The sequence below is a fragment of the Pantherophis guttatus genome, chromosome 6, assembly GCF_059756535.1.
Source record: "Pantherophis guttatus breed Tessera chromosome 6, ASM5975653v1, whole genome shotgun sequence".
NCBI classification, from domain to species: Eukaryota; Metazoa; Chordata; class Lepidosauria; order Squamata; family Colubridae; genus Pantherophis; species Pantherophis guttatus.
In genome coordinates, this window is record NC_142068.1 from 98737399 (window position 1) to 98850110 (window position 112712).

General features: G+C 41.2%; 2 protein-coding genes and 1 long non-coding RNA gene across 4 annotated transcripts; all 3 read right to left on the reverse strand.

The window, feature by feature from the left end:
* Positions 1-385: 385 nt before the first annotated feature.
* ANXA7 (annexin A7) lies at positions 386-51880 on the reverse strand. Of its 2 annotated transcripts, none has more exons than XM_034435260.3 (13): positions 51427-51880; positions 37905-37959; positions 29704-29926; positions 29096-29191; positions 27589-27629; positions 23812-23914; positions 16709-16803; positions 14748-14861; positions 11446-11616; positions 5489-5659; positions 5285-5360; positions 4113-4225; positions 386-1520 (listed from the first exon to the last, which is right to left on the reverse strand). In XM_034435260.3, the coding sequence occupies exons 2-13, from the start codon at positions 37956-37958 to the stop codon at positions 1398-1400; spliced, it is 1380 nt and encodes a 459-aa protein (XP_034291151.1). In that variant the 5' UTR covers position 37959; positions 51427-51880; the 3' UTR covers positions 386-1397. The 2 variants fall into 2 exon arrangements, with proteins under 2 accessions (XP_034291151.1, XP_034291150.1); XM_034435259.3 differs by having other exon boundaries at positions 51415-51853.
* A 7493-nt stretch (positions 51881-59373) lies between these two features.
* EIF3F (eukaryotic translation initiation factor 3 subunit F) lies at positions 59374-93534 on the reverse strand. The gene is made up of 8 exons (XM_034435256.3): positions 93145-93534; positions 91216-91286; positions 76708-76787; positions 73240-73377; positions 72740-72831; positions 64811-64947; positions 64568-64681; positions 59374-59640 (listed from the first exon to the last, which is right to left on the reverse strand). The coding sequence occupies exons 1-8, from the start codon at positions 93428-93430 to the stop codon at positions 59563-59565; spliced, it is 996 nt and encodes a 331-aa protein (XP_034291147.1). The 5' UTR covers positions 93431-93534; the 3' UTR covers positions 59374-59562.
* A 72-nt stretch (positions 93535-93606) lies between these two features.
* Positions 93607-100764, reverse strand: LOC148113206 (uncharacterized). The gene is made up of 2 exons (XR_015728480.1): positions 100442-100764; positions 93607-97362 (listed from the first exon to the last, which is right to left on the reverse strand). It is a non-coding gene; the product is annotated as an uncharacterized LOC148113206 (long non-coding RNA).
* Positions 100765-112712: the final 11948 nt, after the last annotated feature.

Genomic DNA, 112712 nt, shown 5'->3' on the forward strand with positions numbered 1-112712 from the left:
CTAAAAATCCACTTGGGAATATGTTGTAAATACTTATTTACTAAGTATTTAAATACTAAATTCTAAATACTAATTTAATTGTCACTAGTTTATGGTTTCGCAAAGCCATCTTCAGTTCACTGTATCTACTGTGCCAACTCCCCTGAAAGCTGGAGAGCAATCAACTTTGGAAGAAGGTCTGTATAGGAAATGAATCTAAATGGCCTGGATCTAGGAAGGGCAGACTGAGGCATTGCCTGTTAACAGGACCATATCCATATGTTCCTGCAAGGAGACTGAAAGTTTAAACACAAGGAGACAATGTGTTTAGCCATCTTGCTCCCAACCACAGCAGAGACTGTCAACTGTCCAACTAATGAACAAAGAAGGACACACTGTCAGGAGATTTGAATTCCCAAAAGTAAAATTTTATTGGATACACCATATTGGTACTGAAAAAAACAAAACCAGCTCTGGTTTTCCCGCGCAAATGCTTGTCCAGTTAAACGATAATTTCCCCTTCTCCCCACCCCTGGGTGATCATTGTCCAATTATGAGATGTTCTTTTGTAATGGAAACAGTCCATCTCTTTCCTTGATGGCTTCCATGCTCTCACGATCTCTGCATTCATTCTCTACATTTCATTTCCACCTTCCATCCCCACCAGTTCATTGGCAATTGAAAAGCGTTAAGGTTTGAAAGAAGCAAAGTGGTTCAATCTTGACAGATACTAAGTTAGCAAACATCACTTTCAGGAATAAACTGATTAATTATTTCTAAGCTATTACAGACTTTTGGAAAGACAAATTGGAAAATGTCGGAGCAATCTGCCTTCAATCCAAAATGAAAGAAAATTTTAATCATAAGCTTTGAATTTAAAGAATCTGAAATAAACAGCAAAAAGCTAAACAATATTTAATCTTAGAAAGCTATAAATTGACTAAGGGTCTAAATAAAATTGGAATATTGAAACTATTACAATAGGATTTTGGAAAATGATAAAAGCAAACTGCTTTTCATGGGAAATACTCTGTTTTGATTTTTACAAAACATAATAAAGATGCACAATTTCATAATTTCAAATTTTATGACAATTTCAAAAACTGGACATGCTTACATTGTCTGAGTGTAGCTCTATCATCTCCTTTCTCAGAGTAAACAACATTATGCAATGCATACAGGAATATGAAACAAGTAACAGCCTTTGTGACAATGACAGAACAGACACATTTCAGGCAGCAGGTTTATTGTAAAGTACATGATGCACTAAATTAAGGCAATTATATGTGAAAAATAAAAGAATCTGATCAACCAATGCATACTTAATTGTCTAAGATAATTTATATTTTTATACGGTATTGATAGCTGGTAGTGATAATCGGCTGTTTGCAGCTCGTTTTACTTTCTGAGAGTGCTTCCTATTGACCCACGATGGCCAAGAGCAACCGTCTGAAATCCCCGCTTGTGTCACTTGAAATCATGATGGCCAAAGTCTTGTGGTACATCTGTGTGAAGAGCTGTTTAATCTGTACAAGATCAATCTGTCCCAAAAGAAATAGAATAAAAATATAACATGAAAGAAATTTAAAGCCATAGCTTCAGGTTGAAAGGATACTACAGTTAATCCCCAGGTTAACTTTGCGAACAAGTCCCGAAACTACAAATCTTGCAGCACCACGGCAGTTGTTCGCCCTTATGAACAACCTCAGAGGCTCTGCAACATTCGTCCTGAACATTGCCAGCCAAAATGGAGCTTCCGAAAGGCTGATTTGCCCTTCCTGTGTTCCATTCGGGCCTGCAGAGACCTCGCCTGACAGGTTGCTGGCTGAAATGGAGCTTCTGAGGGATGAATCTGCCCCTCCGATGCTCTGTTGGGGCCTCCACGAGCTTCCCTGGCCCATTGCAGGCCGAAATGCAGCTTCGGGGGGGGGTGTGTGGATCCACCCCTCTGACGCTCCATTTGGGGCTCCGCAGGCCTCCCCCGACCCATTGCAGGATGAGTGGAGCTTCCAAGAGGCACTTTAGGCCTCTATTCTCTGCGAATTGAGGCCAGGATGTTTGCAAATGGAGGGAAGGTTTTGGTCCTTCAGGCCTTCCTCCATTTGCCGTTTCCTTGCTAAAGCCTGCAGGGAGATTGTGCCTGTAGGCTTTGGCAGCCCTTTGCAAAAACCCTTTGTCAGCACCAGCAAAGCTTGGGAGGGGCAAAGGCTTTTTGCAAAGGGCTGCAAAAGCCTACAGGGACGCAATCCACAAGCACTTCAGTGGCGAGAAAGGAGGCCCTGCAGCCCTCTGCACCTTTTTCATTGCTGAAGCCTTCCTCGCCAACCATTGTTGGTGAGAAAGGCCCGGAAAAGGCACACATGGCCCTCTGGGCCTCTGTTTCATTGCCGAAGCTGTCCTCAAGTGGTTTGGCCTTGAGAAAGGAGGCCCGGAATGGCCTCCATGGCACTGTGGGCCTCCTTCTTCTTCACCAAAGCCATCCTCAAGCGGTTTGGTGGTTTGGAGAAAGGAGGCCTGGAAGTGCATGCGCGGCCCTCCGGGCCTCCTTTCTCGCTGCCGAACTGCTTGAGGAAGGCTTTGGTGACAAAAAAGGAGGGAGCAAGCAAAGAAACAGGCTGTAAAGAAGACAGAACTTCATCTGTGAAAGTGACCCAGCGCGGCAGGATGGTGGGGGGAGCAATTATGAGGTGCCAATGGGAGAATGAGGTATCTGTGGGTCAGGGGAGGCCTTGGGCGGTCTTAAGCAGGTTGCCTGTTCCATCACCATTGCCTTCCCCATCCTGAGATACCTCACGTGCATTTAACAAGCTGTGCATTCGATTAGCAAATGCGTGGGCGAAAGGAGGGACTGATCGTTTTCAAGGTACGAGAGTCACTCCTACGAATCTTCGGGTTACGAATGGAATGGGCAGGCTCCATTATATTTGTAACTTGAGGACTATCTGTACATATGTTAACTCAACCTTGAGATTTATCTCAGTCACATGGGAGCTGACTTATGGACAGAGAAAATGAATACACAATCAAAAGCATTGTTCAGCATTAGAAATGCCAAACCATGCTTTCCACTATATATTATATTAATTTGCAGAATTAATATAAATCAAGCACCAATGACTGTAATGAATAATTGCTTCATTTTGTATGCTTTTTCAGATTTTTTTTCTTTTATAATTTTGCGTATTCTTTTTCAGTTTGTTTTTGTTGTTATATTTGGTTAATTTAAAACCAAATATTAAAACCAAATTAATTTATACGCTTATTAATACTTTTATTTTAAAAAAATGTGCCTGTTTATATCACCCTCCTTCATTGTGAGGAGACTGGCACTTTTCCTTTACTTATATTTTCCGTGAGTCCAGAAGAAAGCTTCTGGATCAAGTAGCATTACCTGATGAAATTACTTTAATTTAAAAAGCTAAGTTGCTACAGGCAATAGCTACTTTCTAAAGCTCTATTCCTCTCATCACTATAATTTTTCAACTGGCTATTTTGCTGTCATAAGAAATTCCTTTATAGAAAATATATAAAAGAATTTCTCATGACTAAATAATAATAGGAAAATACAGTTAGTCCTCAACTTACAACAGTTCATTTAATGACTGTTCAAAGTTACAGTGGCCCTGAAAAAAGTGACTTATGACTGTTTTTCACACATGACTGTTGCAGCATCCCCATGGTCATGTGATCAAAATTCAGGTGCTTGGCAACTGTTGCCATGTCCATGGGTCATCACCTTTTTCTTTTTCTTTTTGACAAAGTCAATGGGGAAGCCAGATTCACTTAACAACTATGTTACTAATTTAACAACTGCAGTGATTCAGTAAACAACTGTAGCAAGAAAGGTCATAAAATGGGGCAAAATTCACTTAACAACTGTCTTGCTTAACAACAGAAATCTGGGGCTCATTTATGGTTGTTAAGTTAAGATTACCTGTATGGAGTTAAGGACAATTCTTACATTATTCTAGTTTTTTATTGTTATTTTTCCTCCCAAAAGATGTCAGTTCGTTTTTAAATTGAACAGAATTGTCATATTAAAGGTGTAAAAACCTCTTAAGTGATTTATCATGGTCTGTTGTACATTGCAAGACGCATTGCTATATATACTATCAGAAAATAAGCATTCTTACCTCACTACGAGTTACAATAATTCTAACCAGGGTAGAATCATCTGTGCCAGCTCCTTTCATGGCATGATAAAGTCTTTCTGCAAAAAAGGCTGGGCGATTTAGAGCACATTGTACTGTAAGAAAGCAAACCCAAGAATATGTACAAGTTAGCATTGGGAACTAAAAAAAGACTGCTTTCCAGGATTAAGGCAGAACTTTTTCAAAAACAAACTTTAGACATAAAACTTAATTTTACTATAAAGTGCAAATGTTTCTCTTCATTGTAACATTTAGATCTGTACTGTTTTTCCCCACTTCCAAATATGGGTTTGGCATTATTACTGAGCCCCTTTTAAGGAGGGAAATGAATGTAAGTCAGAGATCATTGTAGGTGGAAATATATGATTTAGTTCGTTGAGATTTGTGATTTCATTTTTAAACTTGGTGTTCTATATAATTGGGCTTCTGTCAGATTGGGAATCTGTCAGAATGGAAGAGAGGGAAAAAAGCAAGTCAGAGGTAGCACTAGAACTAAATCCCTGACATTAAGAAGCCCTTGATTACAAGATGGCTCTTCCTTTCGATCCAACCATTTTTCTATTTGCAATCTCAAATTCTCCAGAAAATGAAAACAAAAACAGATGATCATGAATTGCTTTATTTATCATAAGGATAAATACTGGCAAATGAGAATTACTAGAAGAAATGGGAGTGCCTTCATTCCAGCTCCCAGACATAGGACCTTTTTTAATGGAACCACTTATTGAAAACAGCCTTCTCAAATAACGAGCTGTCTGCAAGGTTAATTGGGGATTGGAAGATTAATCCTTCCAATCCCCACCACCTGTCAGAGCAGAAGAAGCTTCTTGGATGAAAAGCGAAATGTCTTCAAAGAAAAAACAAGAAAGGTCAGTTGCCTCCTGAAAAAGCACCTTTGGGACACTTATTGAAAAATATCTTCAAAGAGAATTCACTGCTAACCAAAAGTTAAGTTCCAAGACATTTGTTAAATAAGATAATTAAGCACACTTACATTACATAATTTTTTCTGCTTTTAATTCCGCGAAAAAAGATACTATAAACCTTGCTTCTAATCAGTGGCATCTTTCAAAAACTAATTATTAATTTTTGTGGATCCTTGAAAATTAAATTCGCAATAAAATTAAAAAAGAAAAATGTGAAAAATAACTTACAAATAGTCTTCAAGCCATGCTCTACATTTCCTGAAAATTCCCGGCCAATGCTACTTAATAAATCACGGTTAGCTATCTGCAAATAAATGTCAGGAAAACGAAAGAAACTTTATAAAGAATGGTGCAGCAAAATCAATTTTTTTCCTTTTGCAGGCAACAGTTTACTAGAAGTGCCCCACCCAATCTTCCTGTACTTTGTTGTACCTGTGAATAAGCTTCCACAGTGGCTTTCAGCTGGGGGAAGCTTCTAGACGCGAGGATCATGTTGAAGCAAGACTCATCAGTTCCCAGCTTCCCTTCCCCAGCTTGGTAAAGTCGTTGAGCATCCTGCTGAGCTTTTTGATAATCTACAGTTTGATTCTCGTCCCGATTACCCTGCAAAGAAAAACAATGTATCATGACCATTGCACACTAGCTTTCACTTTGTCACTAATCACTTAATATAAACAATGAAAAACACTGAATTCAAAAAAAATAAGTCACACTATGTTCTTTGTTAAATTACTTTTAATAAGAATTCATCAAAAATGGAAATTAGTCATGCATAATTTCTAAACACAATATTTCATGCTCTTTACCATGTTTTTATCATAAGTTTAAAATAAAAGTTAAAGGAAAGAAAGAAATTGGCTTTCTTAAGCATTTAACAATTTAAAAAATGTATACTTCAGCAGAGGATTAATATGTGTTATATAACTAAAAAAAAATCTCCCATTCTTTTCTGTCACATTACTTGAAAGATTTGAGGGTGGGGTGTGGCAGAATTTATTCAACAATTAACATTTCAGTTATGTGATTCAAAATATATTCAATAATGCTTTTCTTAGAGCATTTCTTTTATAAATGTGAGCTGAAGTTCCCGCACTAAAACATTAGGTTAAAAGTTACTCATTCAAACCCGTCCTCACTGCTCAGTCCAATGCAATCCAATCACCAGTTGTTGAGTTGCTGTGAGAACTTTAGGCTGGGAAGGTGATAAGAAGTTGTTCTCAGGTGATGCTCTCTCGTCTTCTTTGGAGCTGAGACAAAATAGACAGCCCCAAGCCAATGCCTCCCTCCTCCCTAGCCCGGAAACATACATCAAAGTAAAGAAAGACCAAAGCAGGTGACAGGTCATAAAAATACCAAGACCCCCTCCTTGTATCATCCCGATAAGGCTCTATGGCAGGGGTGTCAAACTCAAGGCCCACAAGCTGGATCTGCTAGGGGATGCTTAGACCTGGAAACAGCGAAGGACCTGCCCACGGTGCCTCTGCCAGAGAAAAATGGAACTCAGAAGAGCTCTATTTTCGCTGGCAGAGCGCTTGGGGCGCAACAGATGCCCCGACATGAGTGATGTCAAGATGGCCACACCTACCATGGCCACATCCATCCTGCCCTCTCCCAATGTCAAATACATCCCTGATGTGGCCCTCAATGAAATTGAGTTTGCTGCCATTGATCTATGGGGACCTGACATGCTGCCCCCCCCCAAGAAAAGGTTTTGCCAGTGTTTTAGCAGTAGGGATCTTTTGACATGGGACAAAGTGGACCTGTTTCAAGAACAGGTCAATAGCCACCCAGATGACAGTGTTTTCCGCACTTTCTGGCAATTCTATTATAAAGTCCATAGAAATCTCTCTCCAGGGTGCTGAAGGCTCCGCTACTGGCTGAAGAAGGCCAGGGGTTTTCCCCCTGTCTTTGCTTGGCAGCTGCACAGATAAGGCAGCTAGCTACATAGTTCTTGATGTCTTTTTTGAGGGATGCCACCAAAATTGTCTTTTCAGAAGGTGTAAGGTTTTTACAAACCCAAAGCTAGCCTTGAGTCATGGCAGGTTTACATGGTTTTAAGTCTCTGACTGGCTGGAACGTGCAGCTTCTCTCTCACCCAGGCAAGCCTTCATGCATGGAGCAGGAGTCTTTGGGGCTGAGGAACCACTTGTCTTCGGTTAAGGCTTGCTTAAAGGTCAAGGTAGTGGTGTTATCTGGGGAAGGGTCCTCCTTTGTTTGCGCTCCAGTAACCACTGGAGCAAGTGTTTGCAGCACTGCAACTAGCAACCAAGCAGCTAGTTGCAGTGCTGGGAGCAAGGGCTTGACTGTTTCTGGCTTCGCACTGTTGTACTATGGGAGCCTTGATAGGACATCCACCAGGAAATTCCACCCCCCCCAGCCCCGATAAGTAGCAAAGGGTGAAGTTGAATCTTTGAAAGTGTTGGGCCCACCGTGCCTGTTTAGGAGACAGTTTTCTTGGGGTCTTTGGAGCCTCCAGGTTTTTGTGACACCTGGAATAGAATCTTGTTCCCCTCCAGAAAGTGGCACCAAGTGAGAAGAGTCCATCAAATGGCATAGCCTTCCTTCTTCCACAGTGCCCAACATTCTTCAGTTTCAGTTAATTTTTTGGAGGTGTATGCACACGGCTGTAGTTGGCCCTGTGCATTCTCCTGCAGTAGGACAGCCCTGATGGCCACATCACTGGCATCAGCCTGAATTATAAAAGGCTTTTCCGGGTCCGGTTGCCTTAGCAACGATTCAGCGGAAAGTCTTTTAACTTTTCAAATGCTGCTTGGCACTCCATTGTCCATTTTAGGAGTCGGCTGGGTTTCGGCTTGTCTACCCCCTTTATTTTCAGCAAGTAGTGATGGGGAAGGCAATCTGGGCAAACTACAGGATGAATTGTCTGTAAAAGTTGGTGAAGCCAAGGAGACTCTGCAGTTATTTCCTCATGCGGGGAGGTCCCCAATCCAGTACTGCCCTCACTTTAACTGGGTCCATTTCCACCCCCTCATGGGAGATTCAGTATCCCAAGTACCGAACCAGACTTTGTGGAACTCGCATTTGGACAGTTTACCATACAGTTTGTCTGCTCGGAGTTTGTTCAGGAATCCTCTGACCAACTTCACATGCTCCACTTTTGTCTGGGTGTATACCCAAACCCCCTTATTTAGGTGTTCCTGGAGCACCTCATTTATCAGCTGCATAAACACACTGGGGGCTCCCTGTAGTCCAAACGTTAAACTGGAAACATTCTAGGGGCCAGTTAAAGGCAGTTTTCCATTCATCCCCTTCTTTAATCCTGACCTGGTAGTAGGCCTCCCGTAAATCCAGCTTTGAGAATACCCTACCCTTGGAGAAGTTGGCCAGCATGTCTTTCATGAGGGGAAGGGAGTACTCATTTTCCATGCACACTGCATTTAGACCCCATAATCTATGCACAAACGAAGAGACCCATCCTTTTTTTTCCCAAAACCGTACCGGGGAAGCTACCTTGGGTCTAGTGGTTGAATGAAGCCCTGCACTAGATTTTTATCTATAAAATTTTGCAGCTTGTCTAACTCCCGTGGAGTCATAGAATACAGCTTTAGTGTCAGTAGCTTGGTCCCAGGGACAATCTCAATGGCACAGTCTGTGGGACGGTGGGGCAGGAGCTCATTAGAGTTTCATTTGCTGAGCACTTCACTTCCTGGTATTCTTGAGGCACACCCAGCAGTGTTCTCCCTGTGACGCAGTCACCACTCCTCTGCGGGGCTCATACCTGAGGTTCCTGTTGCATGGAACTTGCTGTCCCTTTGGGAATTTCAGAAGCCCCTCTTTCCAGTCCACCCACGGGTTCCACTACTTTAGCCAAGTCAGTCCTAGGACAAGGGGCCATTCCATACCTGGCACTATGACAAAAGTCAGTCTCAGAATGATCTTTCATGGTTAGCTCCAGGGGTTCGGTGGCAAATATGGCCAGGACACCCCCTGCAATGGACCCGTATAGCTGGCAGAAGGCAATCGGGTTATTTAGTCTCCTCAGCTGGATCCCCTGTTTCCCCTCCAGGGTTGGGCTTATAAAACAACTGGTTTACCCTGAGTCCAATAAGGCCTTTAGCATGACTTTCTTCCCAAAAATGGGAATTAACAGTTCTATGGGCAAGATGACCAGTTCTATGGGCCCACTTACCAGGGGTCATCTTCAAAGTCACTATCTGATGGCCCTGGTTCTTCTTCCCATGGAATCGGAGTTTCCCCTCCAGGTTTTGGGGAGAGACGGAACTCCATGACCTCGGCACTCTTCAGGACCATGTCTTTTGCCTCCCGCACTTGAAGCAGGCAGCACCACCTGGGGCAGCAGCACCACCTGGAGCTTGGCAACTTCCTTCTTTCTCTCAGGTGGGGAATGCTTCCACATTCTGCTGGAGTGGTACTGGTTTCTCGCTTGGTCAATTTTGGCTTCTTCCGCAAGGATGTACCAGTTGTGGAGGCGATTCGGGGCACCTTTGGCAATGCAGGCATGGTACAAGTCATTGTTCAGGCCAGTTCCTTAAATCAGCTTACTAGGATATCTTCCGGCCAGGCTAGGCAGGAGGCTAGGTCCCAGAATTCTTTGATGTACTCAGCTACCAGGTGGCGGCCCTGCCTTACAGTTTTGATCTGGTCCCTAGCCTTGTGATCAGCCAGAGGGTCCTCAAATCTCCATCTCAGTGCCGTCATGAAACAGTCAAAATTGCAGAGCTCTGGGGCATTAGCATTATGGAGGGTTACCATCCACCGGGCAGCAGCTCCTTCCAGAGCCAGGGTGACAACTGACTCTGGCTCCTTCGATGGGAAAGTCTCATCTGTATTCCTGCAGGTAGGTGACATCGTGAGAGAGGAAGAATCCCAGTTGTTGGGGATCTCCATCAAACTTGATGCCTGGGGTGGGTGTTTTTTGTTCCAGTTGTGGGGCTCCTCCTCTCCCGGCTCTCTGGACATTTGCTCCACAAAGGTCTCTCTCCAAGAGGGATTAGCGGGTGTGATGGCTGCCCCATCTGCGGTTCCGGCAGCACCAGCAGAGGTCCCCGGCGCATGGGACTCCCTCTTCCCATCTGCGGTTTCTCCTTGCTCTCCCTCACCTCTCTCCATTCGGGCCATGGACTCTCAGGTTCTCAGATTCTGGAAAGCTTCCATCATGAGTCAGTCAGCATAGTCTGGTTCTTCCTCCAGGTCATCATCATCATCCAGGGCTTCCATCTCCCATCTCCAACCATGCTGCCAGCTACCTTGGATGAAGGTGACCCCTTTGGTCCTTCCTCCGCAGTCCTCCTTCCCCATCTAAACGGACCATCTTGGCTTCACAAGGTCCTCCAGGTGCTGCTTCCTCTGTCCATTCGCTGGGGGCTACATCAGGTTGACCTTGGTGGAGGTCTCTCCCCAGCATTCAGCTTCTTCGTGCTTGCTGCCCTGGTTGGACATTTTGTGCATGGTCCCCACGGTAGCGCAGGTGCCTCTCTGGGTTGACCACTTTTTAGATCCTGCCTAATGTAAGGTCTTGCCTCAGTGATCCTCTCAAGAACTCTTGAAACAGGTAGCTTTTCAAATGGAACTTATATTGGGAGACAGTGATAGCAAAGAGAGTAAGCAGGATTTGAAGTTCCCATGCTAAAAGGTTAGGTTAAAAGTTACTCATTCAAACCCCTCCCCACTGCTCAGTCCGACATGAACCAATCACCAGTTATTGAGTTGCTGTGAGAACTTTAGGCTGGGAAGGTGATAAGAAGTTTTCTCAGGCATCGTTCTCTCTTTGGAGCTAAGGCATAACAGATGGCCCCAAGCCAATGCCTCCCTCCTCCCTAGCCTAGGAAGATACATCAAAATAAAGAAAGTCCAAAGCAGGTAACAGGTCATAAAAATACCCAGCCCCCCTCCTTCCACCAGAATGGCAGCATCCCGATAGGAATCTATTGGGACCCAACACTGGCATCCCTTTGTAAGGGGCAGTTATGAAAGCTGGCTTTCAGCCTTCAGCATCCTATGAAAGTCATCCCACAGCACTGCTTTTTTTTTTCAGTGGGCCTTCTTCTAAGACTTCTGCTGCACTTCTGAAAACCTTGCTCTGGCGTCATCTTGAATCAACAATGTATCTTCAACTGCTAATCCTTTCTAAATCTGTCATGGTTTTGCCAGCTATTAGACTTCCATCTCTCCTCACTGCTTCCGAAAGATTTTGTGTTGTCAACTTGCCTATGGAAAATTATGAGAACCTATGCTACTTCTCCTATGGTCAGTTTCTATTTACCATCTAAAACAAGAAATGTACCTGGCTGGATATATAGATGACAGGAAGCTAAAAAGTAGCGGGTGATAGCAAACACCCAAAGTTTCAGTATATGAATATGCTTTGCAAACACATATATTGTAAGAGAATGTGGTTGTTATCTCACCTGACACATAGATACAAGTAATCGTTCAAAATGACCAGATGTATCAGCCCGAATATCATGCTCAATATCTCTTCCAAATTCACTCTTGTAACATTTGACTATTTCTTGAATCTCCTGATTTGTTCTTGTGCAAAGAATTTCAATCAATACATTTTCTTGGGTACCTGCACCCTGAAAGCAGAAAAACAAAGTTGCCATATCAGCACCAAAAAGAGTGCTAGAAAAATGATCATGTACGTCTTTTATAGTACATCAACATCTAGGCTAAGCTGCTTCATATAATAGAATATACTGCAAGCAAAAGCCACATTATGCAATGCCCAACTCCCAAATAAATCAGTATTAGATTCTCTCTTTGATCACCTCCTCCTAATTTTCTGTGTAGTCCTGGCTGGTTCTACTTCCTGAGATTACTTAATGTACATTACAACTTTCCTAGTTGTGGAAAGACAAAGTTTGGAAAGGGTGGAAAACCTCACAAGCTTTTATATGTCAAGCTCTGAATGTCCTTTGGCTTCTCTAACTTCTTTTAAATAGTAAATTCCTCAACTATAGTAAAGGAGCAATCTTAACATTTTGGATTTTCTTCCCTTTTCTTAAGCAATCTTACTGCTGTCCCTCTCAACCTGATTTGTTTTTGTGCCTTTTGTGCCTTCTTTCCACTTACTGCCCCATCTCCCTGATGCTTTTCTTCACCTCCCAGGCTCTAATGGCTTTCTTCTGTCTTTCTTCTGTCCCATATAAATTAGCTGCTATCAGGGTTCAAACTGAGCCTTAAGGAGGCTGCCCTAGGTGCCACTTCCACTACTGAAGCTTATGGCTGGTCCAGCCAGGCCTCCATTTCGAACAGAGTAGGGGACAGATAGTTATCTGTAGACAACTCCTGGGAACCAGAGCTTCTGAGTTCCTGTTGGCATTTTTGGTGCCCACACTGGGAGTGGCAGAAATGTGGCCACATAAAAGATAAATATGATTTGACAGGCATAACATCTAGATCTAGTAAAATCATTCCCAGAACAAATACCATTTTGCTTTACTAGCAATAAAAGAAGAGGAAGAGCACGGAGTTAAAATATTCATTCTTGCTCAGAAATTCAAATGAATTAATGCTCTAGAGCAGGGGTGTCAAATTCAAGTCATCACAGCAGCATCATGTGACATATCGAGACTTTTCCCCCCCTTTGCTAAACCGGACGTGGACGTGGCTCGCGCGTGACACATCCAGCCCACAGGCCGGGAGTTTGACAGCCCTGCTCTAGAGTATCTTGGTGATGATATTCTTCTTTAGAAGAAGAAATAGGGGAATCAGAAATCTTTGACTTGATTCTAATCAATATGGAAAACAGTTGAGGAAATGGAAATTACAGGAACATTTCAAGGAAAGTGCTATGCAGTGCAGGATTCTTTTATTTTAAGGGAAGAAAACTGAATGCAAATATCTATTTTAAATATAAAATAGGGAATTTTATTACAGCAGTAGTGAATGTGATTCATGGCAAGAGAAGCAAGTAATAAAATGAGCACCAAAAAGGTAGGAATTTAGTATCAGAGAGGAAATCACATTGGTCTGGCTCGGATATAATTATCTACAACCTTGAAAAACTTCACAGTATAGCTAGTCCTCATTTAACTACCCTTATGGGATCAGCAACTCCACTGGTAAGCAAAGTAGTCAGTGTGGAAAATTGATTGCAACTTTGCTTTCCAGCTGGAAGAAGATAAGACCGGTCAGTTTCACACTTTTGCTTGCCTCCTAACCACTCCCCCAACCTTTGGAATCCTGGCCTGCCTGCTCTATACCTATTGAAAGTAATGCTGCTGGGGGGTCATGCTGCTGGGAGCTGCAGGCAGCCAATAGTGCTCTCTTGAAATCCCTTCTCCAATTTTTCCACCTTGTGGGGAAGGGAAGGGAAATAAAAAAAACAGTGAGCAATCTCTCCTTTGCCTGCCCCTTTCCTGCTGCTGCTGGTGCAATTGCATTGCTCTCAATATGTAGAAGAGCAAACAATTTATTCTCTTGTAATCTCTTCCTCTCCAATCTCTGTTCTCTGGGGGAGGGAGGAGAAGGATTAGGAAAAGGAAAGATTGCCTACAATCTTACAAAGATTGACTTGCACACACACAAACACACATGGAGGCCAGTCTTCCAAAGGGCAGGAGAGTAGCTAGGTAGCAAACAAAATTTGAAAGTATGAAACCAATTAGTCGTGTGTCTTTCCAGCTACATAGCACAGTCACTCTGCTTAGCAATTAAAATCCCTCTGCTCTGCCAATTAAAATCACCCAGCAGGAGCTACCTGTTAATTGTGAAGTTACAGCCCACTCACAGCCCCTCTGCACCAGCCTTTCCAGATAAGGAATCAATATTTTATCTCAGACATCCTTACAGTTACATTTCATTTCATTTCATTTCATTTATTAGATTTATATACCGCCCTACTCCTGAAGGACTCAGGGCGGTGAACAGCCAAGATAAAACACATACAATATAAATTTTTTTTTAAAATAATAATTTAAAATGTATTAAATAAATTTGGCCCATACTAATTAAAACACCCCTATTTTTAAAAAAACAAATTAAAATTAACCAATTAAAAGAGTTAGGCCAGCCCAGCTTGTTGGAATAAAAAAGTCTTGAGGGCGCGGTGGAAGGTGCGTAAATCTGGGATCCTCCATATCTCCGGGGGGAGTTCTTTCCAAAGGGCAGGTGCCCCCACAGAGAAGGTACAGAGGTTACCTTCTTACAGAGGTAAAAATGTGATTGCCTTCAAACCTTCCTTATCTAGCTTAAAAAATGTCTTGTTGAAACTGAGATATCTCAGCAAAAAGGAAAATGGAAAAATTAAGATTATTATCCCTTCAGTTTCTTGGAAAGTTGCAAATTTTCAGAAAACTAAAAAGAAAATAAATATAAAAATACCCCCATCCTTTCTGGTTCAAGGAATTATTATTTGGGAAAACATACATAAATGTCTTTATAACATTACACCAGGATTGTTTTTAAATTTCTGCATAATTAACTTCTGTTTTTAACTGAGTTTAATATCCATTATTTTTATGTAATGCAACCTATTTGATCAAACTAGGAACTTGGTGCAATAGATACCCCCAAATTTCCCTCAGAAATTCCTATCCAACAATGATCTTACATTGTTTCTGCATATCTTCCTATATAATATAACTTTTACCTAAATTTTTTGCTTAAAAATTGACCTAGTTTTTGTCTAAATTAAACTTTACAATCATTTTGATCTCACTGCTTTTATTTTTGCACCTAATATTTTTTTTAAATCAACTCATACCTTCATTGCATGCCTTAAACTCCAGGCATCATAATAGGTACGTGGCATGAACAATGCAAGGATAAGTTCTTCCATATTCCCACTTAGCTCCGACTTCAGGTCTTTAATTAAATCCTGTCCAGTTATCAAAATAAGAATTCAGAAAGGAGTATATTCACAAAACCTTAACATATATTTGAACATATACTCAAAACAAAAATTAGCTAGAGTAAGATACATTTCAAACAGAAATAGACTTATTTTACATTTTTTATTTATATTAGGAGGATCCAATTATTTAATTATTTTTAAATAATTACTTTTGATTATTAAGTGTAAAACTTAAATGCAATATTTTAATTAGTAAGACAGGACTGAATAATAATAATAATAATTTAATGAACACAATAGCAACATTATTATGAATGGGCTGCAATGCATAGGCATACTTACCACAAGCACTAGAAGCAAATAACTGTAGCAATTAAGAAAACATAAATAAATAAAGCAATGTAAAATATCAACCCATAATGCAGGCAATTCAGATATTCCCAACTAAACTGTCAATTTTCCAACTGGCTCACCCCAATCTAGGTTTGCATTTTATTAAAAAGCAGCTTCTGAAAAATGTCTTGTCCAAAAAGACAGCATCTGGATTTCCTTCCTCTGCACAGGTAGTCCTTGGATTACAATGGCAATTTGGGCCAGAATTTCCATCACTGAGCAATGAGATCATAGTGCAATGTCACATGACCGCATTACATAGCGATGGCAATCCTAGCAGTCCTGGTTGCTATTGTTAATTCCAGAAATGTGTGGATCATTAAGTGGGAAGAAATGGGAGCTCCAGGCAAACAGGCTGGTGAATGAGACCTATGGTAAGAGCTACAGGCAGGCAGATGCCAAAGTGGGGGCAGGTGAAAAAGCAGCAAGAGCAGGAGTGATACATCACTTCCTGCCAGCTTCCCCATTGACTTTGCTTCCAGGAAGCCAGCAGGGAATGTCAGAAATCGTGATCACATGACTGCTGCTTGCTGCAATGTCATAATTGCAAGCCAGACATCAAAGTCTCAGATTGCAATCACATGACTGCAGGGATGCTGCAATAGTCTGAAGACCAGTCATAAATCTCCCTCATTCAGTGTCATCAAAACTTTGAATAGATGCTGAATAAGTGATCATAACTGGAGAGCTATCTGTGTGTGCTGAGTGCAAGCAGATGGTCACATCCAATTAGCAAAACACTCAAGTGGTAATTCATTTCTTACATCCTTGAAGTCAGGTGAAGTCAGAGCGGATTTATCCATGAAATTTTAATCTGTACTTAAGTATAACTTGATCTTTTCTTGAGGTCTAGGACCTCAAGAAGATTCCTTGAAAATTGTAGGACATTCAGAGAAGAGACTATCACTGAACACTGAATTGAGTGTTAATATAAATAAATATCATTCCCACAATGTAAAATTCAGTAAAATGGGTAACACACAAATGGAAGGTCAAACCAAATTTCCTTTAGATCTTTCTTAGCTCTGACAAACAGACAAAATGTCCTGCCATATTGCTACTCTTCCTTTGTCAATTACAGGGAGTCCTCAATTTACAACCACAATTGGGACCAGAATTTCCACTGCTAAGCAAGATAGTTGTTAAGTAATTTTACAACCTTTTTTGCAACATTAAATGAATTGCTCAAGTTATTAAGTGAATTGTGTGGTTGTTAAACAAATCAAACTTCCCTTACTGACTTTGCTTGTCAGAAGCCAGCTGGGAAGGTTTTAATAGTGATCTCATGATTCTAGTTTGCTGCAATTGTCATAAATATATGCCAGTTACCAAATTTTGATCACATAACAGTAATGATGCTGCAACAGACTTAAGTGCAAGGACCAGCTGTAAGTCACTTTTTCAGTGCTGCTGTAACTTTGTCATTAAAAGAATAGTCAAGGACTACCTTTTTGGAAAAATATAACCAACCATTTTACCTTGCCATACATAGTCTTGAAAGCAGATTTAATTTGTTGCCTCTGATTATTTGAACGGTTGGCAACAACATCAATGATTGCTTGCTCATCCGTACCTTGGAAAGAAGAAACATGTATAGTCAATTTTATATCACAACCATTCCTCCATTCCACCCCTGAACGTTACATTGAGAAAGCATTTAAGCCTGCCCCTCACCCTCATTTTTGTTCCTCAGATCATTTTTCTGTGATGCTTATGCTTAATTAGAGACCATTTAGAAAACAAATAAAGAGTGTGGCCGGCCGGAGCTATGGAAGCTCTACAACAGGGGTGTCAAACTAAATTTCATTGAGGGCCCAGCCTCTCCCCCTTATTCAAGAAAGTAAACTTGGCATTTCAAAAGGAACCTTTTATTGAACAGGGGTGATAGCAGGGCGAAATCAAAGCAGGCTCTAAGGTCCCTCAGGCAATACAGTATAGAATAAAGGAATTAGAAATCCCTCCCAACAGTCCAATGTGGATTCAGCCAATCCACAGTTGTGAAGATGTTATTGTACCTGTTGCTCTGAGAAAGTGATAAAGGAGCTTTCTCAGAGTCATCCTCCACCGGCTTTCGGACAATACATGGCCCTCCCTCCCCTTACATTCCCCAAAAGGTGAAAAAATGCCAGGGGGCCTAGGCACCAAAGGTTATAGAATACAGGATATGGCATACATAAGGAAGAAAGCATAAAGTAGATAATGCAAGCAAGGCTCCCCCCTTCCCCTGAAGAATGGCAGATTCACGGATCTGACATACTGCCCTCCTTAGAAAAAAGGATAATCCACCTAGAAAGAGACAAGAAAACATATTATAAAACAGGTAGTTAAGAAGGTTTGTTTGGGTATTTCTGGTGGAATTTCCTTAAAAGCGTATGGCTTGGATATGTTTCTTAGCCACCTACTCATTTTGAGATGGTGGCAGGTGTTTCCAGGCTACCAAATATTACATGGAGCCATGGTGAGTGTGTGAATTGAGGATTTCTTTAATTTCAAAATGTTGTCCTCCTTCCACCATAGTGGGGACTGGAGGTATGGGTTCAGTTGGTCTGATGTTGGAGGTAATTTCAGGTTTGAGCAAGCTACAGTGGAAAACGGGATGGAGTTGTCTGAGTGTTTTGGGGAGGAGTAGTTCCACCGTGACAGGATTTATGACCCTTGTAATGGGGAAAGGTCCTATGAACTTAGGTCCCAGTTTTTTTGAGGGTTGTAGGGATTGCAAGAATCTTGTGGATAAATAAACTCTATCTCCAACTTTGAACAGTTTTGGCTCAGTCCTCTTCTTGTCTGCCTGAGCTTTAAAGGCGGCTCTGGCTTTCTGCAGGGCTAATCTGACCACAAGGCCAGGTGGTTTGCAAATTATGCATCCACTCTTTAAGGGAGGGATGTTTGATTCTTCTATGGGCAATTCTGGCATGGGAGTGAATTCCTGGCTGGGCCACCATTTCCCTTGGAATGGAGTGAATCCAGTGCTGGTGTGCACTGAATTATTGTATACTACTTCAGCAAAAGGTAAAAGGTCTGTCCAATTATCCTGTTGGTAGTTTATAAAACATCTTAGATATTGTTCTAGCACCCCATTCACACATTCCATTCCCCCTCCCCATTCATCTTAAGCCTTGGGCAGTGCCTAGTAGGTTCAGGAAAGCCCTCCAAAATTCAGAGGTGAATTGGACTACCCGATCAGAAATAATTCTTTGGGGAGCTCCATGGAGGTGATAAATGTGTATCAGGAACATCTTTGCCAGTACCTTAGCTGTTGGGATTTTTGGGCAGGGGATGAAATGGACCTGTTTGGAGAAAAGATCTGTTACTACCCAAATAATGTTATTTCTGGCAGTTCTACAATGAAATCCATGAAGATCTCTCTCGAGGATGCTGAAGGCTCAGCTACGATTTGCAAAAGTCCAGGGGATTTTCCCTGCCGTCTTTTAGCTGCAGCACAGACAGGGCAGCTAGCCACGTAGCTTTCTATGTCCTTTTTGAGCAATGGCCTCCAGAACTGTCTTCTGATGAGGTGCAGGATTTTTACATCCAAAATGATCTGCCAATCTGGAGTCATGGCATCTCTTCATAAGGTCCAGGCTTTGGCTTGCCGGAACATACAGTTTTCCATCCAAGCTAAATCGTCTTTAATTAGGCAGTTATTTTTGTGGGTTTGGAACCAGTCATCTTTGACTAGAGCTTCTTTAAAAGCCTGGGTGGTGGTATTGTCAGTGGACAGGTTTTGCTTGGCCTGCGCCCTTGTGATTACTTTAGCTGCCAACTGGGGGGTTTGGAGCAAGGGTTTAATTATTTCAGCTTTGGTTCTATTATTTTGGGGTTTCCTGGAGAGAGCATCCGCTAGAAAGTTCTTTCCCCCTGGGAAATATTTGAGTGTGAAGTCAAACCGCTTAAAATATTGCGCCCAGCGTACTTGTTTGGGAGAAGGTTTTCATGGGGTCTAGGTTCCTGTCTAGGTTACTGTGATCAGTCCAAACTTCAAAGGGGATTGTATTCCCCTTGAGGAAGTGCCTCCAAGTGAGGAGAGCCCAATGTACAGCATAAGACTCTTTCTCCCAGATAGCCCACCTCTGTTCAATTTCAGTTAATTTTTTGGAAGCACAAGCGCATGGTTGCAGCAGCTGGCTTTGTTTGTTCTTTTGGAGTAGGACGGCTCCCACTTCTACATTGCTGGCATCTGCTTGTATGACAAATGGTTTATCTGGATCTGGGTATTTTAATACTGGCTCAGCTGAGAACAGTTGTTTAAGTTTCTTGAATGCCCGCTTGTTATTCCATTGTCCATTTCAGTGGTTGTTTAGGTTTTGGTTTGTCCTCCCCTTTTGTTTTGGGGAGGGCAATCTTTGCAAATGCCAGAAAATAAATTGGCGGTAAATTTGCAAATCCTAAGAATCTTTGTAATCGTTTGCGTGTGCAGGGTGGCTCCCAATCGATTACGGCTTGTATCTTTTGTAGGTCCATCTTTATCCCCTCGTGGGATATTCAGTACCCTAAGTAGTCTATTTTCTCCTGGTAGAATTCACATTTGGAAAGTTTTGCATAGAGCTTCGTGAACTGGAGTTTGTTTAGGACAGCTCTGCCTTGGTTTCTGTGTATATTAAAATGTCATCAATGTTAATAAAACAAAGGAGATCATTGTAGATTTTAGAAAGAGCCAGCATGGTCATACTCAGTATCAACAATGCAGCTGTAGAGGTGGGCAACAGCATTAAATATCAGGGGAGCAGATAACTAACAATCTGAATTGGTCTCTGTACATGTCATCCTTAGTGAAGCGTGCAAACCAGCATCTGCATTTCCTGCGTCAGATGAGGAGAGCACATCTTTCTCCTTCTGTCCTGGCCATTTTTTACAGAGGTATGACTGTTTGGTTTGGTGGTAGCAGTGCCTCAGATAGAAAGTCCATACAGAGAGTGGTAAGGACAGCCAAGAAGATTATAGGAAGCTTACTTCCCATTATTCGGGATACTGCTTATAAGCTCAAAGCATTGGTAGAGACTCCACACACCCACTTCACGGTCTGTTTCTATTGCTCTCTTCTGGGAGGATTTTTTGAAGTATTTCTAGGACTACCCAATAATCAATCCATCAAATAATATTTATTTGGTCGGTGACCAGGAGACAACTAATACTAACTTCCTGCCAACTTCAGCAAACATCAGCCACTAGTTGACTTTTGCCTTTTTTCTGAGCAGATAGGCATATTTCTGAGCAAAGCATTGGACTACAGTTCTCCTCCATATATATATATATTTAAAATATCTAAGGAACATCCTGTATGTGAATTCCATCATCCTTCTTAAAAATAAAGATGATTTTTTTTTAAAAAAAATCTAAATAAAGATAGGGTTTCCCTTTGCAGCACATTCACTTTTCATTTAAAATTAAAATAATCTAAACTCTTTTTTAAAAAATAAATCCCATGGGACAGGAAACCAAGGTGCCAACTGTCCTGGTGACCAAGATAGGCATCTTAGTGGGTCCAAGATTTTGCACTGGGTCTCAGTCAACTGTGGCAAAACGTCTGTGCATTTGGACTTTCACAAGTGTATCACAAATACCACAGATGTCACAGGACTTCTTAAAATGTGTTTTCAGCAATCGAGATTAAAGGAGAAAGTTTACAAATGTGGAAATGTCAGGGAAAAGTCTGAAGTGCATCTTTGACATTACTCTAGCAAACAGGTCTATGGAGATTCTCCAGTTGTCCCAAAGGTATTTTTTTCGAAAGTCAACTGGACTTTCTTGTTTTTTTTTCTTCGAAAACATTTTGCTTCTCATCTAAGAAACTTCTTCAGTTCTGAATGGGAAATGAAAGAATTTATATTCTTTGCAGTCATCTGGTCATTAGGACTTTAAAGGTAAGTCATTAGCTGTCTGAGAGTCATTGAGGCCACTTGGAGATTTAACCTGAATCAGAGTGCAAATTGATGTGAAAGCTTCTTGGGACTGCTGATAATAGAATAGAATAGAATAGAATAGAATAGAATAGAATAGAATAGAATAGAATAGAATAGAATAGAATAGAATAGAATAGAATTCTTTATTGGCCAAGTGTGATTGGACACACAAGGAATTTGTCTTGGTGCATACGCTCTCGGAGTACATAAAAGAAAAGATACATTCGTCAAGAATCATAAGGTACAATACTTAATGATAGTCATAGGGAAACAGTCAATATAAATCTTAAAGATACCAGCAACAAAGTTTGAAGGACTATGTTATAGACAGGAGATAGTTGGTGTGATATCTTTTCCCCTCTCTTGAGTGAAGGTTGTTCAGTTTTAACATAGATGGCCTCTGTTGACCTCTCTGCTCTTCTTTTTTGAATTGTGAGGTTGGAAGGGGAAGTTTTGGCACTGTCGAACTGCAGAACAACAAACTGGCAGAACCAGAGACATAACAATTAAGGATGAAGGTATCTGCAGCCCTCACCAATGACAAAACACCTCCTTGCAACCTCACAATTCAAGAATGGAGAGCAGTGACATCCTTAAGAAGAGACCCGAACATCACCGTCTTGCTGCCTGATAAAGGAAGATGCACAGTTTATTCTGAACACAGATGAATATAATGCCAAGGTTAACAGTTTTCTGAAGAACACTGTTACATATGGGACTCTGAAGAGAGATCCTACTAGCAGTTATAAGAAAAAGATTGTCAATTTCCTGCAACAGCCACTAAAGGACAATCCCATTGACAAGCCATAATAGTACCACCTTTACCCTGGGGAAATCACTAAATGCATATATGAGCTCCCCAGAATCCACAAAAAGGGAACTCCACTCAGACCACTTTTCAGCAGCATCAACTCAGTCACATACAACATTTCAAAATATCTAACCAATGTATTAGCTCCTCTGGTTGGAAACACAACCCATTACATCAACAACTCACACGACTTTGTCAGCAAGGTTTGGAAACTAAAATTGGATCCAGATGAGACAATGATTTCCTATGATGTCACTGCACTCTTCACTTGCATTCCAACAACTGAAGCTGTCAGTAGCAAAGAAATGATTGCTATAAGACAGACCTCTGCCTGACCATTACCTATTATAAATATAATGAAGGTTTCTACAGACAGAAACAGAGCTGCATCATGGCTTCACCTGTGTCTCCCATTATGGCCAATCTCTACATGTAATAAGTAGAAATCAAAGCACTAAATTCCTTCACAGGAATTCCACCCACTCACTGGTATAAGAATATGGATGATACTTGGGTCAACATTAAACACAGGAAGTGGAAGCCCTCACCAAACACATCAGCTCTGTGAACAGGTACATTAAATTCACATGGGAAGATATTAAGGAAAATATTCTGGCTTTCCTGGACTGTGCAGTACACATTAAGAAAGACAGAAGCCTCAATGCAAGTATATAGAAAACCGACACATAGAGATCAGTATTACATTTTAATTCTTACCATCCACTGGAGCACAAAATGGGAATGATCAGAACCCTACACCACTGGGCTGAAGGTCTGCCTATCAGCAAAGAGGGAAAAGAACTTAAACACATCAAGGAAGTTTTCAGAACTTGTGGCTATCCCAACTGGGCCTCCATCAAATCCAGAAAAAAGATCCAGCAGGAACTCCTTCATAATAGATAAGAGAACAACAAACGAAGCAACATTGTCATTCCATACATTGCAGGAATATCTGAAAAGATTAGGAGGATTTTCAACCAACACAACATATGAGCACACTTTAAACCCAAAAATATATTAAGGCAGAAGCTTGTCCACCCAAAGGATAAAACTCCAAGACACAAACTGAGAAATGTGGTACATGCAGTGCAATGTAGTGAGACGTGCAGATTTGTATATTGGGGAAACAAAACAACCATTTTACAAATGCATGGTACAACACAAGAGAACAAACTCGACATGATTCATCCATCTGCAACAAAAGTTATTCTTTTGAAAACAGAAAAGTTCACATTCTTGACAGAGAGGACCACTGATTTGAAAGAGGGGTCAAAGAAGCCATCTATATTAAAATTGAACAGTTCTCACTGTTGAACAGAGGGGAAGGGATAAGACACCACCTATGTCCTTTCAGCAGTCCCAAGAAGTTTCCACACCCATTTGCACTCCGAGTCAGGTGACTCTGAGTCCCAAGAAGTTTCCACACCCATTTGTACTCCAAGTCAGGTGATAAATCTCCAAGTGGCCTTAACGACTCTCAGACCTTCAAACTGCTAACAACCAGATGATTGCAAAGAATATAAATTCTTCCATTCCCCACTACTCAGTTGCAAGTCCAGGTGCATTTTGAAAAGCATCTTTGGGTCTAGCAAACAGGATTTATCCCAGTTATTATTTTTATTCACCTTTAGAGGTCAATCTTTATAGGTTTCGTCCTTTGACACTGTTGCCCAGTTCTCTTTTTAAACAAGCTGAACCCATGAAAGTAGAAAATAATATTGCCAGCATCTCTGTTGCACGATAATTGCATATCATTATTTCTAAAAGCAGTAATAAAATATCTAGCGAAAACAAAAGTAAATCTGTGTTTTTTGTGCTTAAATCTAAATGTAAACACCTCATAAATATTCCAAAATATAAGAGCTCTTACCAAATCCTTTCATAGCCTTGCGCAAAATTTCTGCATCTCTCCCTGCATCAAAGTTAGGAGCTGGTTGAATTGTGCCTTGCATGCTCTGAGTTAATGCTGCAGGCTGAGAACGAAAATCTATGTTATTACAAAACTTGATTCTTATTAAGAATTTGTTCAATTTTAATAATCAAATATTGATTACTACAATGTGACAGTCAGTGGACCAGTGAAATGCTGTGAATATAATTTACTTGAATTTCAGTAAGCATTTGATAAAGTAGACCACAACCTATTATTTGATAAGATAGAAAAATGTGGTTGGACAGCATCACCACCAGGTGGATTCCTATCAATCGCACTCAACTTATAGTCCTTAATGGAACTGCATTGGAAGTATGCAATGGGGTACCCCAAGGCTCTGTTTTAGGCTGCGTACTCTTCAATATCTTCATTGTAGCATGGATTAAGTACAAAAAGGCATTCAATTCTCTGCCACATGACAAGATGGATGGCACAATGGAAGACACAGTTGCAGGACAATGGTGAGAAACTGGGAGAGGTTAATATCAAGAGAGGAATATTTCAAAGAGATTCACTATCACCACTTCTATTTGTCATTACATTGCTTCCTCTGTTCCTCTTCAGTACAGTTCCTCTGTACTGAATAACAAAGGCCATGCCTTAAACATCAAAAACACATGTCAGGCTATTCCACCTCCTTTACATGGATGATCTGAAGCTGTATGGAAAAACACCATCAGAAATAGAATCATTGCTCAACACTGTCCATATATACAGCCAATATATTGTAATGGAGTTTAGACTGGACAAATGTGTCACATTCACTATCAAACAAGGAAAATAGTGAAAATTGAAGAAATCAAGATGCCCCATGAAAATAACATTAAGAGTCTGGATGAGGATGATTACTATAAATTAATACAAATACTTCAAGCTGACAACATCAAGCACATTGAAGTCAAGAAAAAGATTAGAGATCAACATATCAAGAGATATGCAAATCCAAACTCAATGGAGGAAATACCATCAAGGCAATCAACACCTGGGCAATTCCAGTCATTAGATACACAGCTAGAATAGTGGACTGGACTAAAGCAGAAATAAAAACAATGGATAGGAAGACTAGAAAAATAATGACAATGAATCACACCCTTCATCCATGACAGACCTACCTAACTAAGGCAAATGTGGATTGTTGCAAGTACATCAGATAGTTGAAGAAGAAAAAAGGGCTTTGGAAGAATATCTGAAGGACAATGAAGAAGATGCACTGAATTTAGTATGCCAGGAAGGCTTACTGACGTCTGGAGAGATCAAACTGGCCTACAAAAAAGACCAAATGCAGAACAGAATGGAAGCAGGGGAAGACAAAGCACTATATGGTCAGTACATTAAAAAAAAATAGCAGGAAAGTTGAAGGAGACTGAGGGACTAATTCTGGCTGCACAAGATTAAGCCTTGCATACAAAGCCAGAATTGAAAAGACAGGAACAGACAGTAAGTACTGTCTATACAAAGAAGCTGAAGAAACAATGGACCATCTTGTAAGCTACTGCAAGATCACTCAGACTAACTACAAGCAGCAACATGACAAATAGCAACAATGGTGCTTTGGAAGATCTGCAAGAAATATCATTTGCCTGCAAGCAAGAACAGGTAAAACCATAAAATAGAAAAAGTCTTAGAAAATGAAGAAATTAAATTGCTCTGGGACTTTAGAATTCAAACAAACAAGCACCTGCCACATAACGCCCCAGACTTAGCAACTGCCGATAAGAAAGATAAAACAGTCTGGATAGCGTATGTGGCAGTGCCTGGAGACAACAGAAGAGAAGAGAAAAAATTAGAGAAGGTAACAAAATACAAAGACCTACAAATAGAAATAGAACGACTGTGGCAAAGGCAAGCAAAAGTAGTACCAATAATAATAGGTGCCTTGGGTGCAATCCCAGAACAACTGGAGCACCACTTGAACACCACTGGCATTGACAAATTTGCATTCAGTCAATTGCAAAAGGCGGCTTTACTCAGAACAGCTTCCATCCTGCGATGATATCTGTAACACCATCAAACATCTAGATCTGCCTATGCCAGGTCGACAAGAATGCCAAATCCAGTCTGAACATCTGGCTGACTGTGTGAATAACAACAACAACAACAACAACAACAATAATGCAAACTGAATTCTAGTACTATTGCTACCACAAATAGAAATTAATCAGTTAATGGTGATAATGGTGATAATTGGCTGCTGCCATCTCTTCCAGCCACCGAAGATTTTCTCTAGGGAAGGAATGCCATATTTTTTGGAGTATAAGATGCTCCCGAGTATAAGACGCACCTTAGTTTTTGGGGAGGAAATAAGAAAAAAAAATTCTGCCTCTGCCTACCAGCATCTATTGGTATTCATTTGGCTAGTGTCCTGTCAGTGTGTGAGAGAGTTGAGGACTGTTTGAAAACTGTAACAGTATTTGCTGTGTGAGCAACAAGAAGGCAGCAAAGAACCTGGGTGTGGCTTAGCTCAAATGTTCTGTCCTAAAGCTGTATGCTGCGCTGAGCTCTGAAACTAAAACTGAAACTCCTCTCCTCTCCTCTGCTAGTGTTTTGCTTGTATTTACTACCACGTTGGAAAACCTGCTTTTGCTATTGTATATTTATTTCATGTGTTATATTATATATAAAGAGAAGTTATTAAATCAGTTACTTGTGTGTGATTTCTGGGTGTGATTGCTGCTGCAAACTCTGACACGTCCTTGCAGCAAATAGCGAACAGCCAGGTCAGCTTCAGCACATTATTGCAGCCTGATTCAGCATGAGCAGCTGATTACTGGGTGGATCAGCCTCCCAGAATACCCCCAATCAGCTGTTCCAAGCTGCAGTGATTGCCACAGACCATCGCCACCTCCATGCCTTGTGGTTTTGGCTTCTGTGCCTCGTGTTTTTGGCCTCTGTGTCTTGCGTTTTCAACCTCCAAACACTCCGTTTCAGACCCGTTCAAGGCTGTGGAGATCGCCAGAGCACGCTGCCGCCGCCACTCCCCGCTGCCTGGAACCACCCAAAAACGCAATGTGCAGAGGCCAAAAATGGGGCGTTCAGAGGCTGGAAACCTGAGGCACAGAGGCCAAAAATGTGAGGCACAGAGGCGGCGATGGTCTGTGGCCTGCAGCCTGGAACAGGTCTAAAGCACGACGCACATAGGCTGAAAATGGCAAAGGGTGGGGGCCGGTGGGTGGGCAGGGTTACATTCAGCTACATTTTGTCTTAAACTTGGAAAAATACAGGGAATATAGGGAAGACAGTGAAGTAGAAAATGCAACCTAAAAAGGAATGTGAAGATGAGAATATTTCAGATGTGGCCCCAGATCAATTCTGATTGACTTGCTATGTAGCTACAGTAAGGCAAGCTAAGTCAAGGAAGAATACTTTACAATAACTACCATTCATTCAATTTGAATGTAATGACAAAACTATGTCCTTTATAGATCAGAAAGTAAGGCTGGTTTGAATGAATGGTGAGAATGGGTGTAGTTTAGGTCTTTTTAGGGTCTTTACTAAACTGGAGAATTTTACATGTTCCAAATGATCAAAAAGTTTAATACGCCCCCCAAATGCTGTTTTCTATGTAAGAAAACCACAACCCGTTTGTCCATTGAGCCCAAGTGGGCCTTGACATTTAGGGAATGGAGGAGAAACAAGGAGCTTCCATGGGGGATATATAGTGGAGTGTGGTTAGTGAATAGCAACCAAAGGATTTTATAGCAGAAAATAACATACCTGCAGGGGTGTTGTTGGTGTTTGTCCACCAGGATACCCAGCTTCAAAAGAAAAATATAATATATGTAATTAATATCTTACATGCATAACAGATTATGACCAAATATCAAGGCTCATAAAAGAGCCTGTGTGAGAAACCTGTACCTTTCTTTCAGAACCAACTATTCATTTGATATTACAGCCTGGAGCTCTCTAATATTTTACCCAAGATAATTTTCAACCATAATTGAAGGTATCTAATCACACTTGCGTTAAAAAAATGGGAATAGAATTGGTAGTAGATCTAGTGCAGCAATGAACATACTCAAGGGAATTACTGATTCAAGGAAATGGGTATATTTAGTTTAGTGAAAAGAAGGACTAGGGGTGACATGATAGCAAAGCTGTCACAAAGAAGAGGGGCTCAACCTATTGTCCAAAGCACCAGAAGGCAGGACAAGAAACAATGGATGGAAATTAATCAAGGAGAGAAGCAATCTAGAACTAAGGAGAAAGTTCCTGACAGTTAGAACAATTCATCAGTGGAACAATTTACAGAAATTGTGAATGCCCCAACACTGGAAGCTTTTAAGAAGAGACTGGACAGTCACTTGTCTTAAATGGTTTAGGGTCTCCTGCTTAAGCAGGGAGTTGGATTAGAAGACCTCCAAGGTCCCTTCCCACTCTGTTATTCTGTGCTTTTAGCAAGACAAGGAAAGACAGTCCTACCTACTGTCATGAAGCCAATTTATTACATCTGAAGAAATTTTATTTATATCAAATATATATTACTGCTAAAAATTGTGGTACTTGTGGATACACACATTGCACCAAAGCAATATAATCTATAAAACACAAATCAGGACTCCCAATAACTGTTAACAGTAAGAAAGTATGTACATTTTCCCTGATGCATTTGATTTTTTAATATAAAAATCATTTAAATCAGATTTTAGATTTACTGCTATAGGTTTATTGTCATTTTTGAGCTTAAATTATTGTTTGCTTTGTTTCCTTTGTCCTGACAGTGAGAACAATCAACAAGTGGAATTGGCTTGCCTTCAGAGATATTGGGTTCTCCATAACTGGAGGCTTTTAAAGAAGAGATTGGACAGTCATTTATCTAGATTGTTACAGGATCTCCTACTTGTGCATGGGGTTGGGCTAGAAGACCTCCAAGGTCCCTTCCAACTCTTATTCTCTTATTCTCACATGCTGTTTCTTCCTAATTTCTGTACCAATTTTCTTTATTTTCATGTGAAATACTGTACAGATGCATTTCCACTGAGCAACATAGCATGCATTGTGTTCAGTTTCTAAAGCCACTTTTAAAAGCTACATTAAGCAGCAACCACACAACTGATTCCAAAAGTATGCAGAAATACCAGTAGACGACAATGGTGCTAAGCCTGTGTACAGATGCTGTTTCTTGAATCAATGTCTATGTATGGGAACATATATTAGGCTGTAATGCATTTTACTTCTAAAGAAGCAAAAATATGATTATGGCTTCTTATTTGAATTATACCTGATGTATGCACTGAACCACCTCCACCATAAGTTTGGGATTGAGGCTGTGGATAGCCAAAACCAGAGCCAGAGGGGGGTACTCCAAAACCAGCACCTGGAAGAAAATGCTTATTAATTTGCAGATTAAAATCCAAAATTTAAAACCAAAATATACAATGTATGCAAAACAATTTCATTACTAGCAAAAACTATTTTCTAATTACTGCTTCTCTTATTCACACAATACCATACTACTCAAATTTTATATGTGTGAGACATAATTTTTTCTTTTAAAGTTTTATGTTAAGATTTATCTTACTTGTAGACCTTTTTCCTAATATATCTTCCTAATAGTCAGCCTGTGATATAAGACTGGGACTGGTCCAGAGCATCAGATATGCAGAATTTTTAGACCAGGACTTGATCAATATTTGATTAGGAAACAAATAGCTGGTATATATTTAATGCTGTCCCTCTGTTTTATTCTCACAACAACCCATTATTGTTATATACTGTGATATACCAGAATAGCAATCATACTACCAGCTTGTTTGGATTTCTTGAAATATGAGACATAAACATTCAACACTCTATAACCCAAACTGCAAACAGCATTTAGGAACATACCTCCAGGATAAGTTGGCATGCCACCAGGCTGAGGTAGTCCAGGGTATCCAATTGATGCAGCAGGATACCCACCAGGTGCGGTTGGGTAGCCTGCAATCCCTGGGAATTCCCCAGTTGGTGGAGCTACATTATATTCACTGCCTCCCACAGGTGGGAAGCCTCCAGGCACCGCAGGGTAAGAATACTGGCTAGCAGGTGGATAAACAGACTCCTGTCCTGTAGGCTGAATAGAAACAACCAATCAAGTATTAGCATATTGGAAAACAGATTCTATTACTCATTTAATTAAGTAGCATGGGGTGCTAGAACTACGGATGTTGTACCCAGCATGGTAGTTACTGAAAATAATGTCTACATGCCTGGGAAGCATCTATCCTGGGGTTGGTTTCCTTACAATGATAAAGATGCTTTTTGTTTTGGCCCGCCAGCAGCCAGCGGAGCTGGTGGCAGACTCAGACAGTGAGGAGATTGGGGAGGAACATGGGCCAGTCCTGGAGTCTGGGGAAGACTCTAATGAGTGCTCTGCGTCAGAGGAAGAGATGGGGCCAGGGCCATCTGCCAGTTATCAGCTGCCTTCGGAGTCGGATATCAGTGGGGCAGAAGAACACCTGGAGCCTGTTCCCGATGTGTGCAGGCATAGAGTTACCAGACGAAGGGAACAGCTAAAGAACAAGGGTCGACTCAGGAGTAAAGCCACAGCTGGACGGTGAATGGCCTCTCACAAAAGGAATAAAAGTGGAGCGAAAGGGGAGTAGAGTTTGCAGGAGACAATTAATTTGCTTAATTGGTTCGTGACTGTGACTCCTTGCCAAGTTTTGAAGATATCGGCCTGGCAGCTCCCCAAGCCAGATAAGGTCTGTGACTGTAAATTCTCCCTTGAAAGACTTTGCTGGATGTGAATGAGAGGAATTCACAGTAACTTAATAAAAAGGGGGTTTTGTCTGGACAAGGAGTCTGCTTCATGTTTTTGGGAAGCCTAGGTCAGAACACTTTTGGACAATCTTTCTCATGTGCAGTATAGCTCATTACGGCAATTTTATGAGACATTTTGAGGATATAATTATTCCTAATCATCAGTTAATGTTTTTGTTAATCTGAATCTTTGATAATCTGAAATTCAGAATCTTATTTTGACAGGGAACTGAGCCCTGCACACATCTCAGCTATATTATTACCTACACATGTGAAGAGCAGTTGATAACTTCTGCTCTACTTTCCTTAGGCCTAATTTTTTTCTGTAAAAAAATGGGGATGACAATGACCGGGCTTGACTCCTAGATTGCAAGGGGTTTTGCAATTGTAATGTTGTGAGGAAAATGCTTAGAAATCTTACTTGATGTGTGTGTATGTCTATTTCTATTTCATCATGCTGATGTGTTCATGTCTATGTGCAACAACATTTGGGTTTGAGTTTCCTCCTTGTACTCATCTCCCAGTTAAAAAGTCCTAAAAAACTATTCTTGTACATGTTCAGCCTCAGTCAAGCTTAAGATCCTTTCCTGACAATATATTTCCTATCCATGTTTCTATTTCTTCTATAAAAGTCCTTTCTCTTTTATTCTACAATACGTTACAAGCCTCTTCTATTGTCTCCCGCCACTGAGATCAACTTGATAGGACTTAGCTCTTTACCCATAGTTTGCATTTCAGCAGATTGCAGTTCTGCTGTTTTCAGAAAAAAATGTCAAATGTGATCAGGAAAGGTGCATTAGCATATTTTTTGCTATTTCAAAAATGTAAAGAATAGACATGTCCTCACTTATTTGTTTGATATTGGATAGGCTATTTCCTCACAGCTGGAAAATTATATCTGTAAATTTCCTAAGCAAGTTATCGACACTTTCATTTTTTTAAAAAAAATCTAATTCTAAAAGAGCCTATTGCAAGAACCTTCATAGAATTTAATAGGCTTCATTTATTCACTAAATTCTAATGTGCTTCCACATTCCACCAATTAATTGATCAATTAAGATTGGGTAGAATTTCTCTAATTAAGATGAATGTTTTATGAAAGATGCTTTTTGTTTTCACAATTGAGCCCAAAATTTATATTGCTAAGTGAGAAATTTGTTAAGTGAGTTTTGCCCCATTTTATGACTTGTCTTGCCATATTTGTTAAGTGAATCACAGCAATTGTTAAGTTAGTAACACTGTTGTTAAGTGAATCTGGTTTCCCCATTGACTTTGCCTATCAGAAGGTTGCAAAAGGTGATTGCATGACCCCGGGAGGCTGCAACCGTCATAAATATGAGTCAGTTATCAAGCATCCAAATGTAAATTACGTGACCATGAGGAAACTGCAACGGTCATAAGTGTGAAAAATGGTCATAAGTCACGTTTTCAGTGCCGTAACTTTGAATGGTTACTAAGTGAACTGTTGTAAATCAAGGACTGACTGTACTTGAAACTGATACTCTGTTTAAAGAAGGGCAGATGGATATTTCTAAGTTTATATGGCAAGGGGGAAAAGGAACTAGATACAAATTATTGAAAGATGCTAAGGAAAGAAGAGGTTTGGGTTTACTAGATTTGAAATTGTATTTTGATGTTTGCTGTTTGGTCTGGCTAAAAGAGTGGGTTAATCTTCAGAATAGAGGTTACTTGATTTAGACGGAACAGCTCTTTATGGTATGACAAGGTTAATGTAAATGTCAATTTTAATAACTATTTTGTTAAACATGCCATCCCTCATCTAAGTCGTTTATGAAAATATTGAAGAGTACTGGACCTAAGATGGAACCTTGTGGTACCCCACTGCTTACTTCTCTCTATGTAGACTTAAACCTATTAAGGACTACTCGTTGAATACTGTTTGTCAGCCAGTTGCGAATCCATCTGGTGGTGAAGCTATCTTCCCACTTTTTTCTAGCTTACAAAGAAGTAGGTTGTGGTCTACTTTGTCGAATGCCTTGCTGAAGTCTTTAGTATATTATGTCCACAGTATTTAGCTGGTTTACTAATTTAATCACTACGTTGAAGAATGAAATAAGATTGGTTTGGCATGATCTGCTTTTAACAACCCGTGCTGGCTGTTAGTTATTACTTTACTTATTTCTAGGTGTTGGCAGATCTGTTTCTTTATTATCTTTTCCAATATCTTCCCGGGTATTGATGTTAGGCTAATTGGTCTGTAGCTTCCTGGGTCTGATTTTTTTCCTTTTTTGAAGATGGGAGCCATATCAGCTCTTTTCCAGTCCCCAGTGCTCCAGGATTTTTGGAAAATGTGGTACAGTGGTTCTGAGATGACATCTGCCAGCTCCTTTAGAACTCTGGGATGTAATCCATCTGGTCCCGGTGATTTGTATTTACCAAGATCAAACAGGTGTTCTCTTTGCTTATTTTAACTTTTATTTCTAGTCTGCTTTTTACAGTTATGTTTCTGGTAGGTACAAGATGATATATCGTTGGTATTTAAAACCAGGTAAGTTGTCAAGAATGTATAAAGGTATTTCAAATGAATGTTAGAAATGCAAATGTAAAGAAGGGACCTTTTATCACTTATGGTGGACATGTGATAAAGCAAAGAAATACTGGAGTAGGATTCACATCTTAATATAAAAGATTGTCATAGTGAATATAAAGATAAAAATAAAAACTTTGCACCTCACAAAAACTGGGAAGAATGATTTCATTAAATGATTGGCTCAACTTATCTGGAGAGCTTTAAACTAAAATTAAGGAGGGAGGGTAACCAATCTTTAGGATCTCCAGGACCTAATTCCAAGCAAAACCCCCCAAAAAACAAATCAAATAATGAGAGAAGGATTGATGGGAAGGAAGACAAACTCAAACACCAAATAGGAAATATAGGAAACATACCTAGTGTCAGACATAACAATATCAAATGTCTATATACAAATGCTCAAAGTTTGGGGAACAAATAGAGTGAACTTGAATTATTAGTACACATAATGGTAGATATGATATAGTTACAATTACTGAAACTTGGTAGGATGAAACCCATGACTGGAACACACTGATAGAAGGATACAAACTGCTAAAAAAAACAGATCCCAGAAAAGAGGGGGTTGGAGTTGCACTATATGTAAAAGACCACTATATCGCTACAGAAATGCATGAAACCAAAGATGAAAACCTCCTAGAATGAATATGGGTCAATGTCAAAGAAAAAAGAATGACATTGCCATATGTGTATACCAGGATGGATTTAATTTAAATCAAGTTGATTTAAATCATTTAAATGATTTAAATCACTAGTAAAAAGGCTTGATTTAAATCAACTCGATTTAAATCGTAATTTTTAAAGAGCAACTGTCATCTCCGTCCTGCAGCGGCTCCTCCTCTGACCCACAGATGACTCACCGACAGTCCCAATATTGCAGAATATACAGCTCATGCTACATAACTAAGCTCCATTTAATGCTGGATAAACTAAATTATTAATGTGTCTTAAATAGAAAACTATCTTTAGATAGGTTTTTACTCCAAAAGCATTTTATTAAAATAAATTTGATAAAAATTTTAAAAATCAGATTTAAATTTAAAAAAAATGATTTAAATAAAAAAAATCCAATTTAACTTAAAAAAATGATTTTTATCCACTCTGGTGTATACTACAGGCCACCCAAGAAAGCAGAAAAAATAGATGTATTTTTTGCTAACCAATTAACAAATATATTTAGGAAACACACTACAATAGTAATGGGGGAGTTTAATTACCCTGATATCAACTAGAAGACTAATTTGGCATCAAGTGAGAGATCGAACAGGTTCCTGAACAACCTAGCTGACAATTTTGTTGTCCAAAAGGTAGAGGATGGAACTAGAGGGACAATCATACTGGATTAATTCTTACTAACAGAGAAGAAGTGATAGAGGAAGTTGAAATTACAGGAACCGTGGGTGAGAGTGACCATGTCATATTAGAATTCAACATAATGCAAACACAAGCAATAGAACATAATCATATCGAAGTCTTAGTTTTTAAAAAAGCTGATTTTAACAAACTCAGAGAGAACTTGGGAAAGATTCTTTGGTTGAAAATCCTAAAAGGGAAAATACCCCAAGAAGCTTGGGAAACTTTGAAAAATATGATAATAAAATCCAAGTCCAGCACAATATCACTGAAAAAGAAAAACATGAAATCCAAGAAGAAACCAGCATGGCTGTACAAAGATCTCTGATAAACTGAAAGACAAAAAGGATAAGTACCAAAAATGGAAAGAGGGACACATTAACTAAGGCAGAATATCAGCAGAAAGCCAGAATCTGCAAAGATCAAGTCAGGAAAGCAGAGGCTCAGAATGAACAAAAATTTGCAACAAAAGTCAAAGATAATTTTTAAAAGTTTCTTTCAAGATATAAATAACAAGAAAAAGGTCAAGGAAACAGTCAGTCCACTAAAGAGAGAAGATGGCAAGGAAGTAACAGGCAGTAGAGAGAAAGCAGAACTGCTTAACTCATTCTTTGCATCAATCTTCACATAAAAAGAAACTATAGCCCATCCTACCAAAGACAGACTACAAATAAAAACTGAAATAAGCAAGAAAACAGTTAAGAAAACACCTGTCTAATCTTGATGAATATAACATTCCAGAGTTCTGCCTGAAGACATCCATTATAGTGCCAGTCACTAAGCAGACAGTAGTGGTATCCCTTAATGATTATAGACCAGTAGCTTTAACATCTGTTGTCATGAAATGTTTTGGGAGGCTGATGTTGAACTATATTAAGGCTAGTCTTCCATCTACTTTGGACCCATACCAATTTGCATATAGGAGTAATAGATCAACTGACGATGCTATGTCTACTGTTGTCCATACTGTACTTAATAATTTGGAACAACAGGGGACATATGCGAGGCTGTTATTTGTGGATTATAGCTCTGCCTTTAACACCATTTTACCCAACAGGTTGTTTCTTAAAATGTCCAATTTGGGTATAAATCAGAGGATTTGTTTAAGGATTTTCTGACAGATAGGCCAGAGTCAGTAAGGATGGGATCTCACCATTCCTCTACTCTGATACTAAGCACAGGAGCCCCCCAGGGTTGTGTGCTAAGCCCTTTCCTTTATTCCTTGTACACACATAACTGTATAACACCAACGCAATTATTAAATTTGCGGATGACACGACAGTGGTGGGGCTCATTAATAAGAACAATGAATCTGCTTACAGAAAGGAAGTACAAGGGCTGACATTGTGATGTAAAGAAAATAATCTTACACTTAACATCAAAAAAACTAAAGAACTTATAATTGACTTCAGGAAGAAGACAGATGTACATCTACCACTGTACATAAATGGTGAAGAGGTGGAGAGGGTGGGTAGTTTTAAATTTCTGGGCATTTATATCTCGGAGGACCTCTCATGGACTATGAATGCTAACATGCTTGTGAAGAAGGCACAGAAGAGGCTGTACTTCCTGAGAATGCTCAGGAAGATAAATCTATCTCAGCATCTACTTCTGTCCTACTATCGCAGCACCATTGAGAGTGTCCTGACATACAGCATTCTTGCATGGTATGGGAGCAGCTCTGTAGCGGTCAAAAAAGCTCTACAGAGAATCGTTAAAACTGCCCAGAATATCATCGGGCGCCAGCTACCAGCCCTGGATGACATCTTCGAATCTCGCTGTTTGAGGAAGTTGCATAACATTCTCAGAGACTCTTCCTATCCTGCTCACAATCTTTTTGGACCATTGCCTTCTGGCAGAAGATACAGAACAATTAAAACTCGGACCACACGTTTTCTGAATAGTTTATATCCCAGAGCTATAATTGCACTCAACAATGAGCTAAAGGGCCACCATCAGTGAGCTCTTGGACAGCATTACTTGGTCTGTTGTGTGGATGTTTGGGTGGTTTAGGGGTGGGGAACTGTGGTGGGTGGGAATGTGTTTGGGGATTGTTATGTGTGTTGGACCTGGTCTTTGGGTGTTAAGTGAATTTCGTTGTATGGGTATACCCCTTCCTGGTACACAATGGCAAAAAAGTTAGCCATCACTGTCCTAGATGATGGGCTCAACATCCAGATGGATCTTGACAAACTTGAAAACTGTGCCTATCTAACAAAATGAAATTCAACATAGAGAAAAGTAAAATCTTACACTTGGACAATAAAAATCAAAAGTACACATATAGACTGGGTGAAACCTGGCTTAATAGCAGTAACTGTGAGAAGGATGTCACAGAGGGGATGTCACAGAGAGGAGGGGGACAACCTATTTTCCAAAGCACCTGAAGGCCAGACAAGGAAACTGATCAAGGAGAGATTCAACCTAGAAATAAGGAGAAATTTTCTGACAGTGAGAGCAATCAACCCATGGAACAGCTTGCCTTCAGAAGTTGTGGGTTCTTTACCAGAGGCTTTCAAGATGAGACTGGACAGCCATTTGTCAGAAATGGTATAGAGTCTCCTGCTTGAGGAGGGGGTTGGACTAGATGACCTACAAGGTCCCTTCCAACTCTGTTTTTATTGTTGTTGTTAATATTATTATTAACTTTTCTTCTGGGTTTAACGGGGAAAAAATGAAACTTTGATGTTACTGTATATATGCTGATGGCAACAAGATTACACACAAAAATGGAAGGACACTTTTATTCTTACAATGGATGAATGGTTTGAAAAGTTGATGGAGTTAGCAGAGATGGCCAAATTGACTGCTTTGATCAAAGAAAAAATACAATTACTTTTGTTTCTATTTGGAAACTGCTTCTGGACTGCTTGAGGTGGAAAAAAATGAAACTTTGATTTTGGATTTTCCTGATTAGATAGGTTTGTTGTTATAGAAATGGCTAGTTTACATTATTATGTAAAAGTAAAAAGTTGAGGTTTGATGCTATTATTTGATGTTGAGGTTTTAACATAACAGAATTTAATGTAACAGAATTGTTATGCTATTATTATTATTCTACAGCACCAAAGGGAGTTGGAAGTCAATGCTTTCTCTTTCTTTTTTCCCTTTGCCTTACAGTTTTCCCTTTTCCTTTCCCTCCCTTATTTTCCTACTATTTTCTTTTGTATTTTATATTATAAATTAATAAATTATAAAAAGAGAAAAAAGAAATGAACAAGCATTGCTATTTATAGTTTTCTTAATAAATAGAATATATAAGGCTTTACTTTGCCAATCTCAAGATAGATTCAGACCAAATGGTGCTGACGTTAATTCACTCAAGTTAGTTTATTTCATAAATTGCTTAACGCCCCCAGCATATATTAAACAAATCAATACTTGCAGGATAACCAGGAAAAGATGGGTAGCCTGATGGAGGATATCCTGGGTATGACATTCTGTAAAGTAAGGGGAAAAAAACAAACACTTGAGACCTTCTGTAAAATTTCATCATTTCAAGTATCGAGCACTAATGAACTCACAGAAGGGAGACAAGAGGCATATAAAACTCCTTTTATTCCCATCACTTTTTAATTGTGTATTTATGTGTGTGATCTATAGTAAAACTTAATAATAATAATTTTATTTGTTTTTAAATTTCTTCAAATGAATACTTCATTTTTTAGGAATTCACAAAAAAAGAAAGGAAGGAATGAAAAGCCTGAGATTAATTCACTTATATTAAGGCTATATTATAAATGAATAGCAAGCATATGTCTGCCTGACAGCTGGTTGCTCACAAAATGTTCACTGAGTATCCAAACAGATAAAAACAAAAAGCCCACTTTCTAGGCAATGGGAAGTACTTGCAGATACTGAAATTGTAAAGTAAACAAGAGTTATGCAAAACATTTCAAAGAGGTGCTCTGTAATGTATAGTAAAAGAAACCTTACTGTTGAAATTATTAATACATTTGGGTCACTTGGAGGACCCACACCAGTGGTGGGTTCCTCCCAGTTCGGCCCGGTTTGGCCGAGCCGATAGTGGTGACGATATGACATCACCGAACCGTTTCTGCCCTCCCCCACCCCCACCCCCCGTGTTATTCTTACCTTTTATTTGGCCCCACCCCCAATCTATTGCTGCCTCCTGAGTCCCAGCTGATGGACTATAAGGGAAAAAAACTATTTAAACTCTTGCTGGGGGGCTTCAAAGGGCCGCCCTACAGCTGATCAGTGGTAAAAGGCAGTTTGGTGGTAGACCGGTGCCTCCAAAAACAAATGAGTAGACCGGTGCCTGCAAAAATAAATGGGTAGACCAGTGCCAGCAAACATACATGAATAGACCAGTGCCTGCAAAAATAAATGGGTAGACTAGTGCCTGCAAACATACATGAGTAGACCGATGCCTGCAAAAATAAATGGGTAGATGGGTACAGCTCTGCAAGCACTTAAAAGCCTGGTAGACCAGTACTTCTGCTAAATCCTAAAGAATTGTCACATGACCATCAAGCCACGCCCACAAAATAAGCCACACCCACAGAACCGGTAGTAAAAAAATTTAGAACCCACCCCTGACCCACACAACTACTCTAAGGGCTATCCCCAACTGTCTCTGTATACATGTGAAAACACCACCACTTAATTGGCTACACCAACAAAAGTGCTGTTTGTATATACACACATATTATTCTAAAAATATGAGTTCCAGGTATATTTGTAAAGAAAGAAGAAGACATTCTGCGAGCTCTGGAACTAAAATAATTAAAATTTTATTCTACTAAGCTTTCATCAGCCATCTGCTGACATCATCAGAGTATTAAACTACCATTACCATTTGGCCATTGAGCACGTAATAGGCCCTTCCAGTCATCTCCCACTTGTAATTAGCTGTGTTGTTTTTGCTGTCATCATGCTGGTTGATAGAGGCGTAATTCCTACTTGGTAGGAGGTGGTGGTGAGGCCCCTCCTCAAGAAGCCTTCCCTGGACCCGGCTGAATTAGCCAACTACCGTCCGGTCTCCAACCTTCGTTTTGTGGCGAAGGTTGTTAAGAGTGTGGTGGCACAACAACTGCCCGGGCACCTGGATGAAGCTATCTATCTGGACCCGTGCCAGTCGGGCTTCAGGCAGGGGTACAGCACTGAAACGGCATTGGTCGCGTTGGTCGATGATCTCTGGAGGGCTCGGGACAGGGGTTGCTCCTCTGTCCTGGTCCTGTTAGATCTCTCAGCGGCTTTTGATACCGTCGACCATGGTATCATGCTGCAGCGGTTGAGGGGGTTAGGAATAGGGGGCACCGTTTTGCGGTGGTTCTCCTCCTTCCTCTCCGACTGCTCACAGTTCGTGTTGACAGGAGGGCAGAGGTCGACTTCGAGGCGCCTTGCATGGGGAGTGCCGCAGGGGTCGGTCCTCTCGCCCTTCTGTTCAACATTTATGTGAAGCCGCTGGGTGAGATCATCCGTGGTTTTGGGGTGAGAGTCCATCTGTACGCTGATGATACTCAGCTGTACATCTCCACCCCAGACCACCCCAACGATGCCCCTGAGGTGATGTCTCGCTGCCTGGAGGCCGTGCGGGTTTGGATGGGGAGAAATAGGCTCAGACTCAACCCCTCCAAGACTGAGTGGGTGTGGTTCCCGGTGTCGCGATATGGTCAGCTAGCACCATCGCTGACTATTGGGGGTGAGTCTTTACCCCCCACAGAGAGGGCTCGCAATCTGGGTGTCCTCCTGGACGCACGGCTGTCTTTAGAAGAACATATGACGGCCGTGGGCAGGAGGGCTTTTTATCAGGTTCGCCTGATCCACCAGTTGCAGCCCTTTCTGGATCGTGACGCCTTGCGCACAGTCACTCATGCCCTTTGTCACTGCGTTATTTTATTTGCCAGCTGAGCTCATTATTTCTGGACTGTCAGACTCTCCGTAGCTTTGCCAACTTCTTATCAGTAAGCTACGTGTTTTCCGCATCCACCCACATTCCTTCACTTGCTCTTCACACACTCTTTCCTTTGTTCTCTTTCCAGCAAGGTCCGGCTGAAAGATAGCCGGCCCGAATTACTTTCAAAAATGTAACAATTAACTTTTCTTAGTTAGTGAGATGTTTTATTTTCTTTATAACAAATAAATGAGTTTTATTAGAAACCTTCCTTCGCGTTTTCTTTATCAGAATAGTGCAACAAGGATAAGCCTCGATTCATCTACTCTAAACCAGGGTAATTAGTCCCAGAGCCAAACATGGGATTAATAAATGCCCTGACATTCTGGTAGCACGAGGATGGTCTGATTTATGGCTTTTTCCCTTGTTTTGTTATTTCTGATAAGAGCGCATAGGCAATTAGTTTTTAGCTACTGAGGTACGCTAATTATATTGCTGAGATGCCGAAACAAAAACAAAAAAGGCAAAGTGAAACCAAGACCACTCTTCGTAAATGATTTGATTGATCTTTCCAACAAAGAGGTGGCAGACAGGAGGTTTCCAGATTTCCAGCCCCTTACTACAGCCACACGCCTGGAACGAGAAGAAGCCGTGGGAACAGAAATGGATGGAGATAAGACAGAAGCTGTTTTTGAAGATGATGATTTACGACTGAGGTCAGTAACATTTTCTTCTGATCTTCCAAGCTCTGAAAAAGTCTCCCCAGAACCTTCTGAATTTGTAACGCTCGGTGCAAGCACTGCTGAGCAAAATTACTCCCACGCAGAGAGAGAAACAATTCATTATTCTTCTCAAAGCCCTGAGCTCACCCAGCGTGAGATGGCCATCAAATCCTATCGTGAGCATGTAAAATATTATGAAAATGAACTGTCTCAATTTAAGAGAGATTTGTTTATGCTTGAGCATGATAAGGAAGAATCCCGTGACTTAAATTTTTCAAAAAGCGCCATATTGTCTTTTTGCTCAGAGCCAAAGACACTCCCCCTGGTGGATTCTGTGTCAGGCCAATTAAGGCAAAGAGCACTGCATACGTCACATGAAAGTCTCCCTGATCAAATTACACATGTCTTACATAACCACTCCTACTCTAAAGCATACAATGCCCCGTATGCAAAGCTGCCCAAAGGTGCAGCACCATCTGCTGGCAAAAGTAATTTACTACAGGAAGCTGAAATGCCACAAGTGTTTCCACAGGCCCAAACTCAAACACCCCCTGGCGGTGTTGGTGTCCTTTTAGATGGAACAAAGCAAAGGCAAATGATTGCATCTCCAGCAGGTCATGCCAATATTGCAGATCAAGCACAAATGGCAACTGGAATACAGCAGATTCCAGTGCATCAGCCACAGCAGCTACAAATGCCTGCATATGTGCCCCAGCCACAAGTGCAAATAGGGCCACCTCCTGGCCCACCTCCAATGGCACAACCAAGACCATTTTTAGGTCCACAACAGGCACAGCAAATACCACAGGCATTTCTGCCAGCACAGCCAGCATACCAAGTGCAGGCTCCTCACCAGGCATTTTCTGTTTCTCCACTAACTGGTGAGTCAAAACTAAAAATGTCAGGACACAATTACAAAGCCTGGGTCAGTGAGATTACACTATTGCTTCTTAGAGAAGGCACGCACTGTATGGTATTTAACCCATCTGCTCAACCTTGGACTTATGCAATAAGAGATTTAGAGATAAGGGCTCGCACAACATTATTGATGTCCATGGATACTGAACTGCAGGTCACTTTTCCACCAAATACAACAGCCCGACAAATTTGGGCTGAATTGGAAAATTGCTACAGGCCTATCTCAATTGAATCTTCATGTTTACTCATGTCTGAACTCCACGGTTCGAGATTGAAACCCGGTGAACAAATTGGAGGACATTTGACCAAACTGAAAGGTCTGAGAACAGAATTGAGAGAAAGAGGCCATAACATTGAAGATATTCAAATGATCAGCATCATTATTAACTCTTTGAATTATGAATGGAAAGATGCTGTTACAAAAATTAACCAAGTCCCGATTGCTCAACGCACAGTGGACAATGTCTGTAGACTTTTAATTGAAGAAGAGGCATTCATGCTAGCTACTCCACACTTGAGAGGACCACCCGCATCAAGAGCTCCAGCTAGTCCCCCCTTCCGAGGAAGGACCTACACTCCAAGGATGCCAAGATGCAACACCTGTAATCGTGTGGGACATGCCACCCGGGATTGTCCCCAACGAGTTCCAGCTCCCGTCACATACCAGCCCAGAGGAACAGATTCCAGAGGCAGAGGCAGTGGCAGAAGACAAGGTCGTTGTGGTCCCCGGCGTGATCCACAAACTCCACTCGCCACATTGGCTTTAACCAATGATCCACAACCTCAACCAGAGTACGACAGACGACTCCTGTGGACTTTGGACAGTGGTGCAGCATTGCATGTTACCTACAGAAAGGAACTTTTCACAGAAATGCACGAGCCTGAACCTGAACTACGTGAACTTTATTCTTTTTCAAATCATCCTTGTCAGGTCAAAGGAAAAGGAACTGTTTATGTTGAAGAGCTCGATGCATTCATTCCTGATGTTTATTACATACCAACAGCAACCAGTAATTTGCTTAGTCAGTATCACTTGTCTAGAATGTTAAAATTCCAAGTTCACCACCTTGAAAAAGCAAGTTACATAGTTAAAGATGGAGATATTGTTGCTGAAACCATATTAATTGGTGGTGTTTATTACTTAAAGCCAAAGCCTAAAACACAAACACAGGCAAGTATGCAAACTCCAAAAAGGCAGAGCACAGGCCCAGAGAGAGATGCTCCAGTGAGAGATCCTGTTGCTACCCCTAAGGCTCCTAAAGCCAACAAAAATAGAATTGGTAAACAGGTTGCTCAGAGCAAGCCTGAGGTTCCGCATAAAAATGTTAATGTTGAAAATTCACTAACTGGTAAACCTTTGCATTCTAGGTGTATCCACAAATGGCATAGAAGATTGGGGGCATGCCAGTTTCCATGTTCTTAGGAAGATGCCGGAGTTCGCAAAAGGTTTGGATCTAAAGGGGTGTAAGGTGTTTTTGGATTGTGCTGTCTGTAAAAAGGCCAAATCCAAAGCAGCAGCCATTCCCAAATGCGCTACACGCCTGTCAACACGCATTTTTGATTTGGTTCACATTGACATAGTTGGTTCATTCCCGCCATCATTTGGTGGTAGAAAATATTTTCTAACAATTGTTGATAATTATTCTAGATATGGATATGTATATCCTATGAAAGAAAAATCAGAGACTTTTCAGATCTTTAAAGACTTTGCAACCCTTGTTTCTACCCAACACCAAGTTCGCATCGCCAGAATCCAGAGTGATCGTGGTGCCGAATTCATGTCTCAGCGTTTCCAGGACTGGATGCGTAAGAATGGAATTATTCATCAGACTTCGCCCCCTGACACACCGGCTCACAACGGAGAGGTACTGCAAACCATGATGCGTTGTCTCCTAGAAGACGCCAATCTTGATAAGATATACTGGGGTGAAGCTATCAAGTATGCAAATTACATTGTCAACCGTACTTGGAGCAGTGTAATAAATCAGACTCCTTTCTTCATGTTGTATGGCTACAAGCCTGATCTTAAAAACATTCATATTTTTGGTTCATATGCTATGGTGAACATTCCCTTAGCTCAAAGAAGAAAAGGAGGTCCAGCAGCAAAGAGACTGAGATTTATGGGTATTGATGATAATTCAAAGTGGAGCAAATTTATTGACTCTAAACATGCAATTGTGATTTCCCAATCTGCTAATTTTGAGGAAGATATTGACTGGTCCAGGATTCATTCCAATGATCCTGGAGTTTATTTTCCTAGAGATGATACTGCTGATGCCACGCAGATTGATGATCAAGATTCCACTGATTCTTCTCAACCCGATGTTCCGTCTTCGCAAGCCGCGGATGCTGACGCTAGCGACGAAAGTGAGGACGAGGACGAAGCAGAAGAAGACTGGACAGTTGTTCCAAGACGTTCCAAGAGGGCCACAAAAGGGATCCCTCCACAACGATATTCTTGGCAACTGACAAAAGCACCCTTGCCTTTGATTTGCAATGTCACACTTCCACCTGATAATTTCACACAAATCAAGCAGCTCCCTGATTCAGAGCAAGACAAATGGTATGAGGCAATGCAGGCTGAAATGGACAGTCTAAAGAAACTTAAAGTATTTACACCTGCAAAACCTCCAGCAAACAAAAAGGTCATTGGCACTCGATGGGTCTACAGAATCAAAAAGAAACCAAATGGTGAGTCATTGTACAAGGCCAGACTTGTAGCTCAGGGTTTCGCTCAACGTTATCCTGAGGACTACACAAATACTTACTCACCGACAGTCAGAACTGAGAGTGTAAAAATTGCTTTAGCAACTGCAACTATCCTTGGTTTAGAAGTTTTCCAGTTTGATGTTGACACGGCTTATCTACATGCAGACCTAGATGAAGAGATCTACGTGAAAAGTCCTCCAGGATTCCGACAGCAAGAAGGGGATACCTGGTTTCTAAACAAAAGTCTTTATGGTCTGAAACAATCTGGTTTAATGTGGTATTTATGTCTTACTGACAAACTAAATTCAATGGGCTTTATTAAGTCCGAAACTGATGAGTGCGTGTTCACAAAAAGATCTAACAATGCATATGAGATAGTTCTTGTTTATGTTGATGATATTGTTTATATTGGTCCAAATAAGCAAATGAGTGAGATACTTCACATTGAAATCATTAGGTCACATTAGCACTTATTTAGGTGTTCAGATTGAAAAGACACAGAAGGGGTTTAGTCTTTCACAAGAAGATAAAATTGAACAAGTTTTGCATCATTGCAACATGAAAGATGCTAACACAACAAAGACACCCATGCAAACAGATTTTCACAACTTGACACAAGAAGAAAGTCCTGAGTTCGAGGATCAAACACTTTATCGTTCAGTCATTGGGTCACTGTTATACATTAGTAGTTGGACCAGACCCGACATTGCACTTAGTGTTAATCTCTTATCTCGACACGTAGGTAAGGCAAAACAGTTTCACTGGACATGTATTAAGAAATTACTGAGATACCTAAAATACACTAAACATTTGAAGTTATTGTTAGAACCAACACATACTGATTATGCAGAATTATGTTGTTATGCAGATTCTGATTGGGCAAGTGATAAGAAATCACGCAAAAGTACTTCAGGTTATATGATGTTCTTAAATGGATGTCCTGTTTATTGGCAAGTACGTAAACAGAATTTTGTTTCTTGTTCATCTACTGAAGCTGAATATGCTTGTGTTTCAGATGCATGTAATTCCCTAACTTGGTTTGATGCTTTAGTCACAGATATCTGGACACACCCGATCCGACCGATCACCGTGATGGAAGACAATGAATCGGTGGTTTATATTTCTGAATCACATTTTACAGGTTCTAGGTCCAGACACATTGACATTCGTTACCAAAACATAAAGCATTTAGTGAAAAAAGGTTTTGTCAAAATGCAATATGTATCTACACATGATCAAATTGCTGATATGCTCAACAAACCACTTCCAGCAGCTCAACACGAGTATCTGCGTGAGAAGATGTACCTTATTTGATGATGAACTGATATTCGCTCAACTGGCAAAGAAGGGGAATGTCACTGCGTTATTTTATTTGCCAGCTGAGCTCATTATTTCTGGACTGTCAGACTCTCCATAGCTTTGCCAACTTCTTATCAGTAAGCTACGTGTTTTCCGCATCCACCCACATTCCTTCACTTGCTCTTCACACACTCTTTCCTTTGTTCTCTTTCCAGCAAGGTCCGGCTGAAAGATAGCCGGCCCGAATTACTTTCAAAAATGTAACAATTAACTTTTCTTAGTTAGTGAGATGTTTTATTTTCTTTATAACAAATAAATGAGTTTTATTAGAAACCTTCCTTCGCGTTTTCTTTATCAGAATAGTGCAACAAGGATAAGCCTCGATTCATCTACTCTAAACCAGGGTAATTAGTCCCAGAGCCAAACATGGGATTAATAAATGCCCTGACACCCTTGTCACCTCCCGACTGGACTACTGCAATGCTCTCTACATGGGGCTCCCCTTGAAAAGCACCCGGAGGCTCCAACTGGTCCAGAATGTGGCCACGCGGGTGGTTATGGGCGCAACTCGTTGTGCCCATGTGACACCCCTCCTGTGCGAGCTGCACTGGCTCCCAGTGGCCTTCCGGGTGCGATTCAAGGTGTTGGTCACCACCTTTAAAGCGCTCCATGGCATTGGACCTGGATACCTTCAAGACCGTCTTCTGCCACCAGTAGCCTCCCACCGGCCAGTCCGCTCCCACAGAGAGGGTCTCCTCAGGGTGCCATCGGCCAAATTATGTCAGCTGGCGACACCCAGGGGGAGGGCCTTCTCTGTGGGAGCCCCTGCCCTTTGGAACAAGCTGCCCCCAGAAATTCGTAAAATCTCTGATCTCCGTGTATTTCGCTGTGCCCTCAAAACCTTGTTGTTCCGGCAGGCTGGGCTATCAAGGTAAAGATTTTAATTGGGTTTTAAAAATTGAATTTTAAATTTGGGGTTTTAAATTGAGCCTATCATTTAATAATTTTAATTTATTTTAAATTCTGTCTGTCTTTGTGCTTTTAATCAGGCTGTACACCGCCCTGAGTCCTCCGGGAGAAGGGCGGTATAGAAATAAAATTAATAAATAATAAATAAATAAATAAATAAATTTAACACAACGCGGGAAAGCACCCGAGATTTTAATTTTTTGCATATATTCCTTAATATATGAAAATAACAAACTGATGCTTTCATGCATATATAAATACAATTATAAATGTAAATAGCCCAGAGTTGGATAGCATATAATTTAAGAAATTATGGTTAGTCACATAGTCACAAGTTTAGATTAAATTTGTCATTTTTCTTCACCTATCTAATATCAGTATTAATAAAGAAATGTACTAATATATTATTACTGACTAACTCAAAAGAGAATGGATTGGGTATTCCACACCTTAAATTGGACTGCAAAGCCAGATAGCTGAGAAATATTGTAAGAGTGGTAGGAAATGCAGAACCCAAATGATGGTTTGCCATGGAACTTTAAAAGAGGATGAAAAGTCTCTCCTTCTGTGCTGATTATACTAAAGAACAATAAATTCTACTTCTAATCCATTTTATGTCAGCAATGGAAATCTGGAAAAGGTGCAACCTCACTTTTCTCCCTCCATTTCAGTACTTATTAGTTATGAAACATCCTCATTGTGAAAAATTACTACTGGTAGAAAGTAATGAAAGAACAAAAGGCAACTGAAGTAATATGTGATGTTATTTTATTCTGGGGGGGGGGAACATTTTCAAGCACCAATCTTAATTGCCTCAATTTGCTACAAATGTATTTCTTTTTCCCCACCCCAAATAATATCAAAGCTATTAAAAGGCAACTTATTGAATTTGAAAAATTAATTCTGGATGTCATCAAGTCAACAAAAGAATTAACATCCAAACTTTATATTATTGTATTAGACCACCATATTTCTGTCATAAAATGGCTTATAATCACTTTGAGGGAAATAACTGAGTGAGAGGATTGAGATAAGATTTCGGTTTACAAGCTTATATTCTCTCAAATCAGACAAAAATACACCACAATAATTTCTAGATAATTCATTCCACTGAAACTGATATATATTTCAAAAAATAAATTTACGCCCTTTGAATAAGTACAGTAAGAAAGGCACAACCCGTGTTTCCCTGAAAATAAGACCGGGTCTTATTTTCTTTTGGGCCCCAAAATATGTACTAGGGCTTATTTTGGGGGCGGGGTCTTATTTTTTTCCCCGTGTACGGGAGGCCCACATCTGCTTGCTTGCAAAAGGGCAGGAGGCAGTATGGTGTGCCAATGCCGCTGCCACAAGGCAGGAGGTTGAGCTCCCCACATGCCCCGCATCAGCTTATCTCAGGGGCCCTGCAGCCAGGCCACCCATGCCCAAACACTTGCCTTGCCTTGTGGCGACTGCTCCACTGGGACCCCGCGTAGCCACAGCTGTGGTCATGTGAGGTTGGGGGTGGAAGTGTTAAGGTGTGGATGGCCTAGCTGCGGAAGCCCTGAAGTAAGCCGGTGCAGGGCACATGGGGAAGCTCCACTCCCCCCTGCCTTGCCTTGGGGCCACAGCACTGCGAACAACCAGCTGAAATGGGTGTGCAGCCAGCTGTGCAGGCTCTTAAGTAGGGCTTATTTTGAGGGTAGGCTTAATATTAGGTGCACGCGTAAAAAACATGCTAGGGCTTCTTTTTTGGATAGGTCTTATTTTCAGGGAAACAGAGTATTTGTAGTAGATCTAATCAAGGGATTTAGGATTTTTAGAAATACTATAAGTATTAATGGATCTAATTCTAGGATATAGTATTTATAGAAATGGTTAAATTCAAGAAATAAAAAATAGACCTATAATTAACTAGATATTTTTTATTTAAAAAGAAAAAATATATGGAAAAGAACTGCCTACTTGTTGCCTCCAATACCATATATGCAAAAATATGTATTTATAAAAAGCTTTAACATCAGTAGTTAATAGTTCAGAGTAGAAATATTTACAATTTAAATATATATGAAATTCATAAAATATAGGCATTTTCCTATTGCATGCTGTGAAGTTTTATCCTGTTTTAGCTGATAAATCTTCATTTTTAAATTATCTGACCATAATGGTCAGAACACTGTAAAGTGAGAAAGAATACAAACTTTTATCTCCATATGTAAAATGGGAAGAGATACCCTTCCCTAAACTACAAGCTGAAAGAGAAAAGTCCTGAAGGATTAGTCAACCAAAGCTTCTACTGACATTTATTGTTTGGCAGAGAGAAAGACACACGCACAAGAGAGGGAGAGAGAGAGATTTAATTTGTAAAATTTAAATGGCTGCACATCTTATAAGAATGCTTAACAATGGTTAAATTTGTGCAATGTGTAAAGTTAGGGTTAAATTTGGCTAGCTATTGTGAAGTTAAGTGAGTTCTACAGAGATAGCTCCATGAATTATGAGAACTCAGTAAATAGTAAAAAATGCTAATAAAACACATCTTATAGCCTAATTGGTTTAGTTACTGGTTATACATTTTATTTTTATATTATCTTATGTTGGGCTACATCTGAAAATATCCTATGAAAATCACCTAATTCAGTAACTAGGTAAATGTATCATGTGAATGCAGCTTTGTTGTGCTCATTAAAGGCCAGTCAGCTACTGGATGGGAGAGGCCCTTGGAAAGCTAGTATTTATTTATTTTATTTTATTAGATTTATATACTGCCCTACTCCCGAAGGATTCAGGGCGGTGAACAGCCAAAAAGATAAAACACACAGATTATAAAATTTAAAACAGTATAAAAACGTATTAAACTATTTGGCCCAAGACGAATTAGGTGTAAAGAATGGGCAAATTAATGAAATATTAAACATAAAAGATTAGCTAATCCTGTCAGGCCTCCTCAATCTTCTATCAGATAATATGTATTAAATGGGGGAGAAATGTTACAATAAATGAAATGTTAATATTAAGATACGATAAAGATTGGAGGAGTAAGAAGAAGACACAAAAGATGTACTCAGATACACTGAATGATTATGTATTGTATGTTTGTTTGTCTATAAAATAAAAAAAAACCTTTTTTTTAAAAAATCTTCTTCTATCAGCAAAATCCCCCTGAAAAAGGTTTATATTATCAGTATTAGTTCTCCAACAATATATTTTAAGTAAATTAAGTTTAAAGGCCGCTACATCTGTAGTACTTCCAAAAGCCAGCATAACTGGTAAACTGTACAATTATTTGTGATGTAAAATTCTGTGGCAGCTACCCCAGCGGTACAAATGTCTTAAGAAAAAGTTGGACAATCTGTGACTTGCATGCTGCCTTCAGAAAAGTGCAAGCAGTCCCCTATCTGCTTTTCCTGCTAGCAAGTAGATCAGTCTACCAATGGGGAAGAAATTGCAGCAGAGAAGCAGGGATTTTCAGCAACTCTGCTTAAGAAGAGGGCAATATTTTCCCTCCCCATTGTGGTGCTGAAAACTGAACTGAAAAAGCTTCCTGGATGAGAAGCGAAACATCTTCAAGAGGGAAAAAAGCAAGTCCAGTTGCCTTTTGAAAAAGCACTTTTGGGATAACCATGATCTGGATGACGGAGAATTTCCATAGATATTTATTTGCTTGTGAGGAAATTTATCTTCCTTCGCTCAAAAATTTCCCAGAGGGAATAGGGTGTATATGAAGGCATGCATTCACAGATCTACTTTATTTATTTATGAAATTTATTTGCCACCCATCTTGTAGCCAACGTCTCTAGGGAAACAACCTACTCTATTTGTTAGTAAACAAGGCTAACCTCTGTCTTAGAGCAGCTACGCATTGTAAGGAAGCAGAAACGAGCACACTGACAATGAAGAGAATGACTTCACACATTAGCTGCCAGCACTATAGATCAAATTAAGGAGAAAGATTAAACACAAAGAGAAAATTTTCCTGACGAGTACATGCCATCATTAATTTGCTCATTATACAACGAGCCGCTAGAGAAAAGCGTCAAACTCAAGAGTAACAAAAAGGCCTTAAATCGTTTTCACGTTTTCATTGACTGACTTGTACATAATTTCCGGCGCTTTTATTCCACATTTTCGGTTCATGAATGATCTATATTCACAATAAGAAAGTTTGCTTCATGATCTGAAGGGGGGGCATCAAACGGGCAAAGAGAGCGGAGTGGGTTAGCTGGTTACAGCGGGAGACGCGAGCCCCTCTAACTGGGACATTCCCCCCCCTCCCATAAAAGAACATTAAAAAAAAAAAAAGCAAAAATAGATCCAAAAAACTAGAGGCAGGCACACGCCCTGTGAGGAACCTGGAAAGGGAGGGGGAAAGGCCGTCTCTGGGAGAAAGGGACTGTCTCTGTGGCCTCAGACGGAGTACTTCCCGGCTCGGGCTCCCTTACCCCTGCACTCGCCTGGACTGCGGCTAAGAAACTCGGCGTCCCCTCCGACCATCAACGCTCAGTACGAAGAGCAAAATGGAGACGGGCGAGGCGAGCCTGTTCCGCCCCTTTCCTGGTCCGAGGGTAGGAACGTTTTCGCCCCGCCTGCCCCGCCGGCCTTCCGCCTTCTCTGGGCAACGGGAAGGCGAAAGTGGGAGCCTCCGGAAGGACGAACTTCGGCATCGGCTGCGCATCCCTGTCACTCCTCGCTCCGACACCGAACCGGACACTAGACTACCATGGAGAGACCGGCTGCGCCTCAACAACGCCCGCCGCCACTCATCGGGCACTGCTGCTTGAGCATTAGTCTTCGTTGCTCCCTTCGAAGGAGCGCAGCGTTGCCGCAAACCCTCTTTCGGGAAAAATGCATGTGCCGGATCGGGAGTCAACCCTGTGATTTAGGCCCTTGTCTGGTCAAACGAAGGATGTGTAACTGCCAGTCCGCAATTTTACTTGTTGTTAGATAAACGTAGTTTTGCTTTAGCTTTAATAGGTATTAAATCGACGAAACAGGATTTATCTATCTTAATGTTTTTTACAAGGGAGCCAGGGGAAAATCCACTGAGATAAGAGCACATTTGGCTGCACATAAGAAGCCATCTCAACTATAGATCTGCTATTTTTGGCAATGATGTGCCATCACAGACCTGATTTGGAGGTTCAGGTAGTCCTCAGTTACAACCAAAATTAAATCCAAAATTTCTATTGCTAAGTAAGTTAAGTTTTGCCTCATTTTATCTTTCTTGCTAGTTCTTAAGTGAATTACTGCGTTATATGGATCTGGCTTCCCCAATAATTTTGTCAGGTCACGAAAGATTATCACATGACCCCAGGACACTGCAACCTTCATGAGTCAATTGCAAGTATCTGAATTTTGATCACATGACTATGGATATGCAGCAATGGTCATGTGAAAAAGTCAAGTTACTGTTTTCAGTGCCATTGTAACTTCAGTCACTAAATAAATTGTTGTAAATTGAGGACTATCTGTATTGAGCTATACAATATCTGCATGGGATCTTGATGAAACTTCTGTCATATTCCTAACCTCATTTCTGTGTATAAAATAAGTTCAGATTTGATCATCTTTGCCTCCCAAACTGAGACAGGTATCTGTAGAATTTTAAAAAGCACAATTGGAAAAAAAAAAGCACGAGGATACAGGTAAATACAGGTCCATAGGGATTATATCAAAGTAAATGCAATTTGGCAAAAATATGTTGACAGAACTATAATAAAAAGATTAAGGATTTGTGGTGACAAAAAACTAAATAGCCATGATTTTCTAAAAAAACTAACAAAACTCAATTTTGTCTGTTATCTTGGACCTTTGTGGTAGCTGACTGACAATCTCTGCTTTAGTTTTTGATATGTACATGTCTGTACAATCTAGGGGCATAATCAAATTTGAAGAAATTATGTTGAACTTGTTTTTCTAGTTTTCATTTTTCCCTTTACACTTGAAGATGGTAAAAAAGAAAGGAATCTTCTTTTCTCTGTCTCGATTAATCAGATTAAAACTTCTGCTACATTTGGATTATATGGGGACTATGATTCAGCCAATGCCACTTCCCAAGAACATCCAAGTTTCAATGATTGAGGTTGCATCATCTCCTCTATGCTGTTTAAAAACAGGGGTGGGTTCTATTTTTTTTTACTACTGGTTCTGTGGGCGTGGCTTGGAGGTCATGTGACTGAGTGGGCGTGGCTAGCTGGTCATGTGACCGGGTGGCCATGGCTATGTGTATAGGGACTACTCAGAGGGCTGAAAAAAGTCATTTCTGACAGGTCCTCGCACTTTTGACTGGTCCTCACACTTATGACCATCCTCACATTTATGCCTGTGCAGCATTCTTAACAACCATATCACTCATTTCACAACTGCTTCTCTTCAACATGGTATAAGATAGGGCAAAAAACGTAAAATGTGAGGACAGTCGTAAATTCGAGGACTGGTCAAAAGTGCGAGGACCAACGAGAAGAAGCCGAGAGTGAAATTGAAAATTATGCAAGATGTTCCAGAAAGAGGAGGTCTTAAACTTCCAAACCTACAGCTATATTATGATGCAGCAGCTTTAACTTTAACAAGTTTGGAAGTAAAAAGGCTGGAATATTGAATGCAGAAAGTTTTGATCTTGAATTTGGATGGCATGCTTACTTATTTTATGATGACAAAGTTGATAAAGTATTTAAAAGTCATATACTTAGGGACTCTTTGATGAGAGTTTGGAAGAAGCATCGACTCAAATGGGATTATAAAATACCGCTATGGCTGGATCTTGGTCATACTTTGTGGAATACAAATATAATGTCACTCGGGGGGGTTTTATACAAAGAGGTTCTTTTTACAGATGCGGGCAGATGGCAGCTGAAGACATTGCAGACACTGTTGGACGAAGGGATTAATTTAACTTGGTTACAATATAATCAATTACAATTGAGATGGAAAGAGGACCAAAAAACTGGTATTATGTCGTACGAGGAAGAATTGGTTAGACATATAAGAGAGAAAGGTCCAATGCATATCAAAAGGCTTTATAATGTTTTGCTAGAAAAGGGACTCAGAAACCGAATTAGTTCAAGACTGTATGATTAAGTGGGCACAAAATTTTGAAGAACCAGTGATGTTGGAAACATGGGAAAAAATTTGGGTTCAGAATGTTAAATTTACACAGTCGCAGAACCTGAGGGAAAATTTCTATAAAATGTTTTATAGATGGCATTTAGATCCCAAAAAGTTGTCATGTATGTACCCTAATGTTCAGCCAAAATGTTGGAGATGTGAATGTTTGGATGCTACGTATTATCATGTTTGGTGGACCTGTAGGAAAGTTAAGGCTTTTTGGATAAAAATTTGGTGGGTCATGCAGAATGTTTTGAAGAAAAAAATTCAATTTTCTCCACAACTGTTTTTATTGGGTATAGTTAAGGATTTTACATTGGGTGAAACAAAATTGATATTGTATATGATAACAGCAGCAAGATTGTTGATAGGTAAATACTGGAAGAATGAAGCTTTGCCCACTATCGAGGAATGGACTTTGAAGATGGCCAGTTTTGCAGAGATGGCGAAGATTTCAGCATATTTAAAAGATTGTTCACAAGAGACTTATGAATGGGAATGGAAAAGGTGGATAGAATATGTTCAGAACAAATATCAAACTAGAAAGTATCAAATAGCTTTTATTTGAAAATAATGTATTGGAAATATTTTAATGTAAGGAGGTAAAGAGAAAAATTATACAGGGGAGGGAGGGGTCCAAGTTTATATATAAGTGTTATATTAAGGGTTTTTTATGAGTATGAGTATATTATAGGGAAGTCTGGGGGGAGGGGAGGGTTAGGGAGGGTTAGGGAGGTTGGGAAGTCTGGGGGGGAGGTGGGGGGGGGGAAAGGGGTGAAAATGTAATTGTAAAACTTTTGCAATAAAAAAAAAAAAGTGCGAGGACCAGTCAAAAGTAACTTTTTCAGCCCTCTGAGTAGTCCCTGTGCACAAAAGGACTACCCAGAGGGCTGAAAAATGTGATTTCTGACAGGTCCTCGCACTTTTGACCGGTCTTCGCAGTTATCATCATTTATGCCCATATCATGGTCATCATTTATGCCCATTGTACCATTCTTAACAACCGTGTCACTCATTTCACAACTGCTTCTCTTCACCATGGTGACAAGATAGGGCAAAAACGTAAATTGTGAGGACAGTCGTAAGTTCGAGGACTGGTCAAAAGTGCGAGGACCAGTCAAAAATAACTTTTTCAGCCCTCTGAGTAGTCCATATGCATAAAAGGATACAGCAATAGAGAGGGATGAAGGAAGGGAAGGGAAATTAGAGTAGGAGTGAAGGTAAGAGAGGGAGGAAGAGAGGAGAAGGAGAAAGAAAGAGGAAGTAGGGAGAAGAAGAAGAGGGGGGAAAGAGAAAGTAAGAAAGAAAGAAAAGACAGAGGTAGTAGGTTTGAGGAGAAAGATTGCTGTACAATAAAAAAGATGAAAGGGAAGAAAGCCAACCCCAAACAAATAAAGATATTAAGATAAAGAATGAATTGTTAAACTTTAAAGAATAAAAGAGAACAAATAGCAATAAATAGCAATAATTAGAAACACACATACAAACATACAACATATTTTCTTTGAACAGAGTATTTGGCCGGTTCACAAATTTAAACAGTTGTAGGAGGTTAGCACCCACCCCTTTCCTAGAAGAATGAAATATTTTGGGAAATATTAAAAAAGCAGAATATTATATTTCCCTGGATGAGAAATGGAGAAGCATATTTTACAGACAAAGCAGCTCCCACCTTCCTGCCCCCCACCCTTTGTTAATGGGCCAGAGGCAGAAAGTCAATCCTTTGTCAAAGGACATTTGCAACACAATAGCAACAGAAACTAACACAATGGGCCCCATCAAGCCATGTGATCCTGTCCACCATTAAACCATCTTTCCAAGCAGTCTCCCATGTTTCCAGTGTCTTTTTCCCCACTTGGAGCAGAACCCAGGATATTTCTTCCAACACAGTATTTAGTCATTTCAATTAAATTTACAATTTCTATATTTCCTTTTTACCATATTTATTCCTCATCTATTTTTTTTAAAAACCAATATTACCCTTCATCCTCATCTCTAATCTTAATCAAATTCAATTTTTCCCTTCTATTCTATATTATGCCCCTTCCCATTGTCATCTATTTTTATATCCATCCTCACATTGGTTAATTATGTAATACAGTTGTTTAATACAAATTCAACATTTTAATATAAATCAATTAGTTATATAACTACCTTTTTGTATATTAATCAATATGAACATGAATATTCCAATTATTTCCATGCAATCCAATTTCTTACAAATCAATTAATTATATTTACCAATAATAATAAACCAAATAATTTCCCCCCTATATTCCTCCAAACCACAACTTAGCCATTTCTGCTTTCAACACAATATGCAATTAATAGTATCTCAATTATTACAATTCCCTAGTTAAATAGAGCTTTTTTTTCTTCTGTATTTTAAAATCTTGAACCTCCTCTTGCCCTAAATTTCCCATTGTTTGTAGTTTTGCACCTACCTTTTTTGGTGAGGAAAAAGAAATCTCTCTGCCTCATTTTGTCACGTTGCACCAAAGATCCTGCTTACTTTCAATTTCGCTTTTTCAGCATAGCTAGGAGGAAAAAAATCTGCTCCAGGAATTTACCTCTTTGCAGCTAGCTAGCAACAGAGCCCTCCGCAAAACAGCTGAGAGTAGGGCGGCTCTTTGAAGCCCCGCGGCAAGAATTTAAAGTTTTTTTTCCCTCTAGCCATCAGCTGGGACTCCAGAGGCAGCAATAGATTGGGAGTAGGCGGGGTAAGCGAACGGCGACCGGGCGATCCAGCATAGGCAGAGGGTGAGGGTGAGTGAAGGCGTGGGGGGGGGCCGAGAGAGGGCTTTGGCGACCCCTGTGAAATGGCCGTTCGACCCCCAAAGGGGTCGCGACCCCCAGGTTGAGAACCGCTGCACTATAGGCTTCTGCTTGAATGTTATTGCTAAGGTGCAATCTCTCGCTGATTTTCCCTAGTGCTTCCTTGGGTATATTATAAAATACTCATTAATATCCTCCTCGTTTTCTACACATAATTTATCCTGGATAGAAACTAAGTATTAACAAAGATGTGGTTTTTACAACAGTGACAAAAAGTAGCTCAGGGCTAGTGCTAACTCATATTCTTATTCTCATAATGTAATTATTACTTGATCATTAGCCAGATTAAGCAACAAGTGACAACATTGATTGAGAAAATAACATAGAACATGCACATGGTATCTTTATACAGGGATAGATTTACGATTGAGAGGCATAGAATTGTTTCCTCAGAATCCTCATCCATTTATTAAACAGCCCTAGATGACAGCTGATAGCAACAGGCATTTCCAAGCCATATCTGAAGAGATAAGTCATGGTGCAAAGACCCAAAAAGTTTCTGCAAAAAATGGTTTGAGACCTCCAACCCTCTACCTAAAGACTCAGCCATTCCACTACTACAGCATTATCAATTTAGGCCAGGGGTGTCAAACTCGATTTGAGGGCCGCATCAGGGTTGTGATTGGTTGACTTCGGGGGGGAGGGGCAGGAGGGGCATGGCTGGGTAATCACAGCCAATTGGGTGGGCATGGCCAGGTCAATGTTGCTCGCATCGGGCACCTCTGATGGCCCAGGCAGGGCTGAGGGGGATCCATTGTCTCCAGTGGTGGAAGGCAAGACCAGAGCAAATGCCAAACCCTTGTCCACAAGAGGCCACGTGGAGGACGCCCGGATGGCGGCGCAGGCTGTCCAGAGCCCAGCCTGGCCGAGGTCCCAGGGCACCGGGACCACACAGCCCAGCCCAGCCCCGCTTCCCAGAGGGGCACCTGGCTGCGCTTACTTCCTCCTTGAGGCTGCTGCTGCTGTGCTCGCTCTCCTTGGCCAGGTTGCTCATGGTGTGTACAGGAGAGCAGAGTATGGGTCAGAGGGACGCCCACTCCCTCTCCTTGCAAGGAGATCCGACTTTGTAACCAAAGCATCCTCAGTGATAGACCACCAGGAGAGGAGGGGGCAAGGGGATGGCAAAAGGGCAGCAGGGCTGCTGGTGGCCAAGTGCTTCCCTCAGATCTTCCCGCCCTCTCGTAATCTCCCTTCTCTTCTCCTTCCTGTCTTCCTTCCTTCCTTCTCCTTCCCCCTCCTTCTTCCTTCTCACCTCCACCCTTCCTCCTCCTATCCCTACCCTTTTCCCTCCCTCCTTCCCTGCTTCTCATTCCCATCTCCCTGTGGGCCTTGAGTTCGACACCTCTGGCTTAGGCAAAGAAGCAGGTCTTATCAAATTAAACAGTCTGGTTTAGCATTCTATTCCCCTAACAGTCAATCAGTATCTGTGGAAAGGGCCAGCAAATAATAGCACCTCCCATTTATATTACTCACTAAAGAAAAAAATCTTGAACAAGATCAGATCTTTAAGATCAAGATGCCAATTCTATCCCCCTATTTATTCTGGCAGTATTACTACAGTATTTTGTATCACCCACATCAGGAACCGTGTACAGAAAAATAATGTTTGGTTTATAATTCAAATTCCCAAATACATCTATGGAGCATCAATCCATAGTAGAACTGTCATTCATATATAAAGAAATATATCCTGATCATCTTATTTCATCACTGCATTAATCACTAGACCATCTCCCACTTTCTCACTGGATAGCCAAGTTCCCAAGCTGCTTCTACTGAAAGGAAAATCCTTGATTTTAGGGATATCTGTTCTTGCTCAAGAAAAAGGATTAAACACCCTTTCATGAGCTCCTTCCTTGAAAACAAAATTCTTTAACAGAACAGTCATTGCTTTCCTTTCCCCCAGGTCAACTATTTAAAGGAATTTCCTGAGACCTAGAATGTTATTTTCATCTAAGTAAATGCCTATAATTTCTGCTGGCACTATGACACTGTGTTGTGATACACTGTGATACAAGAATGCATTAATTAGCTTTCACAGCCCTGTTAATATTCTACATTTATAGCATAGTTGAAACATTGGTTATTTGAGAAGTATTCTTCTTCTGCCTTGCCCTTCAACAAAATCTTATGCTGTACGATTTTTTTTATCAGTAAACTTCAGTCCAACAAGTCTCTATCCTAAAAGAAAGTAATCTATAAAACAGGAATCTGACAGAAATTAACTTTTTTTTTCTACAATGCCTATCCCTATATTCAACTAAATCTTAAATGTACTTTGGTAGAAGTTTGGAATGATATTTTGAAAAGCTTATTATTTTTAATTGAATTATTCTCTTTTTCACACTTGAAGCTCATAAATATTTTCAAAAACAAATTCAAATATATTTCCCTAGTAGAAATCAAGGATCCCTACAAATTTATAGAGCTATGTTAATAATACACAAGCAAGACAGAGGAACTTAGGAATTCCTTGGTCATTTTTAATGATGATCATCTTTCTGACCATACTTAGAAGAGGGAAAAAAGTGATGAGAAAGATTAATTCAGCAGTCAGTTCAGAAGATAAAATCCAAGTATGGAGTCTGGACTGTGCAAAGAAGTTCCACTGTTTCTTTAGGATGTCTTGTTAATAGATGGTTAAGATTTCATTACAGGTTTAAGATTTTTTCATTGAGTGCAATCTGTGATTGGGTGAGATTTGCCAAATAGGTTACCATCAGCAGGTCCTAAGGAGGAAAAAAAAAAGAATATACTTAAGAGTCTGTACATTATACAACATTGTTCAATGGAAATAGTAATTAGAAACAAATCTGTAACTTTGTCCTCTCATTCATACTAATAAACAAACATTTTAAAGCTTCCAATTTTAGATTGATATAAATGATCTAGATGAGGGAATTGAAGGGGGACTCATCAAATTTGCAGATGACACTAAGCTGGCAGGAATAGCCACACTGTAGAAGACAAACTCAAGATCCATAAAGATCTTCATAGACTTGAAAACTGGGCCTTAGCTAAAAAAATGAAATTCAACGTAGATAAAAGTAAGGTTCTACACTCAGGTAACAAAAACCAACTGTATAGTGAAACTTGGCTTAATGCCAGCAACTGTGAGAGGGTTTTGAATTCTAGTGGACAACTGCTTAAATATGAACTAATAGTGTGTGGCAGCAGCCAAAAAAGCCAATGCAATCCTAGGCTGCACTAACAGAGGGATAGGATCAACATCACATGAAATTCTAATATCGCTTTACAAATTCTTAGTAAGACCACACTTGGAATACTGCATCCAGTTCTGGTCACACACAAAAAAAGACACTGGAAAGAGTGCAGAGAAGAGCAAAAAATGATTAGGGGGCTGGAGGCTAAAACATAAAAAGAACAGTTACAGGAATTGGGTATGTCTAGTCTAATAAAAACAGTGACTAGGGACACGATAGCATTGTTCCAATATTTGAAGGGCTCCTACAAAGACAAGGGGGTCAATCTGTTTTCCAAAACACCTGAAGGCAAGACAAGAAACAATGGTTGGAAACTAACCAAGGAGAGAAGGAACCTAGAACTAAGGAGAAATTTCCTAATGATGAGCACAAATAACCAATGGAATAGTTTGCCTTCAGAAGTTGTGGGTGTTCCATTACTAAAGGCTTTCAAAAAGAGACTGGACAACTATTTGTCTGAAATGATATAGGGTCTCCTGCTTGAGAAGGGGTTGGACTAGAACAGTGATGGATAACCTTTTTGTCATCACATGCCAAAAGCGGGGGGAGCACGGGGGGGTCATGCGTGCACGTGTCAACACCCATAATTCAATGCTCCCCACCCCACTCACGCAAAAAGGTTAACCATCACTGTTATAGGTCATCTAGTCCAACGGGCCTTCCCCACCCCCCTGGAGGCCCTCCAGAGGCTGGAAACAGCCTGTTTCCTGACTTCCAGTGGGCCCAGAAGGCCTGAAAATCAGCTGGCCAGAGCACACATGTGCGCTGGAGCTGAGCTAGGGCAATACTCGCATGCCCACTGATATGGCTCCGCGTGCCACCTGTGGCACGTGTGCCATAGGTTCACCATCACGGGACTAGAAGATCTCTGAGATTCTTTCCAACTCTATTATATAATATATGTTATACAGTTTCACACTTTTCTGAATAATAACCCTAATTCTTCCTTAGGCATAAAACCTGAACTGAGTCAGTCCCTCTTGGCTCACCTCACCTCAGAGAGTGCTGTGCTGTTGTAGAGAAAATAAGAGGCAGAAGCATTATATACACTGTCTTGAGTTGTACCAAAATACCAAAGTACAAAATACCAAGTACCAAAATAAAGGTACAACTCTAATAATAACAACAACAACAACAGAACTTGGTCTAATGATCAAGCCATCAACTAGAAAGTAAAGGACCATGAATTCTAGTCCCACTTTAGCCACAAAACCCAGCTGGGTTACTTTGGGCAGTACTCTCTCTCAATCCAACCAACCTCACAGGGCTGTCATAGGAAAAATAGGAGAAGTGCTGGGTATATTTGTCACCCTGAGTTATTTGTAAAATAAAAATAAAATTATGTCCCATAAAAAGCATGTTTAACAATGTTTACAATGCTCTACTACATTATAAGTTATGCGCTACTTTTGAAAATAAAAAAGCTAAATGAGAGTTGGCAAATTACAATTACTTAATCCTGAAATATACCAAGTTTTAAATTGCAATGTCATAGCCATTTACTGTATTTAACATTTACACTTTCTAAGTTTAGTAACAAAATGTGTAGAGCATGGTTTTTGAACCTTTGGCTTGCCTGGCCGCACTAAGTAAAGAGGAATTGTCTTGGGCCCCGTTTAAAATATATAATATAGTTAATGTATATAAAAATAACAAACTTCCTTTATTTTTTAATTTTTTATGAGATCCTGTGGAGCTGTATAACTAGCTGTCCAGGGCCTCATACAGCCAACAAGCCGTGGGCTGGACACCCTGGTGTACAGTATGGGAAGCCAAAAGGAAGAACTTAAAATCCTAACACAAGACAAGAAATATGTCATAGACATTACTGATACTTTGTGACAGTATAGAACTCGAAGGTATTTGATTTATTTGATTTATTCAGAAGGAATAAATTGCCCTATACATAAGGAAGGCATACTGTATGCCTGCATAAAACTTCAAGAATTGCAATATGAAAATCCTGTCAACAATGTTTGGACAGGAATTAAAAAAGAGTGAAATAGAAGTGTCATTGCTGTGGATGTTTATTATGAACTGCTTGCCCAGGCCAGATATATGGATGAGGTTTTGTGTTGTCAGATGATCAAATTTCCCAGGAGGCATGTGACAGTAACAGGAGGTTTCAGCTATCCTCACAAATGATGGGAATCTAACTCTTATCAAGAATCAGAGGCCGGATTTCTGTTTTCTGCTGACATTTATCTTTTTTCAACAAAAGGGTCTGCAATCCTAGATGTCATCTTAATTAACTTGGGGAAACTGTTGGAAGAAGTGAAAGTGACTGGAACTCTAGGAAAAAGTGACATATTAACCTTTCATGATATCAAGGGAGAGGGAATGGGAAAAAATCAAGTATACGGGATTTTAGAAAAACAGATTTCAATGAACTCAGGTGGAAAATCCAATGGTTTAAAAGGAGAAAAGAATCTGGGAATGATGAAAATTCATTCAAAACAAGACATTAAAGATGCAAATCCTACTAATTAGAAAAATAGGAAACGAGACCAGTATGGATACACAGAGCTTTCTAAAATGGAAGGAAAAAAGTTTAATAATAACCAAAGATACAGTTGCCAGAAGAGATTGTGTTAGAAAGGTTAAATATATGATGAGTTGAGGAATACCTGTTAGGATATGGTTTGAGCCTAACAAGTTGTCCAGGCAATATATGTGTTCTGTGACTTTAATATGAATATGTATTGTGTGACTTTAAAGTTTTCCTGCTGATTCATTGTAATGCTGAGTCATGCTGTAATTAGTTGTGAACGTATTTAAGGAAGGTACTGTAAAATATTCAGTTGATGATAAGCTACCATAGTGTGTGGAGTTGGTATCCATTGTGCTATCATCGTTGGTTGGAACTGCTACCATCGTGGTTTGTGAACCAGAGAGAGTTTGTTATTCTAACCAACTACTGTTTGTGTGGTAAGAAGATTTTATATCACTGGACTAATTTAACTGGCAAAGACTTGGATTTGTTTAAAGACTATGAGATTGCTTTTTCACTATAAAGTAAACTTTTGATAAACCAGTTTGCACATCTCTTATTCATTGCTCTCAGCAACGTTTCTCCGTGCTCTATACTCTGCTGGTTGGTAACACAACAACAATATCCTTAACAATACCCAAACAAATAAATACCCAATAACAACAAAAGTTTTGCATAGTATGTCAGAAGCAAAAGAAAAGGCAAAAATGGAGCAGGCATGTTGTGAGATAAAATTAGTAACAAGTTATGGCAAGAAGATATAGAATCTTAGAGCAGAAACCCCAGTTAGCTACCAACCCACTAAAACTCAGGCTAAAGAAGAAAATGGTAAAAGATCAGTTCCCTAATTTAAATGAATTCAAGTCTCCAAGGACATAAATACTGAAGGAAATAGCAAAGATGACCACAAAACTCCCAAGTGGTAATCTTTCAAAACTGGTAATTTTTGAAAACTCATGGAAAACTGGCGAGTTTCAGAAAACTGGAGAATAGCCTTATCTTCAAAATGGACAATATTCTTAGCTTCTTAAAAGTAAATTTGAAAGTATGTATGTTAAAAGGAAGTTAAAAGAAGAGTATAGTGAATGTTGTTAATATAAATGATGATAGTCTATCAAGATTAGTAAGTGCAAATATAGAAATATATATTATTTCCCACAGCAAGGAAAAAAGATTAAATTGATTGCTTTATTCAAAGAAAAGAGAATGTCTAATTTTGTTTCCACTAGAAAACCACTTCTGGATTTTGTGTTTGAGATGGAAAAAATGAAACTTTGATTTTGGTTTTGCTGATTAAATACGTTCATTGTTATAGAAATGTCTAGTATATATTACTGTGTAAAAGTAAAAAGCTGAGGCTGAAATGTTACTATCTTCTACTGTGCTAAAAAGAGTCGGAGGTCAACACCGTTTTTTCTTCCCTCCCCCCACTACTCTCTCTCTCTTCCATTTTTCCTCTTATTTTTCCTCTTATTTTCCATTATTTTCATTTTCCTTTATATTTTGTATTTTGATAAAGTACTAAAAATTTTGAGCTATGTACATGGACAATATTTTCAAACAGATTATTAACCATTAAATGTTTTTATTTTATTTTTCAATTTTCAAATGGCTGTCCTATGTAAGAGGAAACTATTCTCAGATCAAATCAAATCTTTATTACAGAAATAGACCAACATAATCTCTGTTTCCTTGGAGGGCAGGAAATGCAATGCTGTCCAGAGAAGATATCAGAAAGATTGATATCAACCCAAAGCAACTTCTAAATTGTGTAATTTAAGAAAGCAGACAAAAGTTTATGGTAATAATTAAAGATTATTCTACCAGAGATGTAATGCAGGCTTGCATATTAACACTTATCACTAAACTGAACAACAATTTATAACTCACCCATCCATACAACTTATTAGTACTACTTACAAGTCTATTCCAAGGACTTACATTGATATTGCTATTCAACATAGTCTCAAAGTCCTCTGGCGAAATTTTTGGAACTTGGTTAACAAGATCCATCAGGAAGCGCCCAACAGTGTTGTCAGCAGCCACTTTTCCAGACTAGACAAAAAGGACAGAGATACTATTTTTAAAATATTTTTGATATATTACACATCAACAGAAAAATGAATACACACACACAAGAGTCTTGTTCCCTATTAGTGCATATTTTGGCCACAGCACATTTACCAGCACATCTTCTGCATACTGTAGTACTGTGCTCAGGGTATCCTGAATCTGAGCAGAAGCTGTCCCCACTTGCTGAAGATCACTTGACAAATTAATCACTCGATTTGGGCTAAAGCAGGTTTTCATGATGAGATCAACTGAGAACAGAGAGTAGATATGAATCTGTTAAATACAGTTATGGTCACAAATACTACAGTTATAATTTAGGTAAGTAAACCATTAACTTATTTTTAACATATTTTTTATCATAGGTATAGTGTGCCCTCATTAGACAGGTATTGACAATCACATGCTTAATCACTTTGACCTCCACAGTGTTGATAGGAACCTTTAACAATATCTCCAAGCAAACTGTTTATGCAAATGCTGAAATTGAGACAGTTGTACATGTATTTCTTAAATGCCCTATTAATCATTCTCAGAGGGCAGAGCTAATCACTCTTCTAATTGTAAATTATTCAGGCTTGTCTCAATGGGTAATTGTGTACATCCTATTAAATGACCAGGACTGTCAACTGAAAAATGGCCAAATTCTGTGCTGTAGTAATAGTTTGTTACCTAATAGAGCGGGTGTTGGTCCTACCTGATAAACCCCTTTTCAGCTGGAACGAGAGACTCCAGGCACGGGGTATCACTCTGTCTTCTGGCTCTATAGACTGGGTTCAAATTGTAGAGACGCCCCCTCTTGATGACACTCCGTTTCAACGATGTACCACAAGAGATCTATACGCATCACCTAACAACACCCCACGAACGCTCCCTGACCAGACCCCTGTCTTTTGGGTGGGGCTGGAGTCTCTTGTTCCAGCTGAAAAGGGGTTTATCAGGTAGGACCAACACCCGTTTTCCAGCTAGGAACTCGAGACTCCAGGCATGGGACTTACCAAAGCAGACAGTCCTTAAGGGTGGGAAGTCGTCTGGTCCCGCAGTCTGGCTGTCTCCACCAAACTGTGCCAAACTCACCGACCCAATCCGCCTCTTCCGAAACCCAAGCTTCAATACGGTAATGTCGGAAGAATGGTGACGGAGTCACTCACCACTCTGCACCCCCTCTTCACAGATACACTAGTGTCCCACAACGTGGACAAGACCGCCCTTCATGTGGCATGTGAGTTAACCACCCTGGGTCATGATAAAGACTGAGCATCGAAGCTCAGTCATAGCTCTATCCAGCAACCCCTGTCTAAGGGGAGAGCTCCCTCCGCCTGGTTGACCGGAAAAAAGACATAAAGGGGTCCTTTCTACATCGAACCCCTGTGCCCTCTTGATGAAATTCCTCCTGACCCGGCTGGCAGACAATGGATAATGGTAAGAAGGGTGGAATTCACTCCTGTGCCCGGTGAAACCCAGAGATCTTGATCTTAAAGACCAGGTCTAACATAAACACTCCTCTATCACAGAAAAAGTGCCCCGCTGTAATATCTTTCTGGTCGATATAAGAGCTACAGAAAAAAAAACCCTGTCTGTACTCTAAGAATTGAGGTGAACCATCCTAAATGGCTCAAACCCAAAACAAAAGGGCTGAAGGGAGAGCTGAAAAAAACCCCTTGGCGTCCCAGTTGGTATAGCAGTGACCCACTGCCGGTCTCAATTAGTGGCCCACTGGATAAGCTCTTGACCTCCGGAGGTAGTGTCACTGCTTCTCTTCCTCCACAACCCAACACTCTGCAATACTGCTATGTGCTGCCTAGCATTGCTGGATGAATCCTGTTTTCCACCTGCTTGCCCACTCGATGAGTAGTGGAACCACTATCCTTGTCGGCTGTATATCTTTGGAGGAGCACCATAACTAAACACCTTTCAAGTAGCAACAGAATTGGAATTCGTGAACGGGCGTCTGGCCGTCTACAAAGACCGGGGCACGCTGAAGAAAAGGGTCTACCCCTCCAGCAGTCCCCGCTCCACCGCCACTCAGTCAAACTTAGCCCCCCGGTTTCTGGATGGCCAAAAGACCCCTGATCGAGGGATACCCTGTCGGACGAAAGTCTCTGCGGAGGCCAACCGACAGGCTCATTCGTACCATGACCCCCGGGTGTCAAGACCAATGTGGCATTGTCCAGGATACTTTGCCCAGATTTGTAGAATCTCCTGAAGACCCCCGGTAGGAAAGCCAGAGCAAAAAGCGGACCCTGAGCTCTGGGCCACAGAGAACGAAGTGTGTTGACCCTTGCTGCCTCCTGAATTGGGCACCGTGGGAAACAACGGGATATCTGTCCGGATGCTGACATTGTGGAGAGATCCCTGGGCAGTCCACCGAACCAAATCACAGTCACTTCAACCCACGCTAGAAGCAAATGCCACACCAAGTGGTCAAAGGGCCCTACTCAATCATTCTGCCCTCATATTGTCTGCCCTGCTTACGCTCCGCTCCGATGGATTTATCTATCTATCATCTATCTATCTATCTATCTATCTATCTATCTATCTATCTATCTATCTATCTATCTATCTATCTATCTATCAAATTTCTATACCGCCCTACTCCCAGAGGACTCAGGGCGGTGAACAGCCAAGATAAAATACAGATAATACAAATATTAAAAGTCCCTTAAAATTATTAAATATTTTGGCCGAAACACAAATTAAAACACCCAATTTATAAAATCAAACGAATTAAAAATTTAAAAGAGGAGAGTTAGGCCAGGCCAGCCTGCTGAAATAAAAAAGTTTTGAGAGCATGACGAAACGTGCGCAGATCCGGGATCCTCCGTTATCTCTGGGGGGAGCTCATTCCAGATGGTAGGTGCCACGACAGAGAAGGCTCTCCCCCTGGGGGCCGCCAGTCAACACCGTTTGGCCGACGGCACCCTGAGAAGCCCCTCTCTGTGGGAGCGTACTGGTCGGTGAGAGGCTATTGGTAGCAGAAGGCGGTCTCGTAAATACCCCGGTCCAATGCCATAGAGCGCTCTAAAGGTGGTAACCAAAACCTTGAAGTGCACCCAGAAGACCACCGGGAGCCAGTGCAACTCGCGCAGGAGGGGGGGTGTCACATGGGAGCGCCATGCCGCTCCCATAACCACCCACGCAGCCGCGTTCTGGATCAGCTGGAGCCTCCGGGTGCTCAAGGGGAGCCCCATATAGAGAGCATTGCAGTAGTCCAGGCGGGAAGTAACAAGAGCATAAGTGACCGTATTTAACAAGTCCCGATCCAGAAAGGGACGCAACTGGCAAATCAGGCGGACCAGATAAAAAGTCCCCCTGGCCACGGCCGTCCCATGCTCTTCCAAAGACAGCCGTGAGTCCAGAAGGACACCCAAGTTGCGAACCCTCTCCGTGGGGGCCAATGACTCGCCCCCAATAGTCAGTGATGGCACTAACTGACTATATCGGGATGTCGGAAACCACAGCTACTCGGTCTTGGATGGGTTGAGCCCGAGTCTGTTTCTCCCCATCCAGGCACGGCCTCCAGGCACCGGGACATCACTTTAAGGGCATCGTTGGGGTGGTCTGGGGTGGAGATGTACAGCTGAGTGTCGTCAGCATACTGATGGTACTTAACCCCAAAACCACGGATGATCTCACCCAGCGGCTTCACATTAAATGTTGAACAGAAGGGGCGAGAGGACTGACCCTTGTGGCACCCCACATACAAGGGGCCTCGGGGTCGACCTCTGCCCCCCTGTCAACACAGACTGCGACCGGTCAGAGAGAAAGGAGGAGAACCACCGTAGGACGGTGCCCCCCACCCCTAACTCCTCTAGCCGGTGCAGCATGATACCATGGTCGATGGTATCAAAAGCCGCTGAGAGGTCTAATAGGACTAGGACAGAGGAATAACCCCTGTCCCGAACCCTCCAGAGATCATCAACCAACACGACCAATGCAGTTTCTGTGCTGTACCCAGGCCTGAAGCCCGACTGGAACGGATCCAGATACGACGATTCATCCAGGTACTGAGGGAACTGTCGCGCTACCACTCTCTCAACAACCTTCGCAATGAAGCGAAGGTTGGAGACTGGACGATAATTTGCCAACACTGCCGGGTCCAGGGAAGGCTTCTTGAGGAGAGGCCTCACCACCGCCTCTTTCAAGGCGGCGGGGAAGACACCCTCACTCAGAGAAGCATTTATAATCCCCTGGAGCCAGTCTCGTGTAACCTCCCGAGAGGCCAGCACCAGCCAGGAGGGACACGGGTCCAGTAAACATGTGGCTGCGCTCAGTCTGCCCAGTATCCTGTCCACGTCTTCGGGCGTCACAGAATCAAACTCTTCCCAGATAACACTCACAAGACCTGCCTCTGTCCTCCCCCCTGAATCTACCCAGTCAGAGTCCAGGTGTTCCTGAATCTGAGCGATTTTGTCATACAGATACTGTACAAAATCCTCGGCTCTACCCTCCAAGGGGTCCTCCTGCACTTCCTGGTGGAGCAGGGAGCGGGTCATCCTAAACAGGGCGGCCGGGCGATTATCTGATGACGCAATAAGAGCGGCAAAATAGTTATACTTCGCCACTTTTATTGCCACCAGGTAGGTCTTAATATGAGACCTTACCAATGTTCGGTCAGATTCAGAATGGCTGGCCCTCCAACCGCTCTCCAGGCGTCTTTTCCGGCGCTTCATCTCCCTCAGCTCCTCGGTGAACCAAGGAGCCAGGCGAGATCGGCGCCGGGTCAGAGTCCGCAAAGGCACAACCCGATCCAAAGCTCCAGGGACTGCCCTATCCCAAGCGGCCACCAGCTCCTCAGTCGAGCCGTGTGCCAGAGCCTCAGGAAATGGCCCAAGCTCCGTCTGGAACCTATCTGGATCCATCAGGTGCCTGGGGCGGTACCACCTCAATGGTTCCGCCTCCCTGTGGCGGGGTGCGGCGGTTCAAAGGTCAAAGTGAAGGAGGGAGTGATCCGACCATGACAAGGGCTCGATCACTATATCCCCTATCTCAAGATCACTCAACCACTGACCAGAGACAAAAACCAGGTCTAGAATGTTTCCCGCCGTGTGAGTAGGGCTATGAACTAACTGGGTCAGGTCCATGGCCGTCATGGAAGCCATGAACTCCCGAGCCACCTCAGACGCCTCCCGACGGATGGCAGGTTAAAATCCCCCATGACCATAAGCCTGGGGTGTCAACCGCCACCGTGGCTATAACGTTGAGCAGCTCGGGCAGGGCTGCTGTCACGTGGCAAGGAGCCAGGTACGTAATCAGCATGCCCATCTGCACCCCATGACCCCACCTCACAAGAAGGGACTCACATCCAGCCGTCTGAGGAACAGTGGCCTCCCTCGAACCAAGACCTTCTCTAATGACAACCGCCACCCCCCTCCCCTCCCGTGTCCTCGGCTGATGGAATGTGCGGAAACCGGGTGGGCACATCTCAACGAGGGGGACCCCCCCTCCTGGCCCAACCAGGTCTCCGTAATACCCGTCAGGTCCGCTCCCCCCTCCTGAACAAGATCACAAATGAGGGGGGCTTTATTTACCATGGACCAGGCGTTGCACAACATCAGCCGAAGGCCCAGGGCCTGAGGGTCTGTGCAACCTGGGGAACGAGAGGAGCATTGGAGGCCAGAGTGCGCCATCGCTTGGAGCCAGCGGGCGCACGCTCCCACAACCTGATGTGGCCCCCTGCTGCCGCCATATCTGCCCCTCCCACCCACAGTACTGATGTAATGTCCATTCACAACACAAGCTCTAACCCCCTCCTTGACCCCTGGTTCCCGCACCTCTTGTGCAGCGCTCTTCAGCCGGCTCTGGCCTCCTCCCCGACAGGTTCTCCCCCAAACCCACAGAGCCCACCCCTCTCCCAGAAACCTTTAAAACCTTATCTAAAAATTTCCCCCCAAAACCCCACAACCCCCTCCGCGCCGCATGCCACCTCTCGGGATTCCAAAATCCGTCATCAAGGTAGGCCCTCGATAGTGAGGAGGGCCAAACCTGCGAGAGGGGGGAGTCTCGCAGCGCAAGCAGGTCAGCAGCCGTAAACATCACACAAAACAGAGGTGGAGAGTCAACTGATCAGGGCTTCACCAGATCGTCCAATAATATTGGGTCAAAGTAGATCTTCATACTATCATACTATCTTCATACTTCATACTATCTCCCAGTTGCGTCCAGCCCGACGCCAGAGGATCCTCGTCACTGTCTTTAGTGTCTAAGAACTAGTTCCTCCGTGTCTGTTGACCTGGTCTTGACCGCCTGAGAGTCGTCATAGGAAGCACAAGGTAGCCCTGGAGACCCTCTGAAATGCCAGAGCGCCATCTGACCTCCTCCTCTCCAGCTAGTGCTACTCTTGCCTGCATCCACTTACAACTAAATCTCCTGGGTCCCTGGTCCAGCCCTATTAAAAAAGGGCCCAAAACACCCGACACACACTCCACTCTGCTCTGCCGCGTGAACAGAGATCTGCTTTGAGACCAAATATCTTTCAAGCCTTGCTGGCAGAACTGGCCGCAATTAGGCCCATCATAATTGCTGATCAAGCCTTATTGTCCGAGCCTTTCACCTCAGGCTTTCCGAATGACAAGCAAGCCCTGCAACCAAAACCAGCTGCCTCTCGCAGATCCGCTGCCCCCAGGCCATTCCGAAGCACACTTAGGGTAATCAGGAATGTCAACAGCCCCGCTGCCAGGGCGGGCCACATTCAAGCTATGCAAAAATAAATGCAGCCTTGTAGTGCCCTTAGGCCATTCAGGAATGTGCTGCAAGGACCGGTCACAATTAGGCCAATCAGAAAAGAACACAGACTGTTACGCACTTAGGTTATTCAGGAAAGTAACCAAGCCATGCTGCCAGGCCTGGTGGCAATCAGGCTAGTCATAATATTGCAGTCTTGCTGTGCCCATAGGCTATCCAGGAATGTAAAGAAGCCATGCCTGGTCGCCATCAGCTATTTAGAAAAGTACAGTATTGTTGCGCCCTCAGGTTATTCAGGTATGTAAACAAGCAATGCTGCCTGGTCCGGCTGCAATCAGGCCTTTCAGAATAAATGCAGCCTGGCTGCGCACTTCTGATAATCAGGAAAGTAAACAAGCCATGCTGCCACAATCAGGCTTCCATAAATAAATGCAGCCTTGCTGCGCACTTAGGCTAATCAGGAAGGTAAACAAGCCATGCTGCCGGGTCCGGCCGCAATCAAGCTATTCCGTCTCACTTAATGACCATCTCAACATTCCGTATCACCAGAGGCCAAAGCGGGCTCAGGTCCAGGACCTTTCACGCTGCCAACCGAGGACTTCATGCTGTGCTGGAGGGCCGAGAACCGAGCCCTATGACAGCTTTTCATTCCTGTTTCACATCATTTCATTTTATTGCATTTTATTGCATTTTATTGCATTTTATTGCATTTCATGTCATTTCATTTCATTTCATGTCATATCATAACATGTCATGTCATTTCATGCTGTGCTGGAGGGCCGAGAACCGAGCCCTATGACAGCTTTTATTTATTTATTTATTTATTTATTTATTTATTTATTTATTTATTTAGTTAGTTAGTTAGTTAGTTAGTTAGTTAGTTAGTTAGTTAGTTAGTTGCATTTCTGTGCCACCCAACTCCCAAGGGACTCTATCTATCTATCTATCTATCTATCTATCTATCTATCTATCTATCTATCTATCTATCTATCTATCATTCTTGTTTCATTCCATTCCATTCCATTTCTGAAAATGGAAAATCATGCAAGCATTCTCATGCAATTTTTCTGATGCTCCAGAAACTCCAAAAGAGCAGGCCTCTTATCTAACTTCCAGAGTCCAGAGAGTGACGCCATGAGGAAAGTCCAGCGAGGAGGTCTGCAAAAGGCCTTTTTTGTCTGAGGGTAGTGTTATATATGACACCCCAGTAGAATCAAAGTAGACATATTTTGAATTTTTCACACAGTCCAAAACGTTTGCCATTATTGGACTAGCCACTCATTAGGTTTCACTTCTTGGCTATGCTAATCATTAGGAGAAAAGCAGTAGCACTATATCTATCAATAATATAATGCTTACCTCCTATCCGCTCTGTATCATAGTAGGCATACTTCACAGTGAGAGGAGTAAACATTACCCCCATAGTCTTACCAGGAACTCCCATTGTAGTGCTAAAAGAGAAAGAATTTTTCTTAGCATATATATTCCAAATAAGGTTTGATACATAAGAGTTGCTTTCAATTTATTAGAATACTGATTCTGAAAAACACACAATAGTGACCATATATATGTACATAACTGCCATGTACATGTATAGTTATATAGTTATATAGCCAGAATAATTTTAAGAATGTCATAGGAGAAAAAGGATCAAAGCCGGAGCTTCTCAAAACTTTGGAATCTCAACTTATTCTTTTAATGTTATTTTTGCAATTTGATATCCATCTAAGCTGTTCTGCTCTAATGTTAAAAAATAGTATGGAATAAGGTTCACACTTTTCTTTTATGGACTATAAAATTTTATTTTTTTATCCTTGTTTCTTTCAAGCAAAATGCAGATGAATTGTTTTTGGAAGTACCTGATATATGCCTTAATGCTCATACGTCCATTTTGTAAACTGGTGTCCACAGTTAAGTGAATTGGATTGTGAGCTTCCCGACTGTAATATTCATGGATCAAAACAGAGTGTTCTGTGATGTCATGTCCAGTTGCATACCTGCAAAAATAAAATCAGCTTAAAACAATATTTGCACACAGTGAATACATTAATTTAATACAGGACATTTAAAAGTTGCTATGCTGAGAATACAGACTAATGTTTTGCCACTGATGTATCCATAAAATATATGTTATTATCTTACCATTTGAAATATACTAAATAAAACTAAAACTAAATAAAACTAAATTAGTTTTATCCAATACTATCAGATAGGTAAATATTACCAATACCTCTCCTCAGAATGGAATAAACTAATGAAATATGAATCTGATACAAAGTTACTTGAGATTTTCAATAATCTCTTGCAAATTAACAAAAGATTTTTTAAAATTACTGTTTTGGGTTGTGGATAGGGTTGCACTGCCCCAGGCGACCCAGTACATAATCTGGGGGTTCTCCTGGACTGGCAGCTCTAGCCCTGCACAATGGCAAGTTGTGTACTTTGCTGTTAGTTGCGAAGTCATGTCTGACCCATCATGACCGCATGGACAACATTCTTCCAGGCCTTCCTGTCCTCTATCATCCCCCAGAGTCCATTTAATCTCATGCCTACTAGTTCAGTGACTCCATCCAGCCACCTCATTCTCTGTAGTCCCCTTCTTCTTTTGCCCTTAATCTTTCCCAGCATGAGGCTCTTCTCCAGTGAGTCCTTCCTTCTCATTAGGTGGCCAAAGTATTTGAGTTTCATCTTCAGGATCTGGCCTTCTAAAGAGCAGTCGGGGTCGATCTCCTCTAGGACTGACCGGTTTGATCGCCTTGCAGTCCAAGAGACTCACAGGAGTCTTCTCCAGCACCAGAGTTCAAAGGCCTCAATTCTTTGATGCTCAGCTTTTCTTATGGTGCAACTTTCACAGCCATACATTGTAATTGGGAAAACCATAGCCTTGACTATACGCGCTTTTGTTGGAAGAGTGATGTCTCTGCTTTTTAGAATGCTGTCTAGATTTGCTATAGTTTTCCTCCCCAGGAGCAAGCGTCTTTTTATTTCTTGGCTGCAGTCCCCATCTGCGGTGATGGCCCAGGAAAATAGAATCTGTCACTATCTCCATTTCTTCCCCATCTATTTGCCAGGATTTGAGAGGGCCGGATGCCATGATCTTGGTTTTCTTAATATTGAGTTTCAAGCCAACTTTTGCACTCTCCTTCTTCACCCACATCAAGAGCCTCTTTAGTTCTTCATCGCTTTCTGCCATTATGCAGTGGTATCATCTGCATATCTGAGGTTGTTGATATTTCTCCCAGGATAAAACCCCATGGATAGTACCAAAAGGCAAAAAAAGTTGTGTACTAGTTAGCCCCTTTTGTACATCAACATGCCCTTCTCACAGTCACCCAAACCCTAGTCACCTCTTGTTTGGACTACTGTAATGCACTCTACATGAGGTTGTGCCAAATAGTATTTGGAAGCTTCAGATGGCTCAAAACGCAACAGTCTATGTTACCTCTTTTGTGGAAACTATATCGGCTACCGATTTGCTTCCAAGTACAAGTCAAGGTTCTGGTTATCACCTTTTAAGCCCTATATGGCTTGGGGCCAGATTAACTGAACGACCATCTCTTCCCAGTTACATCACTCTGGCCCACAAGAGGGGAAAGACAGGGTGTATTACAGTTCCATCTATTAGGGAAGCACATCTAGTGAGGCCCAGGAAAACAGGCCTTCTCTAGTGGCTCCCTCCCTTTGGAATATCATTCCCCCAAAGATAAGATTAGACCCCACTTTGATACTCTTCTGGAAGGCCCTTGAGACATGGTTCTGTCAGTTGCCTGGGACCCCAAGATGGCATGGAACTAATCAAGTGGTTGGTGTTGGTTTTGCCTGTTGTTTTGGCGCCATACTCGCATGCAGCAGTGGTGGGTTGCTCCCGGTTCGCACCGGTTCTATAGAACCGGTAGTAAAACCGGCAGGAGGCTCCACCCACTGACCCTGATGTCATGAAAATGCTTCTGCGCATGTGCAGAAGAGCACGCACACATGCGAGCAAAGCAAGCGCATGTACGTGGCCCTGTTGCGAACCAGTAGTAAAGGTAAGTAGAACCCACCCCTGCCATGGAGATATGTGTTGTGGTCCGCCAGCAGCTTGCGGAGCTGGCTGCAGAGTGGGACAGTGGGGAGGCTGGGGAGGACAATGGGCCAGTCCTGGAGTCAGGGGAAGGCCCGGACGAGGGCTCTGCATCAGAGGCAGAGATGGGGCCAGGGCCATCTGGGAGCGATGCGCGGACTCCGAAGCCTCCAGAGGCAGATAACAGAGAGGCAGAGGAACAGGAGGAGCCTGTTCCTAATGCACGCATGCGAAGAGCTGCCAGAAGGCAAGAGCAACTAAAGCAAAAAGGACAACTTGGGAGTAAGGAGATGATTGGCCCCTCCCAGAAGGCTTAAAAGAGCAGCCATTTTTTCTTGTCGGCATCTCTTGCTTCTGAACTTCGAGGGGCTTTTGCTAAGACAAAGCCTTTGGCAGGGTGCCAAAGAGGACAAAGGTTTGTGATAAGGCCGAAGGACTGTTTATGAAGGATTTGCTTTGGAATTAATTTGGACTAAGCAGAGAATGAAGTAATTCTCAGCTGTTCTAATAAAATATGTTTGTTTAGGTCTGATTGTGTCTGATAATAACTACATGGGCCTAGGTCACAACAGTATGGGAGGATGTTAAGGATTTTTACATTGTGGAATTTTAATATTATATGTGTTGAGTTGAGCTGCCATATAAATATATTAAATAAAGGTTATATTGCACATCAGAATGTTTATGTCTGAAACAAAAAGAAAGAAAGAAAGTGGATGGCAGCTAAAATGATATTTAAAACAATACCTTCAAATTTGCAATGTTACAAATATAATAGAAAAGAAAATGCACAAGTCCATGCTATCTGCTGAGATTCTCTTACAGATTCTGAGAATCTATCATCTCAAACAGCTTTTGACACTATTTTAAATCAATTAGAATCTTGTGTGATTATACAGTTTTATCCACGGATACTCCAAGGATTAAATTGGATCTATTACAACAACAGAAACATGATCAAAGCAATATGCCACAAAGGTTCAGTGAATACTGAAAACCTATCATCAACTTTAAGAAGCAAGCAAGCAAACAATACATCCCTGAATGAAAGGGGGGGGGGGAAATACAGTCAAAGTTTATCCTATTAGAGTCAAACTTTTTCCCAAAATTCTATAACAATGGAGTATTGTTCTCAAAACCACACTGTTGACAGGTGACGTAATTGTTTAAAGAACTGTTGTTATTTTATGGCACTCTATTAATTAAAGATAGTTCTCTCTTTTGAGAAGCTGGATAGACAATTTTCGGTAGAGTGAAGACTTACCATCCCAGAATAATTTCACTAGGAGACACTTTCTTGTGCAATTCATACATATTCTTGGCAAATTCCATGTCCACTGCAACCTGAAAGTTAACAAAATTCAAGATTCTGCAATAATGACATTAATTTACTGATAGCCAGAGGACCTTTCCAAGCCTCTTATCTAAACTTGAATTGAATAAATAAAATAAAATAAACTTGTTAACCTGAGAATAAACTCACCAGGAAAGCACCTGTCTTTGATTGATAACTTATCTCTAATGCAAAAAAAATCAGAGTTTGTCTCCCTGAATTCCTTTATAAATATAGAATATAGAATAAAATCAATATAGAATAAAAAAACATTCATTTTTTTCCCATTTTGAACAAAGTTTGATTGTAAAGAAAAGTACCTCCCAGGGTCCATTATATCAATAAACAAGTAACTGCTATTCATTTCATTTGATTAAATGGGAAAACTGGTTAAGAGTAAACCTAATGCCTGCCATTCACTCCAACCCACCCACCCCCTGTATTATTATTTTTAACGTAAGTATAGTAACTACTTCCCTGTAGCTCCGTGTTCAGCGGAAGAAGCAAACTCACAAAATGATTATATAAGATATAGCATATATGGAAATCATGATATGTACAGGTAGTCCTTGACTTCTAGTATAACCACAATTGGGACCAGAATTTCCATCATAAGTCATTGCAATCATTCAGTCAAAGCAGACCAATATTATGACAATTTACGGTCATTAAGCAAATCCATTAAGTTCTTCCATTCTGAGATTTTTGCTGAAACTGGCAGAACAGTCATAAATTGTGATCACATGATCGCAGGGTACTGCAATTGGTCATAAATGCAAGCAGTTGCCAAACAGCCAAATTCTGAGCACATGAATATGGGTGTGGTGCAGGGATGAAATGCTATCGGTTTGGACCGGTTCGGGAGGACCAGTAGCTGAGATTGAGGCTAATTCACTGTACCGGTAGCAAAAAAGGGGAGCTTTTTATCAGGTTCGCCTGATACGCCAGTTGCGTCCCTTTCTGGACCGGGATGCCCTGCGCACGGTCACTCATGCCCTCGTCACATCCTGTCTAAGCTACTGTAACGCTCTCTACATGGGGCTCCCCTTGAAGAGCACTCGGAGGCTCCAACTGGTCCAGAATGCGGCCACGCGGGTGATTATGGGGGTGACACGGCGCACCCACGTAACACCTCTCCTGCGCGAGCTGCACTGGCTCCCAGTGGTCTTCCGGGTGCGATTCAAGGTGTTGGTTACCACCTTTAAAGCGCTCCATGGCTTAGGACCGGGGTATATATGAGATCGCCTTCTGCCACCGATAGCCTCCCACCGGCCAATACGCTCCCACAGAGGGGCTCCTCAGGGTGCCATTGGCCAAACGATGTCGACTGGCGACACCCAGTGGGAGAGCCTTCTCTGTGGGGACACCAGCCCTTTGGAATGAGCTGCCCTTAGAGGTTCGTATGATCCCCGACCTGCGTACCTTTCGCTGTGCCCTGAAGACTCTTTTATTCCAACAAGCCAGACTGGCCTAATAGGAATTTTAAATTGGGTGTCTGTTAGCTTTTAATTTTGTGGGCCAAATTTATATATTTGTTTTTAAATTGTTTTTAAATTTTGTAAGTGTATATGTGTTTTAAGATGGCTGTACACCGCCCTGAGTCCTTTGGGAGAAGGGCGGTATAGAAGTGTAATAAATGCAAAGCTTGATGTATCATTTCTATTTGATAAATACTTTAATAATCTATAATATCAAGCAAGCTGATAAATTAGTGATAAAATACAATGATATCACAAGATCTCGAGTTCATGTGACAAATTCACATGTTTAATGGAATGAATTTGTAGGAATACACTCCAAGGTTCTGAAGGAACTGACAAACGTGATCTCAGAACCGCTGAATTATATCTTTCAAAGATCCTGGAACACTAGGGAAGTATCAGAAGATTGGAAAAGAGCTGATGTAGTTTCCATTTCAAAAAAAGAAAAAAAATAGATCCAGGAACCTACAGACCTATCAGCTGGACCTCACTATCTGGGAAGATTCAGGAAAATATAATCAAGTAACGAATCAGCGAACACCTAGAGGAAAAAGAGCCTTGGTGGCGCAGCAGACTAAAGTGTTGTTAGCTGCCTGCAATTACTGTAAGTTCAAATCTCACCAGGCTCAAGGTTGACTTAGCTTTCCATCCTTTCGAGGTAGGTAAAATGAGGACCCGGATTGTGGGGGCAATAAGCTGAATTTGTATAAAAAAGAACACCGCTTGGGGGGGGGGCGAAAGCCCTACTAAGCAGGTATATACAAAAGTATGAAGACTATTGCTTAACGCATTGTAAGCCGCCCTGAGTCTCCGGAGAAGGGCGGCATATAAATTGAACTAATTAGGAAAGAAAGAAAGAAAGAAAGAAAGAAAGAAAGAAAGAAAGAGAGAGAGAGAGAGAGAGAGAGAGAGAGAGAGAGAGAGAGAGAGGAAGGAAGGAAGGAAGGAAGGAAGGAAGGAAGGAAGGAAGGAAGGAAGGAAGGAAGAAAGAAAGAAAGAAAGAAAGAAAGAAAGAAAGAAAGAAAGAAAGAAAGAAAGAAAGAAAGAAAGAAAGAAAGGTTATAACCAAAAGCCACCGTGGATTTATCAAAAACAAGATCGTGCCAGACAAATCTTTGACAAAGTGACAAAATTAGTGGACCAGAAGAATGCTGTGGATATAATTTACTTGGACTTCAAAGGCATTTGAGAAATCTACTACTTGATAAGAAAGAAAAATGTGGTTAGACAGCATCACTGGAAATGCTGAGGGGCCGGTGCCTGCTGCCTCAACCCACGCCCAGAAAACAGTGAGTGCATGGGGGCTCGACAGCAGCTGCAGCTCCTTGCTACGCCTGGCCTCACCTCATCCCACTTGGCCTTGCCTCGCCTCATCTCATCTGGCCTTGCCCTGCAGCAGCCTCAAGGGCCCTGCCTGCCTCACCCCGCCACATGACGCCTCACCCAACCTCACAGCAGCCTCAAAGTAAGTGCAGCTGGACACTCCCTCAGGGAAGCGGGGCTGGGCTGGGCTGCGGGGTCCCAGTGCCCCAAGAGCTCACACTTGGAATACTGCATCCAGTTTTGGTCTCCACGATGTAAAAAAGATGTTGAGACTCTAGAAAGAGTGCAGAGAAGAGCAACATAAATGATTAGGGGACTGGAGGCTAAAACATATAAAGAACAGTTGCTGAAATTGGGTATGTCTTGTTTAATGAAAAGAAGAACAAGGGGTGACATGATAGCAGTATCCCAATATCTCAGGGGCTGCCATAAAGAAGAGGGAGTCAAGCTCTTCTTTCAAAGGATCTGAGGGCAGGACAAGAAGCAATAGATGGAAACTAATGAAGGAGAGAAGCAAATTAAAACTAAGAAGAAATTTCCTGACACTTAGAACAATTAATCATTGGAACAATTTGCCTCCAGAAGTTGTGAATGCTCCAACACTGGAAGTTTTTAAGGAGAGATTGGACAACCATTTGTCTGAAATGGTATAGGGTTTCCTGCCTGAGCAGGGGGTTGGATTAGAAGACCTCCAAGGTGCTTTCCAACTCTGTTATCCTATCATATCCTATCCTATCGTATCCCATCCTTATCCTTATCCCTATTTGAGCAAAAGTAATAAAAGAGGTCTAACAGCTTGATAGAAATAGGGATGTAGCAAAGTACGTAATAGTGATACAAGGAAAAAGGCAACAGAAATTATTAGAACTTCAAATAGTGATAACAAAAAGAAATGGAAAAGGACAAAAATACTGAAAGACTAGATGAGAAAAACAGGCCCAACTTCAATGGCATTATTAGAAATAGGAACTTTGAGCAGCTTTCAGTAAGAAGTATTATTAATACAACAACAAAAGTAAAGCTATTTTAGACTGTCATATGTTCCATCATTAGTTATCTATAAATCTTTGATCAAATTCTATCTATTAAACCAAGACCAGATGGTTTACTGAGTAGATTTTATAAGACTTTTGAGGTTCAATTATTATTGCCATTGAAGGATTTAATGAATTCTATTCTGCAAGTTAACCCTAAACCTGATTCATGGAAAGGTGCTTTCATTGCTTTGATACCTAAGGAAGGGCAGGATTTAACTTCAATGAAAAATTATAGACAATTTCCCCTCTTAATAATGATTATAAACTTTTTACATCCATTTTAGCTGAAAGACTTTAAAAAAGTCTTATGGGATTATATACAGTACATGAAGATTAATATGGTTTTCCACCTAAAAGACAATTGAAGGACAAAACACAGGAATTGGAAGCATTTACCAAACGTATCAACTCTGTGGACAGATACATCAAATTCACATGGGAAAGTGTTAAGGAAAATAGTCTAGCCTTCCTGGACTGTGCAATACACATTAAGGAAGACAGAAGCCTTCACATTGAAGTTTACAGAAAACCCTCTCACACAGATCAATATTTACATTTTGATTCCCAACACCCACTGCAGCACAAAATGGGAGTCATCTCAGAACCTTAATAATCAAGCTGAAGGCCTGCCTACCAGCAAAGATGGGAAAGAAAAAGAACTAAAACACATCAAGGAAGCCCTTAGAACGTGTGGCTATTCCAAGTGGGCTGTCATCAAATCTCAAAAAAGACTATACAAGAGCTTTTCTGTAACAGACAATGACGAGAACAATAAATGAAGCAACTTCGTCATTCCATAGGTTGCAGGCATATCAGAAAAACTCAGGAGGCTCTTCAGCCAACGTAATATATGTGCACACTTCAAACCCAAGAATACACTAAGGCAGAAGCTTGTCTACACCAAGGATAAAACACCCAGACAGAAAAGGACATTGGCTTACCTGAATGTCCATTTTTGAAGCGCTGCGAAGACATTTCACATATGGGTTAATCTTTCATCTATTTGCTCAAGACTGAGTGTAATTTTTCTCCAGCCTCCTACTTCCTGTGGTCTTCAGTCTTTTCATGAAGACGTAGTCATCCAAGAACTTATATCATAAGGAAACAAAAGAAAGAACACCCATCCCTGCCAGGATTAGGCAGCCTACAGGGCGGGTTGTAATGTCTTCGCAGCACTTTGAAAATGGACATTCAGGTAAGCCAATGTCCGTTTTCCAAAGCGCTGCTCCGACATTCCATGTATGGGACATACCCAAGCTTACGGACTGGGCTGGGGGCTGACTGATCCCCTGGTCCTGGGTGGAAATGACACTTTGCAAAACTCTCCTCCCAAACGATGCTTCCGCAGAGGCAAAAGTGTCCAATTTGTAATGTCTGACAATGACAAGGACGACCATGTGGCCATTCTACAAATGTCTGAAATAGCTCATATGCTTTCGTGATACAGGCTTTCAGCCCACCGTAGCAAAAGAAACGTTTCGACCCATAGATGAAAGATGAAAGGATACAAACAATGCTTCAGTCCGACGAAAGGAAGCCGTTATTATATACCTGCGGGGAGTCCTACGAACATCTAACGTGTGCCATCTGACTTCCATAGGATGTTGTGGATCTGGACAGAAATCAGGAAAAATAAGCTCCTGCACTCGGTGAAACCAAGAATTCACCTTAGGCAGAAAGGCCGGGTCCATTCGTAAAACCACTTTGTTAGTATGGAAAATACAGAGGTCCTTCCAGATCAATAAGGCCACCAGTTCTGAGATTCTTCTAGCTGATGTGATTGCTAGAAGAAAGGCAACCTTGAGAGTCAGAAAACGTAAACTGATGGAACCCAATGGCTCAAACGGAGAAGATGTGAGGGCTTGAAGCACCAGAGACAAATCTCACGTAGAGTAACGATGCACCACAGGAGAGCTGGGATTGGCAGCTCCTTGGAGAAAACAACGAACCCTCAGATGTTGAGAAAGGGACCGATGGGAATCATAGGTAAGTATTGTTGATAAGATGGCCACCTGTCGACGTAAGGTGGCCGGCGCCAACCCATTGTCTAGTCCCACTTGCAAAAACTCCAAAACCTCCGGAACCGAAGCCAACATAGGGTCTACATGTACCTTCACACATCACCGACAAAAGGCTCACCAGGAAGCGTGCATCGTGTGTATAACCTTGTCGGAAAGGTTGGCCTTGCTCAAAAGGACCCTTTCAAGGAGCCTGAGTGACACAGCAGACTAATGCAGACTAATGCTACTGTTAAAGATAGTATTTAGCTTCCAGCTGCCTGCAATTACTGCGAGTTCAATTCTCACCAGGCTCAAGGTTGACTCAGCCTTCCATCCTTTCTAAGGTAGGTAAAATGAGGACCCAGTTTGTGGGGGCAATAAGCTGAATTTGTATAAAATATACAAAAGTATGAAGGCTATTGCTTAACGCCTTGTAAGCCGCCTTGAGTCTCCAGAGAAGGGCGGCATATAAATCAAAATAAAAAATAAAATAAAAAATAAAAAAAAGTGCCAAATGGTTAAATGGAGCCATTGGGGTTCCAGATGGAGGACGGCCCCTTGGCTGAGCGAAATCCTGTCTCGTGGAATCCTCCATTGAGGAGAAACAGAGAGACTGACTAGGTCTGCGAACCAAGACCGGCAAGGCCAATGAGGAGCGACCAGAAGAAGTTCCGCTCGTTCTGTCAACAGCTTGCGAAGCACTCTTGGAATGAATGGAATGGGCGAGAACGCATAGAGCAGTCCCCGCGGCCAGTGGCACCGAAGAGCGTTGTAATTCTCCACTCCTGGAACCTGAAACCTGGAGAAGTATCTTGGTACCTGTGCATTCTTCGGACTGGCGAAGAGGTCGAGAATGGGAACTCCGAACCTGTGAGACAACTCCTGGAACAACAGAGGATGTAACTGCCATTCGCTCTCTGTTCAGCGAGTCCAGGCGCTCTCTGTTCAGCCAGTCTGCTTTGACATTGGATGCTCCGGAGATGTGTGCTGCTTTGACTGATAGCGTATGCTTCTCTGCCCAACGCATCAGTTTCTCCGCTTCGGCCACCAGAGCCCTGAACCAAGTGCCCCCTTCTCGATTGATATGTGCCTTTGTGGCCATATTGTCCGTCAACACTAACACATGCTGACCTGTCACCTTGGTCTGAAAGTGACGGAGGGCTAGTCACACTGCTCTCAATTCCAACCAATTGATACTGTTGGTACGTTCCAGTGAGACCAGTGTCCCTAAGCTACCTGTGACAGAAGGTGAGCGCCCCAACCTTGAAGACTTGCATCCATCGTCAGAACGACCTGGTTGGGTTCCTGGAACATACACCCCTGAAGCAGGGCCGCCGAAGTCCACCAGTGAAATGAACTCCAGACTCGAGATGTTACCTTCACCTTGGCCTTCAAATTGCTGTGCCCCGCCTTTTGGAAAGGTAATAGAAACCATTGACATGGATGAGCATGACGGCGAGTCCAGGGCACAATGGCTATACAGGAAATCATCTTTCCGAGCAGTTGGGACAGCAGGAGGAGAGAAATGGACCTGCTGGAGACCACTTGTAACACCAACTCCTTGATGCTGCAGGAACGGTCAGGAGACAGGAAGACTTGGCCTCTGAGCGAGTCTGCTCCCAAGTGTAGAATGTGGGTGATAAACTGCAAGTGGCTCTTTGGCCAATTGATGGTAAACCCATGTAGTTTCAGAATGCGAACCACTGTCATGCTGTCCTTTGCTGCCTGCGATAGTGAAGACGACAGGATTAAAATGTTGTCCAGGTAACACAAGATGTGTGTTGGAATCACCTGGACAGATGCCGCCACTGCTGCCAACAACTTGGTGAACGTTCGCAGAGCCGACAACAGACCGAATGGCATGGACTGATACTGGAAATGTTGATTAGCGTATGCAAAGTGGAGGAACTTGCAATGCGCCTGATGAATTGGGACGTATAGGTAGGCTTCTTTGAGGTCCACCGACTGTAATAGGTCTCCTTCCCTTATGCAACCCAGAATAGATTTCAAGGATTGCATTTTGAACCTCCTGTATACAATGAATTGATTGAGGTGCTTGAGATTCAAGATTCCCCTCCAACCCCCCGAACTTCTGGGTACCAGGACAATGATGGAATAAAAACCTGTCCCTTCTTGACCCTTTGGTACCAGCTCGATGGCCCTGATGTCCAGCAAATGTTGGATCTCAGCCTCCATGAGCTGTTTCTTGTCGTGTTGGTACGGAACCGGACACTGCAGGTAGCGGCTGGGGGGGCTGGATAGGAATTCCAAGGTGAGACCATCCTTCACCGTCTGAAGAATCCACACATCTGTCGTGGTGGACGCCCACAGCTGGTGGAAATATTGTGGACGTCTGCCAATGAGGTGACATGGCGTCACTTGCCACGACGAAAAGGCTGTGACCTGCCGCCTCGAAAGGGCTTCTTTTGTGGAGCTTGGAGTCTGCTCCGATCCCAGAAAGACTGCCTGTCAAAGGGCCTGTCATATCCTTGCTGATAGGACCGCTGGATATAGGACCCACTGGTCCCCGGCTCCTGATGAAATGGCTGCCATTGCGAATAAGGTGTGAATCTGTGCTCAGATCACTTGTATGAGGAAGGTAAAAACTTCCGTTTGTCCTTATCTTCTATCAGAACCGGTTCCAAGGCCTCTCCAAAAAGCGCTGAACCTTTGTAAGGCGCTGAAGCCAACTTCCACTTTGACTTCAAGTCAGTCTTCCAACTGCACAGCCATAATAGCTGGCGTGATGTAACTTTGGATGCCAAGGTTCTAGAAGCAAATTTCACTGCATCTAAAGGTGCATCTGCAGAATATTCTGTTGCTGCAATTAGTTTATTGACCTTTGGTGCAGACCAATGTCATCCTGAGGCAGATGTTCATGCAATTGACAAAGCCAAACCAAGGAAGTTCAGTTAAAAAATGAAGCTGATGTACCAGCCTTAATGGCCCAAGCAGCCGCTTCATGAGACTTATGGAAAGTCAGTTCTGCTTTACGATCCTCAGGCTTAAGATCTTCCAGCATATCGCTTGAAAGCAGAGCAGAGGAGGTCAGTGCAGCAATCGGTGCATCCACAGACGGCAGGCGTCCAAGGCTGCTGAACCACCACAGAAAAGAGTTTCGGGTAAGGAATGAAATCCTGTTTCTTCTTAGGAATAAGGAACAAATCATCATTAGGCGAGGCAACCTCCAGACTTTGATCCTGAGGTTCCTCAAGTAGTCCCATATTGGTAGTCACTTTATCCTTATGGAGTAAGGACTTAAAGAGCGATGGGCGGAACAGATCATGAAAGGCTGGCCTAACAGGTCTCAGCCCTTCATCCTCTGAAAATTCCATCTCTTCCAGACTCTTGCAAAGAAACTTCACCACTAGAAGACTCGTGTTCTGAAGGGGAAGTCTGTCTGCCAGTCACAACAGGCTGAATCTGCTGAATAGGTCTGGTTGGCAGCAAAGACACCTGACCGGCGTACTGAATACCCACTGCCAGCATTTTGGACAGGGTATCAGAAATCAAAGCCTGGATATCCAAAGGTTGAACAGACGAAGACTGTTCTTCTGCACGCAACCCTGCTGCAGCCAGAGTAAATGTGGCCTCAGGAACCTGACAGCCAGGTGCCAACTGACCATTAGTCCCCACCTGTGGTGTGCTCTGGCCTGCCCTAGGAACAACTTGCACAACTTCAGGCAATGGCTGGGAAGACATTCCAGGCTCAGATGTAGCCCAACTTTAGCTTGCAGCGGCAGCCACAGGTTGTGATGGAAGTAACACCGCTGGAGCAGCTGATATGGCAGCAGATACGGAAGCACGCAGATGTTCTGCAACCAAGGCAGTGTGCTGTGCCTTATCAAACTGTTTCTCTAAGGCAGTGATGGCTAACCTTTTTGCCGTCGCATGCCAAAAGCGTGCATGCCCACACCCATAATTCAATGCCCCTACGCGCATGCGTGCACGACCCCCCACATGCTCCCCCCACCTTTGGCACACAATGACAAAAAGGTTACCAGTGGGCCCAGTAGCCCTGTTTTTCACACTTCCCAGGCTCCAGAGGCTTTCTTGGAGCCTGGGGAGGGTGAAAACGGCCTCCCCCACCCTCTTGGAGACTCTCCGGAGGTCGGAAATGGCCGTTTCCCAACTTCCGGTGGGCCTAGAAGGCAAGAAAATCAGATGGCTGGCGCACGCATATGCACTGGAGCTGAGCTAGGGCAACGCTCGCGTGCCCACAGATATGGCTCCGCATGCCACCTGTGGCATGTGTGCCATAGGTTCGCCATCACGGCTCTAAGGCCTTGTGGTGCCTGCCCGCATCTTTGTCTGTCCCTGCAGTCTGTCTTGCAGATCCTCCTGATGAAGGTCTAGCTTTGGCTGACTTACTTCTGGTAGATTTAGAAGTATGTTTAGAACCAGCCCTTGTGACCCTATGGAGCCTTGGAGGGCTAACAGTAGGTTCTAAGTCAGAAGATACATCAGAGGCAGACATGATAAATAGATTGTTTCCAATAAGTCCAGAAATTAATTCCTTTCAGGAATATGACTGTATGCAGAAAAATTAAGGTAAGGGAAATTCCCAATTACCACACAGAAAATACCAGTTCAAAGGATGACTGGGCTTCAGAAACACAGCAAATAAGGAATACGTTGCTCCCAGGCAAACCTGTCCTTCCAGAAGCTGCTCTCAGCACTGGATGCAGAGTGCAAGATCCTTATCTGCAGAAGAATGACCAGGCAATTCAGCACAGAGCCAAAGGACTCTAAACACTGCTTCGCAATTCTAGGAGCTAAGCCAGGCTTGCAATTGAAGAAATGAGCTTCCTGGCTCTCTCTGCTCCGACAACGCCCAAATTAAACTGTAAAATGGCAAGTGCAGGCAGGAAGAAGCCCCCTGCGCCTGTGCAATTAGAAACAGCTGTTCTTTGGCGCAAAACCCCTTCGCGCTTCCAACAAATGGCGGCCGCTAACTGCCTCTTTGAAGAGCCGCTGCTGCATTCAGTCTCCAAATAGGTGCAGAGGCAAAAACAAAGCCTCTCACACGCCTGGTCGACGGAGTTTGCACTGGAGTCCCTGTCAGTGACTCCACAGCCGCTCAACACATGCTGGAGCTGCGATTGTAGTAAGGACTCTGTTAACTTGCAGTCACCTCACACACACACCAGCGGCAACACAAACCTCGGAGGCGCCCAAATGGGACACACACCGGACTGCTGCTTCCTCAAAAAAATAAACAATCAGGGTCGGGGAAGACGATCTGGATTTCCCAGAGACATCTAACCCACCACCAGCAGCAAAGGAGATCAAATTCTCCTAACTAGTTTAAATGCGCAGCTCCAGGCTCCATGTAACAATTCCAGAAAAAATCTTAACGTAACTACAACAAAGAAGTTCCAAATAAAGTTCCAAAAAAACCAAAGGAAAAATTTTAAAAACAAGAAAAATAAGTTAACCTGGCATCTATTTGCCAGAGAACTGAAACTCAAGTCTTGATTAATAGACTAAGTGAAAAGACTGAAGACCACAGGAAGTAGGAGGCATGGTAATGGGGAAAAAAATTATACTCAGTCTTGAGCAAATAGATGAGAGATTAACCCATACATGGAATGTCGGAGCAGCGCTTTGGAAAACTGAGCAACGTGGTATATGCAGTATAATGCAGTGAGCCATGTGCAGATCTGTACATTGGGGAAACAAAACAACCACTTTATAAACGCATGGCACAACATAGGAGAACAAACACATCAGGACTAGATTCAGCAGTCCATCTGCATTTAAAAGACACAGGCCACTCTTGAAGACAACAAAGTCTATATTTTGGACAGAGAGGATCGCTGGTTTGAAAGAGGGGTTAAAGAGGCCATCTATGTCAAAATTGAACAGCCTTCTCTCAACAGAGAGGGATACGACGTCATCTACTGTATGTCCAGTCTACAACACAATCATTTCAACAGTTCCAAGAAGGCTCCACACCAATTTGCACCAGTCAGATGACCCTGATGACACAGATAAACCTCCAGGTGACCTTAATGACTAGCTAAAAGAATGCAAATGACCAGCTGTCTGCAAGAAGTATAAATCCTTCCATTCCCCACCATCCAGTCAGAACTGAAGAAGCTTCTTGGATGAGAAGCGAAATGTCTTCAAAGAAAAAACAGAAAGTCCAGTTGCCTCTTTAAAAAGCACCTTTGGGAGTATCAGACTATACCAATTTTGATCAAAGACCTCTCCTTAAAACAATGGCAGGAGGATATTTTTAAATTAATATGGCAAATAAAAAACCAAGAATTAAATACAATCTTTTATAAGATGCGAAGAAAGGGGAGGCCTTGGGTTGCCAGATATAAGATTGTATTATGATGCCTGTTGTTTGGGATGGCTGAAAATTGGACAGTATTAAAGAATTCAAGATTGTTAGATCACGAAGGTTTTGATTTGAGATCTGGGTGCCATGTGTATTTATTGTACAATAAATGAAAGGTTAATCCTGGTTTTAAGAATCATTCCATTAGGCAGTCGACTGACCATACATGGTTGAAATATAAAAGAAGACTGGCTACTAAGGTACCATTGTGGCTATCACCACATGAAGCACTACACAGGAAAGAGATGTTAATTGAATCAAAATAGAAGACATATTGTGATCTATTGATATGGGAAGAGGATCCTAAGTTAAAAGTGAGGCAACAACTAGTAAGTAATGGATTTAATTGTGATTGATTTAATTATTCATTATTATAAAAGATTTGAAAGATTTAAACTTGATTAAAAAGCTTTGTTTTTGCTGGAGACAAATCAGATGTGGAATTGAGTTTATGTTTTGGGGTTGACCATTTGATTTTCAAAGTCTATAAAATGTTACCTAGGATAGATTTGGAAGAAGAACATATTAAGGACTGTAAGGTAAAATGGGCGAAAAGCTTTGGTCATGCTAGATCAATTGAAAAATGTGTGGAATAATGATTTGCTTTTAATTACAGTTTGAAAGAAAACTTTTGCAAAATGATGTACTGATGGTATTTGATTCCAGATAGATTATCAAGAATATATAAAGGAACTTCTAATAATTGTTGGAAATGTAATCAAATTCCAAGAATATTCTATCACATGTGGTCTTGTAAACATGCTAAATCATATTGAGTAAATATAACAATGATTATGCAGCAAATATTTAAAATAATAACACTAATTAAACCTGAAGCCTTTATTCTAGGTATTACGGATAAATCAATGGAAAAACAATTTGGAACTCTACTTCTACCGTGTTTCCCTGAAAAAAAGACCTATCCCAAAAATAAACCCTAAGTTAATTTTTACACGTGCACCCAACATAAGCCCTACCCCAAAAATAAGCCCTAATTAAGACCCCTCCCACTCTGGGGTACACAGGGTGGGGTGAGGAGCACGAGTAAAAATTAAGCTAAAATGGGGAGGCGGTGGTGGTGTTGTCCCAATACTTACCTTCGGACAGTTGCAGCCAGCACCTGCCTTGCCAGTCCACTTCTTCTGCAGCAGGCAAGGCTTTCCTGAAGACCTCTGCAGCCGATAACAGAGCTCAGGATCGGAGCTCTGTTATCGGCTGCAGAGGCCTTCAGGAAAGCCTCGCCAGCCACAGAAGAAGTTCCTGAAGGCTTCTGACAACGAAAAGGAGGCCAGGGGTAACACGCGCAAGTGAGGTGTGTCAGTGGAAGGCATTCCCTCCCTCCAAAAAATAAGACATGGTACCTTTTTTGGTAACAAAATAAAAATATAAGACTGGGTCTTATTTTCAGGGAAACATGGTATATGTGGTCACAGCTGCAAGAATTGTTGATGCCAAGTATTGGAAAGAAAAAGGAATACCTGTAGTTGAAGAATTAATTGTGAAACTGAATGTATTGGCAGAGATGGTGAAACTAACCTTAGATAATACTTCAGGCAATTGGCAATTGGAAGCCTTTTGTGGAATTTATGTGAGTTAAATACAATAATGGATTGTTAAGATTAGCTTTGAAGATTAGCTTATTTTGGGTAGATACCAGTTAATTTTTTTAAATAATTAGTAGTTAATTGTTGACTTGATTAATAGATATTAGATTTCTATATTTGAGATATTTTTAAGAAACTGTGGTATAAAATACATACCAAATATAGCCTGCATGGATGAAAATCATAATTATTTGTAGGCCCACTGTGCAAGGAGGAATATACTAGAATTATTTGAGATATATTTTTCAACACTCAGCCAGTGTTGTAGGTTTAATGTTATACGTTGTGTACACTTCTTTATTTTTTCTTTTTTTTGCCTTGTTTGTAATTTTTGTTTTTATTGTCCCTGTAGTTGAATTTGAAATTAAAAAATTATTCTGTTAAAAGTGCATCACACCTAAGCATTTGCATTACAATTTAGGATATCCCCTTCCAGCAATAATACCAAAAAAATTGTTAATTGTGATAGTGTTCCAGTTCGAAAGGGGAGAAAGGCCTGATTTTAGGTTTCTGAAATGTAACTCAAAAGAATTACAGAATCCTTAAACCAATTCTCTGATTTTGCTACCTTCCTAAAAGAATCTTCTTACATGCATTTAAGCTACTGGCAAAACTAACATCATGATCAAAATAACACACACTCACCTCATCTTCTGATTCATTATGAGGTACTGAGAAGCAGTTGGTGACCTCTACAGAATGTTTGTCAACTGTGCCTACAAGGTTAAAGAAAAAAACATTTTCCTAAGAAAAATCATTCCCAAGCAAAGACCTAGAAACATCCAAAGAAGAACTTACAACTGAAGATAAAATTAGATTTATATATGCTGAGAAGTACAATACAGTACAACTTGAACCCCTTCAAGTTCAACCCCCTTACAAGAGAAGAGAATGATTTTATAGTGATATTATAACAATCTTGGTATACAAGTATGTGTTAAGCCTATGGGGTGAAGTCTGAGAAGAATGAAAGCGAGGCTGTTTGCTCTCAGCAAGATACAAAAAGAATGCATTTCAGCAACTATATTCTGCAACTGAACTATCTTCTACGAAAGCTCTTTAATATACTTATGAACTTTTAGATGCTGTAGCTAAGAAATGTGCATGTAAATAAACATGCAAAAGAGCATGGCTGCAAATCAAAGAAGCATCTTGGTTTCATTTTACTTCTTCAAATTTAACATTTTGTTCCTATTCAGGAAACTAATGCACATCAGGGCTAGCTTTAACTCTACACTGACTGAAAAATGAATGGAACAATGAAATTCAGATCTAGCATTTTATATAGGAAAAAAAGTAGAAAGCATCAACTTAACCCAATGCTCACATATATTTATATTTTATATTTTGTATTTTTATCTCTTTTTATCGAAATGTGATATGAATGTGCCATAAGATAAATAACCCAACGCTGTAACAAAGCTACAAAATATAAAGATTCACTTCAAATAATATTTTTCATATTAAAAATATAATCTCCCTTTTTTAATTTGAGGCTGTGAACACCAAGTTGCCTTTCAACCAAATAATCACTTGAAAAATTCTAACGTACTACTTAATGCTACAAAAATAGTCTCACTGGAGACCATGAGGTTTAAAAGTCCTGCCTTAGTCATGAAAGCCAGCTGGGTGACTTTGGGCCAGTCACTCTCTGTCCAACCACTCACAAGGGGGATTGTTGTGGGGAAAACAGGAGGTGGAGTGAGACTTTATCTTACCATTTATCTTACAATAATTGGCACAAACAAAACTGGACAGCTTTATTTCAGTGATGCAATGAAATGTGATTCCCTAAACACCCTCTGAAGACCGCTGCCCAACATGAGGTATAACAGATGTCTTCAAGATTTGTGGACTTAAACTCCCAGAATTCTCCAGCCAGCTATGCAGCTATGCTGGCTGGAGAATTCTGGGAGTTGAAGTCCACAAGTCTTAAAGCTGCCAAGTTTGAAGACATCTGACGTAGAAGGTGCCAGAAGCAAACATATCTAATACTCTTTCTCCTCCTGTTGTCCCCACATCAACCCTGTGAGGCGGGTTCTGCTGAGGTTCTTTTTGTCTCTCACAAAATCCAGGATTCCACTGGATGTAATTTGAAGGAATGACTTGCCCAAAGTCATCCAGCCAGCTTTCCTGCCAAAACGGGACTAGAAGTCGGTTTCCTGGTTTGCCTGGTGCCTTAACCATTACACTAAACTGACTCAAACTTCCGCACATTTATTTTTTATTCATTTACGATTCATTCATTTACATCTTTTTATTATTGTGGACACCCGTGTCCAGAATCTCATTCCGCTTCCAAAGCGTGCTCCACCCGGCATCTCTGAAATGGGCAGGCTCCGTCTAACGCCTGGAATGGATAAAAGCCGGGCACCTGGTGACCGAACAGGGTCTTCTCCGCAGGCCGGCCTTCCCACCACCCTTTCTCTACTTCGTGCCTGCACCTCGGCGCGGGATAGAAGGCAACTTTGCGCTGGGCTTCCTCCTCAAAACACCCTGGAGTGCCAAGAGAGCAGCTAGCGGACCTTCGGATTCAACCGCCGCCTCCTCAGCGGAGCACGCGGCGGTCCTTACCAAGTAACGTGCCGATAACGCGGGCCGCACCCTCGTTGCGCCTCTCAAAGCTGTCCACGATAGAGGCCAGCACCACCGGGTGGAGCCGGACCGCACGACCACCGGGAAAAGGCGCCGCCAGCGCGGCCGGAGGAGGAGGCGGCGGTGGAGCCGCCGCGGTCGGAGGAGTAAGGATGGCCGGCATAGCAGTTATCGAGGTTGTGTTGGGAGAAGAAGCGGCCGGAGGCGGTGGAGACGAAATTAGGACGCTCGGTGAGGCGCCAGGCACCCCTACTGCCGCCGCCATTTTGTGGAGAAAGAAAGCGCGAGCACTCTCAGGCGGTGACTGATCATGGACAACCCGCCTCCCCAAAAGCAGCTACTAATAGGCTGTTCCTGCTGCTTTTCTACGGGCACTTTCCCCAATCAGGAGCAAGTTCCGTGAGATTCGTTCGTTTTTTATCGTTTCGTGAAGCACGCGGATGGATCTTCATTTATTTATTTTACTATTTGTCAACATGTACAAGGAAACAGTAACAGTATAGACACGTGAAAAATGGTACAAATAAATGGATATAAATTAGCAAAACATAGCCATAAACATATAAAATGAGTACATATAAATGGAGACAACAGGACAGAGACGGTAGGAAAGCTGGTGCACGCCCCCTCAGGGACCTCTGAAGAAACGTGTAAGGTCCACGGTAGGCAGTTTAAGATGCAAGGTTTTGGGGGTAGAGGAATTAACAATAGGATCAGGTAGCGTGCTTCACACATTTACTACTCTTGCTGAAGTCGTATTTTCTACAATCAAGATTAGAGCAGATTACATATAGTTTGTATCTATTAATAGCCCTTGTGTTATTGCGGTTGAAGTTAAAAGTATTCATTAACAGGTAGGACATTATGGTAGATAATCTTACGTACTAAGCTTAGGTCGTAACGTAGACTGCGTAGTTCAAGGTTGAAAGGCCATATTGATACGAATCAATCTAACCTTTGCTCTTTGCTTCTGTTAAAAGAAGTTGCTTGTACTATTTTGCTATGGTTGGGAATCATTTGTTAGGAATTCATTCTGTAAGAGAATTGTATCCTTTTCTATTTGGTTTCTCGCTTCTGTAATTTGTTTCAGAGCTAGGCACATCCTTAGAGGCAGTTCCCAGGAACATCCTACTCCATAGATAAGGGGGTAGGGGGGTGGGGGCTGCCTAGGAGCCCAAAAACACAAGGACAAGGGATACTCTGTAAAATAGCAAAGTGTGGACAGAGACAGAGGCCCGAACAAAGAAAGATCATGCTGGTGATGAACCTTTGATTGGATAAACTTTGTTTCTATCGGCTAAAATACTCTGAGCCACTCTTGCAGTGTGTATCTATTCCTTACATGTTTTTGTATGTGTTTTGGAAATAGTATCACCCAGACTTTTTACTTTGGCCCAAGAATAAAAAGCTGATATTTTTTTGCAAGCCTCGTCCCAAGTCTCACTCTCTTTGGCATTTCAGGGCTCGGGGAAACATCTGGGATCTTACAAGGTTACCCAGGCCTAAAATTTCAAGGCTGGTGGTATAAGGAATTTTATTGCGAGAGAGTAGTTGAGTACTCTTCTTGTAAAATACCTCTGGACCCACTCTAATGTATTAATGTCCGAAACACAGTGTGTGTTCCAGGCAGGTGAGCATTATTCAAGGATAGGTCTGGCAAAGGTTTTGTATGCCCTAGTTAGAAGTATAGTGTTACCAGAGAGAAAATTTCGTAAAATAAGGTTGACAACTCTTAATGCCTTTTTAGCAATGTTGTTACAGTGAGCTCTGGGGCTTAGATCTTCATGTTCACGAATTTGTTTCAAAGGCAGTGAAAATATTTTGTTTACTTATATTTATAAAAATTTTATTTTAGTCCGTAACTGCATACTTTCGTATTTATTTATTTAATCATATTTATGTATTGTATATTGGAGGTGACGACCCTTTGAGAGCTGCATGCAACAAAATTTCATTTTAATGTATGCCAATTAGTGTACATTCAAAGTCACAATAAAGTTATTTTAAGTCTAAGTCAAGTCTAAGTCTAAGCTGGGGACCCCTGGCTTAGATGATACCTTATGGAAATAGTATGGGTGCACATGGCATTTAGACGAAACAATTGCTGTCTTGTTTCTGTAGTGCCCAATTCATATGAGGCTAAGGAAAATACCATGGTTTGAACAAGTTGCATTTTTACAGGCCTTTTGTTACTCTCTGTGACTTTCAATGCCTTCTCTTTATATCCAAAATGGTTTAAAACAGGGAATCTAATTTTAATAATGTATTCCTGTCTGAGGGATAATTACATTTCCTCATTCCTCTTATTTTTTTAAGTTTATGTCTACTCACTTTATGACTAATAACCAAAGCTGTTTATGAATGTAGCAATTGTACTGTTTACCTGGCCGGGGTGACATGTTGAATGAGCCCATTTCAATGGACACATGGTGTTATGTTCGCGCAGGCATGAGCAGAGACTTTTCTTCTTCCACGCAGGTGTGGGACATATTTTAATGTTATTGGTTAAAGGCTGATAGTTTTCCTTTAAAAGGGGCTATCAGTCAGAAATTACATGTTGGTTTTACTGATTCATTGTCTGCAATAAACATGGCTATTTGAAGTTTGGCTTCTCATCTGTATTCCTACTCCCACACATTCCATTGGCGATGAAAGAGGAATTGCTGGGCCCTGAGCCAACGTAGAGATAAAAGAGGCACGTGTGAGTGGAGACTGTTTGTTTTGAAAAGAGAATGGCTAACTCACTACAGTTTGTTCCGTTTGATCCTGAAACACAAACGTGGGATTCTTATCTAATCCTTTTTGACTGTATATTGGAAGCTAATGACTATACAAATATCACAGACAATCGTAAACGAGCACTTTTTTTAAGCATTTGTGGAAAAGAAGTGTTTGAGACAGCGAGGGCCCTCATGGTGCCCCAACCCCTGCAGATAGTTCCTTGGGACATATTATTAAGCAAATTGAGGGAACATTATGCTCCTCGACCATCTTGTATTGCTAGAAGACATGCTTTTTACAATAGGGACCAGGCGGAGGGTGAGTCTATCAGTTGTTATATGGCAGCCCTCAGGAAAGCAGCTATCTATTGTGAATTTAGCAACTTAGATGAAGCCCTTCGAGACAGATTGGTCTGTGGGGTTCGGGATGTTCGATTACAGAGGCGATTATTGGCGAAACCAACATTAACACTACAGACAGCAGTAGAGGCGGCGCAAGCTGTTGAATCATCGAATAGATCGACGGAAGAGATACAGAAGATGGGCAGCCCCCTGGTGGCTAGAAGAGGGGAACCGTCCATCGGGGAGAGATGGAATTACGGGAGGACACTGAAGATGAGGGAAATAATCATGATGATGTCCATTGGTTGAGAGCGGCTAGCAAGGAACATAGATGGACAGAGGATCGAAAGTTGTTCTCGTGTATAGCGTGCGGCGGAAACCATCCAAGAGCTATGTGTCGCCATAAAAACACCATTTGTAGACGGTGTGGGAAGAAGGGTCACTTAGCACAAGTTTGCCGTGCCGCATTGCTTGCCCCAGCTGGACAGACTTCAATTCGAAATGGGGGGATAAGCATGGCCCACCGAGGTTAAGAACCCCAGAGGACAAGTGTTTTACTATTAATACGGACGCTTGTCATTCAGAGAGGGAGAGCAATCAAACCGGGATTCCGGGAAGTAGTAAAATTTACATTACTGTCCTTATTGCAGGATACTTGGACCGAGATGCCCTACACACAGTCACTCATGCACTAGTCACCTCCCAGATCGACTACTGCAATGCTCTCTACCTGGGTCTGCCCGTGAAGACTACCCGGAGGCTTCAGCTGGTACAGAATGCGGTTGCGCAGGTTGTTGCGGGAGGGACCCGATATTCCCATATTACACCTCTCCTGCGCGGCTTGCATTGGTTGCCGGTCGCCCTCTGGGTGAAATTCAAGGTGCTGGTGTTAACCTATAAAGCCCTTCATGGCTTAGGCCCAGGCTATTTGTCGGACCACCTGCAACCAGCGTCAACTTCCCATCGCCCAGTGCACTCTCACAGAGAGGGCCTACTCAGGGTGCCGTCGGCTAGACAATGTCGGCTGGCGACCTCCAGGGGTAGAGCTTTGTGAGCGCCCCACCCTTTGGAATCAACTTCCCTTGGGGTTCCAGTTGGCCCCTGACCTTCGCACCTTCCACCGTGAATTGAAAACCTGGCTATTTATGGACTTCCTGTTTGCTGCTGGCCGCCGCCAGACGTTCCTTTGGGATCGTCAGCTTCCACTGCCTGTCAGAGCCGCCTTCACAACGGAACGGCGGCTCGAAAAAACTCCGTTCCCATGAGGAAACGGAGATAGAGCCGGCAGGGGTGGGTAGAACTCTCTGCAGAGTCCCAAAAGTTTTTCTTTTACTTTTGGGATGGAGCGGATGAGATGCCCCATATCCCCAGCCGCTGCTCCGGGCTTTGGGAGACCTCTGCTAATGCAGAGCCAGGCGTCAAAAGCAAGCCTGCGAATTTGACAGATTACTCAAAGAAAATGTGAGCTGGACCTGTAATACTGAAGCGCAAGTATTTTACTTATCTTTTAAAAATTACTTAAGAGAATAGAGGAAGAGAAAGAGGAAAAAAGTTTCTTTTTAAAATGGCGTCTGCCGCGGCTGGAGAAGAGTTTGAGAGGGAAAGTTCTTCCGTTTTTTATTATTACAATGTAGCGGAATAAATACCACTGGCTACATTTGTAGACAAAACTCCGCTCCTGTTTTTGTTTTTCTCTTTTTTCCCTGGAGGCTTGAGTGTTGCTGGCTGGAAGTCTTTTGTCTTGTTTTTTTTTTTTTTCTTCTTCTAACAAAGCCTGCTTAGGCGGAAACATGGCACTGAGGCTTGTGAAGTCAGACAAACAAATAGGTGGGGGGGATTCCCCCACTAAGAATTTAAAGCAACAAGTTTTAACTCTTCAGTCCCAGAAACCTGATTTTAATATAATAGAATTTCTCTTAGAGGAGATTGAAAGAAGGGATGAGATTGTGAATCAGCAACTTGAAAAATTTAAGCAGGAAACTAAGGAATTGGTGAAATCCAAGTTTGACTTTTTGCAGCAAAAAATTTTAAAATTGTCAGAATTCATGATTCGGTTGGATACAAATACTAATTTACTAGAGTCAAAAATGGATGAAATTCAAGATAAATTGGACAATAGAATTCAAAAAATTGAAAATGATTTGTTAAATATTCAGGATTATAGTTCAGAAGAAAAATTTAAAATGGATGCTGACCAAAAGTCTGGTAATGTAGAATATCTGGAACAGAGGATTCAAAAAGAGGTTCTAAAGATACAATATAATTTCACAGAATATGCAATAAGACTTAGAGGTTTGCAGGAAAATAACAGAGATGACTTAAGGAAAATATCTTCTGAATTTCTAGCTGGGATTTTAAAGATTCAACCTGAGGAAGTGTTTTGTAGGATTGATAGAGCTTATCGAATAAACTCCTGGACTGCCAAGCAAAGGCAATTGCCTAGAGATGTGGTAATCTATTTTTCAGATAAAGAAATTAGGAATAAAATTGTGCAAAATTCCTTCAATTCTAATTTGCAATTGTATGGAAGAAAGATTTGGATTTACAAGGAACTCCCACCTAAGATACTAATGGAAAGGAAGAAATTTGGCTTTCTGGTGTCTGAGTTAAAAAGGAGAAATATTCAATTCCGGTGGGACGTCCCAGTTGGTATTATATTGAGATATCAAGGAGAAAGATACCAGTTAAATACTGTTGAAAGGGCGGAAGAATTTTATCAAAATAGGTTGAAAATGAATTTAACGTCTTCAGATATAATACAGGATAAGCAGAAGGAGCTGGAACTAAAGACAGAGACTGTACCAGATAAATTGCCTTTGGATTTATCGGATACCCCAGCTGGATTATCTACAAATTTGAGAGAAGTGCCATCTGATTTTAATGTGATGACTTATCAAGGCAAGGACAAGCATGGAAACCAATTAGAGGATATACAAGGGATAAAAAAGAAATGCGAGACACAAAAAATTAGGATGGAGGTCAAACCCACAAAAAGAAAACAAAAAAAGAAATAGGTTGTACAAAAATAGAAATTTCTAACCCAAGCAACAGTGAAGCCAGTGATTTTAAAATATGAATGATTATGTGAAAACATAGAGGAGGCGACATATTGGTCAATATCATCCTGAGGATAGTGGCAGATCTCTGCATTGCCGTAATTTTGGGACATGGAAAGAGCCTCAAATTGATGGTTTTGAATTATCTACTTTGAAACTTCTTTTTGTGTTGATAAATATATTATAATTATCTTGAATTATAAGGCAAGAGAATCACATTGGGACATGCAGAAGATCGGGTTGTTACCCAATACGATGATGGAAATTAATAATCCTGATGAAACCCACAATTATTATTATATGGAATACAATTATAATGTCACTCGGGTGGTTGTTTTTACTTTTATATATATAAGAAGATGTTTACTACTGATGGGGGCAGATATGATTGGAGATCTTGAATAAACTGTTGCATTCGCAAGCTATGTCACCCTATTATGGATGTTGGTTTTAACAATCCAGTGGAAAGACTTCAAGAAGATATTATATGGACTATAAATTTAAAGTTATTGTCTTTTCTTTTTTTATTTAGATATAATGGAATATATATATATATATATTTTTAAGTAGTGTGGGCAGTGAATTAAAGATATCAAGAATTGTTGTGTATGGTAAATTTGTAAGACAGTGGGTGAATAAGCTAGCTACAGATTGATTAGTTTAAGAAAAGGGATTTTTAAGTGATACATTTAGGGGAGTGGAGGAAATGGATAGAGTGGAATAAATGTTAAATTAGATTTTATGGGGAGCCCGCTTTGAAATGTTATTAAAGTAGGACTTATTGTATAGTTTTAAAGTGGAAGGTGGTTTTGAATTGTTGCAATAATGCATAGATATAAAACACTATTATGCTAAATTAGAGTTATTTTATAATAGTTATAGTATAATGTGTTTTTTTTTTTTGTTTTTTTTTTTTCTCTTCTTCTTTTCTGAAATGTATGGATAAAGGGGGATTTATAATACTCTTAGTAAGTAAAGGTCAGTATTTTGAGGAGGGAGTAAGTAATCTGTTATGAATTAGGGTTTTTTTTTGTTACGAAGAAGTCACAGGGGGGGAAGGGTGGGGAGGGGGGGTTAGGGAGGGGGGGGAGGGGGGGGAAAAAGGGGGAAAAATTTGTATTTGAAAACCTTTTCAATAAAAAAAAAAAAAAAGAAAACCTGGCTATTTATGTCCCCCAGCCTGGACTGATGGGGTAGTATATTTTAAAATTTTTTAAACTTTTCATATTTTTGTGTATATTTGTTGATTTTAACGGTTGCTTGGTTGATTGTTGTTGTGAGCCGCCCTGAGACCTTGGAGATAGGGCGGCATACAAATTTTATAAATAAATAAAATCTCACTGCCGTATGGAAGTGGATACAGGATTGGGAACAACAATGGTATCCTGGCAAACTCTATAGAAATTGGTGCCACACAGAGCCGAGCAGAAGCTTATATGTAGTCGCATTTGTTTGAGAGATTATCAAGGAAATAACATCCCCATTAAGGGTAGCGGAACGTTCCACGTAGAATATAAAGACTTATCCGGGCCACTTAAATTGGTTGTTGTTGAAAGTGCACTGCCTAACCTCCTGGGACTGGATTGGTTTGCAGCATTGGGGTTAGAGATTACTGGGGTTCATAAAATCCAGGGAGAAACCATCGGAGAGTTGAGTAAAGAGTTCGCCGATGTGTTTGACAGAAAGTTGGGAGAATATAGGGGTATCCTGATATCCTTCAGTTTGGACCCCAAGGTGGCACCAATAAGAATGAAACCGAGGAGGGGGACTTCCAGTTGGCGCTGCGGCGATTCAGGCAGGGAATTAGCAGGGCTCCTCGGAGCCCCGCGAAAACCCCATCTGTTAAGCCGCCACCGGCAGGTCTGTGGACCTACCATGTCCTGTAGGGAAAGGGAGTTAGAGAGGGACCCCTCGGATGGCCGAGAGGAACGGGCAGGTTCTCGTGGCCGGAGGATTGCCCTCTGCGCCAGCGGCGGTGGATGCAGCAGCCATGGCGGCTGCCCCAAGACTGCAGCAATCGGAACAAAAGGATGTGCAGGAGGAGAAGCAGAGAGTGGAGCAGGGAGTTTGAAAGCCGGGTGAGTGGACTTCTGCCCAGGCGGGAACTGCCCGTAAATGCTGGATTATAATAAGTGTGCCCCAGCTTTAACAGCGGCTGAGAACTATTGGGGCAAAAAGGCTCAAATGAATGGTGGAAGGAAAAGACCTGTTGATGGATAGCGTTAATTACTGACTTCTTGGAAACGATCTCACTACAGATCTGGGTTTTTTTCTTCTTTTTTTGTGGCTAAATGAGAATGGATTATGTTTGAGAGAGAGGAAAGAGAAGAGGAAATAAATACGCTTTTAAAAACAAAGACAAATGGAGATGCACAAAATGGTTACCAGCTGAGAAGTGAAAGTGTAAATTCCAGACTGCTTGTTTCTGCTTTCTGCTGAGAAACTTTGTTGCTTGTTACTTAAAGTGGATTATTTTGAGAAAAATTCAGGAGGCTTGACTTTGGATATATAATCTGTTTATTGGAGGATGTATTGAAGATCAGAAAGAAGAAACTAAATGGAATAATGAAAACTGAACTAATAAGAGTGGCAACAGAGAGGGGGCACGGCAATAAAAGAAGGACACGATGATACTATATATGGAATAGCTAATTCAGAACTAATTTTACAGAACTTATAACTTTGATGACACTGAAATGGAAAAGAAACATACTTAGACAGAAGGAAAAAAATGGAATATATTATGTAACAAGATAACAAAATACTATAGTTTGATTTAAATGGATGTAATGGTGTCTGGGTTTTTGATGTCTGAATAACATTAGGAGATACTTTCCTTCTTCTCTTTGTTCTTTCTCTATTTCTTCTTTTTTTTTTCTTATTTTCTTCTTTGTCTTTTTTCCCCTCTACTTTTCCTAATTCTTCTTTTTCAATCTCTTTTGTTATTTCTATTCTTTCCTTTTTTTCCTTTTTTCTTTTTTTATTCTAATTATTATTAATATTGTACTATTCTCTCTCTCTCTTTACTATTATTTTTATTGAAATTGACCTTATAAATATACAAATAATTTGACTAGAAAACAAGAGTACAAATGATTGAAAAACATGATTTCTGGATGTTCTAATGCCTTTTTAAATTTTGAATCTTTAATAAGCTCTATTTACAGACCTAATAATGTAGAAGAAAATGTTTTTCAAGGTGCTGGATATTAAAAAGAACTATTTACAGACTTAACAATTATAGAAAATTGATTTTAAAGTGACTTAAAATGTTACTTATAGAAAATAAGAAATAAGCATGGAATGGGAGAAAGCCTAGGAGAGAATAGGAGTAAAGATATTTGTTGATATACATTCTTATTTTAAATTAGTAAAAAATATGGAGGAGAATGGATCGAAAAATAAATATGGGTAATACATTGTGAATTAATTTAAAGTTAAATAACTGAATAAGAGACATAGGAAAGAAGGAAAACAAAAAGCTGGACAATAACTAAAATAAAATGCTATGAACCAGCTAAACAAATGAAGTTAGGAGTGGAGGGAAGCATGATTCTGGGGAACAGTGAAAGCAAAATTGTGATCCAGTCTTACAAACAAGGTAGGAGTGGAGGAAAGCACCATACTGGAGAACAGTTAAAGCAAAGCTGGGAACCAGTTAAAAATAAAAATAAGAGTTAGGAATGAAGGAAAACATAAAGCTGGACAATAACTAAAATAAAATGCTATGAACCAGCTAAACAAATGAAGTTAGGAGTGGAGGGAAGCATGATTCTGGAGAACAGTGAAAGCAAAGCTGTGATCCAGTCTTACAAACAAGGTAGGAGTGGAGGAAAGCATCATACTGGAGAACAGTTAAAGCAAAGCTGGGAACCAGTTAAAAATAAAAATAAGAGTTAGGAGTGGAGGAAAGCATGTGCTGGAAAACAAAGTAAAGCTGTGAACCAGCCAATAAATAGAGTTAGGAGTGGAGGAAAGCATACGCTGGGTAACAGTTAAAACAAAACTGTGAACTAGCCAAAAAATAAAAAGTTAGGAGTGGAGGAAAATATATCTGGAGATAATATTGATTGTTAAAATGATAAAGATTTGTAATGGTGTCTATTTGGAAATAATTGTTTAGAATTTTGGGTGATATAGTAGAATGATAAATGCTTAGAATAAGATTTTTTCTTTTTTCTTTCTTTTTTTTTTTTAAAGATATAAATGGATAAAATTTGGAACAAAATTGGTTGAGGGAATGTGAGTAATTGTACCTATTTTATACTGGATCAAATCCTTGATCTAAAAAGATGTATTTTATGTTGTATGTCTAAAAAAAAAAAAAAAAATGAAACCAAGGAGGGTGCCATTTGCACTAAAGCCCAAAGTTGACAAACAACTAGATAAATTGATTCAGCAAGGCGTACTGGAACCGGTGGACCATGCCAAGTGGGAGGCCCCTATCGTGACGCCAGTGAAACCAGATGGGTCGGTCCGAATTTGTGCAGATTATAAATGTACGTTGAATAGGGCTCTTCAACATAATGCTTATCCGTTACCAGTGGTGCAGCACTTATTACATTCGGGGGGGGGGGGGGAGTTAAGATCTTTGCAAAGTTAGATCTTGCTCAAGCGTATCAGCAGCTCCCTGTAGATGACGCCACTGCCGAAGCCCAAACAATCATAACGCATCGGGGGGGTGTTCCATTGTCGCCGCCTAGTTTGGGGTGAGCGTGGCCCCAGGGTTGTTTCAAAGCCTGATGGAACGTTTGTTATATGGCATCCCTGGGGTTGTGCCCTATTTTGATGACGTGCTCATCTGCCAACTAAGAACAAATTTAGATAGAATACACCCCGATTATTCGACAGAAACCCTCACAGATTGGGAAAGTACGGTCAGGACCTTTGAGCAAGGTGATCTAGTATACGCCCGGAATTATACTGGTCAACCCATATGGCTGCCGGCACAGATTACAGATGCTATGGGTCCCCGTTCGTACCGGGTGGAGCTCAAGGATGGGCGCCTGTAGCGCCGACATATCGATCAGCTTCGGAGCTGAGTGATGGGCACAGCCATTAGGGAGCTGGAAGAAATAAACCAGGGTGGGAATCCAGAAGACCGAGAGGGACAACAATGCAGTGAAAGGTATCTGAAGGGCTGAGGCCGTGCAGAATGAAACACCTGTTATTGAGGGTCACGGAGCTCATCTCATTCTTGCCCATCTCCAACTGAGGGATATGTTCGGGGGGGGGGCAAAGAGTATCTGTAAGCCATCTGATGTAGTTGAAGAATTGTTGAGAATGCAGTCGATGTGTGAGGGCCCAACAGAAATACAGGAGAGCTGCCAGTCGACGGGAAGCCACCGTAGACCAATGTATCTGGGTGATTATGTTTGTGGTATATGAAGTTTCCCCAAGGGAGAAGGGGTGTTATGTCCACGCAGGCATGAGCAGAGACTTTTTTTTTTTCCCACGGAGGTGTAGGATATATTTTAATGTTATTGGTTAAAGGCTGATAGTTTTCTTTTAAAAGGGGCTATCAGCCGGAAATTGCATGTTGGTTTTACTGAGTCATTGTCTGCAATAAACATGGCTGTTTGAAGTTTGGCTTCTCATCTGTATTCCTACTCTCACACATTCCACATGGAATGAGACAAAACATGAATGCAAGCGATAAAAATGGAAGAAGGCTGCTACCTAACAAGAAGCTACACTTGTCTATTAATAAGAATAAGACCATGCTAGGAAGTGTCACCTACAAAGATAAATAAGACACCTGCTTACCTTTTTTACAAGTTTTACAAGCCTAGTTAATAATAGCATATTATTTAAATTTGTTGTGTCAGGGTTTCTTTGATCACTGTTTAACTACATGATTTCTAACATTACTGTCAAGCAATGAAATGTATTTTACAAAAGCATTACAGGTAGTCCTTGACTTACAACCGTAATGGAGCCAGAATTGCAGTTGAAAGTTGTGTGGTTAAGTAGGTCATCATGTGACTATGCCCAATTTGATGACCTTTTTGTGGTAGTCATTAAGCAAACCTATTGTATGCAATGGGTGTTTTTTGCTGAAAATTGGAAGTAAACCACAACTGTAAGTGCAAGTCAGTTGCTGATCACCCAAAATGGAATCACATGACCACAGGGAGGGGCGAGTGGCTGTCAGAACTTTCAGTCCAGGTCCCCATGGTCACATGATCACAATTCAGATGCTTGGCAACTGACTCATGACAGCTGCAGTGTCCTCTGGTCAATCTTTGGCAACCTTCTGACAAGGAAAGCCAATGGGGAAGCAGATTCACTTAAATAACCATGTTACTAATTTTGGGTTCAATTGTAGTCATAAGTCGAGGACTACCTTCAGTACAGTTGATTATCTGCTTAGAAAAAGGTCAATTTTGAACATGAGACCTAAGCATGCATCTTTCCATAACCGTATGTGGTAAAGGAAAGAACAGAAAAGCATAATTTGTGTATAATGAAACACTGGAAGAACAAGGGAAGTATACAACCACAATGTGAGATTTTGGTGTTAAGAGTTAAGGTAGAACTGGGGAAAGAAGGGAAAGAGAGAAATGAGAACAGCAGGATGCAAAAGTATGAATTTTGTATGAAAAAGTATTTTATTCTAATACACAATGAAAAATTTGGAAGGAAAGAGGATGTGGAAAGTGAAACAGAAATCTTTCTTGTAATAGGAAGTAGGAAAAATGCGTTGGGTAAAATGAAATGAACAAGCTTTGGATGAGAAAGAAAAAATTATAAGAAATCATACATCAAATATGCTTCATCCTTAGCTGTTCAAAATATATGATGTATGATTTCTTAATATGTATAAACACTGTGCCTCTGAAGGAGGTAGAGATTATATATTTTTCTTTTATAATGGAAAAATTTAATAAAGTATATTAAAAAAAGAAAAAAAAGAAAAAATTATAAAAGAACCACCACTTTTTTCAAAGATTATTATAAGGCAGTGATGGCTAACCTTTTTGCCATCGCATGCCAGGAGAAGGGGGGCGGGGGAGGATCACGTGTGCATGTGTCCAAGCGCATGCGTGCGCAACCCTCCCTCCTCCCCCCCCGCTCCTGGTACATGATGGCCTGGTAGACCCATTTTTCTTTTTTACCTGGTTCCAGATCCTCTCTATTTATCTGGGAAGGGCGAAAACAGCCTTTCCCACTCCCTTGTGGAGGCCCTACAGAGGCTGAAAGGGCCCACTTCCCAATCCCCGGTGGGACAGGAAGTGACATTTTTTGCCTCCAGAGCCTCTCTAGGAGTCTCTAGGAGCCTCTCTAGGAGTCTCTAGGAGCCTCTCTAGGAGTCTCTGGAGGCAGGGGACAGCAAAAAAGTCACTTCCTGTCCCACTGGGAGTCGGGAAATGGGCCCTTTCAGCCTCCGTAGGGGCCTCCAAGGGAGTGGGGAAGACTGTTTTTGCCCTTCCCAGATAAATAGAGAGGATCTGGAGCCAGGTAAGAAAGAAAAACAGGCCTCCCCCTCCCCCCCAGGCCCTCCAGAGGCAGGAAACAGCCTGTTTACCTACTTCTGGTGGGCCCAGAAGGCCCGAAAATCAGTTGGCCAGCACATGCATGCACCCCAGAGCTGAGCTGGCGTGCCCACTAATATGGCTCCGCGTGCCACCCGTGGCATGCGTGCCATAGGTTCGCCATCACGGTTATAAGGTATTGTATAATGTACAGAGCTTCAATGAAAATAATGTTTCCATTGTTTTACAATGTGCAAGGAGACATGTATCAGGAATACTTGTCAGTTGTTACAGGCATGTTTACATGTGCTGCAGTCTTGTATGCAGTTGATGTCATGTTGGTAAGAACCTGTATCATTTGCAGTGAATTTAAGAATATATGATGCAACAAGGAAAATATATGAAAGACCAATAGTTTGATAGAGAAAATGCAATGAATATAAATGGTAAATAGTGAAGTAAATAAATCTTTAGTCTTTTTTAGTTTTTTAGCTTTTAAATTGTCAATGAGTTTTAATTTGAATAGGATTAAGAATAAATGGTACAAAATAATATAAACTGACCACATCTGTGACCACTATGAAAGAAGCATGTTGTGATGATTTTATCATGTAGAGAAAGACTATCAAATTTCAAAACATAGATAGATGGATGGATAGAGAGATAGATAGATAGATAAAATGAATTGGTTGAAAGAATAAGAAAGAAAGTAATGGTTGGATGAAACTGTTGTGGCTCCGTTGCCTGAGCCTGGGCTATCGACAGATGCAGGTATCTGAGAGTGAGGGAGAGGAGTTGGCAAGGCCTCTCTCTCCAGGACCCTCCTCTCTGGCAATGCCTCCGGAGGACACCGAAGGCCAAGAGATAGGCTCAAAGCCAAGCATGTCCCCGCAGCCACAGGTGGACAGCGACGAAGGAGATAATTGCTGACTGGATCCTCAACAGCGGCGCAGGGAGAAGCGTGTGCAGCAGAGGGGAAGGCGTGCCAGAGATTAGCTGAGTCACTGGACCACACCCCACAGGGTATAAATGTGGGTGTGGTGGCCGGTTCAGTTTGTGACGAGCAAAAACTAGAAATAATCCATGATCTCCGCGTTACTGGACTTTTGCCTGCCTTGTCGGACTGCATTTGGACTAATACTTGTATTGCTGAAACTTTGCCTGCTTTATCAGAATGCTTGCAGTTTAATCTTTGTTTTGTGTGAGTAAAGTCTGAATTGGCAGCTAGCCACTGGGTTGCTGCCAGCTTTATCTTCAAAGACTTTGTCGTGTGGTTTATTAACTCTGGGCTGTCTGTGGGGGTGCGTGTGTGGGACGGGGACAGAACAGAAACTGATGGAATCTGCAGAAAGAGAGGTGAGAATTTAAAAATTTTTAAAGCTACAGGTTTGCTTTGACTGCACTGATAGGAATATTTTTGAAGATACCTTACAGACCTGGGTGAACTCACAGATACTGTAACATCATATGTCGGCTTCTGTGAAGACCTATGTGTACCGACCAGGAACTTGCAAATATACAGTAACAATAAACCTTGGTTCACAGCTAAACTTAAGCAGCTACATCGTTCCAAAGAGGAAGCCTACAGAAAAGGTGATAAAATGCTGCACAATCAGGCCAGAAATGTATTAACAAGGGAGATCAGAGCAACAAAAAGAAACTACTCTGAAAATCTAACAAATGGGGACTTCCGTTTTGGCGTCGCGGTGATGCAGACAGGGAAATGGCGGGGCTCTGATGAGCCTTGCCAAAACCCCTGTCTGGCTAACCGCCGCTGACAGGTCTGCGGACCTACCCCGTCCTGAAGGGAAAGAGGAAAAAAGAGGGACCCCTTGGGTGGCCGAGAGGAACAGGCAAGTTCCTCGGAGGCCAGAGGCAACCCTCTAAGTCAGCAGCTGGGGACGGCAGCCATGGCAGCTGCCCCGAGACTGCAACAAATCGAGATAAGCAAAGTGCAGGAGGAAGGAAGAAAGGACGAAGCGCTTCGGAGCCGGGTGAGTGACACCAGCCCAGGCGGAAACAATGCGCTAATGAGGATATTTATAAATGAGATCCCCAGCCTTAATTAGCGGCTGAAGAGCTGAGGGGCTTGAAGACTTTGGGGGAAAAAAAAGGGAAAGAAGTTTTAAACCCTTTAAGAACTGTATTTCACCACTGATTGATTGGAGGGAATTGCTTATTAACTAAATAAAGCTTGATATTTGAATTTTTTTCTTAAAACTGAGAACTTGAAAAGGAAAAAGCAAACTAAGGATTTGCCACCTATAAAAGCCAGACAAAGAGATCAAACGGATTGCTATATAAATGTTTCAAAATGGCGATTGAAACTGTGACTAAGTGAAAGTGCTCATTGTGGGAATTTGCTTTCCTTGAAAAGAACCTATTTGACTTGCTACATATTGTGGATTACTTTGAAAAGAACTATGGTTATTTGAACTTTGGAGATCCCTATTCTGTCCTTTGATGGTTTTACAAAGAAAGAAGAGATACAATGTTTAATAAACTTTTAACTAACTAGTGCAGCAACAGAAGTTTTGGCGTAGCAACAGAAGTTGAGAAGCCAATGTTTTTACTGGAAGCAGACTTTTTAATGGATTCAAAAGGATATGCAGAGTTTTAAGCGTGGAAATATTGACTTTGAATTGAAATGCATATGGACAGATAAGGAAAAGAAGAAGCAAAATAGATAAATTGGATAGCAATGTTTGGATGTTTAACTGTTTAAAGAATGTTTTGAACTGTTTAACTGTTCAAAATATATATGAGCTTTAAATAAAGATAAGTGTTCATGGTAAATAAAGATAGAAATATTATAAAAATAGAAATGGGAAGCCAAGGTGACTAAAAGTGATCTGTTCATAAAAGCATAATTTGTTGTAACATGCTTTAGTTTTAATTTGATAACAAAGTGGTGGATGATAACTGTGATTAATTCTCAATGATTTTAGATGATGTATTAAGGTACATAGATGGAAATTATAATTGTGATTATATTTAATATATACTGAGAAGGATTAATATTAAGAAATACACCCTGGAAAAGTATTGTTGAGACAGTGGATTAAAAGATAATATCTGGAAAAAGAAATTTTTAATAGGTTAGTAGAATAGAAGTTGGAGTTAATGGAGGAGAATATGCTGAAAAATCAGCCAAACAATGAAATGCTGGAAATCAGCCAAATAATAGGTGGAGTTGAGGAGGAGAATGCTGTTAATCAGCCAAATAATAGGTGGAGTTAAGGAGAAAAATGCTGTTAATCAGCCAAAATAAAAAATGCTGTTAATCAGCCAAATAAAAGAGGGAGTTAAGGAGGATAATATGCTGAAAACTCAGCCAAAATATGCTATGCTGGAAACCAGCCAAACAATAGGTGGAGTAATGGAGGAGATTGAGGAGAATATATTGAATAATTATTAACAAGGGGTGAAAAAGAAAATGTTGGGTGATAATTAAAATGAAATGGTAAATTTTGAGATTTCTGTGTAAAAGTTTAAGAATATAACAGGATAGATTGGGTTTAGAAAACGAGAAAAATAGAAAGAAATCTTGATTAATAAATTGAAATAAAAATTGAGTTGTATATATTTTGAAATTAAGATTTGTGATAAAATTGTAAGGTAAATATATAGATTAATAGAATAGATTGTCTTTGTGTTTAATGTTGATGCTAAATGGAGCAAGGGATAAAAATTTTTTAGATAAAACGGTTTTGAATTTTGATTTATAATTAAACTTATAATTGAATATAAAAAGGAGATTTGTTTTAGTAGGAGATTAGGATATATGACGAGATAATAGAAAGATTGATTAAGATGTTGAAATTTATGTTAAAAGTGTTTGTTTTTCATTTGTTAAATTAGTGTACCCATTTGTGACCGGACCAAGACTTCGTTCTGAAAAATAATTTCTGTTTTCTGTTTATGTTGGAAAAAAAAAAATTACAAAAAAGAAAAAGAAAAAGAAAAGCTAACAAATGAACCAGCAAACATGTGGAAAACTCTTAAAAGTATCACTGGCTACGGCAAGCCATCTTCCCAGGCTGAAGGAAATGTGTTTTACTGCAGGTTTGAAAGGAAACTACAGCCACCTATCTCCACAACGTCCATCTCAGACACACCAACAACAGCCAAGCCTCCTACAAGTGACCCCATCCCATTGGGTTCACAACCCCTGGTGATCACAGAAAAGGAAGTGCAAGACCTATTTCACAGACAAAAGCCAGGAAAAGCTCCAGGCCCAGACAAAATAACACCTTCTTGATTAAAAGTCTGTGTTGACCAATTGGGCCCCATCTTCACCCATATCTTCAATAAATCGCTAGAGATATGCTATGTTCCTTCTTGCTTCAAACGCTCTACTATCATCCCAGTGCCGAAGAAGCCCACCATCAAGCAACTGAATGACTACAGACCAGTTGTTCTAACATCTGTAGTCATGAAAACTTTTGAAAGGCTAGTGCTGTCCCACTTGAAAACCATCACGGATCTGCTGTTAGACCCCTTGCAATTTGCATACCGAGCAAATAGATCAACAGATGATGCTGTTAATATGGCTCTGCACTACATCTTACAACATCTTGAATCTCCAAAGATCTACGCAAGGGTCCTCTTTGTAGACTTTAGTTCAGTATTCAATACCATCATTCCAGACATTCTTCTAACTAAGCTAAACCAGCTACAGGTACCTGAACATACTTGTAAGTGGATCATAAGCTTCCTAACAAACAGGAAGCAGCAGGTGAAGCTAAGCAGAATCACATCAGATACCTATACAATCAGCACAGCGGCCCCCCAATGCTGCACGCTCTCCCCACTTCTTTTTTTTAAAATAGATCTTTATTAATTATTTACAAATAAAAAAACATATAATGTAATTTTCAAACAGATATGTTATATATAGGTATACACAACACATAAAGACCACCACAAAGAAGGACTAACCGGAGGTCATGTTGAACCCCCAGATACTTATTCAAAGTTACATCCCAGTAAATCCTTTTCTTCAAATAGCGTTGACTATTTTAGATACCAAACACTATTTCATTATAACTAAGTATATATTTAATGCTATGTTATTTATTCTATGTTTGTCCTCTTCTTTAGCCATATATACCAGCGTTCCCAGTTACTGTAATATTTGGATTCTTTTTTCTCTCTTAGGATATACGTTAATTTGTCCAATTCAGCACAATTCAATATCTTATTTATTATAAGTTGATCTGATGGTGTATTTACATTTTTCCAATGCTGGGCAAATGCCATTCTCGCTGCTGTTGTAATATGGATGAATAGGTGCCAGTCTTCTTTGCCCACATCTTTTAGTTTGATTCCAAGTAAGAATCTGGAGTTAGGGGGAAACTTGCACCTGTTACCTCGTTCAACCATTTTTGAATCTTTTCCCAAAATTTCCTGATCTGAGGGCAGGTCCACTACTGGTGAAAGAAAGTACCCCTGGCCGAATTATACTTCCAACATTTGTCCGAGATCCAGGGAACATTTTAGCTATTCTATCTGGTGGGAGGTATCACCTATAGATCATTTTATAAAAGTTCTCCTTAAATGCCACTGATAATGTCAATTTCATTGATCTATTCCATATTCCCTGCCATTCTTCAAGTTGCATCGGTCTTCCTAAGTTTCTCCCCCAGGCAATCATCGTATCTTTTACTATCTCCTCAGCTGTATAGCTTGATAGCAAAAGATTATAGGTCTTAGATATAAATTTTGTTTCAACACCCAGGAGGAGTCTATCCAGCGGTTGTGTCATTTGGTAAATACCATACTCTTTGTTTGTCTTTCCTGAATCTAGCTTGAATTTGGGCATATGACCACCAATCTATATCTATTCCTTTTACTTGAAGTTCCTTTCTTGATATTAAGTTCCCTCCTCCATCCATCAGGATATTGTAGGTCCAATTTCTTTTTATATTATAAACAGTCGGGTAGGTTGCCAT

What these genes read in the sequence shown, in the direction of transcription:
- ANXA7 (XM_034435260.3), bottom strand. Translation starts at nt 37,958, where the DNA reads ATGTCATACCCAGGATATCCTCCATCAGGCTACCCATCTTTTCCTGGT. An exon ending in CATCTTTTCCTGGTTATCCT is followed by an intron (nt 29,927 to 37,904) that starts GCAAGTATTGAT and finishes GTTTCTATTCAG; the next exon opens with CCTACAGGACAGGAGTCTGT. An exon ending in CAAGGCTATGAAAGGATTTG is followed by an intron (nt 16,804 to 23,811) that starts GTAAGAGCTCTT and finishes CTTCTTTCCAAG; the next exon opens with GTACGGATGAGCAAGCAATC.
- EIF3F (XM_034435256.3), bottom strand. Translation starts at nt 93,430, where the DNA reads ATGGCGGCGGCAGTAGGGGTGCCTGGCGCCTCACCGAGCGTCCTAATT. An exon ending in ATAATGAATCAGAAGATGAG is followed by an intron (nt 76,788 to 91,215) that starts GTGAGTGTGTGT and finishes GTTAACTTTCAG; the next exon opens with GTTGCAGTGGACATGGAATT. An exon ending in AGTGAAATTATTCTGGGATG is followed by an intron (nt 73,378 to 76,707) that starts GTAAGTCTTCAC and finishes TTATTTTTGCAG; the next exon opens with GTATGCAACTGGACATGACA.